This window comes from Pan troglodytes, chromosome 18, assembly GCF_028858775.2.
Source record: "Pan troglodytes isolate AG18354 chromosome 18, NHGRI_mPanTro3-v2.0_pri, whole genome shotgun sequence".
NCBI classification, from domain to species: domain Eukaryota; kingdom Metazoa; phylum Chordata; class Mammalia; order Primates; family Hominidae; genus Pan; species Pan troglodytes.
Window position 1 is genome coordinate 20,764,340 of NC_072416.2, and position 135,203 is coordinate 20,899,542.

The 135,203-nt window shown below is 48.3% G+C and overlaps 3 protein-coding genes across 3 annotated transcripts; all 3 read right to left on the reverse strand.

The window, feature by feature from the left end:
* Window positions 1-28,505: 28,505 nt before the first annotated feature.
* LOC112207763 (nuclear pore complex-interacting protein family member A9-like) lies at window positions 28,506-45,225 on the reverse strand. Its single transcript, XM_063797682.1, has 10 exons — window positions 45,109-45,225; window positions 44,971-45,020; window positions 42,716-42,801; window positions 38,426-38,554; window positions 34,739-34,838; window positions 34,431-34,575; window positions 31,384-31,491; window positions 30,310-30,370; window positions 30,165-30,200; window positions 28,506-28,805 (listed from the first exon to the last, which is right to left on the reverse strand). Exons 2-10 carry the CDS (start codon window positions 44,981-44,983, stop codon window positions 28,560-28,562), a joined length of 924 nt encoding a protein of 307 aa, XP_063653752.1. The 5' UTR covers window positions 44,984-45,020; window positions 45,109-45,225; the 3' UTR covers window positions 28,506-28,559.
* An 847-nt stretch (window positions 45,226-46,072) lies between these two features.
* LOC112207891 (polycystin-1-like) lies at window positions 46,073-51,062 on the reverse strand. Its single transcript, XM_024353885.3, is given in 9 exon segments — window positions 46,073-47,027; window positions 47,118-47,328; window positions 47,423-47,566; window positions 47,653-47,706; window positions 47,709-47,822; window positions 49,321-49,516; window positions 49,641-49,893; window positions 50,074-50,230; window positions 50,526-51,062. Coding segments are annotated over 9 exon segments (1,629 nt in total). The 5' UTR covers window positions 50,758-51,062; the 3' UTR covers window positions 46,073-46,759.
* On the reverse strand, window positions 51,045-86,997 carry LOC112207969 (BOS complex subunit NOMO3-like). The gene is made up of 17 exons (XM_054668236.2): window positions 86,673-86,997; window positions 82,503-82,592; window positions 79,595-79,640; window positions 76,229-76,329; window positions 74,320-74,426; window positions 72,029-72,101; window positions 68,414-68,566; window positions 67,384-67,521; window positions 66,962-67,051; window positions 63,664-63,769; window positions 63,330-63,480; window positions 57,798-57,972; window positions 56,260-56,400; window positions 55,831-55,962; window positions 54,304-54,440; window positions 51,975-52,119; window positions 51,045-51,146 (listed from the first exon to the last, which is right to left on the reverse strand). The coding sequence occupies exons 1-13, from the start codon at window positions 86,835-86,837 to the stop codon at window positions 56,284-56,286; spliced, it is 1,512 nt and encodes a 503-aa protein (XP_054524211.1). The 5' UTR covers window positions 86,838-86,997; the 3' UTR covers window positions 51,045-51,146; window positions 51,975-52,119; window positions 54,304-54,440; window positions 55,831-55,962; window positions 56,260-56,283.
* Window positions 86,998-135,203: the final 48,206 nt, after the last annotated feature.

Sequence of the window (135,203 nt, forward strand, 5' to 3'; positions counted from 1 at the left end):
ACTTCCCCCTTGCTGTTCTCATGACAGTGAGTGAGTTCTCACAAGATCTGGTTGTTTAAAAGTGTGTAGCACTTTCGCCTTTGCTCTCTTCCTCCTACTCCAGCCATGTAGGACATGCCAGCTTCCCTTTCACCTTCTGCCATGATTGTAAGTTTCCTGAGGCTTCCCCAGCTATGCTTCCTGTACAGCCTGCAAAACTGTGAGCCAATTAAACCTCTTTTCTTTATAAATTACCCAGTCTCAGGTATTTCTTTATAACAATGCAAGAAGAGACTAATACACAGCCCAAACTAACTAAGACAAACCCACTCTGACCCATTCTGACACCCAAACTAACTCCTGGTTTGAACCCTTCACTATTGTGTCACCTTGGGGCAAGTCACCCAACTTCTCCAAATGTTTGTTTCCCACCAGGAAGATGGAAATGACAGTACCTCTCCTTCCTACCCCGCAAGCCTATCAGGAGGATCAAAAGGGACATGGCAAGCAAATACTTTCTAAACGGTAAAGTGCTGTGCAAACGCAAAACAGCATTACTCTCTTTTTATGGAGTTATTTATACTCTACCTGGTTACAGCAGAGGATTTATGGTAGATGTCAGTAAGGCTCTTTATTTTGAATTTTAAGAGAGAAATAAGAATCTTTGTTATCTGTAGAGAAACAAATATAATTTCCATGGGGCACTAATATAATATAATATAATATAATATAATATAATATAAATATACCTTACCGAATAAACCCTTTGCTCAGACGTAGTGAAAAGATAAATCCCCCTTCAACCTAATGAAGTTTCAGTCGCTCACATATTCTGAATTTGCCGAACAGAAATGCGATCAGGTGCCTACTAAGTGCAGTACCCAGCACGATGTCTAGCATTGAAACATACAGTGTATACACCAGCACCTCCACCAAACCCATATCCAGCGTGCAAAACATACCCTTTTCAAGTCAGAAGCACATAGATAGATTTTTTGGAGTTCAAAAGGTCTTAATGCAAACTGGCTCCAATTCCTTTTTTTTTTTTAATCTTTGAAACATTGGTTAAGTCTTCGCAGAGCTATCATTTTGCACACATGGAAACTGTAGACCACCCATCCTTCAAGTGTCTTGGGGTAATTAGAGATACTGAAGGTTAAGGACCTAGCATACTACTAATAGATTTTCAACAAATGGTAGCTACTGTTGTTTCTCATCATTGCAGATTTTAGAGTGCCAATTATCAGAGCACTTCAGATAAAACCCCTACCCTTCTTAAGGCAAAAAACAACGGCATTAACTTTTTTTTAAATTAACCTAAGTTCCCATTATGTTTAGAGAAGAGATCACAATGATAAATGCTTGCCCTGTCTCTCTTTTTTAAAAATTTACTGTTCTTACATGTGACATATACTGTGGTACTTAGTGTCACCCTACAAAGAATAAATTTAAATTGAAGAAACAGAAACATGGGAGAGTCCTTGTTTGGGTTTAATTTGTATTTGACTACAATAAAATTCTATCCTGGAAGCTAGAGTCGTAAAACTAAAAGTCAGGAAGGAAAAGAATGGCTAATTAAGCTCTGAAACTAAAAGCTCTTTCTTTATTGCTATTTCTTTAAGTCCTAACAATTGGTCAGGCACAGGGGCTTAGCTGTGCCATTCTAGTTAATGGTCGGTTACAAATTTCCACCATAAACTCATCTTCCTTCTAGCAACTTAAATCTCAGGCACTGGGATGTAATAAGGAGAGAAAGCTCTTAGGCCCAGGGCAATCTCTCTCTCAATCCCAATCTCCCTTCCCCCCATCCCTATCCCACCACAATAACTGTTAGTAAGAGCTTTTGGTTGCATGCCCAGAAATCTAACTCTAGCTAAATTAATCAAGAAACGAATATACTGGTTTATCCAGCTGAGGTCATTTACGGAAAGGGAATGCTAAGGTTTGAATGTGTCTCCTCCAAAATTCATGTTGGAACTTAATCCTCATTGCAGTGGTATTAAGAGGTGGGGCTTTTTAGAAAGTGATTCAGTCAGGAGAGCTTGGCCCTTAAGGAATGAATTCATGCCATATAAAGGGGTAGAGGGAACTAACTTAGGCCCTTTTGCCCTTCCACCTTCCACATATGAGGATACAGCATTCATGCCCTCCAGAGGACACAAGGCACCACCTTAGAAGCAAGGAACAGAGCCCCTTACCAGACACAAAATGTGCCTGTGCCTTGATCCTGGACTCCTCAGCCTCCAGAACGGTGAGAAATAAGTTTCTGTCCTTTATAAGTTATCTAGTCTTGGCTATTTTGTTACAGCAGCAAAAACAGACTAAGACAGGAAGAGAAAAGAACCAGAGCCCCAGGGACTAGAAACAGGACTCACCGCCTCAAAGTACATGTATACTCTCTCTCTCTCTCTCTCTCTCTCTCTCCATTTCTCTTCACTGTTTGTCTTTGCTCAGCCTTATTCTCCATCTCTCTCCATGTGGGAGGGCAAGTAGAGGCTGGCACCTCCAGATATATATCCTCTCTGTTCAAGAACCACAATAAATTAATCCCCAGGGAAGATTCTGATGCCTGTGCCACTCCAAGGTCCAACACTGCTGGGTGGATAGAGCCTGATGTTTGACCAGATATGTGCCACTTACCAACCATAGCAGACACTGGCAATGGCCACCCATGTCCCTTGGACCCTCCCCATCCCATACAAGCTGAAGGCATCCCTCTGCAAGCACCTGCAACTCCCCACCTGAAGGCCTTTTCTCGGCCTCGGCGGGACAGGCCAGAAGTTCAAGGATGTCAAAGTCCCTGAGAGCATCCCTTGGTCAATGTCAGATGAGTGATGAAAGATAAATATCTCAGTTTTCTCAACACTCAGGCGGGACACTTTGAGGTGTGTTCCATGCTATCAACCAAAGCCCACCAAAAGGACCAAGCCCCGGCTGCCCATAGAAGTAACTTACTCATTACCTTGCTCTATTCTGGTTTAGATTTCCTTGTCTCATTTTGCCCTGTGATGGTTAATTTTATGTGTCAACCTGACTGGGACGCTGAGTGCCCAGATAATTGGTAAAACATTATTCTGGGTGTTCCTGTGAAGGTGTTTTCAGACGAGATTAACATTTAAATGGGTAGACTGAGGAAAGCAGGTTGCACTCCAGATGTGCGTGGTCCTCATCCAATCAGTTGAAGCTCTAAATAGAACAAAAGGCCAACCCTTGCCTGAGTCAGAGAGATCTCCTCCTGCCTGAGGGCCTTCAAACTGAAACGTCAAAATTTTCCTGCCTTTAGACTCAAACTGAAACACGGCTCTTTCTGGATCTCAAGCCTGCTGGTTTTCAGACTGGAACTACACCATTGGGTCTCTTGGGTCTCCAGCTTACTGACTCATCCTGCAGATCTTAGGACTTGTCAGCCTCCATAATTGCATACACACACACACACACACACACACATATAAAAGTGCATATAGATACATATATGTATGTGTATGTATATATACACATATGCACATATATGTGTGTGGGTGTGTGTGTGTATATATGTATGTGTGTGTGTGTATATATATATGTGTATATATATACACATATATATACACATATATGTGTATATATATATACACACACATATATATATACATATATATATAAAGACCATAGGGAAGTCTCTAAGCCAAAGCTGGGGACAGGGGAATCCTGTGTCTCCTGGGGAGGGGTCTGCTTTAGTGTCCCTACCATGCTCAGTCATTAGCCAGGAGCACCTCATGGAAGGAAGCATATGGATTCCCCATATGCTTATATATGTGTGTGTGTGCGTGTGTGTATATGTATATGCATATGTGTGTGTGTGTGTGTGTGTGTGTGTGTGTGTGTGCTATTCTATTGGTTCTACTTCTCTAAAGAACCCTGACTAATACACTCCCATTCTCCTACTGGTGCTTCCCAGAGTCACCCTACAAATAAACCATTACATGGAAATCCTCATCACAGGATCTGCCTCTGGGAAAACCCAGCCTAAGACATCCATGACTTTCATAGGAGAAGAAAGAGCTCTAGAATTGGCAGCCTTACTGAACCATGTGGAAGAGGAAAGGAGAGCACCTAAACAAAAGGGTATTAACCAATTAAAATAACCTAAACCCACACTTGTCCAAATTGCTGAGCAAGTGGGATGGGATGAAACAACTTTCAACCAGTGTCCAAATATTGCTGTGACTCCTAGACTGGCTGGACACAAAGGCAGTGTCCACCAGCTCTAAACATCCATCTCAACTAAGATTTCTCCAGGAAGGCTAGAACTGACACCCTCTGCTTAGGTTCTCAGTGACTTCACCCAGCCAGCAAAGGAGCTCTTAGGAAGGCAGACAAGCCCTGAAGTCTGTCTGCTCAGACTCCAGCTACCTGCTCTATTCCTGCTTTATCAACCTCTAGCTTAGTCGCTCAATCTCCAGCTTTGCTCCTTCCCATTAGATTCTATGGCTGAACCTGACTTCCACAGTTCATTTCTCAGATGAATTTAAGGCAAGGGTTGCAAACTTAAATGCACACATGGGCAGACAAGTAACACAAATGAGTGAACAGTACAGATTAGGGCAACTGGGTCTGGTGGAGACTGTGGCAAACTAGAGAGCACACACACACACTAGAGAGTGCATTTGTGGAATGGACTCCCAATGTTGCCAAACTGCCACTATTTTTTAAAGAGAAGCAGGAAATCCAGGGGTTTTTAAAGATGTAAAATACACAGTTTGTTGAATGCTGGCAACTGATTTTTTTTTTTTTTTTGAGACAAGAGTCTCACTCTGTTGCCCAGGCTGGAGTGCAGTGGCATGATCTCAGCTCACTGCAGCCTCCTCCTCCCACGTTCAAGAAATTCTCCTGCCTCAGCCTCCTAAGTAGCTGGGATTACAGGGGTGCACCACCATACCCAGCTAATTTTTGTATTTTTAGTAGAGACGAGGTTTCCCCTTGTTGGCCAGGCTGGTCTCCAGCTCCTAATCACAAGTGATCTGCCTGCCTTGGCCTCCCAGAATGCTGGGGTTACAGGTGTGAGCCACAGCACCCAGCCCTGATTTTTTTTTAATGTAAATACTGTATGAACCCAGACAAATGTTCTGCCAGGCCAGTGCTGCATGGCTCACCACATGCTGGCCCTGAGAATGGGCCTCATCGACCTCCCTCTACAGGGAGTGTAATTAACCAGGGCCCCAGCTGCTGTGCTGGGGAATCCATATGCTTCCTTCCATGAGGTGCTCCTGGCTAATGACTGAGCATGGCAGGGACACTAAAGCAGACCCCTCCCCGGGAGACACAGGATTCCCCTGTCCCCAGCTTTGGCTTAGGGACTTCCCTATGGTGTTTGCACCCTAACCTTTTTCTCCTCTCTCTTTTACTCAGAGTCAGACTTGCATTACTGTCTCAGGTTCTCCCAGCTTTATGTGGCACCTTCTTTGCTTTCTCTCAAGGGCATTTCCCTTAATAAAAATCACATATGTGTAATCCTGTATGGGAGTTTGTTTCTCAGAACTGGGCTGACACACCATCTTGCAAACTCTGCTTTCGGCATTCAGCTCACACTTACTTACACCCTCCAAACTCCAACTATTTAGGGCTAATTCCATTCCAGCTCCCACCCCTTGAATCCCTTGCCCCATCCCCCCGCTTCCTCCTCCCATTCTGCTTTCCTGGAAACAGCATTTCCACTTACTTTTGAACAATGGTCCTTCCTTCACTGTTCATTCATGGAGTTCAGATAGCACCATCTTCTAAAGCTAGGGCTGAGCACATGATCAGGACTGACTAATCACCCTCTTCTACTTCCTTAGCCACAATAATTCATTCAGAGATGGGCACCTGACTCTTACAATGCAATGAGAGTCAGCTTCTTATGCCAGTGCTTTTGGCAAAGGTAAGTTCATTTTCCCCTGGGATTACTAAGCTGGTAGGAGGTAAGTCAGCAGCTGCTGATGGCATAAGAAAAGGGCCTGATAATGAAGCCAACATGGATGAAAAGAGAGCTGAGAAGTAGAGATCAGACAGATTTCAAAGCATATCACTTAAGCATCTGGATCCAGCCATACTTGAAGTCCAGTCTATCTGTGGGCTTTGAAGTTGCATGGAACAATAGCAAGATGTAGCTGAGAGAGTTTTGGCTAATATACCACCTCACCTCTCATTCAGTTTCATGGAATATAACAGACATTGCCAACTAAAATTTACAAACAGCATTGATATAAAAGCTCCGCCATTTAAAAAAGGAAACTTTCTTATTCTTTCACTGTGTGGCCTTGGGAAATTTCTAATCCGTTCTGAACTTCAGCTTTTTTCCCTCTCAAATGTAGCAAATACAACATAACTTGCTTGCCATGGAGGGAAATCAGATGCCCTTATCTAGGAAAGTAAAGATAGAGGTATAAAACATTGTTATTTCAAAAAAAAAAAATCCAGCACATAAGTCTAGGAGCATTGAACAAGGGTCAGATTGCATGGATTCAGATTCCAGCTCCATTACTAACTGGCTGTGTGACCTAGGACAACTCAATTGACCTCTCTGGCCCTCAGTTTCCTTATCAGTAAGATAGAAACTCCAATCATATCTATTGCACGGGATAGTTGTAGAAATTAATAGATACATAAGTGCTTAGTGCAACATGTGGCACTCAAAATATGTGTGGTATGATTGTTATTGACACAATGGTTGACCCATGAATGATTGTGATGCCAACCCCCTCACAGTTGGAAATCCACCTATAACTTTTGACTGCCCCAAAACGTAGCTACTAATAGCCTATTGTTGACCAGAAGTCTTACCAATAACACAAACAATATACACATATGTTGTATTTTATATGATTATACACTGTATTCTTACAATAAAATAAGCTAGAGAAAACAATATATGATTAAGAAAATCATAAGGAAGACAAAATGTATTTATTATTCATTAAGTGGAAGTGGATCATCATAAACGTCTTCATCCTCATTGTCTTCACATTGAGGAGACTGAGGAAGAGGAGGAAGAGGAGGAATTGGTTTCGCCGTCTCAGAGGTGGCAAAAACAGAAAAAAATCCATGTATAAGTGGACCCATGCGGTTCAAATCCATGTTGTTCAAGGGCCAACTGTATTTATATTACAATAAATGCTGTTAATGTTGTCACTGTTGACCCTTCTATTCCATTCCCAACATCACTTCCTACGCCCAGTGGAAAATTCCATCTTAAAATCCCCCAGCCCAAGCCCTCTTCAGTAGACTCAGATAGATGGCTTGTCAAGGGCATGACTTAACTTCTCCAAACACAACCAGCCCAGTTTCAACTGCCATTTGGGGAACTTTCCCAATTATCACATTTCCGCACATCAAGTATGAATTACTTTAATTGCCCCAGAAGAACGCACTGTTGAAACATTTGACTTGCCCAGAACTAATTGTCTGTCAAAAAGATATTTTGCAGCCAAGCTGATCTCTTAATTGGACATCTAATTTAACTGAAAACCTTTTTCCCTGCTTATTTTATGCTTTCTTCTCCTGTTTTTGCCAAATTCTGGATGCTGGGCACTGCTTTCAGAAATAATTTATCTTGTTATTTTCTATTATAAAAGTAATACATGTTCATTATAGAAAAACTGAAAAAAAAAAATTCCAAATGAAGAAAAACAGTTGATCCTAGACTCATTGCCCAGAGAAAGACTATGAACATTTTAGCAAGTCTCCCTTCCAAGTTTTCCTGGAATAGATGTTTCTACATAGTTAATAAAAACATATATTCAATTTTTGCAGCTTTTTGTTCCACTTTACATTTTAAGTTGAACGTTTACACTTCCCATTCCAAGATCTTCAGAAACATGTTTAGAAACAGAAGAATATCCCAACAACGGTCTGTTTAACCTCTTCCCCTAATGCTGAACTATTGTTGCTTTAAGAATACATTTTCTGTGTGTGTTTCAGATGTAGTTTCCTTAGGAAAGATTCTCTATGCTGTGCAACAATTCCCCATGTGTCTCTTACATTTCTGCACATCTTGTGTCAGCTTTTGTTCTAGACCGTCTTTATAAGGATGTTTGTATAGCTAATAGCATTGGAAGATAGGGCTAATATAGTAGAAGACAGATTTATTTGCTGATTAGGATTATAACGATAATATCTCCGGACCAGGCACAGTGGCTCATGCCTGTAATCCCACCAATTTGTGAGGCTGAGGCAGGCAGATGACCTGAGGTTGGGAGTTCGAGACCAGCCTGGTCAATATGGTGAAACTGCCATCTCTACTACAAACACTTAAAAAATTAGCTGGGTGTGGTCGTGGGCGCCTGTAATCCCAGCTACTTGGGAGACAGGTGGGAGAATTGCTTGAACCCAAGAGGCAGGGGTTGCAATGAGCTAAGATCATTCCACTGCACTCCAACATGGGTGTGACAGAGCAAGATTCTACCTCAAAAAAACAAAACAAAACAAAAAAAACAAGAAGATGAAGAAAAAGAAAAAGAAAGGATTATAATGACAATGTCTCCCTCCATCCAGGGTAAAGGTTGAAAAGACCAAGATTCCTAAACTTGGGGTTCCTCAGGTGTGATGCAAATCCACTGCAGGCACAGATTCTACCTGGATCCATCCGTGTATTACTCATTTCTCACACTGCTAATAAAACCATACCCAAGGCTGGGTGTGGTGTCTCACACCTGTAATCCTAACACCTTGGGAGGCCGAGGTGGGCAGATTGCCTGAGCTCAGGAGTTTGAGACCAGCCTGGGCAACATGGTGAAACCTCATCTCTACTAAAATACAAAAAATTAGCCAGGTATTGTGGTGCACACCTATAATCCTAGCTACTCAGGAGGCTGAGGTGGGAGAATCGCTTGAACCCGGGAGGTGGAGGTTGCAGTGAGCCAAGAATGCGCCACTGCACTCCAGCCTGGGCGACAGAGTGAGACTCTGTCTCAAAAAAAGAAAAGAAGAAGGCTAGGCATGGCTGTAATCTCAGCACTTTGGGATGCTGAGGTGGGCAGATCACCTGAGGTCAGGAGTTCAAGACCAGCCTGACCAACATGGAGAAACCCCATCTCTACTAAATATACAAAATTAGCTGGGTGTGGTGGTGCATGCCTGTAATCCCAGCTACTCAGGAGGCTGAGGCAGGACAATTGCTTGAACCTGGGAGGCAGAGGTTGGGGTGAGCTGAGATCCTGCCATTGCACTCCAGCCTGGGTGACAGAGCGAGACACCATCTCAAAAAAACAAACAAACAAACAAACAAACAAACAAAAAACAGGGGCAGACACTGTCAACACCAAAAGTCATCCTCTTGTCTTAATTCTTCTTGCTAACAGAACCCCAGTTCTTTCAAGGGTCCCTATCTCAGAAGTTGGGCTCAGTCCCTAGAGGGGGTGGGCATGCAAACCAGGTCTAGTTAATGAGCTATTTGAGGGAGGGGGCCCTCTGGGGGTAGAAGGTTAATAAAAAGTTTGGTTATTTTATTTTTATGCTTTTATTTTTTTAGAGACAGGACCTTGCTCTGTTGCCGAGGCTAGAGTACAGTGCCACAATCATAGCTCACTGCAGCCTCGAACTCCTGGGCTAAAGGAAGGTGGGGACTAGAAGATGGATAAGCACTCCACACTTGTTAGCTATCTATTATTGCTGTTAGCACTGTCATTATCAGTATTTTTTTTTTTTTTTTTTTTGATGGAGTCTCGCTCTGTCACCCAGGCTGGAGTACAGTGGTGCACTCTCGGCTCACTGCAACCTCCGCCTCCCAGGTTCAAGCAATTCTCCTGCCTCAGCCTCCCAAGTAGCTGGGAGTACAGGCGCCTGCCACCACACCCGGCTAATTTTTGTATTTTTAGTAGAGACAGGGTTTCACCATATTGGCCAGGCTGGTCTCAAACTCCTGACCTTGTGATCCGCCCGCCTCGGCCTCCCAAAGTGCTGGGATTACAGGCGTGAGCCACCACGCCCAGCCCTTTTTGTTTTGTTTTTTTTTGAAACAGGGTCTCGCTCTGTCACACAGGCTGGAGTGCAGTGGTGCAATCTTGGCTCACTGCAACCTCCACCTCCCAGGTTCAAGCAATTCTCCTGCCTCAGCCTCTCGAGTAGCTGGGAGTACAGGCACGTGCCGCCACGCCCAGCTAATTTTTGCATTTTTAGTAGAGATGGGGTTTCTCCATGTTGGCCAGGCTGGTCTCGAACTCCTGACCTCAGGTGATCTTCCCGCCTCGGCCTCCCAAAGTGCTGGAATTACAGGCGTAAGCCACCATGTACGGCCCTTTATCAGTATTATTATTATTAACTTTTACTAAGGAAAGAGGGAGGCCCTTGGCCAGGCCCTAGGATTGCTGGCCTTCCAGGGAGTGTGTTACCCAGGGAAGTGGCATAAAATTACAGAATTGGGAAGCTAAGAGGTAGCTCTAGACATCACACCTCTAACCTTTTTGATATTCTCTTGCTCCATCTACAAATGGCATTTAGAACTTTTGTTCTTAAAGAGTCACAAATCACGTGCAGGAAGCTTGAAACCAGTCCTGTTACCTTCCTATGCTCTGATGCCACCTGGGAATTTGAGCTGGTGTTTCGGGTAAGAGAACAGCTTATAACCAGGCTTTTCAGGACAATGAAGACTGCCTTTCAGTGGGAAGATGAACAATCTGCCTAAGTCATAAGAATGATACAATGGACTTTGGGGACTTGGGGGGAAGAGTGGAAGGGGGTCGAGGGATAAAAGGCTACAAATATGGGGCAGCGTATAGTGCTCAGATCATGGGTGCACCAATATCTCACAAATCACCACTAAAGAACTTAGTCATGTAACCAAATACCACTTGTACCCCAATAACTTATGGGGAAAAAAATCTACCCAAAGAATAAAACTAAATCGAGACTTTAAAAGTGAGACATTAAGGAAGTTGACTCTTAGCTGACCTGGACACAGGCCTATCATGGTAAGTGCTGCAGGTGAACAAACAGCAGCAATTTGACCCTTCTTCCTTATACATCAAATTCCTTTTTTAAAAAAATTATTTTTGAGACAGAGTCTCGCTCTGTTGCCCAGGCTGGAGTGCAGTGGCACGATCTCGGCTCACTGCAACCTCTGCCTCCCGGGTTCAAGCCATTCTCCTGCCTCAGCCTCCCGAGCAGCTGGGATTATAGGCACCCACCAGCACGTCCGGCTAATTTTTGTATTTTTAGTAGAGATGGAGTTTCGCCATGTTGGCCAGGCTGGTCTTGAACTCCTGACTTCAGGTGATCCACCCACTTTGGCCTCCCAAAGTGCTGGGATTAGAGACATGAGCCACTGCACCTGGCCCAAATTTCATTTTTTTTTTTTAGACAGAGACAGTGTCTTGCTCTGTCACCCAGGCTGCAATCAGTGGCGTGATCATAGCTCACTGCAGCCTCAAACTCCTGGGCTCAAGAGATCCTCCTGCCTCAGCCTCCTGAGTAGCTGGGACTACAGGTACATGCCACCACGTCCGACTACTATTTTTATTTTTTGTAAAGATGGGGTCTCATTATGTTGCCCAGGCTGGCCTGAAATTCCTGGGCTCAAGCCATCCTCCCACCTCAGCCTCCCAAATTGCTGGGATTACAGATGTGAGCCACCACACCCAGCCCAAATTCCAATTTCCTAAAGAATCTGGGGCTCTCTGTGTTTTAAGACTATTAGGCTCTCCCCAGTTTCAGGGGATGAATCTTGAGCAGTCTGATGGAGGGCTGGCAAACCATTGCCTAAACCCGGCCCACCACCTGCTTTTGTATGGCTCAGGAGCTGGAAATGGCTTTTATATTTTTAAGTAGTTAGAAAAGATCAAAAGTGTAATAATACCTCCTAACACATAAAAATTAGATGAAATTCAAATCTCAGTCTCCATAAATAAACCCATTCACTTATTTATTATCATCTATAGCTGCTTTCACACTGCAACAGCAGAACAGAGTGGTTGCTACAGAAACTGTGTGGCCACAAGCCTGAAATATTTATTCTCTGGCACTTCAGAGGAAAAGATCTTAGGAAGCCAGAGGTTCTCAAAGTCAGTGTCCATCAGAAACCCCCGGAGGGCACGTTTAAACATAGACTATGGGCCAGGCGCAGTGGCTCACGCCTGTAATTCTAACACTTTGGGAGGCCGAGAGTTTGAGACCAGAGCATTGTTTAAGCCAAGAGTTTGAGACCAGACTGGACAACATAGCAAGACCCTGTCTCTACAAAAAATAAAAAAAATAGCTGGGTGTGGGGGTGCACACCTGTAGTCCTGGCTACATGGGAGGCTGAGGCAGGAGGATCGCTCGAGCCCAGGAGTTGGAGGCTGCAATGCGCTATGATAGTGTCACTGTACTCCTGCCTGGGCAACAGAGACCCCGATTCTAGTAAATAAATAAATAAAAACATAGATCTCACCCCAGAGTTTCTGATTTAGTAGGTCTGAGCTGGGGTCTGAGAATTTGCAGTTCTTAAAATTGCCTAGACATGGCAGATGCTGCTGGCCTGGGGATCTCACTTTAAGAACCACTGGTCTAAGGCAACCTTGGTAATTCCATTCCCCTTGCCAGCAACTGGCTTAGAAAAGGGCACGTGATACATTTCTGACCAATGAGATGAAGGAGAAGTCAGCTGGCAGCTTCTGAGAAAATGAGAAAATGATCATAAAAAGGGACAGATGGGCTGGGCGTGGTGGCTCACATCTGTAACCCTAGTGCTTTGGGAGGTTGAGGCAAGAGGATCACTTGAGGCCCAGAGTTCGAGACCAGCCTGGGCAACAGAGGGAGACCTCATCTCTAGAAAAAACTCTAAAGTTAGCTGGGTATGGTAGCATGCACCTATAGTCCCAGCTACTCAGGAAACTGAAGGAGGATCACTTCAGCCTAGAAGTTCAAGGCTGCAGCGAGCTATGATTGCACCACTACACTCCAGTCTGGGTGACAGAGCAAGACCCTGTCTCAAAAACAAGCGGGGAACAAGTGGAAGAAGGCTCTCTTCTCTCTTGTCCATATTATCTGGAGACCATGATGGGGTGTGGCTGAGGGCAAGAGCCAGCTGCTAAGAATGGAATAGTGGAAAAGTGGAAGGAAACAAGGCCCACCATTCCACAATGGAGCCACTGAATCAATTAACCACATGGCCCCCTGCAGAGAAACAATAACTTCCATTAGCATCTACACCACTTCCAGTTGGGTTCTCAGTGATTTGAAGCCAAACACAACCTACCTGGCAACCCTACAACTTCACCCCTCACCACTGTTTGGACACTACCAAACTTAGGCCATGATGATTAAGGCCAGGCATGAGCTCCACCCTCCCTGCCACCCTATGAGGAATAAAGCAGATATGGGGAAGGTGAAAGGGCATGATTTAGGGATCCATAAAGCCCCAGATTGGAGCCTTAGTTCTACAACTCAATAATGGTGGGCTAGAGCTCTATGCACCCCATACTCTAGGATGGGGACTCATACCTGCATGGTTGACTAGTGCAGTCATGTCTGTGCATCTGAGCAGTTATTTTCTTCTCTGGACCATTATTAACCATCAGAGCTAGCATTTGTCCCCAGGTCCCGGGCACTGTGCAAGTCTTCACCTACATTATCCTACTACCTCATAAGATAGTTTGGATGTGTGTCCCCTCCAAACCTCATGTTGAAATGTGATCCCCAATGTTGGAGGCGGGGCTTGGCGAGAGGTATTTGGGTGGTGGGAGCAGATCCCTCATGAATAGCTTGGTGCCCTCCCTGAGTAATGAGTGAGTTCTCACTCTTTTAGTTCACGGCGAGGTCTGATTGTTAAAAAAGTGTTTGGCACCCTTCCTGTCTCTCTCTCACCCCTCTTCTCACCATGTGACACACCTGCTCCCCTTTCACCCTCCACAGTGAAGAAAAGCTTCCTGAGGTCTCACCAGAAGCAGATGCTGGCATCATGCTTCTTGTACAGTCTGCAGAACCGTGAGCTAAACAAACCTCTTTTCTTATAAATTACCCACCCTCAAGTATTCCTTTATGGCAACGCAAAACAGGCTAAGACACCTCAATGGACTAATACATAACAGCCCCATAAGGTGAGTGCCACCATCTCCCCCACCTTACAGATCAGGAAACAGGGGCTCTGAAAAACTGTGGCTCACTCAAGGTCATACAGCTTGTTAAGTGCAGAGATAGGATTCCAACTCAGAGGCATCTGGCTCAAGAACCCACGTGTCTGTGTTTCAGGTTGCAATGCTGAGGTTAAACAAGAGGATGTGTGCTAGGAGCCCCAGCACACCACAGGGGCTGGGAAACATTATTGCATCGAGTTTGAGTCCAACACATGGTCTCATTCCTCCCCCCACCACTCAGCCTAGAAAAAGGGTCGGAAGGTTGACTCCACTTTCAGAAGCTTGCCAGCTCCAGCCAGTCAGCCAGAGTGAAGCTGACAAGAGCAATGAGGGAAATACGGAAAGAGAAATCCAGATGTGGACAATGAGGCCGTGTCCCCTGAGAACTGTGGTGGCAGCGGGACTCAAAGGTCCAGGCCTGCTCAGTGTGGCTGCGGCTCGGGTTCCTGGGCCACAGGGCTGCCTTACCTGCCAGTTTCCGTGCCTGGCTGACTCCCCCCACCGCCCCTCTGGCTTCCACACCAGCCCACTGATGCCACCCCAGAGAACTCGGCTGTTGGCCTTGCTCCTCTAGAGGGCAGGTGGATGCGGTGAAACGGGCAGCGATTCCAGAGCCATCACAACTCCTGGCTGAAACCAAACATGACAGATTTACCACTGGGCAGGCTGCTCCATTTATTATTTAACGCTCGCAATAAATATTTGCATGACCCAGTGCTGGAGGGAACGCTCTGTGATAACTCACTGCATTTTCCTGCCAAACACCAGCACAATCGGATTCCGAAGCTGCAGCAGAGAATATTTTATGCTATTCTAAAAATCCAGGTGATGGCCCCTTGTTAGAAAACCTTTTCTCATCCATTTCCATAGAGGAAAAAAGGAGCAGGGAGACCTTAGCTCCGAGAAGCAACTAGAGGAGGAAGAGGAGGAGGAGGAAGATGCTGACAGGTGACATTTACTTAGCACCTACTGAGCGCCAGGCCCTAAGCTAAGGACTTCACACTCATTCATTCAACACCCCTCTCTAGAGGGTAGGGTTGCCAGACTTAACAAGTAAAAATATACGACACCCAATTCAATTTTAAATCCAGTGAAATAAGGAATGATTTTTTAAATACAAGTTATGTAACTGATGTAATACTGGAAAATTATTCAATGTTTATCTAAGGTTCAAATTTGGGTGCAGTGGCACGCGCTTATATTCCCAGCTACTTGGAAGGCTGAGGCAGGGAAATCACTTGAACCCGGGAGGCAGAAGTTGCAGTGAGCCAAGATCATGCCACGGCACTCCAGCCTGGGGGATAGAGTGAGACTCTGTCTCAAAAAAAAAAAAAAAAAAAAAAAATGTAACTGGGCATCCTGTTTGTATCTGGTAACACTCCTTAAGGTTGGACTAACTATGCGAAGACACTGAATTTAAAAGGCTTTTCTTTTCATTTATTTTTTAAGAGACGTATCTGTGTAACTCAGGCTGCAGTGCAATGGCTATTCACAGGGATGATCAGGGCTCACTGCAGCCTCAAACTCCCAGGCTTAAGAGATGGTCCCACCTCAGCCTCCCAAGCAGCCGGGACTACAAGTACATGACACTGCGTCTGGTGTTCAGTGGTGCAATCACGGCTCACTGCAGCCTCGAACTCCTGGGCTCAAGCAATCCTCTTGCCTCAGCCACCAGATTAGCTAGAACTACGGGTATACAGCACCACGCCTCGCTACTTTTTTTTTTTTTTTTTTTTTTTTTTGTAGAGATGGGGTCTCAATGTGTTGCCCAGGCTGATCTCAAACTCCTGGTCTCAAGTGATCCTCCTACCTCAGTCTCCCAAAGCACTGGAATTACAGGCATGAGCCACCACGTCCAGCCTCTTTTTTTTCTTTAAGGAGGCTTATTTTTTAGTGTGGGTTAGGGAAGAGCCATGTGCGAAGTTGATTCTGGAGCAGAGATGTCAAAGATGAGAAAGAGCTACCCATAACAAAAAAATGGGGAGCAGGATTCCTGGCAAAGACCCCACAAGGACCCTGGGGCTGGAAACCACGCGGGGCATTGGAGGAGTCAAGGGAGGTGACACTTTTGGAGCTGAATAATGGAGAGGAAAGTGACAGGAGCAGACTGCACAGGGCCTTGGTCACAATGAAGGATTTGGATGCTATTCTAAGTTAAAGGGAAGGCATGGGAAAGCTTTTCAGCTGGAAGTGGCCAAACTGGGGACCGACTCTGGCTGTACGGATTTCTGAGCCTGGAGATGGCACAAAGGACCTGACATTGGCAGGAAAAGAAAAGAGGAGGAACAAGAACACGAGAAATTGCCTTAAAAGGGAGCTGGTCAGGTCTCGCCAGAAAAGTTCATGCAATAACAAACCTGCCGCCCACAACAGACATCTCCACATTTTCCCAGAGCTGTCCCCCAGCCAGGCGGCCGGAGTGAGGGGATGCCGATGGTGACAATGCTATCAATTTCCATTTTGCTTTTGCCAAATACAGAAAAGGACACTTCAAAGACTTTTAAAAATAACTTCCAAACAACTCAAGGGTGAAAAAAAAGAAAGAGGTAAAAAATTACAGTCTGCCTGCTTGAGAATAGCGATAATGAAAATAAGTAATAGAAATAAGAACAGCTGCTTTTGCACACGTTATGTCATCTGCTCCTTAGCACTCTATGAAGCAGGCAGAACAGGTCATGGTATCCCCATTTCATAGATAAGGAAACTGAGACCCAGAAACATAGGATACAACAGAGAGGAAATGATCAGGCGGGTGAGAAGCTATGTTTGTCTGGCCCCAAAGCCTGGGTTCCCCAAAGCCCTCTGCAGGCTGATATGAGCCTAACCCCAGCCCAGCTCCTGGCTCTCAGCCATCTCATCCTCCCAGCCAAGCTATGGGGAGCAAGATACCCCCTACCATGTCCCTTGCAGCCTTCCTCCCTCGCCTGCAGGGGCTTCCTGCCTGGAAAGCCTGTTCCTTTGCCCTTCTTCTCCAGAGGATTCACGTACCTCAGCACATGTTTGACGACAAAGTCACAGCACTGCAGGGACACCTCCCCTGGAGAGGAACACGATGGTAGAGTGGAAGGGGCACAGCTTTGCCATTAGAATGCCTGAGTTCAAATCCCAGCTCAATCACCAACTGGTTGGGTATCCTTAAGCTCTTCCAAGGAGTAGGGGATAATCCAATCCATCCCCACAGGATCCTGGTGGGGATTAAATGAGATGCTGTATGTAAAACATCAACACAGGGCCAGGTGCCATGACTCACACCTATAACACCAGCACATTGGGAGGTGGAGGCAGGAGAATCGCTTGAAGCCAGGAGTTTGAGACTAACCTGGGCAACATAGCCAGACCCCTATCTATACAATAAAATGTCTTTTTAATTAGCTGGGTGTGATAGCCCATGCCTGTAATCCCAGCTACTTGGGAAGCTGAGACAGGAAGATTTCTTAACCCCAGGAGTTCAAAGCTGTAGTGAGCTATGATCATGCCACTGAACTCCAGCCATGGTGACAGAACTAGACCCCAACTCTAAAAAAATAAAAAACATTAAAAAAAAACAGCACAGTGCCTGGCATACAGTCAGCACCTAATAAGTAGTAGCTGTTTTTTGTTTTTTGTTTTTTTTCCATCTCTGAAAAAAAAATCAGCCATTTTTAAAAATTAGCTGAGTGTAATGGTATATCTCTGTAATCCCAGCTACTTGGGAAGCTGAAGCAGGAGGACTGCTTAACCCCAGGAGTTTGAAGCTTCAGCGAGCTATGATTGTGCCACTGAACTCCAGCCATGGTGACAGAACAAGACCCAATCCCTGAAAATAAATAAATCAATTGGCACAGTGCCTGGCATACAGTCAGCACCTAATAAGTAGTAGCTGTTAGAATAATTACAAAAGGCCAGGCGTGGTGGCTCACACCTGTAATCCCAACACTTTCAGAGGCCAAGGAGGGTGGATGGCCTGAGGTCAGGAGTTTAAGACCAGCATGGCCAACACAGTGAAACCCCATCTCTGCTAAAAATACACACACACGCAAAACAAATCACTGGGCATGGTGGCACATGCCTGTAGTTAGTCTCAGCTTCTTGAGAGGCTGAGGCAAGAAAATCGCTTGAACCCAGGATGCAGAGATTGCAGTGAGCCAAGATAGTACCACTGCACTCCAGCCTGGGTGATAGAGCAAGACTTTGTCTCAAAACAAACAAACAAACAAAAACAAAAAAAACACTCAAATCCTGGGATTGAGTGTTCAATCATTCAATCAATTTTTATTGAACGCCTACTACATGCTAGGTACTTAGGGATATAACAGGAAATAAGACATACGTGATTCTACCTTAATGAAACTTAGAAGAAGGAATATACTTATGGTATAGTAAAAGAAACATATTTATTAGAAATCAAACATAAAAAGCATAAAAAGTGTTGAAGAGTGCTCTAAAAGAACAGAGGTTTCTGTGAATCATCTACTTTATTTATTTATTTATTTATTTATTTATTTATTTATTTATTTTGAGACAGAGTTTTGCTCTGTCACCCAGGTTGGAGTGCAGTGGCATGATCTCAGCTCACTGCAACCTCCGCCTCCCAGGTTCAAGCGATTCTCCTGCCTCAGCCTCCCAAGTAGCTGGGATTACAGGCACCCGCCACCATGCCTGGCTTATTTTTGTATTTTTAGTAGACACGGGGTTTTACTATGTTGGCCAGGCTGGTCTTGAACTCCTGATGTCAGGTGATCTGCCTGCCTCAGCCTCCCAAAGTGCTGGGATTACAGGCGTGAGCCACTGCACCCAGCCTGGAATCATCTACTTTAGATTGAGGCATCTGAGACGCGCTCAAAGGACATTTCAGTGGAGAACCATGAGTGTGAAGGAGGGAGTCACACGGAGACTGGGAAGGGACGGACCTTTGTAGGACAGATGGCAACACGTGCAAAGCTTGTGCTGGGAGGTGAAGGGAGAACAACTCGCTGGAGGAAGCAAGGAAGGGGAGATTTAGTTAGAGCAGACAGCCAGGATCAGAGCATGCAGGGTCTGATAATTTATTTCCAAGTTATTCTGAAATCAAAGAGAAGCAGGCTTTTAAGCTAAGAATGTGGTACATCGGCTGGCATAGAATAAGAGTTCAAAAAAAGTGTAAGCTCCCTTCCCTATCCTGAAACAACCAAAGTAAATAAAAATGGCCCCTCTGTTTTGAATTATTTATTTATTTTTGCTTTCAAACTGTTTTCTTAAAAAACAAAAAACAAAAAAAAACTATAGAGTAGTGAGTGGGGGCGGGGGGGTAAGGAGTGGAATACTCAAAACATGTTCAAAATCAAACGAGCCAGAAACTCCTAGCTGGAAATTTTCTCTCTAGATCTCTGCAGGAATCAGTGGAACCATGAGAGACAGAGTCGAAAGCAGCAGAGCCTGGAATTATTTCTCTAAGCAAGACCCAGACGCCAGGCAGGTAGTGAAATTGCTCCTGCCCCACCTCCATCCTTGCTGCCTATCTGAGAACAGAGTCTGCCAACCCCTCCTGATGAGAGACTGACCCCTCATGGCCACTGCAGGCTGGAAGCCATAAGCTTAAACCACTTCGATACCATGAAAGCAAAATGTATGGTTGGCAAAAAGCAAAAAAAAAAAAAAAAAAAAAAAAAAAAAAAAAAACTGGTTACTGGCGAGTGCAGAACCACAGTCCGGGTGGATGACAAATTATCCAGCATGAATCTTGGTGTGACTTAGGCCCTTCTTAGTCCTCTAAAATTCATCACATTTTGTTTATTCGTTCACTACCCACTTACAGTAGATGCCAAGAAATATATATAACAAGATTATAGATATAAATTTAAAATTAGGACTAAAGAAAGATAATCTAGAATAAGAGGTAAAAGCAGAACAGAGCAGGATGGAAGGTAGAATAAAGATATACAGGCCAGGAGGCCAGTTACTAAACTGGATTTGAGAACATGGCGCTGAGTTCCCTGGTGGCCAAGTCAAAAAGGGCAGTTGGAGATGTTCTCATGGTCCACAAAAAGAAACACACTTAACTTTGCAGAACAAGCACTGTCCTGCCGTGTGACCTCAGATAAGTGATTTAACCTACTTAGACTCAGCTGCCTCATTGCCAAAAAGTTAGTGAAAACTATTGAATGTTTAGGTAAAAAGTTGTAATAAAAAACAAGAATGGGAAAGGATTCCCTATTTAAAATGGTGTTGGGAAAACTGGCTAGCCATATGCAGAAAACTGAAACTGGGCCCCTTCCTTACACCTGATACAAAAATTAACTCAAGATTGATTAAAGTCTTAAATGTTAGACCTAAAACCATAAAAACCCAAGAAGAAAACCTAGGCAATACCATTCAGGACATAGGCATGGGCAAAGGCTTCATGACTGAAACACCAAAAGCAATGGCAACAAAAGCCAAAATTGACAAATGGGATCTAATTAAACTAAAGAGCTTCTGCACAGCAAAACAAACTATCATCAGAGTGAACAGGCAACTTACAGAATGGGAGAAAAGTTTTGCAATCTATCCATCGGGCTAATATCCAGAATCCACAAGGAACTTAAACATATTTACAAGAAAAAAACAACCCCATCCAAAAGTGGCCGGAGGATATGAACAGACACTTCTCAAAAGAAGACATTTATGTGGCCAACAAACATGTGAAGAAAAGCTCATCATCACTGGTCATTAGAGAAATGCAAATCATTGTCAGAGTGCTCAGAGAGGGCATGTTCCCTGGGTCTTGGTGGATTTAGAGGTCAAGGGACCATTTCTGGAAGCTCACAGTGTGCCAGGGCAGCTTATATCAGAGCTCCACTCTTTTTCTTTCTTTTTTTTTTTTTTTAAGACAGAGTCTCACTGTTGCCCAGGCTGGAGTGCAGTGGCACCATTTCGGCTCACTGCAACCTCCACCTCCCGGGGCCAAGAGATTCTCCTGCCTCAGCCTCCTGAGTAGCTGGGACTACAGGCATGCACCACCACCACACCTGGCTAATTTTTGTATTTTTAGTAGAGACGGGGTTTCACCATGTTAGCAAGGCTGGTCTCGAACTCCTGACCTCAGGTGATCCACCTGCCTTGGCCTCTGAAAGTGCTGAGATTACAGGCATGAGCCACTGCACTTGGCCAGATATCTGCTCTGGAAGACTCCCCAGGCTGGAGGGCACTGCCACAAGCAGACAGTATGGCGAGGGTCCCTATGGCCACCTGGCAGGCAAGGTGGATTCTGGAGGGAGGTGGCCTGGGAGCAGGCTGAGGATGGGGTGAGGGTATTTGAGCAGCAGAGATGGATAGATTGCACCAGTCTGCGTGACCGGGCATAACTGGAGGGACAGTAAATGACTCTTGTGTGAGAGGATGAGGGAGGGGTGAGAGGGGCTGACTACCCCCAGGACTTGAGGTGCAGTGAGACTCCTTAGCTTTATCCAGACTCATGGGAGCCATGGAGGTTTGAGGCAGAGGCGTGGGCTGCTGGGAGAGTGAGGACTCACCATCCAGAGAGGAAGGTGAAGCTTTCAACTCTAAGTGCCGTTTTATTTTCGTGTGTTTTTTTTTTTTTTTTTTTGAGACGGAGTTCCACTCTTATTGCCCAGGTTGGAGTGTGATAGCACGAGCTCGGCTCACTGCAACCTCTGCCTCCCGGGTTCAAGCGATTCTCCTGCCTCACCCTCCCAAGTAGCTGGGATTACAGGCATGCGCCACCATGCGTGGCTAATTTTATATTTTTAGTAGAAACAGGGTTTCTCCGTGTTGGTCAGGCTGGTCTGGAACTCCTGACTTCAGGTGATCCGCCCGCCTTGGCCTCCCAAAGTGCTGGGATTACAGGCATGAGCCACTGTGCCCGGCCCCAGATATGTTTTACATTTTCTTCCTATTTGATTCATCTTTGTCGTGCAACATAAATATGCTACTTTTCCACTGATAAAAAGACAAAATGGAATTTAAAATTGGCCTGGACTTCTCAAAAAAGTCAGTGTGATGAAAACATGTTCTAGATAAAACAGAAATGAGACTGGGCATGGTGGCTCATGCCTGGAATCCCAGTGCCTTGGGAGGCCAAGGAAGGAGAATCACTTGAGGCCAGGAGTTTGTGACCAGCCTGGGCAACATAGTGAGACCGCAGATCTACTAAAAATTTAAAAATTAGCTGGGCATGGTGGTGCATGCCCATATGTCGGGAGGCTGAGGCAGGAGGATCGCTTGAGCCCAGGATCTGGAGGCTGAGGCAGGAGGATCGCTTGAGCCCAGGATTTGGAGTCTGCAGTGAGCTATGATTGTGCCACTGCACTCCAGTGTGGGTGACAGAGTGAGACCCTGTCTCTATTTAAAAAAAGAGAGACAAGATGATCAGGATGAGCGCAGTGGCTCACGCCTATAATCCCAGCACTTTGGGAGGCCAAAGCAGGTGGATCACATGAGGTCAGGAGTTTGAGACCGGCCCAGCCTAGATGGTGAAACCCCGTTTCTACTAGAAATACAAAAATCAGCTGGGTGTGGTGGGGCACGCCTGTGATCCCAGCTACTCGGGAGACTGAGGCTGGACAATTGCTTGAACCTGGGAGGCAGAAGTTGCTGTGAGCAAGATTACACCACTGTGCTCCAGCCTGGGCAACAGGAATGAGACTCTGTCTCAAAAAAAAAAAAAAAAAAAAAAAAAAAGGGATGATCAAACACAATGCATCAACCTCCCGGAGCCGTATAAACCCTAAACCTAAACCAGGATGCAGGCAAGCCTGTGTGTGAGTTTCCACTCTATTGCTGGTACCACTCGGCTCTGGCAACCCGGAAGGACACCTTCCCCTGTTGTTACTGTGTAAGGAGGAAGGAGCACTGGTTTGCAAGTCAGAAGCCTGGTTTGAAGCCTCTGCTTGAGTTCCTGCTGGCTGTGGGAATGTGGGGTTACCTTTCCCGGCTGGCCTCGTTTCCTACATGTCCAATGCAGGGGTTCCAGTCACATGCATTGGGCACCATTACATGTCCAAGCTGTGCCAGGATCTAGAAAAATGGCTGGGCTCAGGCCAAGGGGCCTTCCTATCTGGCAGTGAAAATAAGAGGAGATACCAAGGGCCCTGAGTCTGAGTCTGGAGGAAAAGTCATGAGCACAGGGCAGTGCCAGGGCCTGGGAGCTGCCACAGAGGAGCCCACCTTGGTGACAGACACCTGTAGGCTCATATGATGCCGAGTGCCCAATACAGGGAACTGGACAAAGGTTTCATGCACGACTCTTTTCCCTCCTTGGCTACCTTGAGGACCTTGATTATAATAGTTAGCCTTTTTTTTTTTCTTTCTTTTTTTGAGACTCTTGCTCTGTCGCCCAGGTTGGAATGCAGTGGCAAAATCTTGGCTCACTGCAATCTTCGCCTCTCAGGTTCAAGTGACTCTCCTTCCTCAGCCTCCCTAGTAGCTGGGATTACAGGCGTGCACCACTATGCTCAGCTAATTTTTGTATTTTTACTACAGATGGGGTTTCACCATGTTGGCCAGGCTGATCTTGAACTGCTGACCTCAGGTGATCTGCCCGCCTGGGCCTCCCAAAATCTTGGGATTACAGGTGTGAGCCACTGAGCCCAGCCGGATTATAATAGCCTTTTCATGCACCAGGGGCTTTATACTCATTATCTCATTTCATTCATATGAGTTGAAGTCAGCTTATCCCCCATTTCACAGATGAGGAAACCAAGGCCCAGAGAGGTTAGGAATTTGTCCAAGGTCACACAGCCAGGAAGTAGGACTCAAACCCAGACAGCCAGGCTGTAACACCTATGCTCTTCTCAGGCTCATGCCCTTCCCAGGGGTCTGGGAAGCCCTGACCTGCAGCCTGTCACCTTTGTTTACCCCCCAGCCTCCAGGATATTATGTGTGCACCGGCGTGGGATCCTGGAACTGGCAGGAATTGTGGGTTGTGTTGGTCCCTGAACTCCCATCGCCTATGTGAAATATGGTTGCTTTTGTGGCTTGGGAGGCCATGGCCAGCCCCGCGATGCCATTGACTGGTGAGTGCATGCCTGGGACCAGGCTACAAAATCCCTCACACTCTGGGGTAGTCAAGGCTTATGAGGAAGTACCCAAAACTGAAGCTGGGGTTTGGTCCAGGGAGATCCCAGTGTGCAGTACTACTTTGCAGGCAGGCAGAGGCCTCTTGGATAACATGGCCAGTGAAGCCAGATCTTGGTACTAGCTGCGCCTTACCCTGGCCATGGGCTGAAAACGTTGCCTTAAAAAATTGGCCAGGAGCGGTGGCTCACTCCTGTAATCCCAGCACTTTGGGAGGCCGAGGCGGGCAAATCACTTGAGGTCAGGAGTTCAAGACCAGCCTGGCCAATATGGTGAAACCCCATCTCTACTAAAAATGCAAAAATTAGCTGTGTGTGGTGGCAGGCGTCTGTAATCTCAGCTACTGGGGAGACTGAGGCAGGAGAATTGCTTGAACCCGGGAGGCAGAGTTTGCAGTGAGTTGAGATTGCACCGCTGTATTCCAACCTGGACAACAGTGCCAAACCCTGTCTCAAAAGAAAATAATAATAATAATATAAAGTGACCAGGTGTGTTGACTCATGCCTGTAATCCCACCACTTTGGGTCGAGGCAGGAGGATCACTGGAGCCCAGGAGTTTGAAATGAGCCTAGGCAACAGAGTGAGACCCTGTCTCTATATTAAACACACACACGCATGCACGCGCACACACACACACACACACACACACACACATACAAAGGCAGCCAGACTATGCACTAGGAACTGCCCTGGGAATCCCTTTGTGTTCTCACAACAATCCCATTTCACATGAAAAACCTAGGCACAGAAATATTCAGTAACGTGTCCAGGTGCGGTGGCTCACGCCTGTAATCCCAGTACTTTGGGAGGCTGAGGCAGGCAGATCACGAGGTCAGGAGTTCGAGACCATCCTGGCCAACATGGTGAAACCCCGTCTCTACTAAAAATACAAAAATTAGCTGTGTGTGGTGGCAGGTGCCTGTAATTCCAGCTACTCAGGAAGCTGAGGCAGGAGAATTGCTTGAACCCGGGAGGCAGAGGTTGCAATGAGCCGAGATCACACCACTGCACTCCAACCTGGGTGACAGAGCAAAACTCCGTCTGAAAAAAAAAAAAAAGAAATATTAAGTAACTTGTCTGAGGCCACATAGTTACCAAGACGTGGGAGCTGGGACTTGAACCCAGGCAGTCTGCCTGGATTCATGCCTGCAGCCTCTGCACTCCTGCTACTTACTGTGTGAGAAGCGTCTGTTCTGTGGAAGGTTGTGGGCTGAGATCTTTCCATGACTTCCACTCATTTACCCCCAAGGCTGTTCTTAAAGACGGGCATGACAGTTATGCCCATTTTACAGATGGGGCCCTGAGGCTCACAAGGGCACGCCACTCACCCATTTCCACAAAGCTATAGTCAGTTAGCAGAGGGCAGAATTCGGCCGCCTCTCCCCTAGCTTGAAGGCTGTGATTGACACAGAGGTTTTTTTGTTGTCGTTGCTGTTGTTTGTTCCTTTTTCTTTTTTTTGAGACAGGGTCTTGCTCTGTCATCCCGGCTGGAGTGCAGTGGTGCGATGTCAGCTCACTGCAAACTCTGCCTCCAAGATGCAAATGATTCTCGTGCCTCAGCCTCCCAAGTAGCTGGAATTACAGGTGTGCACTACCACACCCAGCTGTTTTTTGTAGAGATGGGGTTAGTAGAGATTTGTTTAATAGAGACGGGGTTTCACCATGGTCTCTACTAAACCCTGTCTCTACTAAAAATACAAAAATTACCCAGGCATGGTGGCACATGCCTGTAGTCCCAGCTACTCAAGAGGCTGAGGCAGGAGAATCACTTGAACCTGGGAGGTGGAGGTTGCAGTGACCCAAAATCATGCACTCTAGCCTGCGGTCTCGCTTTTGCCCAGGTTAGAGTGCAGTGGCACAATCATAGTGGTGCACTGCAGCCTCAAACTCCTGGGCTGAAGGGAATCCTCCCACCTCAGCCTCCCAAGTAGCTAGGACTATAGGCATGTGCCATCATGGCGAGTTAATTTTTTTGTGTGTTTTTATTGTCTCGAGACAGAGTCTTGCTCTGTTGCTCAGGCTGGACTGCAATGGCGTGATCTTGGCTCACCGCAACCTCCACCTCCTGGGTTCAAGCAATTCTCCTACTTCAGCCTCCCGAGTAGCTGGGATTACAGGTGCGTGCCACCATGCCTGGCTAATCTTGTATTTTTAGTAGAGACAGGGTTTCGCCATGTTGGTCAGGCTGCTCTCGAACTCCTGACCTCGTGATCCACCTGCCTCGGCCTCTCAAAGTGTTGGGATTACAGGCATGAGCCACTGAGCCTGGCCTGGTGAGCTAATTTTTAAATTTGTTATAGAGACAAGAGTCTCTCTTATGTTGCCCAGGCTGGTCTCGACCCCCTGGCCTCAAGTGATCCTCCCACCTCAGCCTCCCAAAGTGCTGGGATTACAGATGGGTGTCACCGCACCTGGCCTCTGAGGAGGATTTCATTATAAACCTGCCCTGAAGGGAGGGAATCCAATTTTATGAGCGGGTGTAGCCTGGTGAGGCCTGGATGACCTCTGGAGGCAGGGGCTTGTGCCTGGGCTGAGGCCTAAGGGACAATGGGCAGACATGAAGTTGCCCCAGGCAGAGGGTACAGTGTGGGCAAAGTCAGGAAGTGGCAGGGCTTGGATCACTCCAGGAAGAGAGAGGAGTCATGTGTCACAGGAGCTCAAGACCCAGAGAGGGAGGCAGGCAGGCAGGCAGGGACCAAGCTTGGGCACAGCCAGGAAGGCAGGACAGGGCATGGTGGGGCCAATGGAATCATTACCCAAGACGGGGATTTTCAGGGAATCAGCTTAGATAAGGCCAGGCGTACAGTAGCTCCCACCTGTAATCCCAGCATTTGGGGAGGCTGAGGTAGGAGGACTGCTTGAGCCTGGGAGTTCGAGACCAGCCTAGGCAATATAGTGAGACCCCATATCCACAAAAAATTTTAAAAAGGAGTTTGTGTTCCTGTAGTAGCAGACTTGGGAGGTTGAGGTGGCAGTATCACTTGAGCCCGGGAGTTCAAGGCTAAAGTGAGCTGATTGAGCCATTGCACTCCAGCCTGAGCAACAGAGAGATACGCTGTCTCAAAGGAAATACAAATTTAAAAACCAGCCGGGCATGCTGGCGTGTGCCTGTAGTCTCAGCTACTTGGGACACTGAAGTGGGAGGATCGCTTGAGCCCAGGAGTTCAAGGCTGCCGTGAGCTATGATTGTGCCTCTGCAGTCCAGCCTGGGCGACAGAGAAAGACCCTGTCTCTTAAAAAAAAAAAAAATAATCATAGATAAGAGGATGCTGTGCCTCCCTGGGGGTCTTCAGTCACCCATGGTCCTGGCAAGAGAGGAGGGCCAGGAGAGAGCTTCACCCACCTGCTGTCCTGCCCATGTGACATCCGCAGGTGCTGCCATGGCCACGACTGTTGTTACACTCGAGCTGAGGAGGCCGGCTGCAGCCCCAAGACAGAGCGCTACTCCTGGCAGTGCGTCAATCAGAGCGTCCTGTGCGGTGAGTCCCAGCACCACCATGCCACCCACCCCGAGTATCCCCTGGGCATCCTGGCATAGCCAGATGACTTCCATGCCCCTGTTGCAATAACCACTGCTTCCAACTCTCTATAGACCACCCCTTGGGTATATCTAATGTAAGTGATATTTATTTTTTGAGTCAGTCTCACTCTGTCACCCAGGCTAGAGTGTGCTGATGTGATCTCGGCTCACTACAACCTCTGCCTCCTGGGTTCAAGCGATTCTCATGCCTCAGCCTCCCAAGTGGCTGGGACTACAGGCATGCACCATCACGCCCAGCTAATTTTTGTATTTTTTTCAGTAGAGGTGGGGTTTCACCAAGTTGGCTGGGCTGGTCTCAAACTCCCCACCTCAAGTGCTCTGCCCGCCTCGGGCTCCCAAAGTGCTGGGATTACAGGCATGAGCCGTGGTGTGTGGCCCTAATGTGAGTGATCTTTAACACTGAGCACTTGAAAAAGAAAACCCTGAAGAAACCTAATTCTTTGATGTCTGGACGACAAGGAAGAAGATAGAAATGGCATCAGATAATAAACAGTGTAAATGTTTATCAGAAAGAGGCTGGTGGTCGGGACAAGTAGGAGGATCGCTTGAGTCCAGGAGTGCATCTCTACAAAAAAGTTAAAGGATTTTTTAACATTGGCCAGGCGTGGTGGCACACATCTGTGATCCCAGCTACTTGGGAGGCTGGGGCAGGAGGATTGCTTGAAGCCCAGGAGGTTGAGGCTGCAGTGAGCTGTGATCGAGCCACTGCACTCCAGCCTGGGTGACAGAGCAAAATCCAGCCTCAAAAAAAAAAAAAACCAAATAATAATATTTTACATAACCAACCACTTCTAAAGATTAAAAAAAACCCTACGATTAAAAACCTCAGGTCCCTCAGGCAATCATACCAGATATTGAAACAAAGCAATAACATAAGGACTGCAGTATTCATTTTATTTTTATATTATTTATTTATTCTTTGTTAGTTTCTTATCATCCGCTCAGGGTGGAAGCGGAGTTATGAGACACTCGGGAGGTGTCTTGAGATTATAATCCGCTGAGGGTGGAAGGGGAGGGAGCGGACACTCGGGAGGTGTCTTGAGGCTCAGGGAGTTATCCTTTATAGAACGTTGTTGAGTTGGAGGAGGTGGCTGGCGGCCCATCCTGGTTTTTAAAGTTTCAGCTGTGAGGTAGGGCCGGTAGGGCAATCCTGAAGAATGACGATACTCCGCTGCCGCCATTCTGACCTGTAGGGCCAAAGGAGGGAATGTTTTCACACATATTCATTTGATGGACAAAATTACCGCCACCAACACAGTCTGCACCTTCTGTTGCTGGTGATAGATTTTTGCACCTTTCCATCCTCCAGGTTTCAGAATAGCAGTATCAGTGTCATAATATCACCCTTCCACTGAGTACTGCCGACAGCTGGGGGGTAAAGAAAAGTCATTGGGACACACTGTTGTCTCCACATGCCACTGTGTCTGTCTGCAAATGTAGGCAGGCTGGGGTCCTGCCCCAGGGAAGACAGAGTCATAACGGAGTAATACAGAAGCATGTTTGAGACACAGGAGTGTCTATGTCTATCCTCATTCCTCCCTCACAGCCATCACCAGAGCATGTTTCTTGCACCAGGTCAACAGACAGTAAGAGACAGTAAGAGAGGCATGAAAAGCCCATTGTCCACACATGTTGCAGCTTCTTTTTGGAGAATGTTTTCCAGGCCTTTTATGTTCTGTCTCTGATTCTCAGAACTCTGCAAGGTCAGTGTGACCACCCTGCTCCAAATCCAAGAAAACAGAGGTTTCCAGAGGAAGGAGAAATTGTGCCCAGGGTCACACAGCTTGCAAGAGGCAGAGTGGAAGTTGATTCCAGCTCTGCCTGCAGGACCCTCTCATTTCCCCTCTGTTTCCCTTCTTGACAAAGAATCTTCTTCACTCTGGAGGTGCCACCCATGAGAACAAAGAGCTCTGGAGAGATGTGGATTCCTGAAGAGCTGCAGGGGAACTGGGAGAGGGTTTTCTGACAGAACAATCTTACCTCAAGAAGTCAGTTAGGCATGGCTGTAATATTTCTTTTCACTCCCAGGTAATACCAAATTGTAAGTGCACTAGGACATAAAGAATACTTTTGTCCATGCAAAAATGAAGTGGGAATTCTAAGCAAAGCAAGTTTTAAAACTGTGTTTCACTTCAAGTGTACAAGTCCCATCACGTGTAATCATAGGACTCGGCAGCTTTTGAAGGTACAGAGGCCACACAAGAACCAGCTTAGCTGAGCATCATTTAAGGCCTTCATTTGGAATTGTCCCTGTGGGTAATAAGTTGCATTCACTCTTCACTAATTTACAGTCAGGGCCCATTTGCTATTACAAATACGGAACTTCTGACACTTAGAATATTAGATCGGGGCCCCACTGGGTGGGGATGAAGGTGTTTTTGCACAACACGGTTACCAAGAGGGATGGGACTGTGATGCTTGTAGGCAGCCTTCCTCTCTGCCATCTCCCTCTGCAGGGCTTGAGCACAGAGCCGTAGGGAGAAAAATGTATCCAGGTCCGGACCTGGCAGACTATGTCCAAAAGCAAGGAAAACAAGCAAACTTACCCAGTTGCAAAGAGGCTTTCTTGCAGAAGGGGGGATCTGAAAAAGCCAACACATGAGAAATTGAATGTTGAGAGAGTCTAAGGGCCGTGGCATCATCTGCATCAGCACTGAACTATCCTGCAGCTGCGGGGAGGAAGCTCCTTACTTTGCATTTGTAGTAGTCCTCTGCCCGCCGCCGCAACGCTTGCGCACGTTCAAACAGTTCCCTATGGATTACAATCACTTTCATCAGATAAAGCACCACTTTCAGGATGATTTTAAATAATCTGCCACGTTTCTGTTATCCTCACAACTGTACCCTTACACAATCTATCTCTACCTAGAAAACTTATTTCAGATAGCTGTAAGAGTACAGTCTGAGCCGGTCACGGTGGCTGACACCTGTAATCCCAGCACTCTGGGAGGGCGAGGCGGATGGATCACGAGGTCAGGAGATTGAGACCATCCTGGCTAATACGGTGAAACCCCGTCTCTACTAAAAATACAAAACATTAGCTGGGCGTGGTGGCAGGCACCTGTAATCCCAGCTACTCGGGAGGCTGAGGCAGGGGAATCACTTGAACCTGGGAGGCGGAGGTTGCAGTGAGCCAAGATCACGTCATTGCACTCCAGCCTGGGTGACACAGCGAGACTCCATCTCAGAAAAACAAAAACAAAAACAAAAAAACTGTACAGTCTGATCCAAACTGTTGCTATATTGATTCCTCCTCTTGCTTACTGCCTGCTGACTTCTGAGATGATAGTTTCCTTCCCCATTCTCAGTAGATCCCTAATTCATCCTTCATTGAGCCTCTTTTATCGTAAAGCTGTATTCTCTTTGTATTAATAGCCTTACCGTGTTTCACAGGGCAGAAACAGCTGGGCTTATAAACAGGCATAGTCCTTTTGAAGGATGTGGTTGATCCTACAACAACACACTTTCCTAAGGATGACAACAACTCACCCCACCCCTAGAATGGCTGGTATGAACTGAGTTTCCACACAGTCTAGCTGGCAATGGGGTCAGGAGACGTTTTGCTGCTTCACATCTTTTGGTCACTGGTAAATATTAAGGTACTTTGTTTTCTGTTTTGTGAACTCTCTCTCTCTCTCTCACGATATGTCTTCTGACCATTTGTTTCTATTTCTGCATTTACTGGGTCTAAACATTGTACAAAGGTTAAAAACAACACTCCAATGGGCGTTTCCCAAGAGGGTGGGGTTCAGTTTCTGAACTCACTTGTAGGTTTGTATTTCTTTCATATCCAATTTCCCATTTTCCTCTGCCTCTGATAGCTGCCTCGCCTTTTCTGCATGCTCACGTCCTTTCATACTTAGTTTCCTCAGACTAGAAGGGAGAGAAATGCACACACATGATCCACCAGCCCGTGTGGGATTCCCTCTGCCCTTCTGGCATCTGAAGGCTGTGATTCAAAGATCCCCCCCTGCAACCTTCCCATAAATGAACCAACTGATTCTCACAACTGAAGGAAGAATGGACACCTCCCATTGAGGGACAAAAAAAAATCACACTCTGGCCTGCTGGCAAGTCACCTGTCATTTCCAGCTCATCTTCATAGTTCCATAGTTAGTCCTATTCTTTAGTAAATATAAAGACTATTAAAAGCTTCTATGAGGTGCACTATGTGTGTCTCTGGGGTCAGTCTTGTGCTTGACACAGCGAAAGCTCATTTTAGTTCAGTGTGAAAAACCAGACCTCACCAATTCATCACAACTAACTCCATCGGAAGCAGAGGATTGCTCCTCATCTGACTCCTCCTGTGTGAGACCCAGAGGCTGATGCCGGAACTGAGACCATCAGCCATAGAGAGATCCTTCCAGAATATGGTGTCATTAACCCCGCAGTTCACTACTGCACTTTGCCATGATTCAGGACTGGAACTCTTGTCATCGACTTTAAAGATCCTGAAAAGGCAATCTGAATGCTGGGCGCATCTATTGAATTAGAAATGATTGGAATGGCTCCTAAGTCAGGGTGTTATGTCCTGAAAATAGGTGACAACTGCAAACCATCCACCCTGGTGCTGACTGACTTTAACAAGGTTCAGTTCACAGAGATTGAGGGCAGAAAAAGGAAACGGCCTAAAAAGGGTAAGTTTGCTGTGTTGCCCTCACACCACTTGATTCATGGTCCTGATCCTAAGGATCTCACCTGATACTTGGTTTTATAGGAAGGATGTGTAAAATTCCCAGAACGCTAGGAAACAGGGACGAAAACACTTCAAAGAGAAAGTTAATCAACTTGTTTCTGACCACAGGGCATCCTTCAGCACATGCTGTCTGGAGTGGCCTCCAACAAGGAGTGTGTGGTGAGGTGCTGAGAATGCAATGGGAGCAGGGTCCTGTCCCCACGCTAAAGAAGCTCACAGTTTAATGCAAATGAGAAGCCAGTGAGGACATCACTACTCCTGCTGTGCACTTGGGAACTAGAAACACAAAACCTGACTCTGGAGGGAAGCTAAGGAAGCATTCGACTCTTGAGTTGACATAAGTGCATCTGAAGCTTCTGATCTCCGATGAGAACAATGGGGGACACCAAACAGAATATAAAACCCATGATTGAATACATCAAATTGCTAACATGGCAGTAAACAGACACGAGGTGAAGACGGAGAAGAAGGAAACCCAGGACGAAAGTCAGCCTCGCATTTGGAACCCATTTCCCTGAGTTTCATTGCTGAATTCCAGAAGGAACTACTGAGATGCAAAGAAGCAGAGCAGCTTTTGCACACATGCATGGCGTTAGATGGAAAACAAGTGGATTGAGGGTCTGCCAATGAAAGCGACCCATACTGAAGTCCACTGGCTCTGGTTGAGACCCAGAAGGGTCATGCAACAGAATAGAGGTGGACAGGAAATACCCTGGCCTTTGTAGGGACTGAGCCTGCACCGACGACCTCAATTGCAGCCTGTATGGAGGACCCCTGACCATCCCCCAGAAGTAGACTCCCATCTCTTCTGCAGCAAGATAACATGCTACTAGGCCTCAATTCATTGCTAAATATTTTGTAACAAGTATCTCACATTTAACAAAAAAAGATCAGTCATATGGCAGCAAAATACAATGTAATATGACCAAAACATGAAAGACTGTGAAAATGAATCTGGAGGTGACCCAAGCATTGAATTCAACAATCCAGGCTGGGTGCGGTGGCTCACACTGGGAGGCTGAGGTAGGCAGATCACCTGAGGTCAGGAGTTCAAGACTAGCCTGGCCAACATGGTGAACCCCTGTCTCTACTAAAAATACAAAAATTGGGCTGGGCACGGTGGCTCACACCTGTAATCCCAGCACATTGGGAGGCCGAGGTGTGCGGATCATGACGTCAGGAGTTCTAGACCAGCTTGGCCAATATGGTGAAACCCCGCCTCTACTAAAAATACAAAAATTATCCGGGCATGGTGGCATATGCCTGTAGTCCCAGCTACTCAAGAGGCTGAGGGATAAGAATCGTTTGAACCTGGGAGGCGGAGGTTGCAGTGAGCCAAGATCATGCCACTGCACTTTAGACTGGGTGAGAGAGTGAGACTCTGTCTCAAAAAAAAAAAAAAAAAAAAAATTGGTTGAATGTGGCGGCACACACCTGTAATCCAAGCTACTCGGGAAGCTGAGGCAGAGTTGCTTCAAACTGGGAGGCAGAGGTTGCAGTGAGCCAAGATTGCACCATAGCACTCCAGCCTGGGGGACAGCGAGACTCTATCTCAAAATTAAAAAAAAAAAAAAAAAGGCTGGGTGTGGTGGCTCACGCCTCTAATGCCAGCACTTTGGGAGGCTGAGGCGGGTGGATTACCTGAGGTCAGAAGTTCGAGACCAGCCTGGACAACATGGTGAAACCCCATCTCTAGGAAAAATACAAAAATTAGCTGGGCGTGGTGGTGGGCACCTGTAATCCCAGCTACTTGGGAGGCTGAGGCAGGAGAATTGCTTGAACCCAAAAGGCAGTGAGCTGACATTGTGCCATTGCACTACAGCCTGGGCAACAAGAGCAAAGCTCCATCTCACGAAAAAAAAAAAAGAGAGACAGAGAAAGGAAAACCAATGCCAGTACTAGCAACTCCTCTTCCCCCAAAAAAATTACAAACAAGAATGTAGGAAGGGAAAGGAATTATATATCTTAAACTAATGAAGCAGAAAGGACAAACTCAATTTTGAACCCACTGAATTTGCCACAAATATTGTAGAAAATATTCTCAAGGACTTTACAGTTGTCTACTTTGATTGGCACATGGTTCATACAACAGTATTTGTGTCAAGGCACATCTTACTGTTCTTTGGCGGTCTTCCTCTTTCCATTGATTTTGTCATGACGGTTGACTTTTGTTGTCACCTTCGTCTTATGGATTTTAGCTTGAACTTTGGTTTTCACCTGTCTCCATAAAGTAAAGATGGCTTCCAGGACAATTTTAATTCCTAGAAAGGAGAAAACTCTTTTCCTTGTGTGCATACAAATGGACCTCAGCCCTTGGTCAGAGTGAGGAGAGGAGAAGGTGAGAAACCTGAGGGCAAGAAGCTGTTCTTTCCCTTTCCAGGGCAAACTCATTTCCACACTATGGGGACTCCAACAGAGCCATACCTTCCTGTCTACGGTGGTTGGACCTCCTGGCTCTCTGCTGTACATCCGTAGATCCATCATGTCCATTTTGAGACGGCAAGATAGTCTTCAGGAAAGACACCTAGGAAATAATAATATAAGAATGACGGCTGGGCACGGTGGCTCATGCGTATAATCCCAGTACTTTGGGAGGCCGAGGCAGGTGGATCACGGGGTCAGGAGTTCAAGACCAGCCTGGCCGAGATGGTGAAACCCAGTCGCTACTAAAAATAAAAAAATTAGCCGGGCATGGCAGCGGGCGCCTGTAATCCGAGCTACTCGGGAGGCTGAGGCAGAGAACCGTTTGCAGCTGGGAGGCGGAGGTTGCAGTGAGCCGAGATCACACCACTGCACTCCAGCCTGAGCGACAGAATGAGACTCTGTCACACACACACACACAAGAATCACATGAGGCTGGCACAGGGGCTCACTCCTGTAATCCCAGCACTTTGGGAGGCCGAGGCAGGCGGATCACCTGAGGTCGGGAGTTTGAGACCAGCCTCACCAACATGGAGAAATGCTGTCTCAGCTAAAAATACAAAATTAGCCAGGCATGGTGGTGCATGCCTGTAATCCCAGCTAGTCGGGAGGCTGAGGCAGGAGAATCACTTGAACCCAGCAGGAAAAGGTTGTGGTGAGCTGAGATTGTGCCATTGCACTCTAACCTGGATAACAAAATTCAAACTCAGTCTCAAAAAAAAAAAAATATATGACAGGTGCGATAGCTCACGCCTGTAATCCCAGCACTTTGGGAGGCCGAGGCGGGTGAATAACAAGGTCAAGAGATGGAGACCATCCTGGGCAACATGGTGAAACCCTGTCTCTACTAAAAATACAAAAATTAGCTGAGCATGGCGATGCACGCCTGTAGTCCCAGCTACTCGGGAGCCTGAGGCAAGAGAACTGCTTGAACTCAGGAGGCAGAGGTTGCAGTGAGCCAAGATCCCACCACTGCACTCCAGCCTGGTGACAGAGTGAGACTCCGTCTCAAAAAAAAAAGAAAAAAAATGACATGAATATACTTCACACAACTGAACTGCACACTTCAACACGGTTAGATAGAAATTATCATCTTGTAAGTATTTTACCACAGGTTAACATGTTTCACAACCTGAAAAGGAAGTAATTACCTTCAGCTCTCTGAGTTCTAGAATTTGTAACATTTCACCCCCTGCTCCTTCCTGATCCGCACTGGAGCATCTTTCTTCTGTCCCTGCTCTACTCAGAGTTCACTTTCCCTTCCCTCACATCAGCTTCGTTGAGGCCGGTTTGAACTTAACGCAAAACATTCTCACTAATGACTGAATTCCCACCAAGATTTCCATATTATCACAGTATGCTTTTAATCTTCGAAGACATTAAATATTTGTTCTCATCATAGCTAAAATGCAATGCAAATCCCATCTCAGATGTGGGTCAGATACCTATGAATCTCCTGAGGTAGTCATTGAAATGACTTTTTTCTTGAGACGGAGTGTCACTCAACCATGCTGAAGTGCAGTGGCGCTACGGTGGTTCACGGCAACCTCCACCTCCCAGACTCAAGCGATTCTTGTGCCTCGGCCTCCCAAGTAGCTGGGATTACAGGTGCCTGCTACCATGCCTGGCTAATTTTTGTCTTTTTAGTAGAGGTGGGATTTCACTATGTTGGCCCATCTGGTCTTGAACTCCTGACCTCAAGTGATCCACCTGCCTCAGCCTCCCAAAGTGCTGGGATTACAGGCATGAGCCACCACACCTGGCCTGAAATAATATCTTTCAAATTCTTTGTAGAATTTGTTTTTTCCTGATTTCTGCACATAGGATCAAAAATAAATCATGTACTAGGATTTCGAGAGAAGCAATGGGTAATCTAAAAAGATGAGAAGAGCAACCACGTCTATCCCACAGCTACTGCTACATTTCATAGGAAAGGTAGCTGGCCCAGTTTGGAGCTAGGAGAAATGTCAAACACACGAAGAAATGAGAGGCAAAGAAATGCCATCACGCATGAATGCTTCATGGCACCCATGATGTCCCTGCTTAGGAGGTAATGGTATAGATGACTAGATGACAAGGACAAAGATGAGAGGTGCAAAGTTGTCCAAGTCCAACAGCTCAACTGAACTTTCCTAAATGGAATTGTTAAAAAGTGGTAAATTTAAAAACTTCCCCTGGCTCACGTGGTGGCTCACGCTTGTAATCCCAGCACTTTGGGAGGCTGAGGCGGGTGGATCATTTGAGGTCGGGTTTTGAGACTAGCCTGGCCAACATGGTAAAACCCCGACTCTACTAAAAATACAAAAATTAGCTGGGCATGGTGGTGGGCACCTGTAATCCCAGCTACTTGAGAGGCTGAGGCAGGGGAATCACTTGAAGCCAGGAGGTGGAGGTTGCAGTGAGCCGAGCTCACACCATTATACTCCAGCCTGGGCAACAGAGGGAGACACGTCTTGGGAGTGAGAAAAGAGAAAAAAAAAAAAAAAGCTTCCTCCAATTTATACCGAAAATTCTCTGTTCAGGACTAAGTGGCACAGAGAATGTTACATGTGCCTAGATATCTTCATAACTCATATATTTTCTGTTTTCTACATATCTTGAAAGGCAGTGCCAAATGACGTGTAATTACCTAGGCGGTAAAACTGAAACATACTTCCTCTTCCCTTGAATATAAAAAAGCATTGTGGTATTAGTACTTTTATCTTGGATCATTGTTCAGAAGGAGGTTCAGCCCCCAGACGACCACATTTTTACTGTCATGAATGGCAAGACAAAATGTAGAGCTCAACTTCCCCAAAGGAAAAAAGGCTCAAAAGACAAATTATGGCACAACTTAGCAGCCAAATTCTTACCAAGTACAGACTTTTGACATACTGATCTCTCTCCAGTTGCAAGTGGGAACATGCACTTTGAATGATGTCATTCAAAATTACCCTGCCCAGACACACTTTTCATTGATTCTCTTGGAGGGCAGTTCTAAGAGATTCTCTGGGGCTTTCTCTGCATCATGAGACGCAGTGCAGTTCTGCCCTTCACCTTCCGGCAGTTTGTCACCTCGTCCCTATGACCTCAGAGGAACTTTGCCTCAGGCCAACTGTTTGTTCCTTGGGCTCTTTCATTTCCCCTAAAAATCATTTGCTGCCCCTCTAAATGGCCTACATCTCCATCTATCTCCCTCTCCCCTCAGAAGAGGGTGCTCTTTAAGCATCAACCATCCAGCCCTTCTAGCAGTCTCATTTTTCAGCTGGTTCCCATGTTTTTGCCTGTTCTATGATTTTCTTTTCCTGTTAAGCTGTCTGTTGTCAGCTCATTTCTGCAGTGAATCTTCAGAGAGGAGATTGGAAGCTTTCCTTCCACCCATACGATAGAACTATAAAGCAGAAGAGTTTAGAAAGACTTTCCTATTTAAGTGATGAAACCTCATACTCCATTTGTGACAAATAGCACAAAGGTTAAAAAAACTTATTTTTGACCAAAAGCTCTGTTGACATTCTATTAAACACCGACCTATTTAATTTTCATAATGTAAATGGCAGATATTTTCATATTTCTTATGCTAATAAATCATTTCCCTGATTTTTGGGGTAAAACCACATATTCATAATGAAGTCCAGAAACGTGAATTGTTTCATATAACTTATTCTTATTTGTGATTACAAGTATACCTCTACAGAAAGTTAGGATACTCACAGAAAGGTAACTTGTGCGGAGGGAGATGGCAAATTTATAACTTCTCAGAAACACAGTAATGATAAGTAACCAAAGACTTCCACCAAAGTCAGTCCCACGATGACGAAGGTCAGCCAGAGTATTGATAACCTGGAATAATAATAGTTGAAATAATGAAAAGGTCAATGACACTGACAATATTTCACTCAGAAAGAATCATCCTTAGAAACCGTCAACCTCCTCCAAAAGGTAACCACATCCCTCAGATATCACCGTGGGATTCCACTGCTACAAAAAAGAACAGAAGTTAGAGAAGTCTCATGTTTTTCAGATGGCTCGTAGTGTTTTTAGGCATTGCAAATGTGGGGTGTTGTCTTTCTTGGTATAAAGCAGGGATATCCAATCTTTTGACTTCCCTGCCTATATTAAAAGAAGCAAAGTTGTCTTGAGCCACACATAACATACACTGACACTAACAACAGTTGATGATCTTAAAAAAACCTCTTTTTTTTTTTTTTTGAGACAGAGTTCCGCTCCACTCAGTCGCCCAGGCTGGAGTGCAGTGGTGCAATCTCAGCTCACTGCAACCTCCAGCTCCTGGCCTCAAGCCATTCTCCTCCCTCAGCCTCTCGAGCAGCTGAGATTACAGGTCTCTGCCACCACGCCCGACTAATTTTTGTATTTTTAGTAGAGATGAGGTTTCACCATGTTGGCCAGTCTGGCCTTGAACTCCCAACAGGCGATCTGCCTGCCTCGGCCTCCCAAAGTGCTGGGATTACAGGTGTGAGCCACCGTGCCCGGCCATTGTTTCTGTTTTTGTTTTTGTTTGTTGTTTCTTTTTGAGATGGGGTCTCACTCTGTCACCCAGGCTGGAGTGCAGTGGTGTGCTCTCGGCTCACTGCAACCTCTGCCTCTCAGGTTCAAGTGATTCTCCTGCCTCAGCCTCCTGAGTAGCTGGGAGTACAGGTGCCTGACAGTGCACTCAGCAAATTTTTTTATTTTTTGTGGAGATGGGGTTTTGCCATGTTGGCCAGGGTGGTCTCGAACTCCTGACCTCAGGTAATCTGCCCGCCTCAGCCTCCCAAAGTGCTGGGATTACAGGCATGAGCCACTGTACCTGGCCAAAATCTCCTAATGTTTTAAGAAAGTTTACAAATTTGTGTTGAACTGCATTCAAAACTGTCCTGGGCCACATGCAGCCCGTCACTCATGGCTAAGACAAGCTAAGTATAAAGTAATTATCTTATCTTTTCTTTTCTTTTTGTTTTGAGACAAAGTCTTGCTCTGTCACCCAGGCTAGATTGCAGTGGCATGATCTCAGCTCACTGCAACCTCCGCCTCCCGGGTTCAAGCGATTCTCCTGCCTCAGCTACTGAGTAACTGGGATTACAGGCGCCTGCCACCACGCTCGGCTAAGTTTTGTATTTTTAGTAGAAACAGGGTTTCACCATCTTGGCCAGGCTGGTCTCCAACTCCTGACCTCATGATCCACCTGCCTCGGCCTCCCAAAGTGCTGGGAATACAAGTGTGAGCCACTGCACCTGGCCAGTAGTTATCTTTTCTTTAGTTATTTACTTGTTTTTTAAATTGATGTATAACATTGGATGCATTTATTATATATCACATGGTAAAAGAATCCCTCTAAATAATACTTGTCTCTTGGATTATATGAATCTTTGTCATTTAAAGCTCAGCATAAGTAAAAAAAAAAAAAAAAAAAATACAATGAAGAGATTACTTCATTCACAAATAAGTATCGAATTTTAGTGCTTAAAAATTAACAAGGTGGGCCGGGCGTGGTGGCTCACGCCTGCAATCCCAGCACTTTGGGAAGCCGAGGTGGGTGGACCGCGAGATCAGGAGATTGAGACCATCCTAGCTAACACGGTGAAACCAATCTCTACTAAAAATACAAAAAATTAGCAGGGCATGGTGGCACCCGCCTATAGTTCCAGCTACTTGGGAGGCTGAGGCAGAAGAATCACTTGAACCCGGGAGGCAGAGGTTGCAGTGAGCCGAGATCGCACCACTGCACTTCAGCCTGGGTGACAGAGCGAGACTCTGTCTCAAAAAAAAAAAAAAAAATTACCAAGGTGGAGATGATGAAAATGGCATGAATAGTGTGGGATTTCTCTAAGATTGCTGACATTAATTCCATTAGACTCTTATGTGAGTGAAGACGATAACATTTCTACATCGGTTCCTCAGGATTTAACTATATATTCTTGAAAACATCTCAATTTTAAATGTTTCTTTCAAGATGGTGAATTAAACAGAGATAGCCCTTCAACAGGTTGAACTCAGCATATGCTGAGTCTGAAATGGAAATGATGGAGTTAGAGAACCATACAACAATGGTCATGATTTCAGAAACATGGTGTTGAGCAGAATAAAGCAGACACAAAAGAGTACCTATGGAATGGCATGCATCTGTATACACGAAATTCCAGAATAAGCAAGCTACCCTAGGATAAGAAAGAGACTGGCTGGGAAGAGTGAGAGTTCACTTTCTGGGGTGACATAATAGTGTAGATCTTGGCTGGGCACGGTGGTTCATGCCTGTAATCCCAATGCTTTGGGAGGCCGAGGCGGGCGGATCACCTGAGGTCGGGAGTTCAAAACCAGGCTGACCAACATGGAGAAACCCTATCTCTACTAAAAATACAAAATTAGCTGGGAGTGGTGGCACATGTCTGTAATCCCAGCCACTCGGGAGGCTGAGGCAGGAGAATCGCTCGAATCTGGGAAGCAGAGGTTGCGGTGAGCTGATACTGCCCCATTGCACTCCAGCCTCGGCAACAAGGGAGAAACTGTCTCAAAAAAATAAATAAATAAATAAAATAATGTAGATCTTGAAAGGGGGTTGGTTTATGCTGCTGTATGTACTTTCCAAAGTTAGTAAACTTACACTTAAGGTTATATAGTTTGGCCAGGCGCGGTGGCTCACGCCTGTAATCCCAGCACTGGGAGGCCGAGGCAGGCGGATCACGAGGTGAAGAGATGGAGACTATCCTGGCGAACATGGTGAAACCCCGTCTCTACTAAAAATACAGAAATTAGCCAGGCGTTGTAATCAGAGCTACTCAGGAGGCTGAGGCAGGACAATTGCTTGAACCCCGGAAGCGGAGGTTGCAGTGAGCCGAGATCTTGCCACTGCACTCCAGCTCTGTCTAAAAAAAAAAAAAAAGTCATCAAACCAGATGACACAAATCAAATGACAATTCACTTTGTTTTGGTCCGTTTTGTTTGTTAGAGACAAGAGTGCAGCGGGGCCATCTCGGCTCACTGCAACGGCCAGCTCCTGGGCCCAAGCGATCCTCCCACCTCAGCCTCTCCAGTAACTGGGATAACAGGTACGCACCACCAGGCCCGACTAATCTTTTTTGGAATTTTTTGTAGAGATGGGGTTTTGCTATGATGCCCTGGCTAGTCTTCAACTCCTGGACTCAAGTGATCTGCCCACCTCGGCCCCCTAAAGTGCTGGGATTACAGGCCTGAGCTGTGTCATTTCATGCCGCGTGACACAGCCCAGTAAAAAGGAAGGAACCCCGCGGGTCCAGCGTCTACTCACACAGGTGGACTGATGGCTGATAAATCCCAGCAGGAGCCAAAAGAGGAGCCGAAAGAGCAGCCACAGCACCCGTCCACTCACACAGGTGGACTGATGGCTGATAAATGCCAGCAGGAGCCAAAAGAGGAGCCAAAAGAGCAGCCACCGCACCCGCATGTCCTGGTCCTTTCAGGCGCCCTGAGGCGGCCAGGACAGAGGTGGAGGTGGCTTAGGGCAGGGGGGAGGGAAGGGGACGGGGACCGGGGGCGGATCTGAGTTGGGGAGGGGGAGGGGAGGGGGAGGGGAAGGGGAAGGGGAGGGGAAGGGGGGAAGTAAGGGAAGGGAAAGGAGGAGAAGGGAGCTGTTGGGCACCTGGAGGAGGTGGAGGAGGAGGAGGAGAAGAAGAAAGGGTCTGGGAAAGGATCCGGTTCAAATTAAGTACTCAAGCGCTGGTGGAAGGCTTAGCTACAGGTCACGGAGAAGATCAGGGAAGCAACAGGACACGCGGGGCAAGGGAGCGTGAGGCTTAGGAGCAATTAGAGGGAGACTAAGGTTCTGCTTTCCACCAAACCTTCTTCGGTCTGGGCCCTCCCTTAGCAACCCTGGGGCTTCATACTCCCTCTCCACCAATCCCTGATGACCCCGGTGGTGCCTCACAATGGACATTCCAAGTAGCGCCCGCATCATTCCAATGACCCCTCCCCCATCTCAGTCCCCCACGCTCCTCCCAAGGCCAGGTCCTCTCTGGAACCTTCACAAACCTGATTTCTGGTCCTCCCCAACCAGCTCCCTGTCCCTGCTTCTGGGCGCTCCTTCCTTCCTGAGCTCCCAGGGTTCCTCAAGGTCACTTTTGGCGACAAAACATAAAAAACAAATGATGGCAGGATGGCAGGAAGAACCTCATACCCAAGCAGAGTGCCAGGGTTTACAGCCTCCGCTCAGCCATTCATATCTTAAGCAACAAAACATCAGCAGGATGCGGAAGGTCCCGATAGTAAACCATCTCCATCACATCCATGTAGCCATCCGCCCATCAACCTGTATCTCAGGAACAAATGTACATACATTCATTTTAAGCAGGCATGGTACATTTACAAAAATTAACCTGACTTATTTTGTTCCAGCAAATCTCAATATGTTTGAGAGCAATCCAATCACACAGCATGTTTCTCATCATATAACTGTGCTAGAAGTCAATGATTAAAAGCTAATTCAAAATTATTCTTTGCTTGGAAATTCAAAGTGCCCTTATAAGACATAAACATAAGAAAGAATCCAAAATGAAACAAGATTGCCTTTCAACTCAATGATAAGATCATAACATGGCAATAAAATGTCTCCCTCTGGCCTGGGAATTCCTCTTTGTGGCACAAGGTTGTGTGATCTCAAATCACCCCTAACCCACCTAGACATTTTAACATCCGAAACCCAGTGATGATGTCCTTATCTATATCATCTTACTGCCTGTGTGTGTGGACTTTAAATTCTGAACCCAAACGAGGGGGAGAAAACCAAGTTGACTTTCATGATTGATCTCTCAGGGATGTCCAAGGAATCTGTGCATTTCAAGAAACAAAGTTCATCAGCTTCTCTCCTAAGGTATTTGCCCACAATACCCAGAGGGCTTGGCAGCATCATGTGTGATGGGTGGGGAGCTCCAAGCAGGTGGGCAGGACCCAGGGGCCTGGTGACCAGGACAGACCCCCACTGTCCATCACCTTTCGTGGCCCTGTCCTCGGCTAAACTTCCCACAGGCCTTCTGCCCGATCACACAGAGTGTGCCCAAACTCACTCAGGCCTCTGGCAGCTGAAAACCACTGCTTTAAATCCCTTTACCATTTACTATGACATAAGGTTATTGTTAACAGGAAATATTCGATTGATGCTACAAATGGAAAGCCAATGCCTTTACCATAAATAGAAAAACAACCCTAAGAAACAAGCAAAACAAAAACAAAACAGGGGCTGGGTGTGGTGGCTCACGCCTGTAATCCCAGCACTTTGGGAGGCCGAGGTGGGCGGATCACAAGGTCAGGAGTTCCAGACCAGCCTGGCCAATATGGTGAAACCCTGTCTCTAATAAAATACAAAAATTAGCCGGGTGTGGTGGTAGGCGCCTGTAGTCCCACCTACTTGGGAGGCTGAGGCAGGAGAATAGTTTGAACCCGGGAGGCAGAGTCTGCCGTGAGCCGAGATTGCACCACTGCACTCCAGCCTAGGCGACAGAGCGAGACTCTGTCTCAAAAACAGCAACAACTACAAACAAACAAAAAACAGGGTTAACAAAACAATGGAATTCAATTCTATTTATATGCTGCAGCCATGTTCCAGCCCTAGATTTCGCTGGGCATGGTGGCTCACGCCTGTAATCCCAGCACTTTGGGAGGCTGAGGCAGGCGGATCACGAGGTTAGGAGTTCGAGACCAGCCTGACCAACATGGTGAAACCCCGTCTCTACTAAAAATACAAGAATTAGCCAGGCATGGTGGCACACGCCTGTAATCCCAGCTACTCAGGAGGCTGAGGGGGACAATCCCTTGAACCCGGGAGGCGGAGGTTGCAGTGAGCCGAGATCGTACCATTGCACTCCAGCCTGGGTGACAGAATGGAATGAGACTCTGTCTCAAAAAAAAAAAAAAAAAAAAAAAGCAGCCCTAGATTTCGCTTGTGTTGGTTGTAAAAGGAGAGACCCAGTAAGTGGGGGTTGTGCCGCAGATTGCTACCCACAATGGACGGGTCACTGAGCAGATCCGGCCAACTGGGTTCCCTCGCTGGAGGGCCAGCACACCAGACTGCAGGTGGCGCGGGTCAGCAAGGTACCAGGGGATGTGTCACACACACACCCCACCCCCGTCCAGTCACGCTCGGACACCCTGGGCTTCCGAGCAAACCTGCTCCCAGGTGGTGTGACCACATGAAGCCACAGACACCCAGCAAGGACACGCAGCCCTCACACCCCCGGCACCCCAGACACAGTGACCTGCACCAGGGCTCGAGGTTTCTCTAGGGAACCCACCTCTTAGAATCATCCAGAAACAAGTCACTCTTCATCTGTCCAGCAAAGGCCTGCTAAGAGGTGCAGTGTCTTGAGTCCAAGCTGCGCCGAGGCGGCAGGACTCCCAGCCCAGCCCAGGACCCCCAGTAGAGACCTCACCTCAGCGTGGAGGCCTTAGAACGTGAGGAAGGAGCTGTCCAGCATGGACGAGTCCAGGCAGCTTTCAATGTCCAGCACCTGCTGCCCGGCAGGTGTGGGGCTCGGGCTCCCAGCCACCTGCAGGACGAGGGCAGTGGTCAGTGGGCGGCAGCTCAGACCTGCTCAGGACAGGGATGAGAAGCCACCTCCTCAGCAGACAGGGCAGAGCCCGGTGCCATCTGACAGAATGTTCTAGAATGCTGGATATATGGGACATCTGCACCGTCCGTGATGGCAGCCGCTCGCGACGTGTGCCACTGAACACTTGACAGCAGACTGGCGCAGCTAAGGAACAGAGTTTTAAATTTCATTTTTTTTTTTTTTTTAGATGGAGTCTCGCTCTGTCACCCAGGCTGGAGTGCACTGGCGCAATCTCAGCTCACTGCAACCTCCACCTCCCGCGTTCAGGCAATTGTCCTGGCTCAGCCTCTTGAGTAGGTGGGATTACAGGTGCCTGCCACGATGCCCAGCTAATTTTTTGTATTTTCAGTAGAGACGGGGTTTCACTGTGTTGGCCAGGCTGGTCTTGGAACTCCTGACCTCAAGTGATCTGCCCGCCTCGGCCTCCCAAAGTGCTGGGATTACAGGTGTGAGCCACCACGCCCGGCCATCGTTCCATTTTAATTAACTTAAATAGGAGCAGCCACATGTGGCCTCTGGTTCCTGCCACGGACTCGGGAGCAACCCCTCCTGGTCGCGGCTTATGCGCCTTCTCTGTGTGCTGCTGGGGTTAGTTTGCATGTAGCCTCTTGAGGACCCCACATGTGTATTTCTAAGGGGTGCGGCCTACCGTTTCCGTATGAATGGGAAGAATTCCCACCTGCTGTATTCTTGGAAAGAGGCTGTGAAGGATTGGTGTGAATTCTTCCTGAACTGCTTAGAAAAATTCTATCGTGAAGGCTCTGAGCCTGGGCTTTTCTTTGTGGGATTTTTTTTTTTTTTTTTTTTTTTTTTTTTGGAGACGGAGTCTTGCTCCGTTGCCCAGGATGGAGTGCAGTGGCACAATCTCGGCTCACTGCAAGCTCCGCCTCCTGGGTTCATGCCATTCTCCTGCCTCAGCCTCTCGAGTAGCTGGGACTACAGGCACCCGCCACCATGCCCAGCTAAGTTTTTGTATTTGTAGTAGAGACGGGGTTTCATTGTGTTGGCCAGGCTGGTCTCGAACTCCTGACCTCAAGTGATCTGCCCGCCTCGGCCTCCCAAAGTGTTGGGATTACAGGCGTGAGCCACCATGCCTGGCCCTTTTTAATGTTTTATATAGATAGGGTCTTGCTATGTTGCCCAGGCTGGTCTCAGACTCCTGGACTCAGATCCGCCCACCTCGGCCTCCTGAAGTGTTGGGATTACAGGCGTGAGCCACCACACCCGGCCCGGCCACTGGGAGGTTTCTAAGGGACTAACTCGGCCTCTTCACTTGCTATAGATGTACTGAGATTTTCTTCTGGAGTGCATTTCGGAAGCGTGCACAGCCGCGTGCTTGCTTCTTCTGAGTTATCTGGCGTGCTGCTGTGCAGTTGTCCGTAGCGTCTGCTTAGCAAAGTGCCCTCGTTCTTTCACGATTCTGGCTTCTGAGTCTTCTCTCTTTCTCCCTGGTCAGTCTAGCTAAGGCTGCTCAAGTGTGTTGACCCTTCCCGAGCAGCCTTTGGTGGACGCCTTTCCCTCTGGCTGCAGCACTGGAAAGTGGCGGCCCTGGGCATGGTGCCAAGGCCCAGGCTCCATTCCCACTACTCCCGGGTCCCCAGCCCCAGCCCACCTTGCTCCGGGACATCCAGAAGAGAAAGAGGATGGCCAGGTAGACGGGATAGACAACCACGCTGGACACCAGGCCAACAGCGACTGTGTCGACGCTCAGCGGGCTCAGCCTGGACACACGCCCCGTGCTGTGTGGAGGAGAGGAGGCCACACAGGTGAGGCTGAGGGGCAGGAAGGGCTGGGCAGGAAGAGGCTGTCCCGACCCCTACGGCACCCACCTGTAGGCAGAGTCACCAACAGCCCCGTACCACACGGCGTTGGCGCCCAGGAAGAGGCAGATGAGAAGAACGCAGCAGGTGGCCCTCTGGATGCGAGTGAAACAGCTACGAGGCAGCCGGTCCCATATGGAGAGCCAGATGTGCTTGTCAAAGAAGCCGCGCTGCAGCTCAGCCACCAGCAGGCGCCGGAAGCGCAACAGGGCTGCGTCGCCTAGAAGGCAGGGAGGGCCGCACTGCAGGAGGCCACGGGGCAGGACCACCCTGCCCAACCTCCCACGGAGTGGGAACATGGAACGAGGCCTTACTCGCAGCCAGCATCTCCTTCTCCACCAGGCCCCCGTTGGCCTCCGTCTCCACCGAAAGCCAGTCATTGACCAGGAAGAAGGTGCTGTGTGCCGTCTGCAGGTCCCTGACGATGATGTGCTGCAGGAACCAGGCAGGGCTGAGCCCTGCAGAGGCGCGGGAGGGAGGTCAGGCTCGCAGGGCACCCCAATGCGGGGGCAGAGGGGCAGAGCTTGGCAGGGTCCGCACAGACCTTTGTTGTTGTGCCACACTTGGATCTTCCACACGCTACCCAGGCTGTGCGGGTGGCGATCCGGAAGATGTCCAGGCTGTTGCGGTGGAAGGCTCTGTCGCCGTCCAGGTGCCAGTGGCTGCTCCGGCTGTCCACCCCATACAGCATGATGCCCACGTGGGCCGTGGTACCTGGAGGGCAAGAGGGAGGGGTGGGAGGCTCGGTCTGCTGCCCAACACGTGTGGCATCCCAGGCAAGTCATCTCAGCTTTGGCCTCCGCGCACTCAAGGAGCCACACAGGCAGTCCCGGCTTTGCACGGCTCTGCCATACACGAGGAGCTGCGGTTACTGCAATTTGTCCAATAAACAGCAGGACCTCAAGGACATGATTAAGTTACATGGAAAGAACTGTAACTTGTGACATGCAAACATGGCTGCACACACCTCAGTCCACACCACAACCAGTGACCCGCACTGCACACCTGTCCACGCCTCAGTCACGCCACAACCGGTGACCCGCACCACACACCAGTCCCTCAGTTCATGCACAGACTGCAAAACGTGAAGCTGTGTCACCTCCTCTCCCAGTGACAGACCCAGGTGACAGTATTTTTTTTCTTTTCTTTTTTTTTTTGAGATGGAGTCTTGCTGTGTCACCCAGGCTGGAGTGCAGTGGCGCAATCTCAGCTCACTGCAAGCTCCGCCTCCCGGGTTCACGCCATTCTCCTGCCTCAGTCTCCCGAGAGCTGGGACTACAGGCGCCTGCCACCACGCCGGGCTAATTTTTTTGTATTTTTTAGTAGAGACAGGGTTTCACCGTTAGCCAGGATGGTCTCGATCTCCTGACCCCGTGATTTGCCTGCCTCGGCCTCCCAAAGTGCTCGGATTACAGGTGTGAGCCACCGTGCCCAGCCGACAGTTTTTAAAAGTAGGTAATCAAAAGAAAGAACTGGGAAATGAAGATGAAAGCAGCACGGAAATAAAAAATGGGAACACGGCCAGGTGTGATGGCTCACACCTGTCATCCCAGCACTCTGGCAGGCCGAGGCAGGCGGATCACCTGAGGTCAGGAGTTCGCCTGGCCGACATGGTGAAAAATTAACTGGGTGTGGTGGCGTGCACCTGTACTCCCAGCTACTCAGGAGAATCGCTTAAGGGGAATCGCTTAAACCCAGGAGCTGGAAGTTGCTGTGAGCCAAGAGCACGCCATTGCACTCCAGCCTGGGCAACAGAGCGAGACTCCGTCTCCAAAAAAAGAAAAACGAAAACAAAAAGGGAATGCCAGAAGGGCAATTCCAATGAAAGGAAAATGGAGGTATTGAAGAAACAGCCACGGGGAGGGTGCTGGCGCCTCCGTCTGAGAGACGAGCTATGCAGTCAGGATCACGGGTGGATGCACGGTCTCCCATAGTGGTAGCGATGCTCACGTCACTTGTGGGGCCACGCTACTGTGCAGAACGTGGGCTGCCCACCCTGACTGACTGGCACCTACTTCCAGCTAGGAGCTGTCCTAGTCCTCAGGGACAGTGAGTGCTCACGAGGTCCTTTCCAGGATGAACACACCAGCCCTTCACACAGCACTGCAAAAACTGCCTTGTTCTGACGCCTGCGACGAGATTCACTCCCAGAGGGTGCAACCAGCACAGCCAGTGAGAGCAGGGGAGGCCCTGCCACCCCGCTGCGCCCCACCTGAGCCCCGGCCCCAGCCTGTCTTGACGAGGATCTCGTACTTGAAGCGGCCCCGCTGCCTACAGAAGGGGATGGCGCGGCCCCGGCTGGCATCCAACTGGTCCAGCTTGTGCAGGATGGCGGCCATGACCATGTAGGTCACCAGGCACACAGCACATGTCAGCATGACGATGTAGTTTACATCCGCTGTCGGCTCCTGTGAGGACACAGCCGCCAGGCCCAGGAGGTCACGTGCAAGCTGTGCCTTCTCAGGATAGAGCCGAGCCCACCCAGGCCCTCCTCAACTCTGCAGAGGCTCCCAGGAGCACAGGGTCACTCACAGGAAAGACAAAGCAGACATGGCTTGGGGGCACGAAGAGGCTGGCGCCGAAGGCGGTGAGGTGGCGGGTGAGGCAGACGGCCTGGCGGGGCGAGGTCTCCTCCAGGGGCAGCAGCCCCTCTGTCCGCCACACCATGTCCTCCTCGCTGAAGTACTGGCACAGGGACGCGTACAGGCCCACGGACACCTCCAGCGCCGACCAGCGGAAGTGGCTGGAGAGGTTCAGATGGTAACTCCCCACTGGGTCTCTGCTCCTGGGCAGGGAAGGGGCAGTGGACGTGAGCCCAGGATCCGCCAGGTTGGATGTCAGAGTCCCAGAGCCCATACCCGGTCCAGTCCCCTCGCTGCCTGCCGTCCCCATAGGGCCAGTAACCCGGGCAATGCTGACCCATGATGCCCTGCCCTGCCCTGCCAGGCCGGCCCGCAGAGCTCACCCCGGGGAAATGAAGAAGGTGTAGGGCCGGTGGTCGGCACCCTGGAGTGACTCTGGGCGGATCCTCCTGCTAGCCGAGCAGTTGTGCTCATTGGGCCGGGGCTCCGAGTGCAGATAGACTGCCAGGTAGGGCTCGGATTCCTCAGACAGGTAGCGGCCTGGGGCAGAACGCGCAGGTCACACGCCTGCCGGGAAGCTCAACCACCTGGGGGACACCCACGATGGCCCTCCTGAGCCCACCCTCTGCCACGGGCCTGAAAGGCCATAGGAGCCTCTGCACCAGAGCTGGCACCTGCTTCTCCGTGGCCCCCAGCTCCTCTCCGGCCAGGCCCCCAGCAGCCCATGAAACAGAAAGCAAATTTCACCAGAGACACCCATGGAAGCCCTACGAGAAACGCCTTCCCCCCAAGAACAAGGCCAGGGGGCCGCGTGTGCCCCACCCACTGCACGCACCGTCCAGCAGCGTATAGTTGAGCTGCAGATGCAGCACGGCCGCAGAGTTGCTGCTGTCCAGGGTGACCACAGCACCGACGGAGGCCTGGGGCTGGACCACAACGGAGTTGGCAGAGCTGCGGTGGCCCCGGGCAGCCCAGTCCGAGTTGTTGGGCACCTTCATGGTGATGGCGCGCTCTGAGGCCAGCCGCTCGATGGGGATCTGGGCGCCGGCCCGTGTCTGGAACGCCATCGAGGCCACCTTGGTGGAGACGGTGTAGTTGCTGATATAGCCAAAGGGAAAGGGATTGGAGTCCACCAGAAAGATGAGCTGCACCACGTCACTGAGGTTGGCCAGGGCCCTGCTGAAAGCCTAGGGGATGGAGAAGTGGCAGCCAGACCCTGGGGCGCCGCCATAGCACAGCAGGCTCCGTGGGTCCGAGCGCTTGCCCTGGGCCACGATCTCCTCGCCCGCCAGCGTCAGGTGCTCCTCGTTGAGCACGCGGGAGCGTGTGAGGATGCGCATGAGAGCAGAGGTCAGGTTGTAGGCCTGGGACGCCACCATCCGCGATGGTGACTCGGCTCCCAGCTCTGAGGGCTGTGGTGCCCGCACATCTGAGCTGGCCAGGTGGATGAGGTCTCCTGCAGACAGGCGTGAGGTCAGTGCAGAGACAGGGAGGCAGAGGGAGGGTGGGGGCAGGCAAAAAGGGGGAGCCGGAGGGTGGGGGCTGAGAGAAAGGGGGAACCTGAGGGGGCAGAGAGCGAGGCGCAGGCAGAAGGAAGGGGGAAGCTGGAGAGAGAGTGGTGGAGGGGGAAGGGGATGGGGATGAGGATGAAGATGAGGGGGATGATGGGGAGAGGGAGGAAAAAGGAAGGAAAAGGGTAGAGAAAAGAGAAAGGGGAGAAGAAGAGGAGCAGGGGGAAAGGGAGGGGAAGGGGGATAAGGGAGGGGAAGGGGAATAAGGGAGGGGAAGGAGAATAAGGGGGATAAGAAAGATGAGGGGAATGGACAAAAGGACGGGGAGGATGGGGGGAAATGGAGAAAAGGGGAGAGAGATGGAGAAAAGGTAATAGGGGAGGGGGAGGAGAATGGGAATTGGGGGAGGGGGATAAGGATGGGAATTGGGGGAGGGGGATAAGGATGGGAATTGGGGGAGGGGGATAAGGATGGGAATTGGGGGAGAGGGAGGAGAATGGGAATTGGGGGAGGGGGATAAGGATGGGAATTGGGGGAGGGGGGTAAGGATGGGAATTGGGGGAGGGGGGTAAGGATGGGAATTGGGGGAGGGGGGTGAGGATGGGAATGGGGGAGGGGGATGAGGATGGGAATTGGGGGGAGGGAAGGGGGACAAAGATGGGATGGGGCAAAGGTGAGGCGGTTGTGGGGAGGAGGGAGGCAGAGGAAAGGGCGGCATGGGGCGGACGGGCCACGTGGGGCAGACGGGTGGCATGGGGCACAGGCCGCGGCACCTGTGATGCTGAGGATGCTGTCTCCGATGGCGGTGGGCGTCACGGTGCCCGCGGTGGTCTCTGCCTGCAGGATGCGCATCATGGCCTCCAGCTTGTGCAGCGTCTGCTTCAGGCACGAGCGGCATACGAGCTCCCTGCTGGGCCCCTGTGTGGAGCCAGCAGTGTCCAGTCCCGCTCCTGGCCCCACTCCTTGCACACGCCCTCCTCTCTACACAGGTCCTCACCTGGCTCACACCCCCAGCCCTGCAGCTGGAGAGCCCACTTGACTGGACCCCCACAGCCTCCTCACTAAGCATTTTCTGTGGCTCTGCATGACCCAGGGCCTCCACCTGGGGACCACGTGATGCAGCACACCGACCACACAAGGCACCTCTTCACAAGAGAGGAGGAGGAGGGGAGAGGGGAGAGAGGAGAGGGGAGTGGAGAAAAGGGGGGAGAGGAGAGGGAAGGGGAGAGAAGGGGGAGAGGAGAGGGAAGGGAGAGAGAAGGAGGAGAGGAGAGGGAAGGGGGAGAGGAGAGGGGAGGGGAGAGAAGGGGGAGAGGAGAGGGGAGGGGAGAGAACGAGGAGAGGAGAGGGGAGGGGAGAGAAGGGGGAGAGGAGAGGGGAGGGGAGAGAAGGGGGAGAGGAGAGGGGAGGGGAGAGAAGGGGGAGAGGAGAGGGGAGGGGAGAGAAGGGGGAGAAAGGAGAGGGAAGAGGAGGGGAGGGGAAGAGGGGAAAGACGGGAGGGATGAGGAGGGGAGGGGAAGAGGAAAGGGGAAGAGGGGAGGGAAGAGGAGGAGAGGGGAAGAGGAGGAGAGGGGAAGAGGAGGGGAGGGGAAGAGGAGGGGAGGGGAAGAGGAGGGGAGGGGAAGAGGAGGGGAGGGGAAGAGGGGAAAGAGGGGAGGGATGAGGAGGAGAGGGGAAGAGGGGAGGGAAGAGGAGGGGAGGGGAAGAGGAGGGGAGGGGAAGAGGAGAGGGAGAAGTATTTCTGGAGAAGACACAGCACTCCAGGCAGAGGGGAGAGTATGTGCAAAGGCCCCGAGGAGGGAGTGAGCTTGGTGTGGGACTGCAGAGGACCACTGTGGCTGGGGCCCGGTGAGTGAGGGGACAGTGGGAGGAGATAAAGAAGGGGTTAAGAAGTGTCAAAAAAAAAAAAAAAAAAAAGGATCTTATTACAAGAGAGCTGGAAATCCACTCCACTGCTGGAAGGGAAAGGTTTCCTAAATATCTATCACTTATTATGAACTGGATATTAATCGATCTCCTATAACAAATCTACCTGTCGAGCTTTTGTAATTAAGCAGTTAGGGGAGTAAGCTGGCACATGAAACACCAGTTCCAATTCTTCCAGTTTCTCTACAGAGAAACTAAGACCTGACAACGACATCTGCCGCCGCTCGACATCAAAACATTATAGAAATTCACGAAGGGATCTACAGAGGTGCTCCTGAAACCCATTTCACACTGCCTTTCAGGCCACAGAGACCACAGTCAACAAGAAGCTAAGATCCTGTTTACAGCTTCTTCCCCTGTGCTGGAATAAATACACCAGAGAAGGTGGGGCACAATGGCTCACGCCTGTAATCCTAGCACTCTGCGAGGCCAACACGGGTGGATCCCCTGAGGTCAGGAGTTTTAAGACCAGTCTGGCCAACATGGTGGAACTCTGTCTCTAACAAAAATACAAAAAAAAAAAAAAAAATTAGCTGGGCATGGTGGCACGCACCTCTAGTCCCAGCTACTCGGGAGGCTGAGGCAGGAGAATCGCTTGAACCCGGGAGGTGGAGGTTTCAGTGAGCCGAGATTGTGCCACTGCACTCCAGCCTGGGCAACAGAGCAAGACTCCATCTCAAAAAAAAAAAAAAAAAAAAAAAAATTTATATATATATATCAGAGAAACTCACTTGGCAGTACAGAGCAGTGTACACCAAGGACACTTTGATACCTAAGAGGGTTCACTTAAGCCCTGCCATAACCCTGAGAAGTAGGTATTAAGATCTCAATTTTCGGTGAAAACTGAGGCTGAGAAGCAGCACATGAATTTACCCAAAGCTATTATTCCTAATAATATAAAGCCAGTGTGCTCTGCACTGTACCAAAGGCCACCCCGAATCACCAGTCAGATTTAGCGTACGGCCAGGACAAGGAAACCTCCTAAATACAGGGGTCCTTCCATTGAGAGAGTATAAATGCTTCCTGATTATGCGTTGCGTAACAGGTGGGCGAGTGGAGAGGCAGAAAAGGAAATCTGACTTGCCTACGTTTACAATATGCCTGGGATGTTAGTCTTTCTTGACATCCACAAGGCGAGCGTTTTTCCAAATAAGAGACTCCATAAGCCGTACATACCAGAGTGATGGCGTGAGACAGGGAACATCTCAGCATGTAGCCCGTCTGCCTGAACTCAACTGCAGACACCTCATCCTCCAGCACTTCCACCTCCAGGCTCTTGTTCTTCCAGCACCAATCCTCATGCATGATGCTTACTGCAAAAGCAAACACCAAAAACGGACATGTGGGCGTGGAGCACACCACCTCCCTGCACGCCACCAGAAACAATGATCATGAATTAACTAATTTTAAAAAGCAGGACATAAAGATAGAAATATACACATACATATATTTATAACTAGCAGTATTTGGAATAAATTACTGCTAAAGAAAACCTGGAGTCGAGCGTGGTAGCTCACGCCTATAATCCCAGCACTCTGGGAGGCCGAGGCAGTTGGATGGCTTGAAACCAGGAGTTCAAGACCAGTCTGACCAACATAGCAAAACCCCATCTCTACTAAAAATACAAAAGTTATCCAGGCATGGTGGTGCATGCCTGTAATCCCAGCTACTCGGGAAGCTGAGGCAAGAGAATCTCCTGCACCCAGAAGGCGGAGAGGTTGCAGTGAGCCAAGGTCACGCCACCACACTCCGGCCTGGGTGACAGAGCAAGGCTAAATTTCAAAAAAAAAAAGAAAGAAAAACTCGAACCAATGTCCATTACATCAAGAAAGAAATCTAATGGGGCCTGTAAGATCAGGCTGCAAGTAAGGTATTCAGGGATCCACAAACTTTTTCTGCAACTCTTTTCAGTTTTGCAGGCCACATGCTTTGTCAGCCTCAACCACTCGACTTGGCCACTGTTACACACGAGCAGCCATAGAGAATCCATAAACAAATGGGCAAGGCTGTATTCTAAGGAAACTATGCTTATAAAAAAGGCAGTTTTTGTAGTCTGCCAAGCCCTGCCATAACAGAAAATATTAATATAATTCCAGAAAAGCAGTCTGTTTTATAAGCTATCCACTGCCAGCAGCCCCAAGCTGATTTCTGAAAAAGCAGAAATACAGGCAAGAAGTGGCTTCTTAAGAAGGGCAAGGAAAAGGGAAGTAACATTTGTGGGCACCAGCTACTTAGCTGGCTCTCTGCACAACGGGCTTTATAAACTTTACTTCTTTTAGTCTTATATTCTGCAGAAAGGGTCTATTACGTCTATTTTACAGATGGGAAAACTGAGTTTCGGGGAGGTCAAGTACCTTGCCATGGCCAGTACTCAGCACCAGTACTGCTAAGTTAGTAGAACACATCAGTGGAACTATTTCACACTCCTTTTTCTGGCCTTTAGAAATAAAATGCCATAAGTCAGGGCACCCTCCCTTAACAGAAGCAGCCAGTGGGCTGTGCTGACAAGGTGGCGGTCAGCTCAGGGCCTGGACTCCTCCATGCTTGTCCAACGCTAAATAATGCCGTCAAGGTCACGAGGCAAAGACGACTTAAAGCAAGGAAAGGTACATGGTCGTGATACAATTTGAGACCTGAGTTTTAGAAAGTTTACAAAGACAAGAAGTGTGTGAGGGCCACAGGATGTTGCATTCCAATTCTTACTTTTGTATTTTCCAGGGAGCACGTTGTCAAAGGTGAAAGTCATGGCGTTGACCTTGCCGGAGAGCTGGAGGCTCCGCTTCTCACCCTGGCGGCTCAGGGACTGTAGAGTCACCAGCAAGTCACCGCAGGTGTCTGCAGGGAAAAGAAGGGAGGGCCCCATGTGACCCCTCATAAGGCTTCAGCACAGGTTCGAATCCTAACCCTATGTAATAGCTTCTTGCTACTGCTGAGCTCCTAAGAGGCAGTGGCCGGAGGCGGACGGAGTGCTTCTTTCAAGCTAACATGCACCCACTTGACTCCAAGAAGCCTCCCTCGCACGCAGGTGATCAGTAGCAAACAACAAAGGCAAAAGGAAAAGTTTCCCAAATCCCACTCCTACCAGCTGACTTCTTTGAAACTAAGTGTTCTTACTTTCCAGTGATATCTTACCCAAACAAGAGACTTTCCCAGAAACTAATGCAAGAACTGTACAAAGGCCACATCCATCACCGGCCTGTCGGTCACAGTAAGAGGAAATGTCTGGGGTTTCAACGTCAGCCCTGCTCTGGTTTCTGCCTCAGGAACCATCACCTGCGGAAACGTGGATGGAGCGTTAGAGGCTGCATTCGGGGAGATCTTCCCCCTGACCTACAGGGCGCTAGAACATTCATCTGGGACCAAGGCTAAAGAGATTTTGAAGGCCAAAGTTTCATTTCCAGGCCGATTTTACAATCACATCAAATCCACGAATAACTTGTGTGAAGTAAACACAGTTCTACCCAGATGAAAAATTAGCCTCAACAGACCCATGTGTATGAACAAAAGTCTATCTGGCCTAATTCCCCACAGGCACGCAACGCAGACACGCCTCACTTACATACTAGAAACCATACTACATCCCAGTCACTTTTCCAGGCTTCAGATCACTTGTAGCATAAGCTCTGAACCCGTCAACACTATGTGGATGACACTTTGGTGGAATTAAGTCATTTTCTTCCTCCTATTGTTCTGTGTGCCTTTCATGGGCTAAGAGGAGGAACAGGTGAAGGTAGCAGCGGTCAAATCTTTCATCCCTAGTAAAGACGACACTGCCCTTCCTTGGAGAAGTCCATCTTGCTTCCGAAAGGGCTTCCAAAGACTTGTCAATGTGGACGTCTTCGCAAGAAGCCAGCTACCATCTAATAAAGGCAGCTGTCAACCCACACACCACGCTGTTCTGTGGAAGCAGGGAGAACGCAATCTCCTACCCTGTTTCCCACAGAGGGAGGGACCCCACTTTGCCCTAGAGGAGAGCAGAGTCTAACAGGGAACCTTCTCGGCCCTCTCCCTTTGTGTTATTTGCTCTTCCACAGGGAGGAAGGGCAGCTGCTGATTTGATGGGTGACAGCCCATGGAAACAGTCTCTCCCCAAGGGCAGGGCCACTGCACTGAAAGGCATGGTGGGCTGACCTCTGCTCTGTCCTGTCTCTTGCTTGCTTGGGCCAGCTGTGGCTTGGGCCTTCACCATGGTGATGAGACCACAGGCCAGACCGTCTCCCCGTTCTCGGCCTGCTTGAATGGATAAGTCGCGCGGTCCCTGCCTAGCCATCTTGAAGTCAAGGCAAAGCAGGAAATGGGAAGCTCCATTTTGGCCTGGGGTCCCAGAAGCCACGCACTATGGCCATTTTTGAGCTGCCATTAGTAGAGTTCATTTTTGGTGTCCTCTTGGACTCATCGACATTCTACAGCAGCCAGAAGCCTGAAGGTAGAGGAGTGACTGGCAGCCTGATACTAATAAACATCAAGACTGGAAAAAAGAGAGGCAGATGGCATCATTTTTTAGCTGGATGCCTATCTGACTCTCCTCTACTGGTGCAGGATTGTAAAGACTTAGAAACAAGAAGTTGGAAACTGGAATGCTCCTTCTCTAACCCCATTCAACCTAATAACCCTTCTAAAAATCACTGCTTTTTCTCAAAACATTTTAAATTTAAAACAATGCAACGCACCTGCACTTTGTAAGTCCCTGGTTTTGCTTTAAAACAAAATGATCCATGAGCATCTGTCTCCACGGTGACCAAAGACTTGTCCTTGTCTTGAGATGACAGGACAACTTTGTATTTATTCATCTGCTTGACGGTGTCGGGGAAGCGAATGATTGATATCTGACCACAGACACTGAACCTGCAAAGAGAAGACCATTCATTCCAGCACGAGGACTCAATTATAACAGGAAAGGCTCTTATCGACCAAAAAAGATGCAGCCCTCTCCCAGCCCTTGTTCCTGAGAATAGTCTAATCTTAATGAAGAGACAGAATGCAGTCCAGATGATTCTGGTTTTAAAAAGCAACCTTCATTCTGGTTTTAAAAAGCAACCTTCAGAAGCAAGACTGGGCATCTTTCTACAGAACAGGGGCCCGTAGTGGGGCTGTTTGTGTGTTCCGGGTGACATCTGGCAATCCCCCACTGCAGAGGCAATTTTAAGAAAACCTGCAGATAATAAAAACGTTTCAGGTAATTGGATCGTTGACAGCGGAGCGGCCTTGGACTGAGAATGTGGGCTAGCCCTTAAAAGCAAGAGCTCTAAGCTGCCTAAGAAACTGTGGCATTACCAGGCCATCAAATAAGTCAGGATTATCAAAGACGTCTTCCTTGCTTGTGATTATATATAACACATGGATGAAAGCAAACTGGGAGATTGGAACAGAAAAGGTAATTAAGTTAAAAAATGCAAAGCTAAAATTGAACTCCTTGGGAGGTAGGAGCCACAAATGTAACTTATAACTGAAAAGCCCTATTAAGGTAATGATTCAGATTTGAGATTCTAAATAAGGAGTAAGGTGTTGCAAGGCATCCCTCGAATAACACGAGAGGCCCCCCTACAACGACCATCATCCTTGGAGTGCTGGTCTTCATTTCTGAAGCAGCTGGTGTGTTAAAGTGTAATAGTACATCCTAGCTGGGGGTCACAGTTGTCTTTTCAACTGTTCCTTTTAAAGAATCTTCAAGAATCATTTTAGATAAAAATTAGTTACTTTTGACATAAAGATAATCAAGAATGTTGGATTCTGACAATTAGGGGTACATTAAATGTTGGAACCACCACTCCGCCTCAAATAAAAAAACAGTGGAAAACACAAGGAAATGGTGGAAGATTGTGTATGTGAAATCTAGGAATCATGAAAAACACAGCCATTTCTTCAGAGTGAAGGGACTGCCCAGCCATATGAGCTCACTATCTCCAGCATGGGTCAGCAAACTACCACCCAAGGACCAAGTCAGGGCCCCCCTCCCGTTTGTGATGAACTGCAAGCCGAGAAAAAGAATTGTACACTCTTAAGTGGTTAAAGTTAAAAAAAAAAAAAAAAAAAAGAAAGATAATATTTCACATGTAAAAATTACATGAAATGCAAACTGTGGTGTCCAAAAATGTAGTTGTGTTGCGCTCTGCCCATTCATTTACAAATTGTCTATCTCAGCTGTGGTCCTAGAGACCGTATGGCTCACGCAGCCTAAAATAGTTATTCTCTGGCTCTCCACAGAGAAAGTGTCCCAATCCCTGACCTAGCATATGCATTTTGGTTCTCACATTCCCCTACTGTGAACTTTCAGAATAAAAGGATGGGAAGCAAACACTGACACAATCATTCCCAAGGACCTGTCATATTCTCTTGATTTGTGTACCTGTCAGGGGACACATCACCTTGTCTATTTCCTATCAAATCTCTTTGCCTCCTTAAGTTGTAAATATTTGAACCATAAGATATGTTTTAGCCCATATTCTTATTAAAAAGAAGTGCCTATTCTCCCTAAACCTCAAATCTATACTGGCTTAGTTTGGAAAAATAAACCAAAAGGGTGGTAGAAAAAGGTTCCGTTATACTGAAGCCCTTAAAAATTGATTTGTATCAATAAATTCTTTCAACAGGGTTTAAATACATATATGGACAGAAACAGGTAATATTGGTGGATATTGAGAGAAATCTATTTTCACAGTCATTTGGACAGAAGCCAAAGAGTTTGTTTTTACAATAAATTGAGTAATTTTTTTATTTTACTTTAAAGGAAGACTAGGCACCATGGCTCAGCCTGTAATCCCAGCACTTTGGGAAGCCGAGGCGGGTGGGTCACTTGAGGTCAGGAGTTCGAGACCAGCCTAGCCAACACGGCAAAACCACATCTCTACTAAAAAATATAAAAATTAGCCTGTAATCCCAGCTACTCAGGAGGCTGGGGCAGGAGAATCACTTGAACCCGAGAGGCGGAGGCTGCAGTGAGCCAAGATGGTGCCACTGTACTCCAGCCTGGGCAACGGAGTAAGACCCTGTCTCAAAAAAAATAAAAAGGAAAAGAAATAGTAAGAAGTATCAGTGTGCTAAAAAGGCAAATGTACTACGTTGGCCAATAAAAAAAAGAGATTTTCCAAAAATGTTCAACAAATGCTATTTTTCTTTCTTTGACTCAAATACTCTACTTTAAAGGAGAAAATAAATATATTTCCTCCATCTCTGTGAACAGCGCCTTCTCCATCTACCCAGTGGCTCAAATAAGAAACCTGTAACCTCAACAGCACAGGCCTGTGGGTGTGTTCTCCATGTGACCTACCAAATCCATCTACTCCTCGCTCCCTCGCCTGCCAGCCGCCTGGGCCCGGCCACTACCATATCTCCTCCAGACAACCACCACTGCCTCATATCTGGCCCCTCCATTCACACCATGGCTTTCCTCCAATCCATTCTCCACACAGCAGCCAGGAAGAAAAACAAACTTTTTAAAGTACCATGATTCCTATCGCTCCCTTGCCAACTGATAAGTCTCTTTTTTTTTTTTGAGACAGAATCTCACCCTGTTGACCAGGCTGGAATGCAATGGTGCAATCTCAGCTCACTGCAACCCCTGCCTCCCGGGTTCAAGCGATTCTCCTGCCTCAGCCTCCTGAGTTGCTGGGATTATAGGCGCGCATCACCATGCCCTGCCAACCTTTTGTATCTTTAGTACAGACTGGGTTTCACCATGCTGGCCAGGCTGGGCTTGAACTCCTGACCTCATGATCCGCCCACCTCAGCCTCCCAAAGTGCTGAGATCATAGGCGTGAGCCACCGTGCCCGGCCAACCAACAGACAACTCCTAACGGGTTTCCACTGCATTAGGGAGCAAAGCCCAATCCCAAAGCAAGGCTACAAGGCCCCAGAGCTCCCTGACCTCACCCACCTCCTCCAGCTGCGCAGACTGCCTTTCAGGTCCTTCCTATCCTATGCAGGCCTCTGAGCATGCTGCTTCTCTACTAGGGAAGATTTTCTTTAGCTAACTTTTAGTCTCTACTAAGGTCTCTGCAACCCAGAGAGCCTTGCAGAGCTCCCACTCTAAATTAGCTCTTCTTGCAGCACCCTGATCTCTTCCCTGCACGACACTTGCCATAATTTAGCAGCATAAATGTATTTGTCTTTTTTGTCTTTTTTTAAAATCTTGTTATCTTTTAATTTTTATCTCTTTATTTATTTATTTTTAGACCAGGTTATGAAACTAGCTACTTTTTGCATTTTTGGTAGAGATGGTGTTTTGCCAAGTTGCCCAGGCTGGTCTCAAACTCCTGGGCTCAAGCGATCCGCCCACCTCCGCCTCCCAAGGTGCTGGGATGGATTACAGGTGTGAGGCATTAAGCCTGGCCACAGATGTATTTGTCTTCAGTCTGTCTCCCTGGTAGGGTGAAAGCCCCATCTCTGGAACACTAGTTTGATTAATTATTAGGTACGAAGCATTTTTCAGTGCCTCATCTAGAGTAACTGCACAAAGTGTTTATGGAAGGTGGGAAAGACTTCAATCCAAGAATTACTTTCTGAGGGTAATTTGCTTCCCTGTCTTCCATTCACCACTGGACTCCTTGACCTCGACCTCCATCTGTCTACAGAAAAGAGTCACTGTGGCCTCCTCAGTGATCAAGCCAGGGGACTGTGTTCACCAGGGCTCAGCTCCCTGCACCTCCCTGTTGGGCACTACCTCCTACCCCAAACTTACTTTCTTAGCTCCTATGACCTCATGCTCCCTAGGTCCCCCCTGGGCCACCTGGCACTCTGTTTTTGGCCTACTGTTCTTCTAATTCTACCTGCACATACATATTTGAGGTCCTGGCTGCCACCTGCAGCCGAATCTTCAGGATTGACCATCCATCCAAGCGCCTATTGAAGAGCTCCACCTAGTGGTCCTACAGACCAATGTGGCCAAATCTGAACCCTCATCACCTAACTGGCTTCTCTTTCTGTCCCCAGCCATCACACCTCTCAAGCTGGGCACCCTAAATATCTCACCAGTCTGTCCCTGACTTCCCTACAAGGCAAGCCCTTGTCGTCTCTGCTTTCAGACCTCCTGTGCCCAAGTCCTGTCCCCTTCAAAGCCACTCTACTCCATGCCATTGTTTTCAGAATGCCCTATTGAAAACAATGATCAAAGCTTGTTAAATTAATGCTCAAAACCACTCACGGCCCGTTGGCCCCAGTGGGAGAAAGCCCCTATGCCCCGGTGGGGTGTGAGGAGGTGCTATGGGGTTGGCCTCATCATCACCTTCACCTGCCAGTATATTCTGCTCCAGTAGCACCCAGCTTTACACCCGCAGCCACCTCATGCTGCTGTGAGACTGCCTGACTTTGCTCATGCCGCGCTTCTCCCAAGCAGACCCTGCACTCTCCTTCTAAGCTACTGTTTTGTGAGCACCTGTTATGTCTAAAGCTGTTCTGCAGGTTACATGCAGGTGGATCTGGGATCTCACTCCAAAGCCCAAGTTCTTGGCACTACACAATCTTGCTTCAGATGATGCTAAAACCACATGAATTCAACCACAAGATGTCCCTGCCTGTACTTATAGTATAATGAGTAACTACAAGCAGGAAGAACTACACCAATGACCTGAAGCATCTTCCAATAAGCTTTCTCAACCAACAATATCATCTTCCAAAAATCCTCAAAGATTAAGCAAAGAGGGGTCCTGTGAAAGATCGTGAAAGTCAGACATGAAAGATTTTTTAATTTCACAAGCCCATTTTAATTTGAAGCAAGGGACTTTTCATTAAGCATCCGACATGTCAGTACCTTCAGTTTGTAAGATTTAGAACTAATCTTTCTTGGCCGGGTGCAGTGTCTCACACCTATAATCCCAGCACTTTGGGAGGCCAAAGCAGGCAGACAGCCTGAGGTTAGGAGTTTTGAGACTAGCCTGGCCAACATAGAGTGAAACCCTGTCTCTACTTAAAAATACAAAAATTAGCTGGGTGTGGTGGGGCACGCCTGTAGTCCCAGCTACTTGGGAAGCTGAGGCAGGAGAATCACTTGAACCTGGGAGGCAGAGGTTGCAGTGAATCGAGATGGCACCACTGCACTACAGCCTGGGCAACAGGGCAAGACTCTGACTCTCAAAAAAAAAAAAAAAAAAGTACTAATCTTTCTTAAGTTCTTAAGCTCGGCAAGACACACAGATCACAGGTCATTTTGTTCTACACTGGCTGCCAGCATATTTACTGGCGCTTCCAAATCCACACGATAAGCTTACCCCGTTGCAATAATGTCAGCCAGCTGAGGTGTGTTCGGTGCAATTTTGATGGTGACCGTTTCAAAGTAGAGGTGCTCTTTCTGAGCATGGATGGTGTATGTCCCTGTGGTTATGTTCTCAAGGCGGAATGAGCCATCAGCTTTTGTTTTAACTGTAAAACAAAAACACACAAACAGAAGATAAGCCAAAAACAACAGTGTATCCTTACATGTACACCAGAATACTTGAGACCAAAAGCTGCCATGTTCTCATATAGTCATCAGTTCCTCTCCATTTCTCTCTGTGATCCAAAAACAGCGCTGGCCATCAGCCTGGGGCTGCTGTGTCAGCCCACCTTTGATTTGGTTATTCAGGGTGACTACTGCTTCTGGAACACCATCTCCTTCGGGTCCGTTCAAGACCCTCCCGGTGACGGAGAATCCCATGACGTGGAACACGGGCTAGAAAACAAAGAACAAGAAGAAGGTGCTCGAAGGTGCTCCTGTGCCAGAGCCACAAAGCCTCCTTCTGCTGCGCCGGCCACCACCTACCATGTCTGCTCCTGCCGCCCACCTCCCAACACTCAGTGCCCCGGTCCTGTGTGCCAGCCGGGCTCCCTCTCACTTTACCCACATCTGTCTTCTCTGTTGTGTTCCCAACACACTGCTGAGTGTCAAACAACAGAAAAGTCTAGAGACTTACTTCCCTCGTTAAAAGGTCACTGACTCAAGCTTCTAGAAGCCCCCCACCCTTACCCCTGTGCCATCTCCTCCCCTCCAGATGCCCCCATTTTGGTGAACCACGTCTTCCTCCAGTCTCCCATGCACACCCCGGCATCACTTCGGATGCCCCGCCCCGCTCCTCCAGCATCGATCAGTCCTGTGGATTCCACCTCTGCAAGGTCTCACGTGCCCCCTCCTGTCTTTCCACCACGACCTGAACACAGGTCCTTATGAAATCCACCTAGGCCAGGCGCAGTGGTTCACGCCTGTAATCCCAGCACTTTGGGAGGCCGAGGCAGGCAGATCACTTGAGGTCAGGAGTCCAAGACCAGCCTGGCCAACATGGTGAAGCCCTGTCTCCACTAAAAATACAAAAATTAGCCAGATGTGGTGGCAGGCGCCTGTAATCCCAGCTACTCGGGAGGCTGAGGCAGGAGAATCGCTTCAACTCGGGATGCGGAGGTTGCAGTGAGCCAAGATAGTGCCAGCCTGTGTGAAGCAGCAAGACTCTGTCTCAAAGAAAAAAAAAAAAAAAAGAAATCCACCTAGACCACCCTCCTCCACCACCATCACTGGCTCACACATGGTCCCATGCTCCATGTGTCTGTGTCTGTGTCTGTGCCCCACTCGCCTGTGAGCAGCACACCTGTGCTTTCTCTGCAGTTACTGAGTTCCAGCCCTGATCTGTGTATCCCCAAGGTCACCACTGCTAACCTATTTTAGTATCTTCAACAAACTTACCAGTATCTGAAATGTCCTCGTTCGATTTCTTAGTTGTCTCCCTCCCACTAGCATGTTACCTCATGGAGACAGGGACTTTTTCTGTCTTAGTCACCTGGTACACAGCAGGCACTCAATAACTGACTCCTGAATGAATGTGTGCACGCACGTGTGCAACAGCATTTGAGATGAAGCTTTAAATAATTAAATGACTTCCTTTTTATGCAGGTAGCCCTTCTTTTTTATTTTTTAATTTTTTTTTCAGCAAATGGTTTCTTAGTGATGGTCTCACATGACAGGTAGTCCTTCTTGATCTTTCCAAAAAGACATGTTTCATTCCATGCATTACCTACTTATTAATTCACATATGTACTCAACAAATATTTTTGCTGGGCACCTACTATGTGCCAGGCACTAAATCCCATGTTAGGAAAACAGTAAAGAATAAGACACGGTACCTGACCTCAGGGAACTTACAGGGCCCCATTCCCTGAAATTCCATTCATCATTTTCAAAATATGTATTTGGCTGTAATCTGGGAATAGCTGTCTCTGCTCACCTGCCCCCATCCTTCTCTGCAAGCTACGAGAAGCAAAGTAAAGGCTTCATCTTCTTACCCTTCTCTTTCCCCTCCAGTGTACAGCAGAACGGTCAAACACTCCACTGAACCTTAAAATGCAGAGTCTGCACCCCACTGTGCATATGACCTAAAAGTCCGCTTCTGCCAGTTTAAGCGATTTTAACACAGTACTTTCAAATGTAATATTAAGAGAAAATGATTAAAATATAATTGCTTCGATAACTCTAACATCGGGTGGTCCACTTAGGAGAGGCTGTTATTTTCTTTTGGGATTTGTTCTAGCTAGCCAATTTTCTACAGTAACCATTTTCTACTTCTGTAATTAAAGGAGACGTAAGTGAGATGAAAAATACATTTACCATTTATGTGAGGGTCTAGGCAGTTTATCAAGCCATGTATCACACTGCCCATTCCTACCATCACGGTCCAAGCTCTGCCAGTTCTCACCTGGTTTACGGCCATGGCATCCCAACTGGTCTCCCACTTCCACCGACACCCTGCAAACTCTCCTCAACACAGCTGCCAGAAGGATCACGCCACTCCTCTGCTAGGAACCTTCCAGTGGCACCAATTCTCACCCAGAGTTATAGGCAAAGTGGCCCACCAAGCCCTGCACAATCTGCCCTGTCACCTCCCTGACCCTCTTTCCGCCTCCTCCTTCCTTGCTCATTCCCTCCACTCCAGCCACCCTAGCCTCCTTGGGATGCCCCAAACCCTTCAGCACACTCCTGCCTCAGGACCTTTGCACGTGCCGTTCCCTCAGTCTTACACACTCTTCCTGCAGGAGTGAAGTATGGTTCTCTTGTTCTTTCCCTTCAGGTTGTTGCTCAAATGTCACCTTCACAGGGAGGACTTCCCAAAAACACCCTATGTACAACTGCAACCCCTGTCTCCACCCTGATACTGTACGACCTCCTTTCTTCCTTTATTTTTCTAGAGAACACTTATCACCTTCTACTGTACTTTCTAACTTATACATCTATACATGTATTGACCCTTCCTGTCATTAGAACATGAGGTCTAGCCAGGTGCGATGGCTCACACCTGTAATCCCAACACTTTGGGAAGCCGAGGCAGGCAGATCACTTGAACCCAGGAGTTAGAGAACAGCCTGGGCAACATGGTGAAACCCCATCTCTAACAAAAATACAAAAATTAGCTGGGCATGGTGGCACGCGCCTGTGGTCCCAGCTACTCAACAGGCTGAGGTGGGAGGATCACTTGAGCCCTGGAGGCAATGGCTGCAGTGAGACGAGATCGTACCACTGCACTCCAGCTTGAGCCACACAGTGAGACCCTATCTTAAAAAAAAAAAAAAAAAAAAATGAGGTCCACAGGGACAAGCATTTTTGCCTCTTTTGGTCACTGCTGTATCCCCAGTCCTGGATGGTGCCTGAAACGTATGTCACTGGCAATCAATAAATATATTTCACTGAATGAGTAGATTTAACTAGGAATCCAGCTCTCTACGATAAGGACACCATGTGTAAGAATATAATACCAGATGGCATTTTTTCCAACAGCCCTTCCAGATAAAATAATTGATTTTTTTTTTTAAACATGTTTGCAATACCTGTGCCTAGGGATGGGAACTCAAACACCTGTCCCTCCAGAAGACAGAAAAGCCTTACCTCGATTTTCAGGCTGTCATGCTCCACTGTGAAGTCAAGTCTGGAAGGCGCCACATCAAAGGTAATCCTCTCCCCTCGATAGAACGGAATCTGGAAGGAAGAGTCTGTTAATTACTAAGAACCACTAACATGATCAATCAGCAATATTAATAATCGATCTAGCAGCCCACAAATGACAAGGGGTTCAGACAGAACAAGAGAAACATTCATCATAACTGTTGCAGATTCGAAAAGAGGAAGCCTTGCCCTTTTTGTAGCTATTACGAAGGGGTGAGTGTCTCATCTTAAGTAAGTTACTGCTTAACAGCGTGTTCAGAGAACTGCAGGCCAACCATCTTTTCCTTTAACACCCGAACAGCATTGGCTTTTACTGTGTCATGAGAGTCCCAGACATAAACAGAACGGAAATCTGCTTCACTCACCACCGTGTAGCCCCCACTTGGCAAGGAATAGAAAGAGAACGAGCCATCTTCTCTGGAGACCGTGTAGCACAAATACACCAGACTCTCGTCTTGGGGCTGGAACCCAGGCACTGGTGAGACATTGCAGCCCAGGACATCCTATGCCAGGGGGTAAAAAAGACAAAACTTCCTTTTCCATTTACATGTTCTGAATACCATCAATTAGCCACATTATAGGAAAATTTTTTAAAGTTTCGTGTCAATATATGTATTTCTGAAATCTAAGACACATTAATACAGAAAAAAGGAACAAAAATCTTGACATTCAAGTTGCAAAGTTAAAAACTGGCACAGTCTTCCCGGGAAAGATGACACGACTGTCCTTCCTTATGGTGGGTCACCATTCTCCAAATAAGGAAACGGAGGCTCAGGAAGGTAATGTGACCGGCCCAGGGTCGCACAGCTAGGAAGAGGAATTTGTTTAAACCTGAGATTTGTTTAAACCCAGGTCTGATTTCAAAGCCTGTGTACTTTCCATCACATACCACTGCCTCCCAGTGTAGATGTGCAATGTCTTGTGAGTCAACAGAGACACATGATATTCTTGAATTTTTTTTTTTTTTTTTTTTTTTTGAGACAGTCTCACTCTGTCACCCAGGCTGGAGTGCAATGGCGTGATCTCGGCTCACTGCAACCTCCACCTCCTGGGTTCAGGCGATTCTACTGCCTCAGCCTCCCACGCAGCCGGGACTACAGGCACGTGCCAACATGCCCGGCTAATGTTTTTGTATTTTTAGTAGAGATGGGGTTTCATAATGTTGGCCAGGCTGGTCTAAAACTCCTGAGCTCAAGTGATCCACCCACCTTGGCCTCCCAAAGTGCTGGGATTGCAGGCATGAGCTACCACACCCGGCCTGAGACAGACGATATTCTTAAGTGTTAAAATGATAAATCAACTCAGACCTGCATTTCTTACAACAGTACGTTCTGGGCTATACTCCCCCACCCTCCTACCCCTCACACCATCTCTTTTGTTCTTTTCTTTGCTTACCTCTTTAGTTACTAAAGAAGAAAAGAGAAGAAACTTCACCCCTTTCATGGGCTCCCCATCACTTCGGACAGAGCCAGACACATTGTAGCCAGCAACTATGAGGGGACTGGCCGCATTGGCATTGGAGTTGGTTACACGCACTGTGGTGCTTGCCTGTAACAGAAAAAGATTTTAACCTGTAAAAAAATAAACACTTGCAAAGTGCCTAACAACATGAGGACACGCTGAAGCTAAAATATTAACTGGGAAACATAATCTATAAAATTGCTTATTCAGTATGATCACTTCTTTTTTTGAGACGGAGTCTCAGTATGTCGCACAGGCTTGAGTGCAATGGCGCAACCTCGGCTCACTGCAACCTCTGCCTCCTGGGTTCAAGAGATTCTCCTGCCTCAGCCTCCCAAGTAGCGGGGATTACAAGCGCTCGCCACCATGCCCGGCTAATTTTTGTATTTTTAGTAGAGACAGGGTTTCACCATGTTGGCCAGGCTGGTCTCGAACTCCTGACCTCAGGTGATCCACCCGCCTCAGCCTCCCAAAGTGCTGGGATTACAGGTGTGAGCCACCGTGCCTGGCTTATCATTATTTTTTAATGCCCAAAATGAAGTGAAAGGAAATGTGGCAAAATGTAAACAATAATGATTTTGTCTATATGGTGCTATTTTACTTGTATACTTTTCCAGCTTCCAAAATTTGTTTCCACTGCTTTATATTCCTCTGTATGTTCCAATTTTTTTAATGAGCATATTTTGCCTTTTTTTCTATTTTTAATGATATATAGTGTTAACTGAAGATTAGCCTAAAGCTGCCTCCTTACATATTTTAAGTTTGGCCTAAAGGTTTCTCTGTATGTGTTGCCAAGTCTCAGCCAATTCAAGCAGCCACCCTTCAACTACTCACAGGCAGCCAACTGTTCAAACCATGTGCAAATAAGACAAACGTCCAGCTGTAACCAATCCAACTGTTTCTGTACCTCACTTCCACTTTCTGTCCGTCACTTTCTTTTTCTGTCCATAAACCCTTTCCAATCACGCAACAGTGCCACAGTCGCTGTAAACCTATACTGGCTCAGGGGGCTGCCCAATTGACAAATTGTTCTATGCTCAATTAAACTCTGTTTAATTTGCCTTAAGTTGTTCTTTTCACAATATGTGTATATTTTTTAACATTTTTGTTAAGGTACAATAAACACAGAGAAAAGTGTACAGATTCTAAGCACACAGCACAGGGCTTGTCACAAATTGGGCACTGGTTACCCAACAGAATAGCACCAGCAAGCCAGAAGTGCCCTCACACTTGCTTCCGGTCACTAACACCCCAGGAGGATAAACATTATCCTGACTTCTAACAACATGCTTTACTTGAAAATCCTAATCTCATATTAATAAACTCAGATTCTTCTATGCAGACAATTAACATACAATGTAAACCTTAGAATCTCTTCTATTTATAAATGTGTAAGCTCTTTCATTTCGAATAAATTTTTTTTTTTTTTTTTTTTTTTTTTTTTGAGATGGAGTCTCACTCTGTCACCCAAGCTGAAGTGCAGTGGTGCAATCTTGGCTCACTGCTACCTCCACCTCCCAGGTTCAAGCGATTCTCCTGCCTCAGCCTCCCGAGTAGCTGGGATTACAGGTGTATGCCACCATTCCTGGCTAATTTTTTTCTATTTTTAGTAGAGATGCGGTTTCACCATGTTGGCCAGGTTGGTCTCGAACTCCTGACCTCAAGTGATCCACCCACCTCAGCCTCCCAAAATGCTGGAATTACAGCATGAGCAACTGCACCCAGCCTCGAATAAAATATTTTTAAATGTTGCTGCAGAAGAGAAAAACCCCCAAAACCAAAAGTCATAAACAGTAAGAAGAGACATCTAGGTGTGAAACTATCATCAATTATAAGTGCGTAAAACCTACAGAGTAAAAATAATAATAAAACATATAGAGTAGAAGCTGAAATACTGATTCCAATGCTTCTTTAGCAAAAATGAGATACAGCTTCAATACTAACACACAAGCTAACATGTCAAGATGTCCCTTAAGTCTTATTTTAATTTGGTCTTTCACAGCTATTACAGAACCTCACCTACCAGGTGGAGTTCCTTTTTTGATCTTTAACTATAAACTATTTCAGTCAAACAAAAAAAGATATGGTAAAGAACACTTACATACCTTCTAACCAGCTAAACAAATTTAAAAAAATACAATTCAAGATGCTGGCATACCCCAAAGTCCCCCTCCTCCCTCTTTCTCTAGAAGTCAGTATCATTTTGAACAGCGTCTGCTATTCCCATACATGTCTTCATAATTTTTCTACATAAGACCGTATCCTCCCTGTCCCTACTAAAAATACAAAAATTAACTGGGCATGGTGGCAGGTGCCTGTAACCCCAGCTACTCAGGAGGCTGAGGCAGGAGAATCGCTTGAACCCAAGAGGCGGAGGTTGCAATGAGCTGAGATCGCGCCATTGCACTCCAGCCTGGGCAACAAGAGCAAGACTTCATCTCAAAAACAAAGACTGTATCCTTAGCTAGGGGCAGTGGCACATGCCTGCAGTTCCAGATCCCTGGGAGGCCAAGGTGGAAGGATCGCTTAAGGCCAGGAACCAGAGGCCGCAATGAGCCATGAATATGTCACTGTACTCTAGCCTGGGCAACAGAGCAAGACCCTGTTGCAAAAAAAAAAAAAAAAAGACTGTATCTGGCCGAGTGCACTGGTTTATACCTGTAATCCCACCACTTTGAGAGCCCGGGGCTGGTGGATCATTTGAGGCTAGGAGTTCGAGACCAGCCTGGCCAACATGGCAAAATCCCATATATACTAAAAATACAAAAATTAGCTGGGCGTGGTGGCACATCCCTGTAATTCAGCTGCTCAGGAGACTGAAGCCGGAGACTCGCTTGGACACAGAAGGCCAAGGTTGCAATAAGCCAAGATCACGCCACTGCACTCCAGTCTTGACAACAGAGCGAGACTCCATCTTTTAAAAAAAAAAAAAAGACTGTATCCATAAATGATTATCACAAGTATTTAAAATCATATTTCCTTCAACTCTGTTTTTAAATGTAGTTACATTAATATATGTAGCTCTGGTTCATTCATTACTGCTGACATACAGCAGCCTATTGTATGATGGAACCCCAATCCATTCTTCTCTTAAAAGGCATTTAGGTAGTTTACAATATTTTGCTATTACAAACAAAGCTGCAATAAACATTCTCATACATTCTCCTTGGTCACGCGTACCACAGTTTCTAGAATGTTTAGTATATTTACAGATTTCTGTTTCAGGCTGAAAAAAGAACAACAAATAAATCTCGTCAGGGCCTTCTGTTGTTGATTTAGTATAAAATAGCTATAGTTAATAAAACAGATCTATTTCACAGCAGGAAGACAACACTGTCACCTAAAACTGAAACTAACACAAGCAACATCTGCTACAGTGAGGAGTTACACCTTATAAATAACTACCAAACTAAACAACAGCACCATTGGTTCTTCATCTGGTCCTGGAGAAACCATAAATTCTTTTCATATCCTAAATTGAAAAGCCCTACATCTGTCCCAAGACCAGCATATTATTGGCATGGCTATAGACGTAGCTGTCACACTCACCTCTTTCAACGCCCAGGTTGGATGAGTTGCGAGGATTTCATAATCTCCAGGCAGAACTTTAAAAAATGCAAACCTAAGACATAAAAAATAACCATTTAACTTTCTCCAAACCACCCAAGTATTTCTAATTCTATGACTAATGTTGGCAGCACAAGAAAAACAATGTTGGAATTATCGCAAACTTCCATTAGCTTGTTAAATGAGCATGAATGAAATTCAATCCTTCACTGTACAAATCTGCATAAAAGAGCGCTTATTGAGCACTTACTGTGTGCCAAGAGGGGTGCTCCATGTGCTGATCGGAAAGAGGAGTGCTTACGTCTCCCTTAATCTCAAGGATTTCTGGCATAAAACCAATCCTTGTAGCACAGCAGGGACCAGTCACAGAACATTCGACTGGGTTTGACAGAGGTGACAGGCATGAACTGACAAGGAGAAGGGGACAGAAGTGTCCAAGGAAACACATGGGAAGGGAGAAGTGGGGTGAAAAAGAACAGAACAGATGCACAGGCTGAGGGGGACGCTGACCCAAGATGATGCAAATGACACAGGGCAGGGTAAACTATCACAAGCTTTGAATCCCAGAAAAAAGGCTTTAGAGAAACACAGATAAGTCATTCTGGGTTTTTGCACAAAGCAACTGAGATAAGAAACCAGCAGCTGATGAAAATTACTCTACTAGCCATAGACAGACTAACACCAGAGTGAGCCGAGCTAAAGCTGGAAATGCTGCTGCCAGTATACTAACATGTTTATCCCTTCAAATTTGTAAGGCAACTGACAAATGAGAAGGCTAAGTCCAGTGAAATGAACTAGAAAACGCATTTGATTTCTTCTGTGGTATTTTATTGTATCAAATCTTGCCTGCAATAACTGGATAGGGCTTGGAAACCACATTACTACAAGTATTGGTAAGATTGAGCTTCTATTTCATTTTCATAATAGCCCAGTGCTACATGTTTCATTGTTTCAGTTAGTGCAGATGAAAGGTATTCAGAAGGCTCAAAACACTATTTTTTTCTAGTAAGGTCAACACCAAATTACTAGCCCAGAAAAAAAATTACAGCTCCATATTCCTGCTACACACCAGGGCTGGAGAGGCACCAGTCAAGCAGAAGTAAATGTTATTTCAAAAATGAAAACTAGTTTCAACAATAATAACTTTAAAATTGAATAACTTACTGACAGACTCATTATAAACTTCTATTTTGCAATTTACTCAGTTTGTATATTAACGGAGTTAGTAATGATTTGAACGCTTTCGGAATTATCAGTTTGAACTATTCTGGTATTAATCTTGGCATATCTGTTAACATTTACAACTCAACTATATACATCCATTAAATAAATGCTTTAAATCTGACTCAGCAAGGTCAGCTAGGCATCTGTTCCAACTACAAAGCAGTTTTGCTATAATAATGATAATGATTTTTTCTAATCATAACTGAGCTAACCTATTTGAGCTAATATGCCAGGCAGCTTGAAGTAATAATATTAATTTCCTCTTTCCAGTACCTTAGGAGATAGGTTCCACAATTATCTTCATTTACAAAAGAGGAAACTGAGGCACAGAGGGGTTAAGGAACTTGCCCTAGGTCAACCAGCCAGCAAATGGGGGAGCTGGGATTCAAGCCCAGGCTGGCAGGCTCCACAGCCAGGCTGAGCTGCTAAATGAAGACCCACTAAGCCCCAGGCCTTGAAGCAGGTGCTTTATGGGTATTAACTCTTTTTTTGTTTGTTTCAGACAGGGTCTTGCTCTACTGCCGAGGCTGGAGCACAGTGGCACATGATCACGGCTCACTGCAGCCTCAACCTTCCAGGCTCAAGCAATCCTCCCGCCTCAGCCTCCCGAGTAGCTGCGACCACAGGAGCATGCCACCACACCCAGCTAATTGTTTTCCCCCGTGGGACTCTACTTGATATAATTTTTAAAATTATTTGTAGAGATTGAGTCTCCCTATGTTGTCCAGGCTGGTCTCGAACTCCTGAACTCAAGTGATCCTCCCATCCTGGTCTCCCAAAGTGCTGGCATTATAGGCGCAAGCCAATATGCCTGGCCAGTATGAACTCATATTTAATCATCCCATCAGTGCTAGGCAAGATGGGTCAAATGGATTCCATTTCACATGTGGGGAACTCAGCACTCTGAGGGGCATGAACTCACCCAAAGTTAAGAGGCTGAATCAGGATCTGAACCCAGAACTCCCTGAATCCAAACTCCCAAACCCAGCTCCATGACCCCTGTCAGAGCCCGGCTCTAAGGCAACACTAAGAGACAGGACGCTACTCACTTTCCGCCAGGCCGTGTAACTGTGGACTGGATCTTTGCTTCGGTCCCAGTGTTTCTCAGAGACACCTGAACTCCCGCAGGACCCAGGGGCTGCCCTTTGCTGAGGACCTGCCATGGAGAAGAAAGTTAGGGCCCACCCAGCAAAGCACCCTCCTCTCAAAGCACTGGCAGCCCTGCTTACAACTCCCAGGTGGAGCCAGGAACCCTCTTTGGGTCAAGAATCCCATTGAAAAGATGATATAAATCATGGATATGTTTCCTGGGGATGAGGTAGGAGAGGGAACAGTAACAGTAAAATAAGACTCTATTTCAATGAATCTAAGACATCATCAGTTATAGATTCACCATTATTGGTCTGGGTGGGTGTGGTGGCTCACGCCTGTAATCCCAGCACTTTGGGAGGCTGAGGCAGGCAGACCACTTGAGGCCAGGAGTTTGAGACCAGCCTGGCCAACATGGTGAAACCCTGTCTCTACTAAAAATACAAAAATTAGCTGAACCTCACGGCACATGCTTGTAATCCCAGCTACTCCTGAGGCTGAGGCAGGAGAATCACTTGAACCCAGGAGGCGGAGGTTGCAGTAAGCTGCAATCGTGCCACTGCACTCCAGCCTGGGTGACAGAGGGAGACTCCATCTCAAAAAAAAAAAAAAAAAAAGTAAATATACATAAAAATAAAAATATAAAAATTAGCTGGGTCAGGTGGCACACACCTGTAATCCCAGCTACTGGGGAGGCTGAGGCAGGAGAATTGCTCAAACCCAGGAGGTGGAGGTTGTGGTGAGAGAGACTGCGCTACTGCACTCCACCTTAGGCCACAGAGCGAGACTCTGTCTCAAAAAAATAAATAAATAAAAATAAAAATAAAAAAAGATTCACCATTATTTTGCAAACCATCGATAAAGAAAAAACTACCCAAGATCCCCATCTCTAACAAGAAGCCCACACATACAGCTGGGATGGCAGGGCCTCCCCCTCACCGCAAAGGTAGAGGAGAAAGAAGCCCATCATGAAGAGAAGGACAGGAAGGAAGGAAGCACATCTCAACCTCAGGCACAGGGCGGGTGGAGGAAAAACGACTCTCCCCTGAGAATCTGAATCGCGGGAGCTGGGGCACACACCCGTTAGGACTCTAAATTCACACCACCATGGCGGTCCAAAAAAATCTCAGAACTTAAATGATGGGAATCCTCCTAGGTAAGTGTCAGAAGCAGATGCACGCTCTCTCTGGGAGAAGCTGACTTCAATTCACCCACAGGGACAGCAAGATGCCACAAGGCTTAGAGAGTTCGTCCTTCCAATTCGGCATCCCTGTAAAAGGCCATCCCTGACATAAACACTAACAGCGGCTGGGTGCACAGCGTACACCTGTAATCCCAGCACTATGGGAGGTGGAGGCAGGCAGATCACCTGAGGTCAGGAGTTTGAGACCAGCCTGGCCAACACAGCAAAAGCCCATCTCTACTGAAAATACAAAAATTACCCAGGCATGGTGGCACACACTTGTAATCCTAGCTACTCGGGAGGGTGAAGGAGCGGGAGGGTGAGGCAGGAGAATCACTTGAACCTGGGAGGTGGAGGCTGCAGTGAGTCAAGATTGCACCACTGCACTCCAGCCTGGGCAATAGAGCAAGACCCTGTCTCAAAATAAAAAATAAAAAAATAAAAACACCAACAGCCTATGCTCTGGGAGCAGAGGGGATGACCAGCAACCTCAATCTCACTCCTAAATACACCTGCTGCGTTCTACACAGGATGAAGTACAGAGTTCACAGGCTCCCTTGCCACTTATCCATGGGTCCCCTGTGGGAACAAAGTCCCCAGGTTAAAGTATCCTGCATTTTTTTAAAAAAGGATTTAGTATACATTATAGAGTGAACAGGAAAAATAATCAAGTTCCAAAGACAAACCTTGCCATTCACAGAGAACCCAGTGAAGACAAAGTTGATGTCTCCGCCCTTTGTGCAGATGTCACTGACTCCATCCACATGGAGTTCCACGGTCGTCGGCTCTGAGGAACGAAGCAGGGGAGGAAACGGGGGCACAAGACACAAAGGCAAGCTTAGTTTTGGGGTACAGTGAACCTAAGTAGAATGTATTTTTATTATTCAGATTTCATGTCACTTTTGAACACTTAATACACTCGTGTGTTTCCAAATCCAAAGGTACAAAAAAGTATTCTGGGAAAAGTCTCCCTCTCACCTCTATCCCCCTAGCCTCCTGGTTTCCTGCCCCAGAGGGAATTCGTGTTTAGAGTATAAAATAATTTTACAACGCCTTTCAGCTAAGTTATATCTCAGAGTTCCAGTGAAAATTCAGTAAGCACCAAATAATTTTATTTCCTGAATGCTCATCACCGACCAGGCACTGAGCTGAGTGCCTTTAATCCTCACAATTATCTTAAGAGACAGGCAGTAATAGCTGCAATTTACTGAGGGGTAAATTAAGGCACAGAAAGGTTAAAGGAGCTCCCAAGATCACAGAGCTTCTGAGTGACAGAGCCCCAATTCGACCCTAAAAGTCTGGCTCTGGATCTGTTCTCTGAGCAAGGACATGAGCTCAGCCATGTTAAACCAGGAACACAAACTCCAGGGCCACAGGGGCTTCATGGGTTCGAAGTAAGCGGAGCATCCTCAGGGGGACTGTGGCAAATTGAAAGGAGACAACTGCCACTCAAGTCTGCCAACCACTACCATGCTTTGCCAGAGCTTCCAACTTCTCCGAAAAACTGGAAATCTGGATTTTATATACCATCTCTTGATTTTTCAATATCAGCAATTAACTCCATTTTTTAACTGAAGAGTTCATCATAATAGGGGTTAAGGTTGAGTTTTTGAAAGGTTAGGAAGAATATGGAGTAATGAGTAGAGAAAAAAATGGAAAACCATGAGATGAGATTTTCAGTTAAGATGAATTACACACGTGCTTGCACGCGTACATGCACGTGCACACACACACACACACACACAAAGACTCCAATAAAAAATGGGCAAAAGACTTGAACAGGAATCTTACAAAAATAGCTAGCCCATGGCAAATAAACATAAACATACGAAAAAGTGTGCAACCTCATTGGCCATCAGTGGAATGTAAATCAAGGCCACAGTGAGATAATACCACACCCCTACCAGAAGGGCTAAAATTAAAAAAAACTGACGATACCAAGTGTAGGTTAGGATGTGGAGCAATGGAAACCCTTGTACACTGCTGGGAGAACACAAACTGGTGCATCCACTTTGGATGTTTGCAAACACCTAAAGCTGAGCATGTATCAGCTCTATGGCTCAGCAACTTTACTCCTGTGATATACTCAGCAAAAATGCAGACACACATGTATCAAAATATACATACAAGAATGTTCACAGGAGCACTACTCTTAGTGGCCAAAATCGGTAAGCAACTCAAATGGCCATCAACAGTAGAAGAGATCACTGATACAAAATATGAATATAAAATATAAATACAGGCCAGGCGTGGTGGCTCTTGCCTATAATCCCAACACTTTGGGAGGCCAAAGCGGGCAGATCACTTCAGGTCAGGAGTTCGAGACCAGCCTGGGTCAACATGATGAAACCCCATCTCTACTAAAAATACAAAAATTAGCTGGGTGTGGTGGTGCACACCTGTAATCTCATCTACTGAGGAGGCTGAGGCACAAGAATTGCTTGAACCCGGGCAGAAGTTGCAGTGAACCGAGATCACACTCCAGCCTGGGCAGCAGAGCGAGACTCAGTCTCAAAAAAAAGAAAAAAAGAAAAGAAAATATAAATATTTTATAAAATATAAATAATTTTATATTTATGCATCAGAATTCTGAACAGCAAACAGAATGAACTAAAGCTACAAATGATACAGATAAAGTTCATAATGTTGAGTGAAAGAAACCAGATATTAAAAAGTTCCCTGCATGATAGCACTTTGTATAAAGTTCAAAACGACCAAATGGATCTCTCATTTGTAGAAGGTCAGGGTGGTGGTCACCTGGAGGGTGGGGTGGGATGGCTAATGAGCACCCAGGATGGGGACTTCTGGGGTGCTGGTGAAGTGCTATCTTATCATCTGGATGGTGGATACATGGGTGTGTTCACTTAGTGAAAATTCATCCAAGGCACTTTTCTGAAAGCATAATTCAATTAAAAAGCTTATCAACAGCACCAGTTGGGGGTAGGGTGGGGGGTGGCAAACACAACACTCCTCCAGGCCACCAATCTGGACTTCTGCTTTGGCCATGAGCAGGGCTACATTCCTCTCCAGCTTTCTGGAACGTACCAGCCAGGCACCCCCCGCCCTATCCCTGACTACAAACTGATAAAAGAGCTGCTCTCACAGAGCCAAATTAGCTGTCAGCTGCCTGAGCCTCATTTTAGCCTTGGCGATGGCAGGTGCTAAATTCTTCCTTGTCTAATGCACGAGCAAGCCTGATATCAACAACGGTGATCCCTACTCCTCTCCCCAAGCCATGGACTGGGGTCACCCACACCTGTTCTGCTGAAACATCAAGAGTCTCTCCTCTTCAAAAATGTAAACTACATCAAAACAGACCCTGTCTTCTGATCTCAACCCCATCCCCAACTCCCCAGCTATGCCTGAAGACAGTTATATGAGGAAAGTTTGGAGCTTTTATTGGGATGTGTGCAGAAGGGCTGTTTTCGAATACTGAGTACTTGCTAATTACGTGCCAGCCACTCTGAACACTCAGTATTGGTTTATTAATCCTCCAAGTACCCAGTGGGGCAGGGACTATAACTACCCTTGCTCGACAGTGAGGAGCCAGGCTGACACGGGGGAAGTAACTTGCCCAAAGGTATTTAACTGGTAAGGTTTAAGGCTGACAGTCTTCTCATCTCATGGGACATAAATCTGGATTTTTATGACAAATCTCACAATCTTTAAATGTTTCAATTAATTCCATAAAAAATTAAAAAACTGAGGGGGCTAAAAAAGCAGCCATCCTGGGACGGGAACCAAGTCCCCACTCTTGAGTTCTATACTGTTCTACGGCCACGTAATGAGTGAAACTGCAAGGGAGGAGTTTCCAGAAAGGTAGAAGAAAAGATGTCTATTTTTCAAAGGTGACAGAAAGTCTTAAGGTAGATTAAGGTAAATCCGAACGAAACCAGAGTGATGGGGGCAAGGAGGGGAGGAATACAAACCCTCTTCCATACTGGAAATGATCCTTAATATTTTAATAGTTTATGCACTCTGCTAGCCTAAATTAATATTCGGCATATCATCTAATCTTTTACAAAGAATGTCTAGTGATTCAGTTAACTTACCAAAACTCCACCCCAGGGGAGGCTCAATCTTCAGAATGAAATCCCCCTAAAAGGAAAAAAAGAAAATGTAATTTCAAGAAATGAGAATTGTGACTCTGGCTTAATTTAGTTTAGTGTTATCATTTAATCTGAAATTTTTTTACACCGGAAATGAAATTCTAAGAGTAAACCTTGTTCTTCTACATGGTACTGAGCACTGATTCTCTTCAGAAGCTACAAGCTGAAGCTGAACACCAGAAGTTTTCATCTAAACAATCAGAAGACAGTGCTGAAGCCCATTCATGAGTTCTAAAGACACTAGGTTCAGCCACTCACTGTCTTTTAATACTAAACATACTATAATTCTATTAATTGAGTCTCCCATTAAGCCCTCACGTGCCTACAGTTGCACAAGTTAGCATGTATCTTCAGGAACTAAAGTCACCTCTTAAAACTAGATTTGGCCAGGCACAGTACCTCACACCTATAATCCCAACACTGTGGGAGGCCAAGGCAGGAGGGTCACTTGAGGCCAGGAGTTCAAGACCAGCCTAAGCGACATAGCAAGACCCCATCTGTACAAAAAATGTTCTTTAAAAATTAGCTGGGTGTGGTGGCAGGCGCCTACAGTCTTAGCTACTTAGGTGGAAGAGGCAGGAGGATCACTTGAGCCCAGGAGGTCAGTGCTGCAGTGAACCATAATTGTGCCACTGCACTCCAGCATGGGCAGCGGAGGGAGATCCTGTCTCTAAACAATACATTAACTCATTAATTCAATAAATAAAACTACATTTTACTTATCAACCCTGGTTTCTTTGTTTTTGTTTTTGTTTTTTTTGAGATGGAGCTTTGCTCTGTTGCCCAGGCTGGAGTGAAGTGGTGCGATCTTGGCTCACTGCAACCTCCGTCTCCTAGGTTCAAGCGATTCTCCTGCCTCAGCCTCCCAAGTAGCTGGGACTACAGGCATCCACATGACACTCGGCTAATTTTTTTGTATTTTAGTAGAGATGGGGTTGCACCATGTTGCCCAGGCTGGTCTCACACTCCTGAGCTCAGGCGATCCACCTGCCTCAACCTCCCAAAGTGCTAGGATTACAGGCATGAGCTACCACATCCAGCCTCCTGGTTTCTTGAGACTGATACTCATACTATTTAAAAATTAATTAAATAGATTTCAGGACAGACCCAGCTAGTCCATCTCTAGAAATCAATCCTATGCATTCTGGATGAAGAGTTAAGTTCAAGAATATTTCCTGGTGTGTTATGTTAAAATTACTATTTTAAAATTGGGGAAAGTCTATATGTCCAAGTAGTTAAATAAATTACAGTTTGGGTTTGACTCTGACACACTATGCAGCGATTAAAAAGAAGTCAGTAGGCCGAGCATGGTGGCTCATGCCTGTAATCCCAGCACTCTGGGAGGCTGAGGTGGGCGGATCACCTGAGGTCAGGAGTTCAAAACCAGCCTGGCCAACATGGTGAAACACCATCTCTACTAAAAATACAAAAAAAATTAGCTGGGCATGGTGGTGGGTGCCTGTAATCCCAGCTACTTGGGAGGCTGAGGCAGAAGAATCACTGGAACCCAGGAGGCAGAGGTTGCAGTGAGCCGAGATCGCGCCACTGCACTCCAGCCTGGCTGACAGAGTGAGACTCTGTCTCAAAAAAAAAAAAAAAAAAAGTCAGTAGATCTATCTATGCTAATGTTGAAAGCACGCAAGAGGAAAAAACCAAATGTCCCTCTGGTATTGAAAGCATTAACACAGGGGAAAAAATGAAACTGCAGAATAAATCCTATTGTTTGATTTCATTTGTATTAAAAAATATATCAAAATCAAAATTATGTATATTGACTATTTTTGCAACTTCCTATGAATCTGTATTTCCAAATAAAAGGTTTATATGTGGGAGGATGGGATTGTATAGAGGTGTTTGTGGATACATATCTATGTGCATGTGTGCTTGTGTGTATTTGCATATATACATATGCATGTGTACCCGTGGATATCTGAATAACTATAAATAGAAAGCAATCTGTTAGGATGCACATCAAAATTTTATAAGAGGGCCGGAAACATTGGCTGACACCTGTAATCCCAGCACTTTGGGAGGCTGAGGCACGTGGTTCACTTGAGGTCATGAGTTCGAGACCAGCCTGGCCAACATGGCAAAACCCCGTCACTACTAAAAATACAAAACATTAGCTGGGTGTAGTGGCAGGTGCCTGTAATCCCAGCTATTCGGGAGGCCGAGGAAGGAAAATGGCTTGAACCTAGGGGGTGGAGGTTGGAGTGAGCCAAGATCACGCCACTGCACTCCAGCCTGGGTGACCCAGCGAGACTCCATCTCAAAAGAAGAAAACAAAACAAAACAAAACAAAAAAACCTTTATCAGATTATCAGAGGTCATCACTACAGAGGGAGGTAAAATTGGAGGGAAAAGGGTACAAATTTATTTCACATACTTCTAAAGACCTTGACTTTTTTTTTCACAAAGTTCATGAATTCATGTATTACTTATACAATTGTTTTAACAATACTTTAAGCTGCCTGCAAGTAACGGGTTCCATGAAATCAGAGTTTCTCAGCCCTGGCACTACTGACATCTGGGCTGTCGTAGGCAGCACTGTAGCGCATTTAGCTCCACGCCTGGCCACTACTCACTGGGTGACTGTAGCGCACAGCCACAGATGTCACAACAAAAACGTCTCTAGACATTGCCAAATGGCCCTAAACACAGAGAGAGCCACTGTATTCGTCAAGGCAGTTTGTAAGTTGTCTCCCTCCAAATGTGGCTAGGATTACCATATTCCACTAATAATTTACAAAACAGATGAGCATTTGCTAGTGTAGGAAAGGGCATGGTTAGTGCAGCCTGGTGAGGCACACTAGTGACTTCCCATCATAAGTGACAAGCAGTCCCCTCTTACCTTATCATACAAAGGGATCATAAAGTAACCATTATTAGGGGCACAGTCTGTCTGGTATTTCAAAGTCCCATGCTTGGTGTACAGCTTTATCTGGAAAGGAAGGAAGGAAAACAGAAATCATAACATTGCCTTTGGGAATTAACTACACATATTACACCTGAATGCACTCAGTCAGTATACATTCACTGAAGACCTATTATATGCCAGCTTTTAACACGGGGCATTACTGGGGACAGAGGGAAATCAACAAACTCTCTCCCAAATCATGTGACTCAATGTTTTTCAGATTAGAAACCACCTACAGCCTATTACAATGCCTTATTTTTCAATGCTTTTCTGTGTATTTTAGTGGCTGTCTCTAGGTAGCTCGTGTAAGTTTCTGGGTCTAAAACAAATTTGCAAACTTTGCCATTAGTAAGGTGCTTATTAACATGCAAATTCCTGGCTGGGCACGGTGGCTCATGCCAGTACTCCCAGCACTTCAGGAGGCTGAGGTGGGCAGATCACTTAAGGTCAGGAATTTGAGACCAGCCTGGCCAACAAGGTGAAACCCTGTCCCTACTAAAAATACAAAAAAAGTTACCCAGGCATGGTGGCAGGCACCGGTAGTCCCAGGTACTTGGGAGGCTGAGGCAGGAAAATTGTTTGAACTCAGGAGGCAGAGGTTGCAGTGAGCCAAGATCATGCCACAGCACTCCAGCCTGGGAGACAGAGCAAGACTCCATCTCAAAAATAATAATAATAAAAAAAATAAAGTAAAATAAATTGCAAATTCCTGGGGCCCACCTCTATTTCTCAACTAAAGGTCTGGAATGAGGGCCAGAAATCTTCCTTACTAACTCTGAATAATTTCAAATACTTGGAGCAACATTCATCTAGAAACTTAATTTTCTCATTACTTTCATTCTCCGAAGAAAAAGAGACTAAAAAGACATTTAATATCTGTCCTCTCTTCAAGGACTCTCTAAAACTCTTACATTCTGAGCATTACCAGACACGAAGTGTTAACCCAGTAAGATGCCCAAATGCCATCTGAGTCTTCCACGTGTTGCGTGGCCTTGGGCAAGCTCGTGTTCGGTTTCTTCAGGTGTAGACACAGAGCCACTCCTTTTCATGTGGTTGTACAGATTCACATCAACGCATATTAAGCACCTACTATAGAATATGGATTCAAAGAAAAATCAGTTTGCGGCCAGGCATGGTGGCTCATGCCTGCAATCCCAGCACTTTGGGAGGCCAAAGGAGGAGGATCACTTGAGCCCAGGAGACCAGCCTGGACAACACAGCCACACCTCATCCCTACTAGAAAAAAAATTAGCTAGGCATGATGGCACGTGCCTGTAGCCTCAGCTACTCAGGAGGCTGAGGCAGGAGGAGTGCTTGAGGCCAGCAGTCAGAGGCTTTGGTGAGCTATGATGGTGCCACTGTACTCCAGCCTGAGCAACAGTGTGAGACCCTGCCTCAAAATAAAACAAAATAAAATAAGTAAAATGGAAAAAGCAGTTTGTATTACTATTTAATATCTCTCTCTGAAGAAAAAGGCAACACAGTGTAATACGTAGGGAACATACCGGGCTCAAGGAAAATTTCCTAAATGTACCCGCACAGCTCAACCACTCTGAGGCTCAGTTTCCATGTCTGTAAAAGGAAGCAGTTGGGTCTGATGCACCTAAAAGCCTCACCTCCAAAATGTTAATGCTCTATGACCATGAAACAAACCATGACACGAGCTGCAATGCAACAGTCGAATCTTACCAGCTAAGAAGATGTACAAAGTGACTAACTCATAAAATGAACATTTGAACATTTGGGAAAGGACTCGTGTGAAATAAGGTTAAGCCTGTATGTAAAGTTCTCAGAGGTCAGTGACCACAGCTTCATTCCCCAGTGCCTGAGACAGTGTCTTGCTTACTCTAGGTACTCAGTGAATTTGCTACAGGTGACAAAGAGATTCAGATGCATGCATTTAAGGCAGGGACTGGAAATTCACCAGCCTAGACCGCTTAGGGAGGCAACATCAAGGGGCATTCATCCAAAAGGATTCAGATCACTACAAAACCCAAGCCAAGTGTGGCAGCCTAAAGATCGGCTGGTTTTCCAGAGAAATAAAGAACCCAGTTTTTAATGTGAAACCTGCTGATTGTTAAGTATTAGCAACCAGTATAATTTTTTTTTTTTAACAGTAAGGTCCCTGTTAGAGAACAAAATGTCAGTCTCATGAGAGTATGGAGTTTTGTCTGTTCTGTTCACTGTACTGCTATATCCACACTGGGGACAAGGCTTCAGTATGTGCCGGGGCTCAGTAAATAGTTGTTGACTCAATGAACACGATGTAAAAACACCCAGGATGGGAGAAAGCTAGAGAAGAATGGCGGCAGTTGCATAGGAACGCAAAAAAACACAATCAAGAAATAACCGTGAAATATCATGATTATTTCTACATCTTTCATAAAGTACAATCAGGACACAGGATGGCAATGTAATCTACGTCAAGATGGCCAGTATGAAATGTCTGATTTCAGAATCTGAATTACTTACGAAAGAATGAGTGTCCCACACCATCTGGACAGGCAGCTCTTGGGCTTAAGGAACACACTTCGAAATGGGTCACAAAACCTGTCCTCTGCTCTCAAGGCCACTATTAGTATGAGGGTGAGGGTGGAGGGGGGTGCCTGTCTTTTCCTTCCTTCCAGAACCCCTGGAAACTACAAGTTGCAAGAGGCCTTACCGGCCTCTTGCATTTCAGCTTCTGAAATGCCCTGTGCCGTCTACAGCCATACCACCCTGAACGTGTCCTGTCCCCAGTGCAGACCTAGGAGGTGGCATAGGCACCCAGAAACATGTACCCAGGAAATCCTAGGAGCCTTGCCGCTGCCAGTGGGTAGATTCATTCAATGCCTGACCTCTGACCTCTTCAGACTGAAAAAGCAGCAAACAAGGGGGCCTTGAAGAAGATCACGGATCCGCTTGTTAAAGAAATGTATCTGCTGGGTTCCACTGTTTCTCTCCCAACACCATCCTATAGGTACAAAAACTGAAACCTAGAGCAAGGGCAGGTCGCAGAGCTGGTGGGGTGTGGAACTGACTCCCTACCCCTCCCCCAATCCTCAGCAGCCCGCTTTGCAGAACACAGAGCTTCACCCTTCACTGCCAGCCCTGGAACAGCTCAAAGGTGCTTTCAGACGATCTTTGGGGTCTTATTCCCCAATCCCTCTCTTTGGCATTTCCCAGCCTCTTCCTTCGTTTTCTCCTAAATTACCTCCGAGGCACCCGCTCTTTTCCTCTTCCTTGTCCTACCCCACCATAAATCCCCTCCCAAAAATGAGGCCCAGGCCTTGCTCTGGTCCCCTCCCATCTACCAGGACAAATGACATTCTGCCCCTACCTCCATCCATCCCTTTCCTCTTTACGGGAAACTTTCTGGGTCATAATCCCACCGGGCTGATAAACATTTAACAGGACTTTACAACTTAATTAAAACACACACACACACACACACACACACACACAAACCTTCAGCACAAATCTCTAGGGTAATTCCATTAACTACTCATTAAGGCAATCAGGGCAGCTGGCAACTCTGCATTTTCAGAAGTGGAGGGGAGCCGGAGAAATAAAAAATAGCTTTCCGGCCCCAGGGTTGCCAATACTGATCTACTAGGTCAGAATCTATGGGATGGGAATTGATGCTCTTTAAAATCATGCCGCGGGGTTTGGAGGAGCAGTGGATTAGAACTTCGGGGGGTTCTGGGCTGTGGAGTTTGTGGTCTCTAGGATCTGGAATGTGGGTTTGGGGAAATCTGAGTTTCAGGGGGTCTGATTCGAGGAGATCTCAGGTCTAAATTTTAAAGAAATGGAGTCTGGGCTCCAGGGAATTTAGGGTCTGGGTTTTGAGGATCTGGGGTCTGTGTTCCGGGGATCTGGAGTCCGGGTTCTGAAGAACCTGAGGTCTGGCACCCCCTCAGTCCTTAGACGACCCCATGATAAGAACCTCCCCTCCAGCGCGACCGGGGAGGGGCTGCAGGGAGCCCGCGGACAGCATAGCCTCGGAAGAGGTAAGGGCTCCAAGGACTCCACACCGCCCGGTGTCAGAGACGAGGCCAGCGCGGCCCAGAGAGGCTGAACCACCGGCCTGGCGACTCGGCGCCGGGCGGCGGGGCGGGCGCTCACCTCGATGAGCGAGCAGTTGATCTCCACGTCAGACTTGACGAAGCTACCGCAGCCCACCACGATGTCCTCCGAGCCGTGCGCCGGCCCCACGCCGCTCAGCAGCAGCACCACCGCGGCGGTGACCACCGCGGGCCCCAGCGGCCCCGCGCCCTGGCCCACCAGCATGGCCCGACCTCCCCCAGCTAGACCAACCGCCGGCAGCCGGGTCCCGCCCCTCACACTGCACGCTGCAGGCTCCTTCCTCCTCCTAGGCCGGCTGACAGCCCAGGCCCCGCCCCGCCGCCAGCCGCCGCCAGCCGCCGCCGCCGCCCGCCGCCGCCCGCCGCCCGCCGCCGCCCGCCGCCGCCCGCCGCCGCCCGCCGCCGCCCGCCGCCGCCCGCCGCCGCCCGCCGCCGCCGCGCACGCGCGCTTCGACCCCACGTTCACAGCCCCAAAGGAGAGAACTAAGGCGCATGCTCGGCAAGGAAACGAGACCATCTCTGCCCTCTAGAGGCCTGGAGGACTCCGCGCAACATCTTGCTGGTGCAACGCAAGGTGCATGCCTACAGGGAGAAGCTCCAAAGATGAATTCTACTTTAGAATTCACCATCACAGCTGGAAAGGACGGGAGATTTTGTTGGTGGAATTATCTAACAACTTTCTCAAATCTTTCTGACCCATACATTTCGCAGGTAAAATATATAATCTCACAAAAAGCTTTGGGGCCGGGTGTGTGGCTCACGCCTGTAATCCCAGCACTTTGGGAGGCTGAGGTGGGTGGATCGCTTGAGCCCAGGAGTTCGAGACCAGCCTGGGCAATATGGCGAAACCCCGTCTCTACACACACACACACACACACACACACACACACACACACACGAAAAACGCTTTAGGAATTTGTGTAAGCTGGTGTATTTTTCCATGATAAATGATCGATACTTTTTTAAGCGAAACGTGTTAATGTTAGCATATTAAAGAAAGTATGTAGGATTTATTTTAATCCTAGCTCTAATAACATATGCCTAGAAACAAATTATGATGAGTTTTCTTCCCCTAAGGAAGAAGTGCATGCAGTCAGTATACTTTGAATTAGCTCTGCAAGATGAAACATGATTTGCCTGAAAACAAGCTCAAATCCAGCATATTTTGTCCCAAGAGTGAATTCATATGTACACTGAATTTAACTACCAGTCAGCACATCAAAATACACACCAAAGAGGCCGGGCACAGTGGCTGACGCCTGTAATCCCAGCACTTTGGGAGGCCGAGATAGGCAGATCACTTGAGGTTAGGAGTTTGAGACCAGCCTGGCCAACATGGTGAAACCCTGTCTCTACTAAAAACACAAAAAATTAGCTGTGTGTGGTGGCGCACACCTGTCATCCCAGCTCTTTGGAAGGCTGAGGCAGGAGAATCGCTTGAACCCAGGAGGCAGAGGTAGTAGTGAGCCAAGATCACACCACTGTACTCTGGCCTGGGCAACAGAGCGAAACCCTGTCTCGAAAAAAAAAAAAAACTACACAGTTCGTCCTGTCTTCCTACCCTTGCCACTTACTTCCCTTCTCCATTTTTGTCTGTTGCAGAACCCCTGTCCAGAGACTGGGGCAGCCTTCCCCTCCAAAGCCACGTTCTGGTGGATTTCTGGGTAAGTAAAGTCGAACGGAAGGGTTGGGGTGGTGCCTCACCCGCCTGCATTTGCTGCTCTGATTCCCAGCCATGGCCCTTCCCCTGTGCTTCCAAAGGCCAGCAAGTCTTTCTCCATCCCAGCCTCAGTGCTTTCTTCTTCGTGTTCAGTGTCTACCATCTGCATCCTGTTCCCATTCACTCACTGGAGTGAGATCTTGATTTGAATCCCGGCTCTGCCTGTTAGCAGGCCATGTCGCAAACCTCCGGAGTCTCAGTTTTCCCTCTGTAAAATGGGGATGACTCAACCTGCATGAGATGGAAAGTGCTTAGTGCTTGCACACAGCAGGTGCTTAATAGTAATAGAATTGTCTCCAATACTTGATTTCAGTCATTCCACCAACATTTAATAGGCACCTACTATGTGCTAAGCCCCAGGGGTGAGGAGATAAAGGAGCAAGTGTCTACTTTCTAGAGGGTTCCAGGCAGATTGCGAAAATAGCTGCTTCTCCAGGGCCAGCTCACAAGGCACTTGAGGATGTGCTCCCTCCCAACCACACGGCATTCAGACCTCAGTAGCACATGACATGTGGATTTGAATCCTGGCCCTACCACTTCGTAGCTGTGTTGCTTTGGACAAGTTACTTAACCTCTCTGTGCCTCAGTCTCCACTCCTTCAAAATGGGATTAATAATAGCACTTAGCTCATAGGGTTGTGAAGCTTAAATAAGATAAGATCTGTAAAGCACTTAGAGCAGGGCCTGGCAAATAATGAGTGTAAGTGGTAATTATTTTTTTTTCTTTTGAGATGGAGTTCCACTCTTGTTGCCCAGGCTGGAGTACAATGGCACTATCTTGGCTCACTGCAACCTCCGCCTCCTGGGTTCAAGCGATTCTCCTGCCTCAGCCTCCCAAGTAGCTGAGATTACAGGCATGCACCACTATGCTCGGCTGATTTTGTATTTTTAGTAGAGACAGTGTTTCTCCATGTTGGTCAGGCTGATCTCAAACTCCCGACCTCAGGTGATCTGCCTGCCTCGGCTTCCCAAAGTGCTGGGGATTACAGGCGTGACCCACTGTGCCTGGGCTATTCATTTTCTCTTTTTTTTTTTTTTTTTTTTTTTTTTTTTTTTGAGACAGAGTATCACTCTTGTTGCCCAGGCTGCAGTGCAATGGTACAATCTCAGCTCACTGCAACCTCCACCTCCCAGGTTCAAGCAATTCTCCTGCCTCAGCCTCCCGAGTAGCTGGGATTACAGGCGCCTGCCATCATGCCCAGCTAATTTTTGTAGTTTTTTGTAGAGACCGGGTTTCACCATGTTGGCCAGGCTGGTCTGAAACTCCTGACCTCAAGTGATCTACCCCCCTCGACCTCCCAAAGTGCTGGGATTACAGGCATAAGCCACCACACCCGGCCTAAATGGCTATTAAATAAATGAAAAATATCAGGCTTTGAATGTGTGGAACTGGTAGAAAGAGCTTAGAGATTTTCTAAACAGCTCTACTGGGGGGTCCAGCCCCTGCTTCCCAAACTTAAGCATTTATGGACCACTCTTGATGCTTTTTTGTCCTCCTGGGGCAAAAACTAAATTGAGTCACTTTTTTTACTTGAATAAACTATTTTTAAAAAGAAACTCTCTATCACTGCTAAAATAGGAAAAATCTATAGCATCACTTTCCATATAGGAGAACTCCAAAAACAATTTCAGGGAAAATCAAGCCACGTTAATAATTTCTATGTCAGAACGGTTGCTTCCCCAAGTTGGCTCTGCATTAGAAAAGGGAACTTGGTGGCCTGGCGCAGTGGCTCACGCCTATAATCCCAACACCTTGGGAGGCTGAGGCAGGTGGATCACCTGAGGTCAGGAGTTCGAGACCAGCCTGACCAACATGGTGAAACCCCATCTCTACTAAAAATATAAAAATTAGCCAGGTGTGGTGGTGGGAGCCTGCAATCCCAGTCACTCAGGAGGCTGAGGCAGGAGGATCACTTGAACCCAGGAGGTGGAGGTTGTGGTGAGCCGAGATCACACCAGTGCACTCCAGCCTGGGCAACAGAGTGAGATTCCATCTCAAAAAAATAAAAAGAATAGAAATAAAAAAGAAAAGGGAACTTGGTAAGGCTTAGAGAAGAGTCAGAGACCAGAACCAGGCAAGACCTTCTGGCTGGTGTCATCAGAAAGATTAAAGAGACCTGAGGCCAGGCACAGTGGCTCACACCCATAATCCCAACACTTTGGAAGGCCAACCCCGACAGATCACTTGAGGCCGGGAGTTCAAGACCAGCCTGGCCAACATGGCGAAATCCCATCTCTACTATAAACAAAAAAATTAGCCAGGGGTGGTAGCTTACGCCTGTAGTCCTAGCACTTTGGGAGGCTGAGGTGGGAGGATTGCTTGAGGCCAGTAGGTCGAGACCAGCCTGGCCAACATGGTGATACACCACCTAAAAACACAAAAATTAGCCAGGTGTGATGGTGGCTTGTAATTTCAACTACTCAGAAGGCTGAGGCGTAAGAATCGCTTGAGCCAGGGAGGCGGAGGTTGCAGTGAGCCCAGATCACGTCAGTGCACTCCAGCCTAGGCAACAGAGTGAGACTCCATCTCAAAAAATAATAATAATAATTTAAAAAAAAAAGCTGAGGGAGGAGTTCAAGCTTCTTCTACAATGATAGTTTTGGTCAACGGACTTCTGATTCCCAGGGAAATGTCTCTTTCCCTTGCCAAGGGCTATCCCTTGGTTTAGCCTCTGAATCTCTCTGCACTTCTATTTCCTTCCCCATCTGTAAAATAGATCTATAATAATATACTCATACATTTATACAATTATAAACTATTAATTTACAGGCTGGGTGTGGTGGCTCATGCCTGTAATCCCAGCACTTTGGGAGGCTGAGGCAGGTGGATCACCTGAGGTCAGGAGTTCAAGACCAGCCTGGCCAACATGGTGAAACTCCATCTCTACAAAAAATACAAAAATTAGCTGGGTATGGTGGTGGGTGCCTGTAATCCCAGCTACTCAGGAGGCTGAGGTGGGAGAATCGCTTGAACCTGGGAGGTGGAGGTTGCAGTGTGCCGAGATTGCACCACTGCACTCCAGCCTGGGAGACAGAACAAGACTCCATCTCAAACAAACAATAATAACCTACCTTATGGGTTCATGTAAGAATTAATGAGATAATCTTTGTGAAACGAGAAATGCCCTGCAGACATTAGGTGGGGTTAGTGAATTGCTTTCTTTTTACCCAGGGGCCAGTAGAGGTACAGAGAGGTAAAGTGACTTACCCAGGGTCACACAGCTACTTGCGTGGCCAGGATCCTGCAGGGGTGAATGGCAGGAAAAGCTTTCCCTGGTGCCCCTCTTTTGCAGCCTGGTCTGGAGGGGATACAGGAGGCCACTGAGACCAAAAGACTTCTGGTCGCTTGTGAGAGAAAACTCCTCAGAAGAACTTGTTTCCCGGCTTGAAAAGGAGTGGATGAGGAACCGCAGTGCAGCCCGGAGGTAAGTGGGTGGAGGTCAAGAACTCACCTGATGCTCCTTCAGAAAAGCTCATCATTGGCCGGGTGCGGTGGCTCACGCCTGTAATCCCGGCATTGTGGGAGGCCGAGGCAGGCGGATCACAAGGTCAGGAGTTCAAGACCAATCTGGCCAACATAGTGAAACCCCATCTCTGCTAAAAATACAAAAATTAGCTGGGCGTGGTGGTAGGCACCTATAATCCCAGCTACGCAGGAGGCTGAGGCAGGAGAATCGTTTGAACCCAGGAGGCAGAGGTTGCAGTGAGTGGAGATGTAACCATTGCACTCCAGCCTGAGTGACAGGGCCAGACTCCGTATCAAAAAAAAAACAAACAAGACAAAAACAAAAACAAAAACAAAAAAAAACTCATCATTTGACCCCCAGTCCAGCCCCCAACGCTACTCTGGCTGCACTGCCGCCTCCCCACCTTGCCTTCCAGCTGATCCCACTAAGTAGTATCAGGCTAAGATATGGTTCCTCCCAGAACGCATCACAGGTTCCTACAAATGGGGAACAAACAGGTTCCTACAAATGGAGAAATGGCAGAATGACAGGCAGCAAACAGAAGAGGTATTTTAAGGCCGGGGTGGAGGGTTGGGAGGTGACTCAACAAACAAGCAGCTGCTCACTTACTATATAACCTGAGCAATTCCTTTCCTGGGCCTCAGTTTTCTCATCTGTTCAGTGGGGATGTCATTAGCCCCAGCTCATAGCTTATGGGGATGAAAAAAAAGATGATTTATGGAAAAGAACTTGCAAATGTCTTGCAAATGGGAAGTGCTCAAGCACTGTTAGTCATCCAGAGGGTGTTAAGATCTTTGGAGTTATCCACTCTGTCCACTCCTGCCCTCAGTGGCATCTCTGGAAACTTCTCTGCAGCCCTTAGAGCCTGGGATGCCTCATTTGAGAAACTCTGGTCTAGATAAATGAGCCTGCATAGGATTAGATAAAATTGGGTTAAATGCTGCCCTGCCTTCAAATAGCGATGACCTTGGACACGTTGCTTAATCTCACCAGACCTTGGTGTTTCAGGAGACAGAACAAAAAAGGAAGTTAGCTCTGTGGGAAGTTCCCTGCATACTCCGGGATTTTGTGGTAGTTGTTGCAGATGGCTGAATCCCACACATTAAGAGAGACAGAGGAGAGAGAGATTGATACTATAGGTTCACACAGCTAAGAGGATCTAGCCTCAGGTGTTGCTGGATCAGGGGACTCAAATGATGTCAGGATTCTCTCCTTTCATCTCCCATCCCAACTATTATCTATGTGTTGGTCTCTCCATAAGGCCTATCCCTTCCCATGCAAGTTCAGCAAACTCCAGCAGAATGAGAGAGCATCTCTGTCCTAACGTCCCTATAGTAAATCCCAAGGAAGGCCTCTAATTGGCCCGGCTCAAGTTATGTGCCTGTCAGGGGCCAATCCCATGCCCAGGGGGCTGGTGCCATGACTGGTGGTCCCTTCAGAGCCACAGAAGTGGGTAGGGGCTGTTCCCACAAAGGAAGGGCATGTGTTTTTCCAAACAGAATAAGTAGTGTGAGAGAACCAAAACATCAGTTCTCTCTCACCCCAGGCATGGCTTGCTGGACCCCCTTCACTGGGTTGGTTGGTTGGTTTGTTTTTTGAGACAAGAGTCTCGCTCTGTCACCCAGGCTAGAGTGCAGTGGTATGATCTCGGCTCACTGCAACCTCCACCTCCTGGATTCAAGCGATTCTCCTGCCTCAGCCTTCTGAGTAGCTGGGACCACAGGCATGTGCCACCACATCTAGCTCATTTTTAAATTTTTTAGTAGAGACAGGGTCTCACCATGTTGGCCAGGGTGATCTTGAACTCCTGACCTCAGGGGATCTGCCTGCCTTGGCCTCTCAAGGTGCTGGGATTACAGATGTGAGCTACTGCACCTGACTCACCCTCTACTTTTAAATGATTTTATGGAAGTGGCAGAATCCAGTCCACAGGGGCTCTGGAAGGAGCCTCTGCCAACTCCTGGCATCCCCAGCCAACATGAAAATTACAGGTCACCCAACACTAGAACTAAAGGGTAGAAACATTCTCCAGAACAGTTTGAGAATCCTCCCATAAACAGTTGACAGAAAGAAAGGGGAAAGATGGGGTTATACAAAGACCAGGCTCCGTCAGCTTCTGAAACAACCGACTGCACCCACAGAGAACTTTGGTTTTCTTTCTGAAGTATTTTGCAACCACTGGGGGAAGGGAGAGGGCATCCTCCTGAGAGGCCACACAACAGCCACCTGCTGGTCAAGTCGGCTTCACTAATTTTTGTATTTTTTATTAGAGGCGGGGTTTCTCCATGTTGCTCAGGCTATCAGACTGGCCCTGAACTCCTGACCTCAGGTGATTCGCCCGCCTTGGCCTCCCAAAGTACTGGGATTACAGGTGTGAGCCACCGTGCCCGGCCTCCACCACTCCCTTTTGTATCCCCCAACTCACACCTTGCCCATGCCACTCATGCATACCCCCTGCCTTGCCCCACCATCATTTGTGAGATCTGCACTAAATGGCCTTCAGTCCAGAGACCAGACGTCAGACAGCAATCTGGACATCTTCCTTGATGGGAGGTGAGACCTGCAGGAGAGGAAAACACTTGCTATGGAGCCTGCAGGCTGAACACACTGACTCTCTGGGGCAAACAGCTCAAATAGAACTGAGCAAAACCTCAGCCAGAAAGAAAACTTTCCAGTCAACTCTTCCCCGACCCCATTTTGCAGATGGAAACACTAAGGCTCAGAGGAGAGGAGACAGAGCAGGCATTGGAACCACAGTCTCCTGGCTCCAAAGCCAAGTTCTGTCCACCCAGCCAAGCTCCTTCCTTCCTTCTATAAATTTTTATAACAGCATGTGCGGGGGGCATTCTTATTAGGCCCTTTGCACACATCCCTCAATCTGTTTTTCCCATTCATTTGACAAGTGTTTATTGAGCTCCCACTGTGTGCAGGAGCTGGACTCTATACTAGGTACATCTTGGTGGAAAACACAGGCAAAGTCTACCCACCTGGGGTTCTAACGAGACAAAGAGAGGGTTGGAGCCATGGGCATGGCTGTGAAGGCAATGAATTAAATGGCAGGATCAAACAGGAAAGGGTGGGCAGGGATGCTCTCTGTATGGAAGGGGCATCTTCTTGGCTTTGAGATCCAAATGCCAAAATAGTTGTGAGCAGCAGGCCACACCCACTCAGTAACAGAGCTGAACCACAACCCTCCATAGATGCCAAACCAAACACCAGATCAGACCAATAATGTGGGACAGAGACCTTGGCCTTGAAGGGTCTGGCCACCTGAGCTCACCAGAGGTTTTTTCTTATGCTTCTTTTTTTATTATTATTTTATTATGGTGAGGTTGGGGGTCCTTAGTGCACAAGAAACCCTCTACGAACCATAAATCAAGATCTAGGCTCAAATCCCTGCTCTGCCCTTGCTGTGTGACCTCGGGTGGCTGTCGCCATCTCTCAGAGCCTCAGCTTCCCCTTCTGTAAAATGGAGAACCTAATAATGCTCACCTGGCAAGGGGATCCAGGGGAGTCAGTGAGCTCCTTCGTGTAGAGAGCTGATCCCAGCACGTGGCCCCGGGTCACAGATCTGTAATGGGGATTGAAATTACTGATAAGTGGCCAGGCATTGTGGCTCACACCTGTAATCCCAGCACTTTGGGAGGCCGAGGCAGGTGGATCACCTAGGTCAGGAGTTTAAGACCAGCCTGGCTAACGTTGTGAAACCCTGTCTCTACCAAAAATACAAAAATTAGCCAGGCATGGTGGTGTGTGCCTATAATCCCAGCTACTTGGGAGGCTGAGGCAGGAGAATTGCTTGAACCCAGGAGGCGGAGGTTGCGGTGAGCCGAGATTGCTACACTGCACTCCAGCCTGGGCGACAAGAGCGAAACTCCGTCTCAAAAAAAAAGAAAAAAAAGAAAAAGAAATTACTGATAACCTTATAGGTTGTCAGAGCCACAGGGGACTCAGCGGGGGACCACACCCATCCTCTCACACACAGAGAGAGGAGCAGTGTCCCCGCCCAGGACCACACAGCAACCGGACTGTCAGCAGCTGCATCGCCCCAGCCTCTCCTTTCTGGCCCAGGGCTTCTGACCTGCCTCACAGGGGCCCTCGGGCCTCCCCCATCTCCTCCTCTCCCTCCCTCACCTTAGCTCTTCTCTGTGGCCCCCGGTTATAGCCAAAGGCTGGGGATTTTATTAGTTTGAGGCAGCCTGAGCTTCTGTCTGCACTTTCACCCAGAGCTAGAGCACCAGGCCCCATGCCCCATGCCCATCAGCCGTGATTCTCCACCAGTTCAAAACCACCTAAGGGCTGGCTGATTGTGTGTGTTGGGGACGGGGTGCTGTTCTTCCTCCAGGTTGACAACATGATAGGTTGAAAAGTACATGAGAGTCCAGGTGTGGTGGCTCACATCTGTAATCCCAGCACTTTGGGAGGCCGAGGTGAGCAGATCACCTCAGGTCAGGAGTTCAAAACCAACCTGGCCAACATGGCATAACCCCTTCTCTACTGAAAATACAAAAATTAGCTGGGTATGGTGGCACTTGCCTGTAATCCCAGCTACTTGAGAGGCTGAGGTGGGAGAATCACTTGAACTGGGAGGTGGAGGTTGCAGTGAGCCGAGATCACACCACTGCACTCCAGCCTGGGCGACAGAGCAAGACTTTGTCTCAAAAAAAAAAAAGAAAAAGAAAAAGAAAAAAGAAAAGTGCATGGGCTCTGGAGGCAGAGAGCTGGAATCAAATTCCAGTTCTTTTACTTCTCAGCTGTGTGCCCTTGGGCAAGTTCGCTTCTCTGAGCCCCAGTTTTCTCATCTGTGAAATGGGAACAACACCTGGCTTCTCAGGCGGTCTTAGGATGACTGGGGAGTGCCTGGCACATAGTAGGTGCTCAACAGGTGTGCTTTCCCATGGCCATCTAAGAGGCCTCAGAGTGCCCTCCTGCCCTGCCCCCCAACTCCCATGATTGTCTCTTAAGTGGGTACTCAGGGTGATAAGGAGGAACAGGTGAGGGAGCCAGGCTAGATCCACACCCACCCATCTCCACTGTTGGGAAAACAACCCTTTAATGCCTGGCCCTGCCGCTGGCGGCTGAGAGTATAAAATGGGACCCAGAGCTAATCTCTCCCTTCCCCTCAGGCACAACAAGGCAATAGCATTTAAAAGGAAAGGCGGCAGTGGCATGGAGGCTCCAGAGACCGAGCCCTTCCTACGGCAAGAAGGGAGCCAGTGGGGCCCACTGCTGAAGGCCATCTGGCAGGTGTTCCATTCTACCTTCCTCCTGGGGACCCTCAGCCTCGTCATCAGTGATGTCTTCAGGTTCACTGTCCCCAAGCTGCTCAGGTGAGTCCCAGACCTCAAGTGCCCTGCTAAGGTGGGTGGTCTCTTAGTGGCATCCTTCCAGGGCCAGGGGGCTTCAGCTCTCCCACCTTTGCCTATACATCTGGTGCTCGGGACACTGGATGGTGGGTGAGAAGGATACTGAGGAAGGGAAATGGATTAATGAGAAAGTGACTGACCCCCAGAAGGGCAAATAAGCAAGCTCTTACCTGACTGCATCAATTAGTTTTTGCTGTAAAATGCCCCAAAAGTGAGTGGCTTAAAATGACAAACATTCTTTTATTTAGTTCATGGTAATGTGGGTCAGTAATGTGGGCTGGGCTCAGCTGGGTGGTTCTTCTTTTCTTGGCTGGGTTTTCTCATGTGCCTGCAGTTGTGTATCTGAGACTGGGATGGCTGTCTCTGCTCCATGTGGGTCCCCATCCTCCAAAAGGCTAGCTCAGACTTGTTCATGTGGCTGCTTGGGAGGGTTCTAAGAAATAGACCAAAAACCACATTTTCTCTTGAGGCCTAGGCTCACAGCCAGCATGGCTTTACCTCCACTGTACTCTGTTGGCCAAAGCTGGTTTTGTAGCCAGCCCAGATTCAGGTGGTGTCTGCTCAGCTGACATAACAAAGCATCACAGACTGAGACTGAGTGGCTTGAACAACAGAAATGTATTTTATCATGATTCTCGAAGCTGGAAGTTCGAGATTAGTATCTGCAAGGTGGTTCCATCTGAGGCCTCTGTCCTTGGCTTGCAGTTGGCCACCTCCTCCCTGTGTCCCCATATGGTCTTTCCTCTGTTTGCGCCCCCTGGTGTCTCCTTGTGTGTCTACATTTCCTCTTCTTAAAAGGACCCCAGTCAGATTGGATTAGGGCCCAGCCTAATGACCTCATTTTAACTTCATTGCCTCTTTAAAGGCCCTATTTCCAAATACAGTCACATTCAGAGGTACTGGGGGTCGGGGCTTCAACATATAAAGTTTGTGAGGACACAATTTAGCCTATAACAAGTGGGAACAAAAACTCCACCTCTTGATCTTGAGGAGCTGCAGTCAGATTGAAAAGGAGTATGGACAGTGGGGGAAATAACGGAGACCATTATTGCAAAAAAAACCTGACTGATCCTCCACACCTGGACTAGTTTGGGCCGACTGATCCTCCACATCTGGACTGGTTTGGGCAAAGGCAACACCCTTAGGCACCTCCTCTCACCAGCTGTACCTTCTCCCTCCTTCCCCTGCAAGCCTTTTCCTGGAGTTTATTGGTGATCCCAAGCCTCCAGCCTGGAAGGGCTACCTCCTCGCCGTGCTGATGTTCCTCTCGGCCTGCCTGCAAACGCTGTTTGAGCAGCAGAACATGTACAGGCTCAAGGTGCTGCAGATGAGGCTGCGGTCGGCCATCACTGGCCTGGTGTACAGAAAGGTGAGCCCTGGGGGACAAGGGCAGGTCTTCCCAGCCAGGAAAAGCAGTATCACTGAGCAGGCAGTAATGTTATCAGCAGCTGAGAACGCATTCAGTCCTTGCTTATTAGAGTCACTCACCATACATTCTCACTTCCTTAGTTATTTCTCTGTATTATATGTATTTATTTTTTTGAGACGGAGTCTTGCTCTGTCACCCAGGCTGGAGTGCAGTGGTGCGATCTCGGCTCACTGCAACCTCCGCCTCCCGGGTTCAAGTGATTCTCCTGCCTCAGCCTCCTGAGTAACTGGGACTATAGACACGTGTCACCACGCCCAGCTAATTTTTATATTTTTGGTAGAGACAAGGTTTTGCCATGTTGGTCAGGCTGGTCTCGAACTCCTAGCCTCAAGTGATCTGTCTCAGCTCCTTAGTTATTCCTGTAAGGTCTTGTGTGATCTGTCCCTAGGGTGTCTCTGACCTCATCCCGTCACCTCCTCCCATGCTCACTCTCCTCCAGCCACACAGGTCTCCTTTCAGTTCCTCAAACACTCCAGGCTCCCACCCACCCTGGGGCCTTTGCAGCTGTTCTCACTGCCTAGGCACCACTTCTACTCCCCCTAATCTAATTTTAATTTTTGAGCCTGATTTTAACTTCCACTCATTCCCCCTTGAGGATAAAGGATTAACCTTCTGATAAGGTGGCCTGTCAGCTGTGTTCCCAGACAATACTGCTTGAGGTAAAAATGACCCCTAGGCTGGGCACAGTGGTGCACGCCTGTAATTCCAGCAATTTGGGAGGCTGAGACAGGCGGATCACTTGAGGTCAGGAGTTCAAGACCAGCCTGGCCAACATGGCGAAACCCCATCTCTACTAAAAATACAAAAATTAGCCAGGCATGGTGGCATGTGCCTGTAATTCCAGCTACTCGGGAAGCTGACACAGGAGAATCGCTTGAACCCGGGAGGTGGAGGTTGCAGTGAACTGAGATCATGCCACTACAGCGCAGCCTGGGTAAGAGAGCGAGACCTCGTCTCAGAAGAAAAACAAAACAAAACAAAAAAACCCAAATTGCATCTGGGCTGGAAGTTCTGTCCATTGACTGTGAATACCTGGTTGGAGGCCATAGCTTTAGACTTCTCTCTGTGCAGTGGCTCTTGTCCCTTCCCGGGACTCTGGGAGCTAAGTCCCTGGACTGCTGCCCCAAGAGCTATTGGCTCCTGTGGGGTATGGAGCATCTGAGCCAGGGCAGGTCCCGTCCCATGTAAGTGTCATTCCCTGACACCTGAGCTGTCACCTAGGGGAGGAGGGGACAGAGGGGACAGCTCCTAGGTGGCCGAGAAGGCAGCTCTTGATGCTGTCCTGCCAGAGTGCTGCGTCCCAGGCTCCTGTTCCCCTGAGCATGCCAGAGCTGGGTGTGCCCTATCCTGTCTTAAGAGTCCACATTTCCTTGAGCCTAAGAGGAAGGCCGCCTGGTGAGCAGGCATTGATCTTCCTATTCCCCACCCACCCGCCAGGAGGCCTTCTTTGATCTCCTGATGAGATCAGATCCCTCCTCTCTAACCTCTGGGCTTTTTTTTTTTTTTTTTTTTCTGACAGAGTTTCCCTCTTGTTGCCCAGGCTGGAGTGCAGTGGCACAGTCTCGGCTCACTACAACCTCCGCCCCCTGGGTTCAAGTGATTCTCCTGTCTCAGCTTCCTGAGTAGCTGGGATTACAGGTGTGCGCCACCATGCCCGGCTAATTTTGTATTTTTAGTAGACAGGGTTTCACCATGTTGGCCAAGCTGGTATCGAACTCCTGACCTCAGGTGATCCACCCACCTCAGCCTCCCAAAGTGCTGGGATTACAGACATGAGCCAACGCGCTCAGCCTGGGCTACTTTTTTATGTTACTCATCATAACTGCCATTAAAGCATGAGTTATAGAAATGTTTTTGTTTTGTCTTATTTTTTTTGAGACAGAGTCTCACTCTGTCACCCAGGCTGTAGTGCAGTGGTGCAATCTTGGCTCACTGCAACCTCTGCCTCCTGGGTTCAAGCAATTGTCCTGCCTCACCCTCCCAAGTAGCTGGGATTACAGGCGCCCACCAGCATGCCCAGTTAATTTTTGTATTTTTACTAGAGATGGGGTTTTGCCATATTGGCCAGGCTGATCTCGAACTCCCGGCCTCAAGCAATCCATCCGCCTCAGCCTCCCAAAGTGCTGGGATTACAGGTGTGAGCCACTGTGCCCAGCCAGTTATATAAATCTTTATTATAGAGCCTTGTTCCCCACCTCAAACTCCAGTCCCGGGAGAGCAAGCCTCATCTCTGTTGTTCACAGCTGTATTTTCAGTTCCCAGCTCAGTGTGAGTCACACAGTGGGCACTCTTCAAAGACTTGCTAAGTGGAGAATTTCTATGTCCAGTCATTCCTGGATCACTTCTTCACTCCCTCACGCAGTCACAAAGGGAGGGCTGCATGTGGAATTTAGCATTCAACAGGCTGGAAGAGGTCCACTGTGACCCCAGGGTTAAGGCAGATGTGAGGCTGCCAGAGAACCAGGTTGGTGTCACAGAAGCACGTGAAAGGTCTCACCCTTGTCATGCCTTCGTCACCCTGGATTCCATTCCTTGTGTAGGGGCTTACAAGGGCTGTGACTTTGGGCAAGTTGCTCAACTTCTCTCTGCCTCGGTTTCTTTAGCCATAGAATGGGGTTAGTAAATGTTCATTTCATTGATTCTAGTCTCACATTTTTTTTTCACTCTAATACTTCCAAAATCGAGATGTCTCTTACATGTCTTAATTTAACTGGAAGTGGTATTTTCCTTGGTGAGAGAATAATAGAGAGCAATTTATCCATAGAATTTTTTTTAAAGACAGGGTCTTGCTCTGTTGCCCGGGCTAGAGTGCAGTGGCACCAACATGGCTCACTGCAGCCTCAACCTCCCGTACTCAATTAATCCTCCCACCTCAGCCTCCCCAGTAGCTAGCTAGGACCACAGGCACACCACAACCATGCCTGGCTAATTTTTTCTTTTTTTTTCCCCCGAAATGGATTTTGCTCTTGTTGCCCAGACTGGAATGCAATGGCTTGATCTGGGCTCACTGCAACCTCTGCCTCCTGGGTTTAAGCGATTCTCTTGCCTCAGCCTCCCAAGTAGCTGGGATTACAGGTGCCTGCCACCATGCCCGGCTAATTTTTGTATTTTTGGTAGAGACAGGGTTTCACCATGTTGGCCAGGCTGGTCTCCACCTCCTGACCTCAGGTGATCTGTCCACCTCGGCCTCCCAGAGTGCTGGGATTACAGGCGTGAGGCACCGCACCCGGCCCCCTGGCTAATTTTTTAAAGTATTTTGTAGAGCTTGGGTCTTACTATGTTGCCCGGGCTGGTTTCGAACTCCTGGGATCAAGCAATCCTCCCACCTCAGCCTCCCAGAGTGGTGGGATTACAGGCAGAGGCCACTGCACCTGGCCTGGCATTAGAGGGAATGAATATGGTAGTGCCTGCTTGGTACCATTCATGGCTGTGAGCACCCCGGGGAAGGATAAGGCTGTTCATTTAGCACAGTGCCTGCGACATGGTGAGCACTGGGCAGATGACCACCGTTATCTGTGTTAATCTGGTGTTTTCGTGCATGTTATTCATTATTATGCCTCCCGTGCTTTAGGGATCTTGGGGGATTTTCATTTTTGTCATCTCTGTGGATCCTCAAAGAGCCCTGAGAGGTTGGCCTAAGAGACTTTACTCACCCACCTCGCAGACGCGTGAAGTGGGGCTCAGTGGGTGGAGAAGCCACCTGGGGCATCCTTCTGCCCCGGCCTCCCCACTTTACTTCTCTCCTTCTGCCCACCCGCCAAGTCCTGGCTCTGTCCAGTGGCTCCAGAAAGGCCAGTGCGGTGGGTGATGTGGTCAACCTGGTGTCCGTGGACGTGCAGCGGCTGACCGAGAGCGTCCTCTACCTCAACGGGCTGTGGCTGCCTCTCGTCTGGATCGTGGTCTGCTTCGTCTATCTCTGGCAGGTATGCGACAGGAGGAAGACGGGATTTGAATGGAGTCCCCCACCCCTCCTTCTCCCCCTCCTCCTCCCCTCTCCCACCCTTCCCCCTCCTGACTTAGCATTCAAGAGGCTGGAAGAGGTCCACTGTGACCCCAGGGTTAGGGCAAGTCTGAGGCTGTGGGAGAACCGGGTTGGTGTCAGAGAGGCACATGAAAGGTTTTACCCTTGTTCTGCCCTCATCACCCTGGATTCCATTCCTGGTGTAGAAGCTTATAAGGCTTCCTCCCCTCTCCCCCTGCCCCAGCCTCCTCCTCCTGCCCCCCTCCTCTTGCACCCCTCCCTGCACCCTCCCTCCTCCTGCATCTCTCCCACCTTCTGCCCACGCACCCCCTCCTCTTCCTGCACCCCTTCCTTTTCCTCCTTCCCCCTCCTCCTCCTCTTCCTCTCTCCTGTTCCACCTTCTTCTTCCTTTCTGCTCCCTGTCATCTTCCCTCCCACTTCTTCCCTTCTCCCCTCTTCTCCTCTACCGTCCTCCCTCTCTTCCCTCTCCTCTTCCCTCTCCTCTTCCCTCTCCTCTTCCCTCTCCTCTTCCCTCTCCTCTTCCCTCTCTTCCCTCTCCTCTTCCCTCTCCTCTTCCCTCTCCTCTTCCCTCTCCTCTTCCCTCTCCTCTTCCCTCTCCTCTTCCCTCTCCTCTTCCCTCTCCTCTTCCCTCTCCTCTTCCCTCTCCTTCTCTTCCCTTTCTTCTTCCTCTCCTCCTTTTTCTCCTCCCCTTCCACCCCCATCTCCTCCTTCTCCTCCTCCTCCAATCCTGTCTCAATTTGCCTACTATTGTCTGATATGATGGGAAAAGCCCTCAATAAGGATGACCTTCACTTGACCTTGGGCAGGAAGTTCACCGTCTCTGGGCCTCAGTTTCCTCTGTAGAAAGATGATGATGATGATGACGATGACGTTGATACTTCCCCATGTGCTATTAGGGTACCCAGTAGGCAAGTTAACCATGTTTTGAAGTTACCAGTAACCCTGGGGCACCACCATAGCCACTGTCCACAAAACACAAGAGGAGAACATTTTAGGGGGAAAAATTGCTACTTAGTGTTCAAAAAACACAAAGTAGCCATCAGGAAACAACCAAACAAAACAAACAAAACATTTACTTTCCAACTTCATTCCTTTAACGTTGTGGTATAGGATTTTCTTTTTTTAAATTAAAATCAGACTCTGGGCCAGGCACAGTGGCTCATGCCTATAATCTCAGCAATTGGGGGGCTGAGATGGGTGGATCACTTGAGGCCAGGAGTTCCAGACCAGCCTGGCCAACCCCGTCTCTGCTGAAAGATACAAAAATTAGCCGGGCATAGTGGTGGGTGCCTATAACCCCATCCACTCAGGAGGCTGAGGCAGGAGAATCGCTTGAGCCTTGGAGGTGGAAGTTGCAGTGAGCTGAGATAATGCCACTGCACTCCAGCCTGGGTGACAGAGTGAGACTCTGTCTCCAACAAATAAATAAAAATAAAAATAAAATTAGACTCTGTATTGGGAACTGCCTAGGCTCAAATCCTGCTTCTGACCACTTACCAGTTGTGAATCCGTGTGCAAGGAACCTACTCTCTCTGTGCCTCCTGTTCTTGTCTCCAACGTGAGGATCATAATTAACAGTAGCACTCCTGCCCCAGAGGGGCTGAGGCATAAAACCAGCCCATATGTAGAAAGCACTTAAAAGGGTGCCAGGCACACAACTGCACCCTGTAGGTATTTGTAATATTATCATTAGTTACTTTTCCATAAAGGATAAGACAGTAGATGCTTTTTACACTGGAGGCCACACCATCTCTCCTGCAAATATTCATCTCTGCCCTTGGAGTGCAGAAGTGGCTGTAGACCATACTAAGCAAACAGGCATGGTATTCCTCCAATAAAACTCTATTTATGGATGCTGACATTTGAAGTGCATATCATTTTCATATGTCATGAAATAGTATCCTTTTGATTTTTTTTTTTTTGAGACAGAGTCTCACTGTGTTGCCCAGCCTTTGGTGCAATGGCACAACTTCGGCTCACTGCAACCTCCACCTCCCAGGTTCAAGCAATTATCCAGCCTCAGCCTCCTGAGTAGCTGGGATTACGGGCGTGCACCAAGACATCTGGCTAATTTTTGTATTTTTAGTAGAAACTGGGTTTCACCATGTTGGCTGGGCTGGTCCTGAACTCCTGACCTCAGGTGATCTGCCCACCTCAGCCTCCCAAAGTGCTGGGATTACGGGCATGAGCCACTGTGCCTGGCCTTGTAAAAACTGTTAATGGCATTTTGATTGTAATTGCTGAATATTCCAAAAAAAACTCGAATGCTCATGCATATGATTGTTTTTGCTAGGGCTAGGGGCCAGGACTTTTTCCAGTGTCTTCACCTTGTATTCCAGGGCCTTGCAAACAATAGGCAGGTGCTTAGCAATTACAACATAAGGCACTCAGACAGGGCTTCATGTGCAGTACATAAATGTCATCATTAGGAAGAAAGAGAGGGAGAGAGGAAGAACACGGGAAAATTCAGGGCAATTAATCAGGTTGACCCCACCGTTGCTAAAAATCAGATGAGACCAGGCGGGGCACGGTGGCTCACGCCTGTAATCCCAGCACTTTGGGAGGTCAAGGCCGGCAGAACACTTGAGGTCAGGAGTTCAAGACCAGCCTGGCCAACATGGCAAAACCCCGTCTCTACTGAAAATATAAAAATTAGCTGGGCATGGTGGCATGTGCCTGTAATCCCAGCTACTAGGGAGGCTGAGGCAGGAGAATCACTTGAACCCGGGAGGTGGAGGTTGCAGTGAGCTGAGATCACATCACTGCACCGCAGCCTGGACGACAGAGTGAGACTCCTAAAAAAAAAAAAAAAAAAAAAAAAAAAAAAAAAAAAAAAAATTAGATGAGACCAACAAGATATCCATAGATAATGCACCATGTTACTTCGCTTGTGTACTTTTCCTGCCTCTTGGTAGACAGTTCCTAACATCACCGTGAGGCCTTGGTGAAGGAGGAGTGGACACTGAGGTTGCTACAGTTTAATGATACCATTTTTCCCCCAGACAGAGATGTTCATCTTCTGCTCACATTCCTTGAGTGTTTTTCTAAGCCCTGCTGTGGGCTGGTGTTTACCCTCTGCGCACTTCTCCATTGAGCCACTAGGTAGCGCCATTGCCGCATAAATGAAACAAACTGGCCCAAGGTTAGAAAATAGTGTTCCCAGGCCAGGTGGGGTGGCTCAAACCTGTAATATCAGCACTTTGGGAGGCTGAGGTGGGTGGATCACTTGAGGCCAGGAGTTCGAGACCAGCCTGGGCAACGTGGTGAAACCCCATCTCTACTAAAAATACAAAAATTAGCCGAGTGACACACGCCTGTAATCCCAGCTACTCAGGAGGCTGAGACAGGAGAATCGCTTGGGAAGCAGAGGTTGCAGTGAGCCAAGATCATGAGACTCCACTCCAGCCTGGGTCACAGAACAAGAATCCATCTCAAAATAAATACATAAATAAATAAATAAACATAGTGTTCCTAAGGACTGAGACGGGAAACTGAGGCACACAGACTGGAGTTGGGGTGGGGCTTGTCAAGAGAACGGGTCCAAATAACCTGTGCAGAAATCTCAGAAAGTCACAGCAACTTAAAAATCATTTATTCTACCCCCTACTTCCACATTTTCCAGATCTAGAAACCAAAGCTGAGAGGGGGAAGATAACTATCCCAAAATCACCACGTTGGTGGGGGAGCAGGGTTGCCAGAGAAACACAGGACATTCAGTGAAGTGTGAGTTTCAGACAAACGGAAGAATTTCTCAGTGTATGTCCCAAATATTTCACGAGACTTAGACTAAAACCTTATTCACTCTTTATCTTCAAATGTAACTGGGCATTCTGTATGATGATTTACTAAATCTGACAACCCTTGCGAGGGATGAAATGAAGATTAGGAAAATAATTAAACGCAATAAGAGAAAATGCCAAATGAGAACAACTCTATTCCCATTTTGCAGACAAGAGAATTGCACCTGAGGGAGGTGACTTGCCCCAAGGCCACACCCAAAACTCTCAGGGTCAGGATTTGAACCAGGTCCTGATTCCATAGGTCTCAACTTTACTGTTGTGGCTGGGAACACCCCCCAGTCCCACTCGTGTGTGTGCACAATCTGTCTTGAATATAACTCTCTCCCTATTGTGTAAGAGGGCTGTTTCCCTCCCTGACATTGAAGGACCCTACCTTCAGCAGGCATCTCCTGACACAGCAGACCCCATGAGCACAGATCCCTGGGACCTGGTGGCTGCCCTTATCAGATTCCCTGACATCCCCATTTTAGGACCCAAGTCTGACCACCTTCAGGATCTGCAGCTGTGTTACAGAAAAGGGGTCCTGATCCAGATCCCAAGAGAGGGTTCTTGGATGTCATGCAAGAAAGAATTCAGGGCGAGTCCATAAAGTGAAAGCAAGTGTTTGTTTTTTTTTTGAGATGGAGTCTCACTCTGCCGCCCAGGCTGGAGTGCAGTGGTGCGATCGTGGCTCACTGTAAGCTCCGCCTCCCAGGTTCAAGCTATTCTCCTGCCTCAGCCTCTCGAGTAGCTGGGATCACAGGTGCCCACCACCACACCTGGCTAGTTTTTATATTTTTAGTAGAGACTGTGTTTCACTATGTTGGCCAGGCTGGTCTCGAACTCCTGACCTCAGGTGATCCGCCCGCCTCCGGCCTCCCAAAGTGCTGGGATTACAGGCATGATCCACCGTGCCCGGCCAAAAGCAAGTTTTTTAGTAAAGTAAAGATCTAAAAGAATGGCTACTCCATAGAGAGAGCAACCCAGAGGGCTGCTGGTTGCCCATTTTTATGGTTATTTCTTGATGATATGCTAAACAAGGGGTGGATTATTCATGCCTTTCCTTCTTAGACCATATAGGGTAACTTCCTGATGTTGCCATGGCATTTGTAAACTGTCATGGCGCTGGTGGAGTGTAGCAGTGAGGATGACGGCAGGTCACTCTCGTAGCCATCTTGGTTTTGGTGGGATTTGGCCGCCTTCTTTACTGCAACCTGTTTTATCAGGAAGGTCTTTGTGACCTGTATCTTGTGCCGACCTCCTATCTCATCCTGTGACTTACGATACCTTAACCATCTGGGAATGCAGCCCAGTAGGTCTCAGCCTCATTTTACCCAGCCCCTATTCAAGATGGAGTTGCTCTGGTTCACGTGCCTCTGAGAGCTGGGCTCCTCGGGATCTCCTGACATCCTGCCCCTTCTGTCCCCAGCTCCTGGGGCCCTCCGCCCTCACTGCCATCGCTGTCTTCCTGAGCCTCCTCCCTCTGAATTTCTTCATCACCAAGAAAAGGAACCACCATCAGGTTTGGCTTTTGGGAAAGGGACGGACCAGGCAGGAAGTAGGGAGGAAGCCACAGGTCCTGGTGTGGGAGATGGGGAGGGGAGAGCTGAGTGCGAGCCCACGGGTCTGGCTTTGTTCTTGTCGTCTGTGAGCTGCCCATCACTCAGACCTGCACCCCCTCCCGCTACCGTCTCAATGGACAGTGGCTCCGTCCCTCCAGTGTTCAGGCCACAGGCCCTGGGTCAGTTCAATGCCTTTTTCTCTCACATCCCATCTGTCAGCAGATTTGCTTGGCATCACCTTCAAAATGCATCCAAAATGTCACCCTTCCCAGCACAGGCTCTCCAAACCCCATGATCTGTAACCCAGGTCACAGCAGCAAGCCCCTGGCTCACTCCCCGCTTCTGCCCTCAGCCTCTCTCCACTCCCAGCCAGAGGAGACCTATGCAAACCAAATACGTTGTACCCCTCCTCTACTCAGACCCACAGCGGCCCCATTTTCCTCAGACTGAGCCAAAGACCCCACAGTGGCCCACCAGGCCCGCCCTGAGCTGGCCTCATTGCTTCCAACCTCACCTTCTACCCGTCTCCCCTCCTTCCCTGCCTTTCCCCGCACATCTCCCATCCTCAAACCTGCCCGATCTCACACATCCCCGCAGGCCTTCGCTTTAGCTGTTCCCTCCGCCTGGATCACCCTCACTCCCGAAGACCCTCCGTCGCCTCCCTGTAGTCAGGGCGGCTTCCCTCACCACCCTCCAGCAAGGAAACAGCACGTCCATCCCTCTCCTCCCAGCAGCAGCCTCTCCTTTGCCTGCCCTGGGTTTGTTTTTGCTTTTTTCCCCCCACAGCACTTCCCACATCCTACAGGGCCCTGCAGGAAGCACCCGACAGGGGTTGATTGCCTTGTTCTCCTTAACTGGAAGTTTGCAACAGCACAGGCCACTGACTGTGGCCAACTCGGCATCTAGTTAGTGCTTGGCAGGCAGAAGGTTCTCAGTAAGTGTTTGTGAACTATGGAAGAAAGGAGGGAGGGAAGAAGGGAAGGAGAGAGGAAGGGAAGAAGGAAAGGAGGAGAGGAAGGAGGGAGGGGAAGGAGAGAAAAGGAGGGAGGGAAGGAAAGACAAGAAAAGGGAAGAAGGACAGAGGGAAGGAGGGAAGGAAAGAATTGAGGGAGGAAGAGAAGGAATGAGGGAGAGAAGAAAGCAAGCGGGGAGGGAGGGAAGGAAAGAAAAGGAAAGAGGGAAGGAAGAAAGCGAAGGAAAGAGGAAGAAAGGAGATAGGGAAGGAAGGAAAGAAAAGGCGGGAAAGAGGGAGGGAGGGATGGGGGATGGAGGGAAGGAGCTTATTTCCTCTCTTGGCCCAGCTGTCCCAGTGTCCATCTGTCACCTGGGCTGTTTCTCCGGCCTCCTGTGTGGCCTCCTCTAAAACATTCTAGGCCGGGCACAGTGGCTGACACCTGTAATCCCAGCACTTTGGGAGGCCGAGGCGGGCAGATCACCTGAGGTCAGGAGTTCAAAACCAGCCTGGCCAACATGGCATAACCCTGCCTCCACAAAAAATACAAAATTTAGCCAGGCATGGTGGCGGGCGCCTGCAATCCCAGCTACTCGGGAGGCTCAGGCAGGAGAATCGCTTGAACCCAGGAGGCGGAGGTTACAGTGAGCCGAGACCGCACCACTGCACTCCAGCCTGGGCGACAGAGCAAGACTCGGTCTCAAAAAGTAAAACCTTCTCCAGGCAGCTGCCCCTCTGATGATGCCCCCAGCCCCATGGTGAAGCACAGGAGACCCTGAATTCCTCTGCCTGACTTTAAAGTGCCAAGTGACCCTGCCCACATGCTCCTCTGGTCACACTGAGTGTCCTCTGAGTCATGCTATTCCCTGTGCCTGGGTTTTAGCTGCCCCCGCCACCCCCCTACCCCCCAGCCCCCACCCCCCACCCCCATCTCAAGCCCCTCCCCTCCCTCTTCTCCAGCTCCATCCCCCCATCCTCTGCCTGCTCAGCACCCACTTCCTGGTCATTTAAGATTTAGCTCAGGCTGTAATCCCAGCATTTTAGGAGGCTGAGGGCAGAGGATCACTTGAGCCCAGGAGCTCGAGGCCAACCTGGGCAACATAGCGAGACCCCAACTCCACAAAAAATGTAAAAGGTAAAAAAAAAAAAAAAAAAGACGTAGCTCAGGCATCAACCACCTCCAGGTAGCCTTCCTGATGGTGCCATACCCAGGTGGGCTCAGGCTGCCTCTGTTCTCCAGGCATCAGAGGCTTCCTCCGTGGGGCACACTGTCCCAGGGGCACTCCTGCAGAAGTCCAGGTACAGGATGATGGTGGTTGGACCAGGAGTGAGGGTCAGAGATGCTGAGAGGCAGACAGGTTTGGGACGCAGTTTGGTGAGATGAATGGGATTTGCTGAAGGGTGGCTGTCAGGGTGCAGGGAAGAATTCTCAACTGTCCCTGTCTTCATCTCTCTTCTCCCCTCCGATCCCAGGAGGAGCAAATGAGGCAGAAGGACTCACGGGCACGGCTCACCAGCTCTATCCTCAGGAACTCGAAGACCATCAAGTTCCATGGCTGGGAGGGAGCCTTTCTCGACAGAGTCCTGGGCATCCGAGGCCAGGAGCTGGGCGCCTTGCGGACCTCCGGCCTCCTCTTCTCTGTGTTGCTGGTGTCCTTCCAAGTGTCTACATTTCTGGTGACGTCACTCTAGTCTCTATGCTGAGCAGCATTGGGGAAGGAGTGCAGGGGTGGGGGCAGGGTGAGGTAGGTGGAGCCCCCCAGATCCTACCACCCTGTCCATCAAAACCCACTCATTCTGGATCCTGTTCTCTCTGGGTCCCTGCTGTCTTCTACAAGAACTAATTAATCATATTATTCTAGCAAAGGTGGCAGTGGCTGATAAAGTCTGCTGAACTCTCAGAGAGAGTTCCAGGCTTCTACCGATGTGGGGAGGAGGGTACAGATGCAGGGGGGTGGCAGAGGTAGAATCCTGGGTCAGAGTGACTTCCCTGATCCTGGCCAGCAGATGTCCATAGCCACCCTGTCACTGGACGTGATCCTTGTCCTGCCATTCTGTAATTTATTTCATATTGCTGTCAGAACAACCTTCCTAAACCACAGTTTTAAAAAATTGGATACATAGGCTGGGTGTGGTGGCTCATGCCTGTCGTCCCAATACTTTGGGAGGCCGAGATGGGTGGATCACCTGAGGTCAGGAGTTCAAGACCAGCCTGGCCAACATGGCGAAACCCTGTCTCTACTAAAAATATAAAAATTAGCTGGTTGCAGTGGCGGGCGCCTGTAATCCCAGCTACTTGGGAGTCTGAGGCAGGAGAATCACTTGAACCCAGGAGGCAGAGGTTGCAGTGAGCCGAGATCATGCCACTGTACTCCAGCCTGGGCGACAGAGCAAGACTTCATCTCAAAAAAAAAAAAAAAAGCACCACAAATGGCACCAACACCTAGAGCCCTCAAGTGCTGCTCCTGCCTGCAACTTTAGAGTCATCTTCCAAGGGACTCTAGAATCACAAGTTCCACCACGTCTAGAACAACAGGGCTACCAAGATCAAAAACTCTGCTGTCCCCCGATGCCTGGAACCTAGAGGCATTAGGTTCTCCCCTAGGTTCTAGTGACGCCTAGAGCCGTGGGGCTGCACACTCATCACCATTAGCAATGCGCTGTGTCTTTAGAGAGAGCCTTATGTAGCTTATGACTGCGGAGAGGACATGTGTTAGCAGGACTGGGAGTGGGATCTACGGAGGGAAGCACATGCGGACATGGCGGGTGGGCCACATGGACCGTGCAGTCACCACAGCTTGCCCAGGCTGCCCTATCCATGCTTGCGTGTCTCACTGTTGCCCCACGTGTCCCCCCAGGTCGCACTGGTGGTGTTTGCTGTCCACACTCTGGTGGCCGAGAATGCTATGGATGCAGAGAAAGCCTTTGTGACTCTCACAGTTCTCAACATCCTCAACAAGGCCCAGGCTTTCCTGCCCTTCTCCATCCACTCCCTCGTCCAGGTGAGGTGGGTGCAAGGGCTGGAGCCATCCTGGGAGACTGCGTGGGCTACACCTGGCTCCAGCTTCCCTACCCCTGCCATTTGCAGAGGAGAGGGAAGACAGAGTGGGAGGGAGAGGGATGGTGTGGAGCTGGAAAAGAGGCAGGTAGGGGCAAGAACAGAGGCGGGCAGAGAGTACAGCAAATACATCTGGAAGGGGTCAGCCTTTGGAGGGCAATGTGCAGACCTTTCCACACACACCCTCAGGACATGCATACTTGTCCATCTGCCCAGCAATTCCACATACAAGCAATCATGTCAGTTCCCTTTTTTATACAAAGCGATTTTGTTTCTCTTCCTTTGCTATCTCTAGTCCTTTCAGCATGATGAAAACAAGAAACGGCGGCATACCTGAGCCATCTCCATGTTTTTTATTTTTTATTTTTATTTATTTATTTATTTGAGATGGAGTCTCACTCTGTCACCCAGGCTGGAGTGCAGTGGTGCAATCTCGGCTCACTGCAAGATCTACCTCGCAGATTCAAGTGATTCTCCTGCCCCAGCCTGCCAAGTAGCTGGGACCACAGGCATGCACAACCATGCCCAGCTAATTTTTTTTTTTTTTTGTATTTTTAGCAGAGATGAGATTTCACCATGTTGGCCAGGCAGGTCTTGAACCACTGACCTCAGGTGATCTGCCCACCTTGGCCTCCCAAAGTGCTGATTACAGACATGAGCCACTGCACCCAGTCTTATTTATTTATTTATTGTGTTTTTAGTAGAGACAGGGTTTCACCATGTTGGCCAGGCCAGGCTGGTCTTGAACTCCCGACCTCATGTAATAAGCCCGCCTCAGCCTCCCAAAGTGCTAGGATTACAGGCATGAGCCACCGCGCCTGGCCGCCTTATTTATTTATTTATTTATTTATTTTATTTATTTATTTATTGAGACAGTGTCTCACTCTGTCACCCAGGCTGGAGTGCAGTGGCACGATCTCAGCTCACTGCATGCTCAAACTCCTGGACTCAAGTGATGCTTCTACCTCCCAGCCTCCTGAGTAGCTGGGACTACAGGCATGGGCCACCACATCCGGCTAATTTTTTAAATTTTTTGTAGAAACAAAGAGTCTTGCTATGTTCCCCAGGTCTCCAACTCCTGGCCTCAAGTGATCCTCCTGCACTTGGCTTCCCAAAGTGCTGGGATTACCGGCATGAGCCGCTGCACCTGGCCTAATCTCTGTTTTAACGACTGGTCTCTTTCTTCCCCAAAGATGGGTTTGTGACTGGGAGAGAGCGCCCCAAGGTGGACAACATTTGAAATTGTTCCACATAATGGCTTGATAACCTTACTGGAAAAGCCACCATCCTCTTCCCAGATCTTGTCTGCAGAATGGCAGCTGGCTTGCTTCGGTGTCACTGATTTGTAGGATCGCAGAGGTGGGAGATCACCACCATCAAGGTCACCACTTGGGTTGCATCGTTTCCCATGAACTAGAAAGCTTTGTCCTCACGCCTCCTATGCACAGAGCTTGGTAGACAGGAAGCTGTTGCCACACATCTTGAGACACCGACACCCAAAACCCGAGTTCTTTGCTCTTCTTGCTGGGTGACCTGCGGCTTCGGTTTTCCTAGGCCCGGGTGTCCTTTGACCGTCTGGTCACCTTCCTCTGCCTGGAAGAAGTTGACCCTGGTGCCGTAGACTCAAGTTCCTCTGGAAGCGGTGAGTGCTGAGTCTGGCAGGAGGGGTGTGGGAGGGATGGGGGATGTGGGGGCCACCCCGGCCCATAATGGCAAGCCTGCATCAGCACTGGGGGGAGATGGGGGCTGCGGGCAATGGATGACACGTGCAGATCACGCCATCTGCGTGTCACTTGGAAACTGGCACTGTGCTGCTCTTCTTTCTGCTAGCCATTCAGCGACCACTCACTGAGTGCCCACTTTGTACCATCCTGGGTGTACAACAGGGAACACTCTAACACAGTGGTCCCCAAGCTTTTTGGCACCAGGGACTGGTTTTGTGGAAGACAGTTTTCCCACGGACCGGGGCGAGGCGCATGGTTTTGGGATGATTCAAACACATTCCATTTATTGTGCCCTTTATTATTATTACATTGTACTATATAATGAAATAATTATACAACTCACCATAACGTAGAACCAGTGGGAGCCTTGAGCTTGCTTTCCGTCAACTAGATGGCCCCAAAGCGGGTGATGGGAGACAGAGATCATCAGGCATTAGATTCTTATAAGGAACACGCAACCCAGATTCCTCACATGCACAGTTCACAAGTGTTCATGCTCCTATGAGAATCTATTGCTGCTGCTGATTTGGCAGGAGGTGGAGCTCAGGCGGTAATGGGAGTGATGGGGAATGGCTGTAAACACAGATGACACTCTGCTCACCTGCCCTGCGCTCACCTCCTGCTGTATGGCCCAGTTCCTAAGAGGCTGCAGACTGGTACCAGTCTGTGGCCTGGGGGTTGAGGACTCCTGCTCTAACAGACCAGGTCCTTGTCCTCATGCAGAAAGTCCCAGGTAATAAGCATGACAGCATTTTGATCAAGCTGGAAAATAGCAACATTTCAAGCACCATTGCACGATGAGACTTACCAAGCTCAAGTTACCTGGGCTTCCCCCTCCACCCCATCCTTCTTTTACGCCACGGGCCAAGACACCCTCTCCCTTGTTGCAATGAAGAATCTGGGCAAACTGTGTACCTGGAAAACACCCACATAGTGGTAAGAAGCCGAGCCTGTGGCATTCAACTGCCCAGGTCCAAATCCCAGCCCCAGCACTGACTAGCTGGGTGATCCTGACAAGTAGATCATCTCTCTGAGCCTCCGTGTTCCCATCTCCAAAATGGGCATGTTAATCATTATAGCAGCTAATTGTGAGGATGAATTTAGTTGATCTGGGCTAAGCCATGAGAGCTTTGATTTTTAGAAAATCTTTCAGGCGATTCTAACTACGTCTTAAGGATCAAGAACCACTAATCTAATTACACTTGTTATCACAGTGAAATAATAATAGTAATAATTAGTATTATTTTTGAGACACAGTCTTACTCCGTCATCCAGGCTGGAGTGCAGTGGTGCAATCTTGGTTCACTGCAACCTCCGCCTCCTGGGTTCAAGCAATTCTCCTGCCTTAGCCTCTCGAGTAGCTGTGATTACAGGCGCCCACCACCACGCCTGGCTAATTTTTGTATTTTTTGGTAGAGGCAGGGTTTTGCCATGTTGGCCAGGCTGGTCTCAAACTCCTGACCTCAAGTGATCCTACCACCTCTGCTTCCTAAAGTGCTGGGATTACAGGCATGAGACACTGTGCCGGCCACAGTGAAATTAATAACACCCCCTTCACTCTGGGAAGGCTGGGATTTGATGATAATTTATTTCAGAAATTCACTAACTTTTTCCATAAATGACCAGATTGTGCATATTTTAGGCCTGTGGGCCACACAGTCTCTGTCACAACTGCTCAAAGCATGACATATAGAAATGAATGGATGTGGCCGTGTTCCAATAAAACTTTATTTATAAGAAAAGGCAGCAGGCAGGATTTGGTCTCTGGGCCACAGTTTGCCTCCCCCTGGATTATGTAGCCATGGGACACGGACAGAACAAGAACCCTGCGGGGTCACCCACAAGCCAGTGAGTAGCAGGGCAATTTGTTCAGTGGGAGAGATTTCTTTCTGCAGCCTCTGCCCCTGGGGGGGGCGGCGGATGGTGCCTGGGGGCCTCTCCGATGCAGAGGCCGGCCAGGTCAGGGGTCTCCTGTAAATGGCCTCTTGTGCCCTGCAGCTGCCGGGAAGGATTGCATCACCATACACAGTGCCACCTTCGCCTGGTCCCAGGAAAGCCCTCCCTGCCTCCACAGGTACAGAACGACACCCGTAGTAACCAGCCTCATGTTTTTAGGGAGAAGATGCGTGGGGCTCCTGCTGCCTCCCACCTGAGAGGTGGTGTAGGTTTCCAGCCTGGGACTGGAGGGTGGTTTAGGCTGGGCTGGGGCTCTGCCGGGGAGGTTCTCAGGATACATCTCTACCTCCTGAAGGTGGGGACCTGCACAGCACAGACCAGTATCTCCTGCAGATGGGGACCAGGGCATCTGAGCCTCCCCCATTAGGGGGAGACACCCCTGTGCTCCCAGGCTGGCCAAGACGATGCCAAGGGAGCGCTGGCTGAGAGGAGCCCCAAGGTTCAGCCCTATCAGCTGTGCTCACTTCTGTGCCTCCTGTATCAGTCCGAGGTCATGATCATCTATAGTCTCCAACTCTATCGCTTGGTCTTTGTGGCCAAAAATCTCAGACAGCCCTGAAACTCCCTAAGAAGAGAAGGAATATGCCCCAGGTAGTATTTGTATTGGTTGTCATTCACTCACTTCATCGATAGAGCACTAGGTATGGGCCACGCTCTGTTCTAGGTATTGGGGATAGGGCGAAGGAAACAGACAAGGGCCCTGCTCTCTTGGGGTGACATGCTGATAGAGGTGAGGCCCAAACAGAAAACCAGAGCAAGGGAACAGAGTACGATGGCATGTCTAGCGAGGGAAGGCTTTGCATTCAAGCCGAGATCATAAGGAAGGAGTGTCTGGGAGAAGAGCTGTCTTTTTTTTTTTTTTTGAAACGGAGTCTTGCTCTGTCACGCAGGCTGGAGTGCAATGGCATGATCTCGGCTCACTGCAACCTCCACCTTCCGGATTCAAGCAATTCTCCTGCCTCAGCCTCCCGAGTAGGTGGGATTACAGGTGCATGCTACCACACCCAGCTAATTTTTGTATTTTTAGTAGAGATGGGTTTTACCATGTTCGTCAGGCTGGTCTCCAACTCCTGACCTCAAGAGATCCACCTGCCTCAGTTCCCAAAGGACTAGGATTACAGGCATGAGCCACCGTGCCCGGCCTGGGAGAAGAACCTTCTAGGCGGTGGGAATGGCATCAGCAAAGGTCCTGGGGCAGGAGAGTGCCTGGACCTGGGTTTCTCAACCTCAGCACGGTTCATATTTTGGGCTGAAACTTCTTTGTTGGGGGCTGTCGTGTGCATTGTGGGATGTCTAGCAGACCCAATCTCTACCCACTAGATGCCAGCAGCACCCCCTACTGGTTGTGACATCCAAAAATATCTCTAGGTCTTGCCAAATGACTCCTGGGGGATGCAGTCACCCCCAGGTGAGAACCACTGGCCTTTTGTGTTCAAGAAACAGCAAGGAGGTCAGCAAGGCCAGGGCCGAGCAGCTGAGGCACAGAGCGGAAGGAGGCGGGAGATGTCATTCCTGATGGTCAGGACTTTAGCTCTGACCCTGAGTGAAATGGGAGTGCTGGCGGGTTTAGCTGGGAAGTGTCATGATCTGACTTGGGTTTTAACAGATCCCTCTGGTCACTGGGTGGAGGATGGGCTGTGGGACGCGGACAGGAGTGGGGCGGGACCAAGAGTAGGGGGAGGGAGGGAGGAAAGAGCCTATTTATCGCAAGAGCCAAGGCAGGAGGCCAGGCTGGTGAAACCCTCAGGCTATAGTCAACTCTGTGTGTGTGTGTGTGTGCGTGGTGTGCATGTGTGCACACATGTATGCGTGTGAGCATGGATTGATTGGGTATGTGCATGCACTTGTGTGTGTGTGGATGCGTGCCCACATTGTGTTGCTGTGCATGCTAGCATGCTTGTATGAGTGTGCAAATGTGCATGCATGTGTGCACGCTTTGTGTGCATGTGTACATGCACAGATGTGCACAGGATAGTTCCTCAAATAGCTAGACAAGGACTGGGAGAAAGAACAGCCCCACAGGTCCTCTTGGAGACTCCCAGAGCAGGAAAGCTCAGCTCCGTCTGGGGCTCATCCTTCCTCACAGAGGCGGGCTGAACCCTAACCAAAGTCATGTCTCCCCTCTTGCGTGTCCAGAATAAACCTCACGGTGCCCCAGGGCTGTCTGCTGGCTGTTGTCGGTCCAGTGGGGGCAGGGAAGTCCTCCCTGCTGTCCGCCCTCCTTGGGGAGCTGTCAAAGGTGGAGGGGTTCGTGAGCATCGAGGTGAGGCCACCCCCAGCCTGTCTGCTAGGATGTCCCCATCCTGAAAGCCCCACTTCCTCGCTGCCTTCCCACCCTCCCCATCCCAGCCAAGTTCACTTTCACTCATTCTCTCCACCTCTCACCCACCACTGAGAGCCCAGCTCCCACTGCTCCTCAAAACCTATCCCACCTCTGTCCCCATCATCCTCCTGTGACCAAAGTAAGTTGTGTTTTAGGGTGCTGTGGCCTACGTGCCCCAGGAGGCCTGGGTGCAGAACACCTCTGTGGTAGAGAATGTGTGCTTCGGGCAGGAGCTGGACCCACCCTGGCTGGAGAGAGTTCTAGAAGCCTGTGCCCTGCAGCCAGATGTGGACAGCTTCCCTGAGGGAGTCCACACTTCAATTGGGGAGCAGGTGAGAGTTTGGGGGTCTTTTTGGGACAGGGAGACATTGCAGTTGGGAGTCATTTGGGTCCCCGACTCATCATGGGCAGTATGATGGAGAAATGAGAGGAATGGTTAGGGAAGTAGCGGAGAAAAAGGGCTCAGCTCAGCGTCAAGCACATGCTAGGTGCTCAATACGTAATCACTAATTGATAAGCAGAAATAGACACAAAGAGAGAGGCAGAGAGTTGTGGCAGGGATTGGCAGTGAGGAGCTCTCTGACAACTGAGAGTGAGAAGACCTAGACTCCTGTCTTACTCTGCCCTGCCTTGCTGAGTAATGTTGGTGTAATTGCTTCCCCTCTCTGGGCCTCACCAAGGGGTCTGGACAGAGATGTCCAAGAAACAGGATATATGCATCTGGAGCTATGGATTGGGCAGGGGTTGGCAAACTGTGACCCCAAGCCAAATCCAGCCCACCACTTGTGGTTTTGTTTTTTGTTTTGTTTTGGAGACAGAGTCTTGCTCTGTTGCACAGGCTGGCATGCAGTGATGCAATCTCGGCTCACTGCAACCTCCGCCTCCCACGTTCAAGCAATTCTCATACCTCAGCCTCCTGAGTAGCTGGAATTACAGGCACATACCACCACACCTGGCTAATTTTTATATTTTTAGTAGAGGCAGGGTTTCACCATGTTGGCCAGGCTGGTCTCAAACTCCGGACCTCAGGTGATCTCCCCATTTACCTCAGAGACAAAGCCCAAGTCATGACAATCCCTGGCAAGGTCCCTGTGACCTGGCTCTGGTATCCATTAGCCCCATCTCCCATCATCATCTCTCAGCTTTACTGCAGCCACCTTAGTCTCTGTGATATTCCCTGATCCCCCACAGCACACTCTGGCCCCAGGGCCTTTGCACTGCTGTTCCCTCTGCTGGAAAGCTCTCCCCAGGAGTCCCCAGGGCTCATCCCTCACTTCTATCACCTTCACAGAGAGGCCTTTCCTGACCACCTTATCTACCACCACAGCCACCCTGCTAATGTTAGTGCACCCTACACCTGCACCTGCTTTTTCTCTTTTTTTTTTTTCTTTTTCTGAGACGGAGTCTCGCTCTGTTGCCCAGGCTGGAGTGCAGTGGCACAATCTTGGCTCACTGTAACCTCCACCTCCTGAGTTCAAGCAATCCTCCCACCTCAGCCTCATGAGTAGCTAGAATTACAGCCATGTGCCACCACAACTGGATAATTTTTTTTTGTACTTTTAGTAGAGATGGGGTTTCACCATGTTGGCCAGGCTGGTCTCAAACTGCTAACCTCAAGTGATCCACCCAGCTCCGCCTCCCAAAGTGCTGGGATTACAGGCGTGAGCCCCTGCACCTGGCTCCCCCTGCTTTACTATTTATTCTTCATAGCACTTTCCACCTGATGTGCTGTCTGCGTTACTTGTTTATGGATTGCCTGTCTCTGTCCCCTTCATGAGAATGATGGATCCATTAAGAGAGCAGCAACTTTGTTTTGCTTATTGCTGTTTCCCCAGAGCCTACCTAGAACCATGCCTGGTTTATGATAATGAGGCAGTAGTTATTAGTGGAATGACTGAATGTAAGAATGAATGAATGGCTGGGTACGGTGGCTCATGCCTGTAATCCCAGCACTTTGGGAAGCCAAGGCGGGAGGGTTGCTTGAGGTCAGGAGTTTGAGACCAGCCTGGCCAACATGGTGAAGCCCCATCTCTACTAAAAATACAAAAATTAGCCAGGCATGGTGGCGTTCCTGTAATCCCAGCTACTTGGGAGGCTGAGGCAGGAGAATCGCTTGAACCCAGTAGGCAGAGGTTGCAGTGAGCCGAGATCAAGCCATTGCACTCCAGCCTGGGTGACAGAGTGGAACTCCATCTCAAAAATAAATAAAAATAAGTTTTAAAAGAATGAATGAAAGACAAGAAGGCCTAGATAGAAGGAATAAGTTAAAGTAATCAATAGTGCACAAGGGAAATTATAGTTAATGATCATTTACTTGTATATTTCAAGATAGCTAGAAGAGAAGGATTGTTGTGTTCCCAATACAAAAGATAAATATTTGAGGTGATGACTATCTCAGTTACCCTGATTTGATCATTACATATTGTCTACAGCAGGGGTCCCCAACCCCCGGGCCATGGATCAGCACCAGTCTGTGGCCTGTTAGGAACTGGGCAGGCAGCACAGCAGGAGGTGGGCAGAGGGCAGGCGAGTTGAGGTTTCATCTGTATTTACAGCCATTCCTTATTGTTCCCATCATCGCCTGAGCTCCACCTCCTGTCAGATCAGTGGCAGCATTAGATTCTCATAGGAGCACAAACCCTACTGTAAACTGCACATGTGAGGGATCTTATGAGAATCTAATGCCTGATGATCTGTCACTGCCTCCCATCATCCCCAGAAGGGACTATCTAGTTTCAGGAAAACAAGCTCAGGGCTCCCACTGATACTGCATGATGGTGAGTCATTATATATTACAATGTAATAATGATACAAGTAGGCCGGGCACAGTGGCTCACGCCTGTAATCCCAGCACTTTGGGAGGCCAAGGTGGGTGGATCACCTGAGGGCGGGAGTTCAAGACCAGCCTGGCCAACATGGTGAAACCCCATCTCTACTAAAAATACAGAAACTAGCCAGGCGTGGTAGTGGGTGCCTGTAATTCCAGCTACTCAGGAGGCTGAGGGAGGAGAATTGCTTGAACCCAGGAGGCAGAGGTTGCAGTGAGTCAAGATCATGCCATTGCACTCCAGCCTGGGTGACAAGAGCAAAACTCCATCTCAATAATAACAATGACAACAACAGTAATATTAATAATAGAAGTGCACAATAAACGTAATGTGCTTGAATCATCCTGAAACCATCCCCCGGATCATCCCCCTGCCCCCAGGTCCATGGAAAAATCGTCTTCTACAAAACTGGTCCCTGGTGCCAAAAAGGCTGGGGACCACTGCCCTACAGGTATCCAAATACCACTTGTGCCCCTCAAATAGTTACAACTATTACATATCAATAAAAACTAAAAGAAAACAATTAAAATTAAAATAAAAAAGTAGGACTGAAAAGCTGCCACTGGATGAGGGAATAGGGAAATGGATGGTGGTCTCAGTGGAGAAAGGGAAACAGGAGTTGGACTCAAAGAGATACAGAGAGTGAGCAGGAGGAGACAGAGTGGATTGGGAAGTGTAGGTAACTCCTCCAGGAAGCGTGCTTGGGAAGTGGAGAAGTGAGGTCGGGTAAGGATGGAGGCATTGTTGGCTCGAGAGCGAGTGCCTTGGAAGCTGGGCCTGTCCCCAGGGAATAGGCATGTTGAGCTGTACCTCACCCTGATGGGCAGGTGTGCCCTGACCTGCTGCAGCCTGGGCACCCCAGTTTCACCCTGTAGATGCTGACTCAGGCCACTGTTCCTTTTGTGGCCACAGGGCATGAATCTCTCTGGAGGCCAGAAGCAGCGGCTGAGCCTGGCCCGGGCTGTATACAGAAAGGCAGCTGTGTACCTGCTGGATGACCCCCTGGCGGCCCTGGATGCCCACGTTGGCCAGCATGTCTTCAACCAGGTCATTGGGCCTGGTGGGCTACTCCAGGGAACAGTAAGTTTGGGAACATGTGTCAGACAGTACAGGGCAAAGGCAGAGGAAGCACTTAGCATCCAGTCCTAACCCAAGTTTATCTCACCTCCCCCTTCCACTTGAGTCCAGTTTCCTCTTTGTATTGGTCAGCTTTTGCTGTGACAATGCTATGTAACAAACAACCCCCAGATCCCAGCAGCTTACAACAGCAGGTGTTTCTTCCTTATGGATCTGTGATTTAACTACTACAGCTTTGCCGTGGATGATTGGCCAGGGTCAGATGTACTCCTTGTCTTCTTGTTTTGAGACACAGGCTAAGGGAGTCCCCTCTGTTTCTCTATTTGGATATGCTGTTTACAAGAAAGGTGGCAGGAGCACAAGAAGGGGAGCTGTCCCCACTCTGAGTCCAGGGACAATACCCCCATCCCAACCCCCAGCTCAGGAGGCTGGCCAAGCACATGTGTGTAACTTTTTTCTTTCTTTTTTTTTTTTTTTGAGATGGAGTCTCGCTCTGTCTTTCAGTCTGGAGGGCAGTGGTGCGATCTCCGCTCACTGGAAGCTCCGGCTCCCGGGTTCACGCCATTCTCCTGCCTCAGCCTCCCAAGTAGCTGGGACTACAGGTGCCCGCCACCACGCCCGGCTAATTTTTTGTATTTTTAGTAGAGACAGGGTTTCACCATGTTGGCCAGGCTGGTCTCGAACTCCTGACCTCAGGTGATCTACCCGCCTCGGCCTCCCAAAGTGCTGGGATTATAGGCATGAGCCACTGCGCCCGGCCGTACATTTTTTTTTCTTTCTTTCTCTCTCTCTCTCTTTCCTTCCTTCCTTTGTTTCTTTTCTTTTCTTCTTTCTTTTCTTTCTTTCCTTTCTTGACAGAGTCTTGCTCTGTCACCCAGGATAGAGTGCTGTGGTCCAATCTCGCCTCACTGCAAGCTCCACCTCCCAGGTTCAAGTGATTCTCTTGCCTTAGCCTCAAAAGTAGCTGAGACTACAGGTGTGCGCCATCTTACCTAGCTAATTTTTGTATTTTTAGTAGAGACAGGGCTTAGCCGTGTCAGCCAGGCTGGTCTCGAACTTCTGGCCTCAAGTGATCCACATGCTTTGGCTTCCCAAAGTGTTGGGATTACAGGCATGAGCCACTGCACCCGGCCACATGTGTGTAACTTCTACCCCTTCCCTGCCCAGACACGGATTCTCGTGACACACGCACTCCACATCCTGCCCCAGGCTGATTGGATCATAGTGCTGGCAAATGGGGCCATCGCAGAGATGGGTTCCTACCAGGAGCTTCTGCAGAGGAAGGGGGCCCTCATGTGTCTTCTGGATCAAGCCAGACAGCCAGGAGATACAGGAGAAGGAGGTACTAGGTGGGCTTTGCTGATTCTCCATGCCTGGCTCCTGCCACCCTTGGGGGAAAAGGCTCAAAGGGTCCTACTGGCATGAATGGAGTGCTCTGGTCACACCCTGTCTGCAGGCCTAGGCCTGGAAGCAGACAGCTCTCTTAATAGGTCACCTTTCGGCCGGCACGGTGGCTCACGCCTGTAATCCCAGCACTTTGGGAGGCCGAGGCGGGCGGATCACGAGGTCAGGAGCTCGAGACCATCCTGGCTAACACGGTGAAACCCCGTCTCTACTAAAAATACAAAAAAATTAGCCGGGCGTGGTAGCAGGCGCCTGTAGTCCCAGCTACTTGGGAGGCTGAGGCAGGAGAATGGTGTGAACCCGGGAGGCGGAGCTTGCAGTGAGCCGAGATCGCGCCACTGCACTCCAGCCTGGGCGACAGAGTGAGACTCCGTCTCAAAAAAAAAAAAAAAAAAATAGGTCACCTTTCTCCAAGAATAGCCAATAACACCATCTATGAGCCAGGGGCTGTGCTAAGTGCTTCTGTAAAAAATACACTATTTCATTTGATTCTCACAGTACCCCCAGCGGCATGTGAAGTTATTGCTGTCATTTTACAGATGAGCAAACTGAGGCAAAGAGAGTTAAATCACTTGCCCAAGGTCACAAGATTAGAACTTGAGTATGTCCAGCTCCAGAGTCTATGCTTGGAGTTGCTATGGAGACAGCCCAAGAAGGACTTTGATGCCTAGAAAGCTACACCATGCTAGCTAGGGTTTCTAATAATCCAAAAAAACAGTGTGCTGGATACATGGCAAGATTCTGGAAGTAAAGTTGCCAAGCCAAGCTCACCCACAATGACTGAAAAGTAGCAACTAACAGCACATCACAGAGGTTAGCTCATTTAATCAACATAATGCCCCTGTGAGGCTGGTACTAGAATCATTTCCATTTCACAGATGAGGAAACTGAGGCCCAGAAGTTAAGGAACTAGTCCCAGGTTACATGGCTTGTAAGTGGCAGCACTGAGATTTGAACCCTAGCAACTTGATTCCAGAGAATGTGTTTTTTAATCGCTACCATCTATACTATCCCTTCATGACAAAGCAAGCATTCACATCCAGGTCTCTCTCAATCTCAGGCTTTGCTTCTTCTGAGAACATCTGCTTAGCACTGGCCCACCCTGGTTAAAACCTTAAGTGTTGATTTACAATGTCACAGTCCTGAAGCTTGAAGATAGAACTTGCCTGTTTGTATTGGTCAGCTTTTGCTGTGATGATGCTGTGTAACAAAATAGCCCCCAAATCTTAGCAGCTTACAGTAGCAGTTATTTGTTGCTTACAGGTCTGTGGTTAAACTATTACAGATCTGCTTTCAGTTACTGGCCACACCTGGGGGATAGTGGTGGGGAGGTGTCCTTCCTAGGGGAGATGGTACCTGAGGGTAGGTGAGAGTTAGCCAGAAAAGAGCATTCCAGACACAAGGAACTGCTTGAGCAAGGCTGTTGGGGGAAACAGAGGTAACTTGACTTTGTACAGTGTTAAATGCTGTTTTTCCAACCTCAAGTTCATAGTAGGTGCTCAGTTATCACTGATTGAAGAAATGAATGAGTGAGTGAATGCCTGAAGGATGTTCCTGGAAGAACTCAGATTGGGGTGTTAAGAGAGGTTGCTGGAGACGTGGCAGGAGCCAGATCAGGGGAAATGGATGGTCAGAGCAGTTAAGGCCACATAGTCAGTGGGTGTCAAAGTGGGTATCTGGGCCGTGTTGTGTGACAGGACTCTCTTGACCTTGCAGAAACAGAACCTGGGACCAGCACCAAGGACCCCAGAGGCACCTCTGCAGGCAGGAGGCCCGAGCTTAGACGCGAGAGGTGAGTCCACCATGGCGCCACACTCAGAAGGGCACAGGCTGAAGCTGAAGTGGCTGAAGGGACCACCCGCATCTCGGGCACTTAGGCGGGCAACCAAAACCATTATGGATAGAGAACCTGCTGAAGTCCCCCCATGGTGCCCTGCTGAGGGATAATTTACCAAAATTGGTCCAGTTAGCCAAGATGATTAGGCCCCCATAAGGTCAGTTCATGGAATGAACAATATGCCTTCCAATTGATGGATGTCTTCAAGTGGGCCGAGGCCAGCTTGCTGGAGTTGTCTGAATGCTGCAGTAGGGCAGGACTGGTTCCTCCCCATAGCTGTAAACCACCATGCCAGGCCCGGCCACTTATGCTTTGACAGGCTGGCTATGCACAGGGCTTGGGTCTGTATGCACAGCATCACTTGACGCTGGGCAAGGGGCCAGGAGGAGGCCTCCGGTCCCCTCTTTTCTCAGCTCCCTCCAGCCAGCCAGGACACAGCTGGGCTCACTGTGGAGCTGTCTGCAGCAGAAGGACCTGCTGCCTGATACTCTCCCCTCTTAATGAGAAGGGTCTTGGGAAGCAGAACAACAGGCCACTGATACCAGATGGCCTGAGCTTAAGTGCCTGCTATACAGGGGTGGTGGGCGGCAGCGATCTTGAGGGGCCTCAGTCCCCGGGGACCATTGGGGCTGACCCCCATCCCAGCTAGCCAACCTGAGGGCACTTCTCAATCACACACACACTGAGAAATCCCACCACCTTCACAGCGCACAAGAATCTGAAGTAAGATCAGATGGATAGGTAGTCATGTTAAAAGAAAACCAGTAGACACATTAAGGCTGGGCACGGTGGCTCACACCTGTAATCCCAGCACTTTGGGAAACTGAAGCGGGTGGATCACTAGCTAGAGGTCAGGAGTTCGAGACCAGCCTGGCCAACATGGTGAACACGTCTCTACTAAAAATAAAAAATAAGTAAATTTTTTTAAAAAAGCCGGTGTGGTGGCATGTGCCTGTAGTCCCAGCTACTCGGGAGGCTGAGGCACGAGAATCGCTTGAACCTCGGAGGCGGAGGTTGCAGTGAGCCGAGATTGTGCCAAATTAACCTCTAGCAAATTTAATGTGTCTGAGGTTTTTTGTTTTTGTTGGCGGGGGGGGTTTTGAGATAGAATCTTGCTCTGTCGCCCAGGCTGGAGTGCAATGGCACAATCTCGGCTCACTGCAATCCCTGTCTCCCAGGTTCAAGCGATTCTCATGCCTCAGTCTCTTGAGTAGCTGGGACTACAGGCACATGTGACCAGGCCCGGCTAATTTTTGTATTTTTAGTAGAGACAGGGTTTTGCCATGTTGTCCAGGATGGTCTCAAACTCCTGACCTCAGGTGTTCCACCTGCCTCAGCCTCCCAAAGTGCCGGGATTACACGCGTGAGCCACTGCACCTGGCTAACAGAGGTTAACTAAGCAAAGAATGATCCGCACATCGGGCAGTCCCTGAACCAGAATACGTCCAGAGAGGCTCTGGTACAGCCATGGGGTCAAAGATTAATAGACAGAAAAAGGAAGGTGAAGGACAGAAAACAGAAGTGAGGTACAGAAACAGCCGGATTGGTTACAGCTCAGCGTTTGCTTTATTGGAACATGGTTTGAACAGTTGGTTGCCTTTGATTGGCTGAAACTCAGTGATTGACACAGGAGTAGGTTGCAGTCTGTTTGAGTCCAATTAGGTTACAGTTCACTATGTACGGGGAAAACCTTTAGGCCAAACTTAAAATATGTAAGGAGGCAGCTTTGGGCTAACCTTAATTTAATAGGAGGTAGGTAGACATGTATATGTAGATATACAGGTATGTAGATGAATGGATAAATGGATGGATGGATAGATAGATAATATTCCTATTTTTACAGCTGAGGAAACTGAGGCACAGAGGTTAAGTCAGCCCACTCATCCACAGATAAAACATTCAAAGAGTCTTTAGCATCTGAATTGTGCATAATTTATATTCTGCCAGTTGGACTGACAAATCTGATGGTATACAGTAGGAACAAAACAATTGCACGAAAGCTTAAGCCAAAATAAAAATTCTGAGAACAGGCTGGGCGTGGTGGCTCATGCCTGTAATCCCAGCACTTTGGGAGGCTGAGGCAGGTGGATTGCTTGAGCTCAGGAGTTTGAGACCAACCTGGGCAATGTAGCAAGACCCCATCTCAAAAAAAAAGAAAATTCTGAGAACAGAGTTCCAATGGTGGGCAAGTTAAGTTCATCCTGTGAATTGGCATCAGAAGAATGGGCTTGCTTGACCCTGGGGTAATAGATGGCATTTAGCTGGGTACCATATGGGAAGAAGGGAAGTGTGATATCTGGTCAGTATTCTGTTAGATAAATGAATGAATGAAAGAGTACAGAGTGTACCCAGAGCTCAGTGGCTGTCAGTGGGCCTGAGGGTTAGGCACATACGCCCCACCATTGGGAGAGATACTGACTTTGTCTTCATTTCCTCTAAATGACAGGTCCATCGAGTCAGTCCCTGAGAAGGACCGTACCACTTCAGAAGCCCAGACAGAGGTTCCTCTGGATGACCCTGACAGGGCAGGATGGCCAGCAGGAAAGGACAGCATCCAATACGGCAGGGTAACCACCAGCTTCACCCACCCCTCCCCACCCACCGCTGCCACCTCCAGGGGCCCAAGTCCTCCCACCAAATGTAGCACTTGGCAGTGATACTCACCTTTCTTGAGCACCTACTATGTGCCAGTAGCATTCTAGACGTTCATTTTCTTAATCCTCACAACCACCCTAAAACATAGATATGATAGCTCTATTTCAGACATAAAGAAACTGAATTCTTTTAAAATTTATTTTATTTTGATTTTGAGAAAGTGGCTCGCTCACTCACCCAGGCTGGACCGCAGTGATGTAATCATAGCTCACTGCAGCCTCGACCTCCTGGGCTCAAGCAATCCTCCTACCTCAGTCTCTCAAGTAGCTGGGACTACAGGCGTGTGCCACCATGCCCAGCTAATGTTTGTATTTTCAGTAGAGATGGGTTTTGCCATGTTGCCCAGGTTGGTCTGGAACTCCTGGGCTCAAGTGATCCTCTGGCCTCTGCCTCCCAAAGTGCTGGGGTTACAGGTGTGAGCCACTGTGCCCAGCCAAGAAACCGAAGTCTTAAAGAGTTAAGAGACTTGTTTGCGTTTTCATAGCTAGCCTGGGACACAACCTGGGACTCAAATCTGGGACTCAAATCTAGGCCAGTCTGAGTCTGAAGCTTACACTGTTTCTCATCTTCTATACTGCTATGTATCTCCACCTACCTACTTACCCGTTCCATCATCCACCTAGATGCTCATCCACCCACCCACCTATCCATCCCACCCACTCTTTTATCCATCCCATCCATTCACCTACCCACTGATTTATCCATCCCATCCACCCATTTATCCATCCATCCCACCCACCCATTTATCCATCCTACCCACTCATTTATCCATCCCACCCCCTCATTTATCCATCCCACCCACTCATTTATCCATCCATCCCACCCCCTCATTTATCCATCCCACCCACTCATTTATCCATCCATCCCACCCCCTCATTTATCCATCCCATCCACTCATTTATCCATCCCACCCACTCATTTATGCATCCCACCCACTCATTTATGCATCCCACCCACTCATTTATCCATCCCACCCACTTATTTATCCGTCCATCCCACCCCCTCATTTAGCCATCCCATCCACTCATTTAGCCATCCCACCCACTCATTTATCCATCCCACCCCCTCATTTATCCATCCCACCAACTCATTTATGCATCCCACCCACTCATTTATCCATCCCACCCACTCATTTATCCATCCATCCCACCCCCTCATTTATCCATCCCACCTACTCATTTATCCATCCATCCCACCCCTCATTTATCCATCCCACCCACTCATTTATCCGTCCATCCCACCCCCTCATTTATCCATCCCACCCACTCATTTATCCACCCATCCCACCCCCTCATTTATCCATCCCACCCACTCATTTATCCACCCATCCCACCCCCTCATTTATCCATCCCACCCACTCATTTATGCATCCCACCCACTCATTTATCCATCCCACCCACTCATTTATCCATCCATCCCACCCCCTCATTTAGCCATCCCATCCACTCATTTAGCCATCCCACCCACTCATTTATGCATCCCACCCACTCATTTATCCATCCATCCCACCCCCTCATTTATCCATCCCACCCACTCATTTATCCATCCATCCCACCCCCTCATTTATCCATCCCACCCACTCATTTATCCATCCATCCCACCCCCTCATTTATCCATCCCACCCACTCATTTATCCACCCATCCCACCCCCTCATTTATGCATCCCACCCACTCATTTATCCATCCCACCCACTCATTTATCCATCCCACCCACTCATTTATGCATCCCACCCACTCATTTATCCATCCCACCCACTCATTTATCCATCCATCCCACCCCCTCATTTAGCCATCCCATCCACTCATTTAGCCATCCCACCCACACATTTATGCATCCCACCCACTCATTTATCCATCCATCCCACCCCCTCATTTATCCATCCCACCCACTCATTTATCCATCCATCCCACCCCCTCATTTATCCATCCCACCCACTCATTTATCCATCCCACCCCCTCATTTATCCATCCCACCCACTCATTTATCCATCCATCCCACCCCCTCATTTATCCATCCCACCCACTCATTTATCCATCCCACCCACTCATTTATCCACCCATCCCACCCCCTCATTTATCCATCCCACCCACTCATTTATCCATCCCACCCACTCATTTATCCATCCCACCCACTCATTTATGCATCCCACCCACTCATTTATCCATCCCACCCACCCATTTATCCATCCATCCCACCCATCCATTTATCCATCCCACACACCCATTTATCCATCCTATCCACCCATTTATCCATCCCACCCACTCATTTATCCATCCATCCCACCCACTCATTTATCCATCCATCCCACCCTCTCATTTATCCATCCATCCCACCCACTCATTTATCCATCCCACCCACTCATTTATCCATCCCACCCACTCATTTATGCATCCCACCCACTCATTTATGCATCCCACCCACTCATTTATCCATCCATCCCACCCCCTCATTTATCCATCCATCCCACCCCCTCATTTATCCATCCCACCCACTCATTTATCCATCCATCCCACCCCCTCATTTATCCATCCCACCCACTCATTTATCCATCCCACCCACCCATTTATCCATCCATCCCACCCATCCATTTATCCATCCCACACACCCATTTATCCATCCTATCCACCCATTTATCCATCCTATCCACTCATTTATCCATCCCACCCTCTCATTTATCCATCCATCCTACCCACTCGTTTATCCATCCCACCCACTCATTTATCCATCACATTCACTCATTTATCCATCCCACCCACTCATTTATCCATCCATCCCACCCACTCATTTATCCATCCCACCCTTTCATTTATCCATCCATCCCACCCACTCATCCATCCCACCCACTCATTTATCCATCCCACCCACTCATTTATGCATCCCACCCACTCATTTATCCATCCCACCCCCTCATTTATCCATCTCACCCACTCATTTATGCATCCCACCCACTCATTTATGCATCCCACCCACTCATTTATGTATCCCACCCACTCATTTATGCATCCCACCCACTCATTTATGCATCCCACCCACTCATTTATCCATCCATCCCACCCACTCATTTATCCATCCCACCCACTCATTTATGCATCCCACCCACTCATTTATCCATCCCACCCCCTCATTTATCCATCCCACCCACTCATTTATCCATCCCACCCACCCATTTATCCATCCATCCCACCCATCCATTTATCCATCCCACACACGCATTTATCCATCCTATCCACCCATTTATCCATCCTATCCACTCATTTATCCATCCCACCCTCTCATTTATCCATCCATCCTACCCACTCGTTTATCCATCCCACCCACTCATTTATCCATCACATTCACTCATTTATCCATCCCACCCACTCATTTATCCATCCATCCCACCCACTCATTTATCCATCCCACCCTTTCATTTATCCATCCATCCCACCCACTCATCCATCCCACCCACTCATTTATCCATCCCACCCACTCATTTATGCATCCCACCCACTTATTTATCCATCCCACCCCCTCATTTATCCATCTCACCCACTCATTTATGCATCCCACCCACTCATTTATGCATCCCACCCACTCATTTATGCATCCCACCCACTCATTTATGCATCCCACCCGCTCATTTATGCATCCCACCCACTCATTTATCCATCCCACCCCCTCATTTATCCATCCCACCCACTCATTTATGCATCCCACCCACTCATTTATCCATCCCACCCACTCATTTATCCATCCCACCCACTCATTTATCCATGCCACCCACTCATTTAGCCATCCCATCCACTCATTTAGCCATCCCACCCACTCATTTATCCATCCCACCCCCTCATTTATCCATCCCACCCACTCATTTATGCATCCCACCCACTCATTTATCCATCCCACCCCCTCATTTATCCATCTTACCCACTCATTTATGCATCCCACCCACTCATTTATGCATCCCACCCACTCATTTATCCATCCCACCCACTCATTTATCCATCCCACCCACTCATTTATCCATCCCACTCACTCATTTATCCATCCCACCCACCCATTTATCCATCCCACCCACCCATTTATGCATCCCACCCACTCATTTATGCATCCCACCCACTCATTTATCCATCCCACCCACCCATTTATCCATCCCACTCACCCATTTATGCATCCCACCCACTCATTTATGCATCCCACCCACTCATTTATCCATCCCACCCACCCATTTATCCATCCCACTCACCCATTTATGCATCCCACCCACTCATTTATCCATCCCACCCACCGATTTATCCATCCCACCCACCCATTTATCCATCCCACTCACTCATTTATGCATCCCACCCACTCATTTATCCATCCCACCCACTCATTTATCCATCCTATCCACTCATCCATCCCACCCACCCACCCACTCATTTATCCATCCCACCCACTCATTTATCCATCTCACCCACCCAACCACTCATTTATCCATCCCCACCACTCATTTATCCGTCCCACCCACCCATTTATCCATCCCACCCACTCATTTATCCATCCCACCCACCCATTCATTTATCCATCCATCCCACCTACTCATTTATCCATCCCTCCCACCAACTCCTTTATCCATCCCACCCACTCATTTATCCATCCATCCCACCCACTCATTTATCTGTCCAACCTGTCCACTCACCCACCTACTCATTTATCCATCCCATTCACTTACCCATCCATCTATCCCACCTAACAATACATCCAACCATTCCCTCACCTATGCATCTGTCTGTTCAGCTGTTCATCCATTCATTGATCTTTCCATCCATTCATCCACTCATTCACACACCTACCTACCTACCCACCCGCTCATTTATTCACCCACCTACCCTCTCGACCATCCAGCAAACATGTACACAATACCCACTATGTGCCAGGCTAAGTCTGGTAGAGATTAGACACTAGTGAGGATAGACGGAGAGTAAATAATTATGCTAATAAGTAAGCTATGTCCAATAACAATAAGTGCTATAAAGAAAATAAGAATGATCAGGCGCAGTGGCTCATGCCTGTAATCCTAACACTTTCAGAGGCTGAGGGAGGAGGATTGCTTGAGGCCAGGAGTTCGAGGCTGCAGTGAGCTATGATCACGTCACTGCAATCCAGCCTGGGTGACAGAGTGAGACCCTGCCTCTTAAAAGAAAGAATGATGAAATAGAGACCACTGAGAAACCATACCATGGTTGGTATGGACAGGATGCTCTGAGAAGTGACATTTGAGCTTCCCCAAAGAATGTGTGAAGGAACCAATCATACAAAGGGCAGGAGAAAGAGCGCTCCAGGCAGAGAGAGCAGCAGGTGCAATGGCTCCGAGGTGGGAAGTAGCTTAGGGTGCCAGAGAAAGGGGTCCCATGAGGCTGGCAGGCAGTGAGTGGGGGCGAGATAAAAAGCTTTGGAATTTCTTTCTTTCGTTCTTTCTTTCTTTTTTTTTTTTTTTTTTTGAGACAGAGTTTCGCTCTTGTCGCCCAGAGAAGAGTGTAATGGCGCAATCTCAGCTCACTGCAACCTCCACCTCCTGGCTTCAAACGATTCTCTTGCCTTAGCCTCTCGAGTAGCTGGGACTACAGGTGCCTGCCACCACACCTGGCTAATTTTTGTATTTTTAGTAGAGATGGGGTTTCACTACGTTGGTCCAGGCTGGTCTCAAACTCCTGAGCTCAGGTGACACACCCGCCTTGGCTTCCCAAAGTGCTTACAGTTATGAGCCACCTCTCCTGGCTGGGATTTCTTCTAAGAGCAAGAGATAGCCATAGACAGGCCAACGACAAGATATAATTAGATTAATGTTTTCAACAGTCCCGTCTGGCTGCAGCTGTGCAGAGAACTTCAGATTTGTAGGAGCAGGACCTTAAGCCAGTGGCTGAACCTCTCTGTGCCTCAGTTTCCTTATCTGTGAAATGGAGGTTGTTATAAGGAGAGACACATGCCTGACCTATGGTGGGTGTTCAAGAAAACCCTTCTAGCTGGGTGTGGTGGCTCACACCTGTAATCCAAGCACTTTGGAAGGCCGAGGAGGGAGGATCGCTTGAGGCCAGGAGTCTGAGACTAGCCTGGACAACATAGCGAGACTCCATCTCTTTAAAACTATGAAAATTAACAAAACATGGTGGTACAAACCTATAGTCCTGACTACTCGGGAGGCTGAGGCGGGGGGATTACTTGAGCCTAGGAGTTCAAGGCTGCAGTGAGCCATGATCATGCCAGTGTACTCCAGCCTGGGTGACATGGGCGACAAAGCAAGACCCTGTCCTCAAAAAAAAAAAAAAGAAAATAAAAAATATTAATACTAGCTCCCTGGGGATTGTATAGGAGATGGGGGTTCTAAGGCTGGCTGGGGCCTGTCAGGGAAATGGTGCTCCTGGTGGGAGGCACGGCGGGAGAACCGGTGAGGTCTGCGTGGTGGTTCCATCTGCCATGGGCATGTTTTCTGGGAGCCTCGCCTGGCCTTGCCTCAACTCACCCCTCCCGCTGGGGGCTCTCTCTGCCTCCCTCTCCCTCATGTGTGCTACAGGTGAAGGCCACAGTGCACCTGGCCTACCTGCGTGCCGTGGGCCCGAGACTGCACGATTGCACTCCAGCCTGAGTGACAGAGTGAAACGCTGTCTCAAAAAAATTAAAAAAAAGAGTTGCCAGTGGCAAGGAGAGGAATGGATTAGTAAGAGGCACAGAAGAGGTACATAAGAGGTAAGAGGCACCACCTTTCGGGGTGATAAAAGTATTCCCTGTGGTCATGGTGGTGCTTACAAGACTGTATACATTTGTCAAAACTCATTAAGAATGTTCTATCCACTATAGGATGAGTAAAGTGAACAATAAAATATTACATCGTTTCCAAGAGCTAGAAGAAGGACATTGAATGTTCCCAACACAAAGAGATGATAAATGTCATTATATAGGAAGTAGCAAAATAAAAGTAAAGGTAAATGCTTGAGATGATGGATATGCTAATTATCCTGATCTTATCTTCCCACACATTATATGTATTAATATCAAAACATTACTAAGAGCTGGACTCAGTGGCTCACACCTGTAATCCCAGCACTGTGGGAAGCTGAGACAGGAGGATCCCTTGAGGCCAGGAGTTCAAGACCAACCTGGGCAACATAAGAAGCCCCTGTCTCTGTAAAAAAATTAAAAATTAGCCTGGCACGGTGGTGCATGCCTATGGTTCCAGCTACTCAGGAGGCTAAGACGGGAAGACAGCTAGAGCCCAGGAGGTCAAGGCTGCAGTGAGTTGTAGTCATGCCACTGCACTCCAGCCTGGGCCACAGAGCGAGACCCTGTCTCAAAACCAACCAACCAAACAACTAAAAAAATCATTATGGATCCCATGAACATGTATGATTATTTGTCAATTAAGAAATAAATTTTTTAAGTTGAAAAAACTCACTCAAGCTGTACACTTAAAAAAACTTGAATTTGTTTTAAATC

Excerpts from the sequence above, each read along its gene's own strand:
- LOC112207969 (XM_054668236.2), bottom strand. The coding sequence starts at position 86,837 with ATGCTGGTGGGCCAGGGCGCGGGGCCGCTGGGGCCCGCGGTGGTCACC. Across the intron at positions 74,427-76,228 it reads GGTTCTCTGTGAATGGCAAG|GTCCTCAGCAAAGGGCAGCC; the intron begins GTTTGTCTTTGG and ends TCTCCATGGCAG. Across the intron at positions 57,973-63,329 it reads GCTGACATTATTGCAACGGG|GTTCAGTGTCTGTGGTCAGA; the intron begins GTAAGCTTATCG and ends TTCTCTTTGCAG.
- LOC112207763 (XM_063797682.1), bottom strand. Across the intron at positions 34,839-38,425 it reads TCCGCACAAGTTACCTTTCT|GTGTCTTTCCTGAAGACTAT; the intron begins GTGAGTATCCTA and ends ATTATTTCCTAG. Across the intron at positions 28,806-30,164 it reads GAAAGCCTCTTTGCAACTGG|GTCAGAATGGCGGCAGCGGA; the intron begins GTAAGTTTGCTT and ends TTGGCCCTACAG.